The sequence below is a fragment of the Sebastes umbrosus genome, chromosome 18, assembly GCF_015220745.1.
Source record: "Sebastes umbrosus isolate fSebUmb1 chromosome 18, fSebUmb1.pri, whole genome shotgun sequence".
NCBI classification, from domain to species: Eukaryota; Metazoa; Chordata; class Actinopteri; order Perciformes; family Sebastidae; genus Sebastes; species Sebastes umbrosus.
The window spans coordinates 28,445,132-28,588,839 of NC_051286.1; the positions used below are offsets into that span (position 1 = coordinate 28,445,132).

Below are 143,708 nucleotides of genomic sequence, written 5' to 3' on the forward strand. Positions count from 1 at the left end.
GCTAGGTCGACTACGTGGTTTGTCTACATGACGTAACAGAAGTGCATTGTGTAGGAAGGTGATTTTTGGGCTCCTGTCAGCTTCTGGGCCTCGGTGCGCCACACCCGATATTTATGCCACTGAGTCGTGGTGCACCTCCTGGGAAGTGGGAGACCACATTCAGAAGGTGGTTCTGGGAGTCACAGATCAGATGAAGATTTATGATCTGCTGCTGTATATGGGAATTGTATGTACTGTGTGGCCAGTTTAATTTATTCCATCCACGGGACTCACGGGATGCCTGTGATATGTCCACCTGTGATATGTCCACCCTGTCTCAGCTCCCTCTGAAATGTCCCAATGGCTAAAAAGCACAAGGTAGAGAGTACCTGCATGTGGTGGTACAGTGTTAGACCGCCTGGTTATGGCTCCGCAGTGCTGGCTCCAAACTGTTGCAAAGCTCCTTGAGGACAGCTCCTGGAAGCCTAAAGCATCCCAAATGTCCTCGTCACTCTCTGCAAATAGATCTACATGGTCCTGGAAGATGCATTCCCTCCTCAGGGCACGATCTGCGACATTTTACAGCAGTAGTAAATACGCCTCTATGTGAGCCTAGGATGCAGAAACAGGCCTTTGCTCCTATAACTAGCATGACCAACCACTATTGGATGGCATGGTTCTCAATTGATATGAATTGAAGTCTTAGTTAAGTGTTTATTTATTTTAAAAGACCATAATGCTTTGTAAAATAGAGAAAATAAATATTAAAAACATTAAAAGTTGAGTGCTGTTGAGTGTGTGTCGATTCTGTTCTTACCTAAGAACAAATCCCAAATAAGAAAACGTTGGTGAATGTCAGAATCTTTGTGAAAACTGCGTACGTGGGTTTTAAGAAGGAATTTCTTCTTAACGGCAATTGGTGAATGAGGCCCATTGAGCTGTGATTGGTCGGAGTCCAACGACTCAATCTGACCAAAGGTAAGAATATAGTGTAGTCTGATGCTGGCACTAGACAGGCTGTTAATAGGTGCAGCGCTAATGCTATGCTAATTGCTTTAAAGACAAGTGAACTGAATGAATAAAAAGGGTCATGGATTTAATTACTCTAAGAGTTTGGGTTTCCTCCAGCTACTAATCTAACATGATGTGATGTGAGTTGAAATGTGCAGACCTGCAATATTTTATCCTTTACAGTACACAACTAATAAATAGTTAAGAGGATACATTCTGGCAAAGAGCTATTGTGCTACCCAAACTCTTAAACTTCATTACTCAAGCAATTTAGTGTCACATTCAAACTGGGGACAGAATGGTCAGAGTCGAGGACTTTTAGTCCCTAGTATGGGACAAGCTCCAAAACCGACAGCATCATGTCATTAATCTCTCCCTGCCTGTTGCATATCCACATATTTCAATCTCCACACCTCCAGTGTATCACACTGGCTTTCTGATAGAAAGTCTCCAAGATGACATCACTATGACATCATCGGGGTTATTTTCTCAGACTTGACAAAGCTCCTGCAGAGCATATCCAGACATTATACGACTGTTGTCAGAGGTAAAGTAGTACAGGCCATAATGAATAAACCTATATGATCAGTAAATGCATGATTTAAGCAGCATTTAATCACTGCCTTACCTCGAGCAGGTGATCTTTGGTGTGCAACCATTACATTCTTCATGCGATTCATGAAGGCTTTGCAGCGGTAGATGACCAGATTCAATGGTGCAGGCGTCTGAAAGAACACATTACAAACTGGGCTTATTTACATATATGTGTCATAAACCTCAGTAATCATGTGACACTACCTCCTGTGAGTTTGGATTGGCAGTTGATGAACTCTGTCTGTCTGGGGAGGACTGTAGCTCTTCCGTCGGGCCTGCAGGGTTCTGGATGCAGAACCTGGTGAGGAGTCACTGGGACCAGCTCCGACCTGAGCGCACTGACTCACTCTCCTCTGGCGGGACACCTTGCCTAGACTCCCTGCTTTCCCCCCCCAGTAGGTCTGGCAGGCATGGTACAGGATCTGCACAAAGATACACTTCTCCGCTGATGAGCTGGCCACCCACTGGTCCACAGCGTTGTCAAACACCAGGTCAAACTCTGGGCTATCCTGGAAGGGCAGGATACGGGCAGGACAACAAAGACGGCAAACAATTCAACATACAGTATATATACAGTCTAACTTATTATTAGAGATTGACCACTAATGGTACGAGCAGAATGTCAGAATGCTGCCCGACCTTGTTGGGGGTTGATGCCGTTGACCTGTCGGAGCTGCTCCACCGTCCACTGGACCTTCTGGTAAAGGAAGAGGAGCCTCCAAACCGCTTCACCTTTGTAATGAGGAGCTGATGTGGCCTTGTGTTGGTCACTAGATTAACAAATCATACACAAAATATGATATCCCTACTGAAAGCCTTCAATAATACAGTAGTTTAAAATGGTACAACCAGTTTACATAATAGCGGCCCAGAAGATACTGGAAATGCCACACAGAAATCTGGACAGATTTTCTTTGTGTTTTTTTGAAAAACACATTTTGACATCTCCTAAAGCGTGCGTCCGATTGTTACCAAACATCATGGATTATAATACATTATTAGACAAAGACTATCAAAAGTTATCAAAAGCTTGTTGATATCCCATTGCGTTTTGAAGATATTAATCAATGAACTTTAAAAGGGCACGTAACACCAGAAATTGTTTGTCCAATCAATACAAACCTCAAAGGATACGTTTTATAACAATTTTGAATCACGTGTGTAAAACTATTTAGAAATGACTCTATAGGGGACGCCACCAGTTACAAATATGTGCATGGGCCTGACGCAAATTTGACCATAAATCAATGAGTTCGTCCCAGCATCACCAAACTTGATGGATATTTTTAATGAACCTGTTGAAGCGTCCCCAAAATGCCAAGAAATATGACTGTCAGGACTTTGAGTGTACACTTACAGAAAGGCTGCATACATTGTAAGGATGAAACAAGGGGGTGATTGGTCTCACTCCTTCTTTATACAGAATTAAACCAGATGAAATGACTTGGCTCTGCTTTGTGAAGCCCAAAACCCGATCACTGCTGCTCACGGCTTTGATTTTGGCCATTCAGCTGCTTCCCTCTGTTGAGCGAATAAAAAGTTGAACCCGCGAACTGCCACTTGCAGTTGTAATGACCTTTTGCCATTGTGAATTGTTGTTATTTTCTTGTTAAGCACATTTGTAGTGGAATGTAAAATTCTTAATAGAATTGATATACTGAGCACTGAGACCTAGGGAAGCTGCTGGTGGTCCTCTGGGGACCATGCATATATGTACACAATTGCATGTCAATCCATCCAGTAGTTGCTCAGATATTTCAGTCTGGACCAGAGTGGTAGACTAACTGACCGACTGATTGCCATCCCTAGAGTCACACCACTAGCATGCATGCAGACATTTTCCATGGGCTCCAGCCAAGACGGTGTTCTCAGGTGGTTCCCTGTGTGATAACTCAATCTGGAATTGATTATATGATGTGATTACTGGATCTCTCCATCCCTAGAGCATTGGTGAAAAGGCTTACTAGAGTGTGGCCGCCAGCTTTAGGCAAGAGATGATAGGTGACTAGTTAAGTTTAACATGTTTGATTCTTCATCCAGTCATCTACAACATTATCCTAGAAATAAACCTGTAATCCTGAAAAAACTCTTTGATTCTTCCTTTTCTACACAAACACAATATTGTTGTTGGTAAGCAAGGTTAAAGGGAAACAATATGTTATTCCCATGGTATAAGAAAGTTCAATCAATATCTGTGAACATGTGAACAGAAAGCTTCCCATTCGATATGAAAATAGAAAACAAAATGATGCATGTTTAAATTTGTGCATATCTCAATATCAGTTGGAATTAAAAAATCCACTTGTCCTATGTTCACAACTGTACATACCCTTTTCAAGAAAAATAACTAATACTTTACTGTCTGTAAAAGATACAAGACATGAACCAACCATGACTCCAACATTAGGGCACTATTGAAAAAAATGGCTTTCAAAGGGTTTTAATTATTTTATTTTAATGTTTTGGTCTTATTCTGTTTAAAGGGACTGTTTGTAACTTTTTACACGTATAAATCAATCCGGGTCGGTGTTCCATGCGCGCTCGCGTGTGTCTACGCTGTTCAGACAAGACTCCAACACAAACTACAGTGAAGCACCAAAACCTCCTGGTTGTATCTAGTGAAGCCCGTCTGTTAAACAGTGTTGGCCGCGGTCGGAGGACGCGGGGGGAGACCGTAGCTTTGGTCTCCAGGGCCAGAGTCTCTGCTGTACTCTGCTCCTCTGCCTGCTTGCCTTCACTCACACACCGCGCTCGTTCTTGCGCTTTCGCTCCACTCTCACGTGCATGCGCGCTCACTCCACACTGCAGAAGAGTTAGTTTAGCTCTGAGAATATCTAGTGAATGTACAGTGGACGTTTGTACAGACCAAAACTCCGGCGTCTCCCCCGTTCCCTCCGGCCGCGGTCAGGAGGCTGAGGCAGGAAAAGCCAACACTAAGATCAGCATTGATTCATGGAGAGACCTTCGTCTGGTCAGCTAACATTACTTTGCTTTGCTTTTAGCTGACGTGTGTCGCCTCACTGTGTTGAGCGATGTTCGTTCATGTCTATGTAGAGCGAGCACAAGCCTAGCTCAACGCTGACTTTCGTTGATTTAACGGCCACAGGTGAAGCTGTTAACAAGACATTTCTGAATCTTACAAACAGTCCCTTTAAGTGAACTAAAGAAATGACTGGACACATTACTAATAAGAGGGAAGGATTCTGTAATTCTGCTTTACACAGATGAAGCTTACATCCTAACAAGTTTTTACATCTTACTAACTCTGTATTTTATTCTATATGGTAGGCGTTATAACTTTTGATGGATCAGAAGGTTGTCACTGGGATTAATGTGATTATCTTCCATGCCCACTGACAGCTCCACTCCTGCATCTCTGCCAACCCTGTATTCTCCTAAACAATGGCTGCAGTGATGCACCAACGCTCAACAATGCATCTGTTCTGAGCCACAACAACCTCGTTTAACCAGCACAAAAACAGGCTTAGTTTGAAAAAAGTAATGATGAAAAAAATGTCTAGAGTGTGAATGTGACTGCATGACTGGCTGCTTAATGTGCATGTGAAACGAGGAAGGTGAATCAGCCGTTCTCTCTCATCTACAAACTACCCATGAGAGTGATGCTCAGAGGCCAACAGTGGAGGCCCTTTGTGGCATATCATACCTCTTCTTGTTGTTCCCTCGTTCCTCGTCTGTATCACTACTATCACTATCAAAAAGTAATAAGAAAAATGCCAAAAATGTAATCTTTTAATGTTTAAAAGAAATAACCCATATGAGTATCTGTCTGTTTCCATAGTGTAACAGCATCACGCCGCCAGAGGTCCTCGACAGTTACACATAAACATATTTAGGGAGCAACAACTGATGAAAGTCTATTTTAGCTCAATGTTGATGGAACTACTTAGACTTCCATTGTTATTCATTATAATTCATTTTTGTACATTTGATGCTTTTAAAAAAGTATTGTTAAGAAAAGTTCTAAAATGATCAGTATTAGTGAAAATGAATAATTTTATTTCACTATTCTCTCTTTAACATGTAAATGAAGGACTGTAATTTCATTCATTCTACTTTTTACCGTTTCTATTGTGTCCACACTTTAAACTCTCTGATGAATAACGTGCAGCCTGAATCGGGCAGCCATAGAACCTCCAACAGAGACTTCTTACGTGATTAACTGGCCAATTAGAGCTTCTGTTACTGATCCGAGGACCCCCTTTCATCGTAGTGCTACATGGTCATTTACAGACTATGAATGCTTAGCTCATTTTCACTGAATGAAGGGAAGTCTTTTACCTGAAACACAGATGAATGTGGTGTAGTCTCCTTTGGCTCCAGTCGGCAGGAAGGACATTCTCTTTCTTTTCCTTCTCCGCACCTCCACTACCACCAACATTCGCTCATCACGAGGGATGAAGACCTCTCTGTTGATGGCAGACTGAATGTTCATAGTCCTGAGACCTGCACAGGTGATGGATGGATGTTAGGTCACAGTCCAGACTGTGTAGATGGGCAAAAAGACTAAATAAGAAACCAAAAGAGCTGCCCTCATGATCCCAGCCCACAGCATATAGAAACAGTCATTGAATAATCCTCTAAGGGTTACAGTATACATACAGAATGGTGCTGACTATAGGTAAACGGTAAATATATAGCTCCTTTCTAGACTTCTGACCACTCAAAGCGCTTTACACTGCATGTCAGCATTCACCCATTCACACATACATTCACACAAACACATTCACACACTGATATCAGAGGCTGCTTGTTTTTTTTACATTTGCTATAGTGACTTTATTTAGTTTGACTCTCTATTTTGCCGTCAGTATTTACATGTTTAAAAAACATCAGCAGTTACATACATGAGAAATATGAGATAAATAAAAAGACGTTTAGGAAAGCATTAAGTCTAGTGATGAAATGGTGTGTCCATCATCTGATTTGACAACTCACAGAAATGAATCAACAACTTTGATAATTTATTGTTTAAGTAAATTCTCAACTGGCTGCAGTTTTCTCTGTTCTACATCCCAGTAAACTGAATGTCTGAAGGAGTCCCCTTCTCTGAGGGTCATTTTACTTTCTGTTATTTCAAAGACTTAAAATTTAATTGATTAATTGGAAAAATAATCATTGGATTAATCAAAAATAATCGTTAGTTCAGCACTAATAAAATCCATGAAGACTTACAGTGTTTCAGCTGCTGCTGTTATATATAAGATTTCTATAGGATAAGATAATAGTGATGTGCCTACATAAACATGTGTTTCAGTACTGAGAGGCTAAAGTAGATCATGATGTACATTTATAATCCATGACTCTAAAGATGTGCGCGACAGGTGAGCCTACCTGTTCTTGTCCGTGTCTTCTGACTCTTGTAGTGGCCTGTAGGAGATTACAGCCTGACTATCTTCTTAGTTAAATTCATTCAGTATTTCCCACCAGGATCCGGTCATGAATGCAGCTACCGCACACACCAACCGGCGTGCGATGCTGTGAAGACCACAGTAAACCACAGTCAATCCCATTTCAAGAGGTTGACATCCACCACGTGGTTAAGGGCTGGAAGTCAGAGAACAGTCAGCGGCGGTCTCATAGACAGGGCTGGGTGCGGGGGGGGGGCTGCTCTTCTATGGAGGTCCAAAGTGTCCATTGTTAAAGGCTTTATGAAGGCATATGAATGAATAAAAAAAAAATAACTATGAACTGTGAAATTAAAATAGTAACTCAAAAAGCATTAAATTATATAATATATAATACTTTGTCCTCAATCAAGACATTTTCATTGGCTGTTGCTTTGGTCTGAATGAGTGGACAGTCAATAATAGTAATAATAATAACTTGGATTTATATAGCGCCTTTCAAGAAACCCAAGGACGCTTAACATAGACATAAATAAACACAACAATGGAACATAACAGTAGCTAGAGGCCATAGGCCTTGGTGAAGAGGTGGGTTTTGAGAAGTCTTTTGAAGCTGTCCAGAGATTGTGCATTGCGGAGCTCTATGGGGAGAGAGTTCCAGAGGGTGGGGGCTGTCACACTGAAAGCTTTGTCCCCAAAAGTTCGCATTTTTGTGTGAGGGATGGAGAGCTGACCCGTGCCTGAGGATTTCAGGTTCCGGGGCTGTGTGTAAGGGTGGAGGAGGTCAGATAAGTACTGAGGAGCCAGGGCGTTGAGGGGTTTGTAGGTGGGGAGTAGGATTTTGTAGGTGATGCAGGTCTTGACCGGGAGCCAGTGGAGGTGGATGAGGGTGGGGGTGATGTGCTGCCAGGGCTTGGTGCGGGTGAGGACCCTGGCAGCTGAGTTTTGCACATACTGGAGCCTGTCCAGGGCTTTGCTGGGAACCCCAGACAGAACTCCATTGCAGTAGTCCAAACGGGAGGTGATGAAAGCATGGATGAGGGTTTCTGCCATGGAGTCAGAGAGTGATTGCCGGAGACAGGAGATGTTTTTTATGTGGAAGAAAGCGGATTTGGTGATGAACCTGATGTGAGACTGGAATGAGAGTGTTGGGTCCAGGATGATACCCAGGTTGCAGACTTCCGAGGATGGGGAGAAAGAACAGCCGTCAACATCCAGATGTAGATCTCCAACCTTCCGGAGCAGGGCCTTGGGAGCCACAACCATGAGCTCGGTTTTGTTGCTGTTGAGTTTTAGGAAGTTAGATGACATCCAGATTTGTATTGCATGCAGGCAGTTTACAAGTGACTGTGGGGGGAGCTGGGTTGATGGTTTGGTGCTAAGATATAGTTGTGTGTCATCAGCATATGAGTGAAAGTTGAGACTGTGGTGGCGGATGATCTGACCAAGGGGGAGCATGTAGATGGTGAAGAGGAGGGGTCCCAGCACAGAGCCTTGAGGTACACCATGGTGACTGGGGCCGGGGTGGAACTGGAGTCTCTGATGGTGACAAACTGTTTTCTGTTTGTGAGGTAGGACTGAAACCAGGAGAGAGCTGAACCGATGAGGCCAAGGTAGTCAGATAAGCGGGTGAGGAGGATGGTGTGAGAGACTGTGTCGAGTCGGCTGAGAGGTCTAGGAGGATGAGGATGCTGATGTGACCAGAATCTGCAGCGATGAGGAGGTCATTCGTGATTTTGATGAGGGTGGTCTCTGTGCTGTGGTGTGGTCTGAAGCCAGATTGAAAGATTTCATAGAGCTCATGGTTGGCATATGTTGATGGAGTTGGGTGGCCACTGCTCTTTCCAGAATTTTGCTCAGGAAAGGAAGGTTGGAGATCGGTCGGTAGTTGTTGAAGTCATCCCGGTCCAGACCTGGCTTTTTGAGGATGAGAGTGACTGAGGCCATCTTGAGGCTGTCAGGTACCAAACCAGATGCAAGGAGGAGTTGATGATGTTCACCATAATGGGGCACAGGGCAGGTAAGCAAGCTTTGACCAAGGCTGTGGGCATGGGCTCCAGAGAACAGGTGGAGGCTTTGGCCTTAGTGACCAACTTTGCGACCTGAGGAGCACATACACGGGAGAAGGAGGAGAGGGAGCACTGAGGCAGGCGAACATCCAAGGGAGCCACGCTCAGTGGCTGAGGTGTGTGTCGGAGGGGGGCAGGCGCCAAGTGCTGCTGATGGATGGACTCAACTTTGTCCTGGAAAAAGTCCAGGAACTTAGTGCAGAGGTCGGGGGCACCTGAGGGGAGGGGGGGATCGAGGGGGGCGAAGTAGCCGGTTGTTGGTGGTGAACAGCATTCTGGGGTGGTTTTGTTGGATGGCAATGAGGGTGGAGTAGAACTGTGTTTTGGCCTGGGAGAGAGCTGCTTTGTAGGCCCTCACATGCTCTTTATAGGCCTCAAGGTGGACAGTGAGGCCAGATCTTTTGTAGAGCCTCTCCAGTTGACGGCCGGTGGTCTTTTGGGTGTGGAGTTCAGTGGTGAACCAGGGGGCGGGACGGGTGTAGGAGACAGTCCGGGTTTTGAGGGGGGCAAGGGAGTCAAGGCTGCCGGATAAAGTGGCGTTGTAGTGGGCAACCAGCCCATCAGCTGGTCGTGGGGATCTGAGGCCAGATGGGTCTCTATCAGGTCGTTCAGAGCTGGTGTACTCACTATCTTGATGTTCCTGTATGAGATGGTACGTTTTGTGCGCTGCCTGGGCAGGGTGACAGGAACAGTGCAAAGAACAGTGAAGTGGTCTGAAACGGCGAGGTCCAGGCACTGCAGATGGGAGGGAGTTGTGCCAGTGGAGCACACCAGATCCAGCGTGTGGCCTTTAGTGTGGGTGGGACCTTTAGCATGCTGTGTGATGTTGAAACAGTCCAACAGTGACAAGAATTCAGTGGCAAACAAGCAGCTGGTGGAGTACACATGAATATTGAAGTCACCGAGCAGGAGTGTAGATGGAGAAATGGAGCAGACAGAGGTGAGAAACTCAGACAGCTCAGACATGAAGGTGGTAGAGGCTTTAGGGGGGCGGTAGATGAGGATAACCTGGAGCTGTGTAGACCCAACCAGAGATAAAGTGACACACTCAAACGAGGTGACATTGGGTAGTGGGAGTTCTTTAACCAGGATGTCAGCTCTATGTATAACAGCCAGCCCGCCGCCACGACCCATGGAGCGAGGCTTCTGTATGTAGACATAGCCAGGGGGAGTGGCTTCATTAAGTGCCATGAAATCCTGCTGATTTTGCCAAGTCTCAGTTAGGCAGAGAAAGTCGATTTTCCTGTCAGTGATGATATCATGGATGAGTAGTGCTTTATTGTTAAGTGAGCGAGCATTCTGCAGCATAATACCATGATCCGAGTAAACAAACTTGCACCGGGAGGCTCTATGAACATAACGGGGGCGACGTAGGAGTCCGAGGGATTTAATGTCAGCGATGCAGTTTGGAGTGAAGTGACAAAAGAGGTCCAGGAGTTGCATTGTTGAGTATTTGAAGAACACCATGTCTGCAACAGTGGAGCGCCGGCTAATTCCTGGAGCCGCAATCCATGGAGGTGGCTCCCGGCCTCGGACCGCAGCAGCAGCAGGGAATGTAGCCAGAACAGCAGCAGCAAACAGTGTAGCCAGAACACAATGTGGATAGTCCTGGAGTCGTGGCATGGAGATGTCCAAACGTGAGCAGCGGAGTGACGTTGGATAATCCACAGTATGTTGATAGCTCCGATGGATCGCTTGGTCGGCGGAGCTAACAGCCGACCGGCGGCTAACAGCTAACAGCTGATCACTGGAGAAGGTGAGCACACAGAGCCAAATGTGCACAATCTTCAAACAGTTAGCAACACCAGACAGTGAAGTGTAGAGACAACTTATAATGATAACTTCTTCCTACATGCAGTGAATATAGGCACAGATTTACACAAAAGCAAAGTTTTGCTTCGGGACTGTGAAGCGGCGACATACACGCCAGCGTCCTCTCAATCCGAAATCACTATCTCTCTACTCTCTCTACTCTCTCTAATCACATCAGTGACTCTACTCTTTGTGTCTTCATTTACAATCAAAAACTAAATCGGTAAAAATGGTGTTGTGAAATAAATACTCACTTGGGAAAAAGGGCATTTTGTTTAAAAAACGAGACTGAATGTTTGACGGTGACTGATGTACTAGTCACAGTGAAATAGCACAACGGTGACCGATCAGTTCCTTACAGAAGGGTGGCGTAATTCTCCAGTTACTTTTCTCCTGTACTTGGAAGAAGCAGAGTAAAGGCCAGTCGTTTTTTTTCTCCTTCTATTTCCCGCCTCTGCCATCAGCTGACGGTTAACACCCACACTTTGGTTGTTGTGGTGACTTTGAAAATGAGAATGTTGGGGGTTTGTCTGCTACCTGTTTCACTGTTTTTCCCACCTAGGATGGCGATTTACAACACTGATACTGGGAGTAGGGTGAAGAGTGTTTTTATTTTTCATGGGGGAAAATACTGCCGTTTACCGGAAGTGAGCTATACCAATCTCCCGTTCCTTCCTGAAAGTGTTGACCTGGAGGCGGCTTCCTCTCTGTTTGCACCCCCACTTTTTCCAAATGTGTTGAAACTGTGCCAAACCCGCTCAGAGACAGAGGCGGGAGTTCTAATCTATAGACTGCAGTCTGCATCTGGGGGACAGAAGTGGACATTGTTGAGGACTGCAAGTACCTGGGCGTCTACTTAGACAATAAAATGGACTGGTCTAAGAACACAGAGACTCTGTACAAGATGGGTCAGAGCCGCCTGTTTTTTCTCAGGAGACTCAGATCCTTCAACGTCTGCAGAACCACGCTGCGGATGTTTTATGACTCGGTGGTGGCCAGCGTCATCTTCTTCGCCGTAGTGTGCCGGGGCAGCAGGGTGAAGGCAGCCGACGCTAACAGACTCAACAAGCTCATCAGGAAAGCAGATTCTGTCCTGGGAGTTAAACTGAAGTCTTTGGTGGAGGTGTGAGAGAGGAGGATGCTGAGGAAACTACTTAGCATTAGGGACAACGCCTCTCATTCTCTGCACACCACACTGGAGTCAAACCAGAGCACCTTCAGCCGTAGACTGAGACTACCGAGGTGCACCACAGAACGCCACAGGAGGTCTTTCCTACCAGTGGCCATCAGACTATATAACTCCTCCCCCTTCTGCAGGAAGGACAGCTGAAAAAAGCGAACACTGAGAACAAATATAATATCAATATCATGTGCAATACCACTTTTTCCATTCTCATGTGCGATATCACTGTTCATTGTGTGCAATATTAATGTCCAACATGTGCAATATTACTTCTTTTCTCATTACATGCAATATTACTTTTTTTCAGTTTTTTAGCTTACTTTACCTTTTTTATTTTTACTTATCTCATTACTCATTTTACTAAATGTATCTTACTTAATTGTTATTCTTTTAGGCACTGGTGCTAGAAATAGTACTTTTTATTTTATACACTTGTATTTTATACACTTGAACTTGTTGTAATTTTGTTGTATTTTTGAGCAATCTCTGGCACAAGAATTGTCCTTCGGGACTGATAAAGTTATATCTTATCTTATCTTATCTTATCTTAGACATCTACATGGCTGATTCTCACCCCATCATTTCATAAAGCTGAATCCCACACGTCTCTGGTGATACACTGTCACATGTCTGGGTTTCATTGCCATTATCACAGAGTGCTTTCCAGCCAAGCCAGTGGATTCCGTCTTGTGCTCTTCCTGGATTCATGGACTCTCCTGGACAGAGTCGCATCAATCTGCTGCCGTTTTTGGTCAGCCGGTGGCCGACGTGTCTCGCAAGCAGGGAAATTGCCGTGTTCTCCCTGGTTGTCAGAGATGCTCATCCAGTACTGTCCCCCTGCCTACCCCACATCTTTCTGCCTCTCAGGCTGGTCATGTAGTTGCTCTGTGGAATCGAGACACGTCATATGATCGTAGCGAGTGGGATGTTACGCTGAACGCTAGCTCCAGAAAGCCAGCTCCAGAAAGCCTGGTTCAAACATTGCTTAAAGTTTAATTTGCTCAACTGTGGTACACTGACCTTTTTGGATACAGAGAATGACTGATGCCGCACCAACCAGGTCAAATCGCACACACAAAAACAAAACATCAGCGAAATCGAGTACAGGCTGATTTGGATTACAGGGATACTCGTGAAGCATTTCCTCCTAAATATGCATTACAGTTCTCTTCTGACATCAAATTGATCAGAACGGACCTTGACTATCAACTGAATCAGATGAAGGAAGCGTTCCAGTCTCAGAATAAAGAAAGCGTCGAGACTGAGCAACGCAGAAAAGGATGTTGCTGAGTTGGAGGACATGAAAACAGTCCTGTAGAAAGTCCTCCCAAGATAATGAAAGTGTGCTGAGTATATATGTATATAATAATCAGATCTATTCTGGTAATAATGAGATAATAAGTCATAACCAAAGCCTTGACGTCTTCTTCTCTGGTGAATGCAGAGCGCTCACATACAAAGTACAACCACCTCATTCACAGAGTTTCTGAAAGCGTTTTTATTTCTTTGAACATAGCAGATGATGGTGATACATTTATTACAGTGATCTTAATCATTTCATCTCTCCCAGCAAACATGAGTCCTGATCCAACAGCATCAATGGTGACATGAGAACTGAATATTTGGAGCATATCTGAGCACAGATCTGCACAGCTGAGTGTAAAGTTCTCCTTCTGATGACCCTCTGCTTTGGTTTTGGTTGTTAAATGGTTGTGAGCAGACGGGCCACATGGTGTCGTCCAATGAGGATCCACCTGGACCCGACTTCAAAAAGTACTACGATAAAGTAGTACTAGGACTAAATGTTTCTGTGCAATACATGTATGTGTGTTTTGTTTTTTATTCTATCATAAAAATGTTCTCATATTGTCTTTAAATGGTTTTGAGCAGACGTCCTAAAGTAACGTCCTCTCCACGTACAATAAACCACATTTTGATTCAGTTTTTTAAATCTATATCATCTCTGAAGGCTGCATATTTGAATTCAGATTATTGGATTAGTAATGAGGATATTTTGTAACAGAACAAAGAACAAAATTAAGCAAAATTCTCATGAAAAAAGCAAAATCCTTCATCACAAATTAAAGTATATTCTTAATATACAAAATTAAGAAAAATAATTAATGGAATAAGCAAAACTCTTGATCACAAATTGAAGTATATTCCTTAAAGTGTTAGGTTTAAGTTTTGTTTTGGACCCCAGAAGCAGAGACGGACTCAGGTAAGTAAAAAATTAAACAGAGTTTATTTTCCAACCAGGAAAACAGGAGCCAGCCACGCCCCATGCCACTCATATGCCCTGCCAGGAGAAAAAGAGAGAGACAGGAAAGGGAAAACAAACGCCAACAACACAACAACAAAACCAAAACCAACAGGATCGTAACATAAAGTACAAAATTAAGCAAAATTCTCATTGAAAAGCAAAATTCTTCATCCCAAAATGAAGTATATTCCTTAAGTAAAGAATTAAGCAAAATTCTTATGAAATAAAACAAATTTCTTGATCACAAACTTAAGTATATTCCTTAAGTACAAAATTCAATTCAATTCAATTTATTTTTGTATAGCGTCAAATCACAACAGAAGTTATCTCAAGACGCTTTATCTATAGAGCAGGTCTTAGACCGTACACCATAGTTTAGAGACCCAACAAGATCCACCGAGCGCGCTGTGGCCAGGAAAAACTCCCCGTTTAGTGGGAAGAAACCTGGAGCAGAACCGGGCTCTGGGTGGGAGGCCATCTGCCGAGACCGGCTGGGGGGGAGAGAGATAGAGAGAGAGTCCCCTAACACCCTTATCTGATCATAGTCAAACTACACTCTACATTAGAAAGACAGAAACAGACCCTCATGCAGCAAAACCCAGTAAACTGAACTATACAAAACAACCTTATAGATGGACAAACAAAAGCAACGACGACTACCAGAAAGCAATCAGACATCAAACAATTCAATCTCATTTAGACCATTTTCTTTCCACCTCATACCACCAGAGTAATTGCAGCCTGAATCAGGCTGTACAGGATATTAATAACATATTTGACAATGTGGCAAATTTATCCAATCTGAAACAGTCTCATCATCACAGATCAAAACAGCCAGCCAATGAAAAGTGGTTTGACACAGAGTGCAAACATCTGAGAAAAAACACTCAGAAGTTTATCTAATCAAAAACACCGACAACCTGATGATCCTGAGCTCCGCCTCCAATATTGGGAAACACTGAAATTATACAGAAGAACACTCAGAACTAAAAGGGAACAACATGCACAGCACCAATTGGATATAATGGAAGAGTCCATTGACTCAAATACTTTCTGGAAAAAATGGCACTCTTTCAGCAAACCACACAAAGAAGAATTGGCTATTCAAAATGGTGAAATATGGAAAAAACACTTTGAAAACCTGTACAGCACAATCACACTGAATTTGGCCCAAAATGATCTCCTCAACAAACTCCAAACCTTAGAATCAGTCGTTAAAGACAATCAGAACCCTTTAGACTATCACATTACTGAAGAGGAGCTACTGGCTAAGATCCAGGCCCTGCAAACAATGAAGCCCAGTGGTCCTGATGCTATTTGAAATGAAATGCTGAAAATTAGCAACCATAAGTTCAACACAGCCATATTAAAAGTATTCAACCTCGTTCTGAGCATTGGACATTTCCCTGACATCTGGAGCAAAGGAATCATCACACCGATCTTTAAAAATGGAAATAAATTTGACCCAAACAATTACAGAGGCATATGTGTCAGCAGCAACCTGGGGAAGTTATTCTGCAGCATCCTGAACAGCCGACTGCAAGACTTCCTCAGTGAACATAATGTCCTGAGCAAGAGTCAGATTGGATTTACACCACAACATCCAACTACAGACCATATATACACCCTCCACACCCTCATTAATAAACATGTCCATTACAACAAGTACTACAGACCATATCTATACCCTCCACACCCTCATTAACAAACATGTCCATCAAAACAAGAACTACAGACCATATCTACACCCTCCACACCCTCATTAACAAACATGTCCATCAAAACAAGAACTACAGACCATATCTACACCCTCCACACCCTCATTAACAAATATGTCCATCAAAACAAGAACAACATTTTCTCTTGTTTTGTAGATTTCAAAAAAGCATTCGATTCAATTTGGCATAATGGTCTGTTCCTGAAATTAATTGAAAAAGGTGTAGGAGGGAAAACCTATGATATCATTAAAACAATGTATACAAATAATAAATGTGCTGTGAAAATTGACAATATGGAAACAGATTTCTTCCCCCAAAGTAGAGGGGTGAAGCAGGGCTGCAATCTCAGCCCCACCCTGTTCAACATTTATATTGATGAATTGGCAAAATCACTAGAACAATCCCATATCCCTAGTCTCACCCTCTCTGACACAGAAATGAAATGCCTACTTTTTGCAGATGACCTCATATCGCTAGCTCCATCTAGGGAGACATTACAGCAGCAACTGGATCATCTGCAGACCTTCTGTCAGACCTGGGCCCTGACAGTTAACCTGGAAAAGACTAGAGTTATGGTCTTCCAGAAACGACCCAGGTGTCAGGGAAACCCAAACAGGTTCTTACTGGGCTCCACTGATATAGAACAGACACACAGCTACACATATCTGGGACTAAACATAACATCAACAGGGAATTTCAAACTGGCCATTGATGATCTCAGAGACAAGGGAAGAAGGGCCTTCTATGCAATTAAAAAGTCTTCAAACATAGATATACCTGTAAGAATCTGGCTCAAAATATTCAACTCTATAATTGAACCAATTCTACTGTATGGTAGTGAAGTGTGGGGTCCTCTTGCAAATCAAGACTTTGATAAATGGGACAAACACCCAATGGAAACCCTACACGCTGAGATATGCAAGAGCATTCTCAGAGTCCACAGGAACACCCCCAAGAATGGATGCCGAGCTGAATTAGGCCAATTTCCCCTTTTAATTAGGATACAAAAAAGAGCCATCAAATTCTACAACCACCTAAAAACAAGTGACCCCAACTCCTACCATTACAAAGCTCTCCATTGCCAAGAGGAGAACATAGAGAGGAGTCCCCTCAGACAGCTGGTCCTGAGGCTCACCTCCTCTAACAGCACCAGGCCTGAGGACAGCCCTCACACTATTGTGACCAACCAAATTAGAGCTAAAGAAAAAGAAAATTACATCATCTATTGGACATCCACCACAAAAAGTCAACACAAACTTCAATGCTATTTGGCTCTAAACAGACAGTACACAGTGGCAGACTATCTGACCACCGTGACTGACCAGAAACAGAGAAAGACATTGACTATGTACAGACTCAGTGATCACAGCCTGGCCATAGAGACTGGCCGGCACAGGCAGACCTGGCTGCCTAAAGAAGATAGGTTGTGTCAGCTCTGTCCACAGAGACAGGTGGAGACAGAGCAACATTTACTGCTACAATGTAGCACATACGATGAAATTAGGGAAAAATTCTTTACTAAAATTAAATGTAAACGCCAAGATTTCGATTCCCTCTCTGACCAAAATAAAATACAACATCTACTTGGAGAAAATAGTGTCATCAGCATAGAAGCTGCAGGATACGTCAGTGCATGTCACAGCTTGAGAGACAACCACAACAACACATAATAGATGGAACTCACACTCTGCCTTTTATTTACTCCTCTACTTCATGATTTGTTTGTTTTTATTTGGGGTTTTTTTATATATACATTTGATATTGCAATATATTGTTATTAATTGTTTTTATCTGTTTGTTTTACTGACACAACAAACTTGAATTATTTCTGTATTGTTTTCTACCATTTCCATGTTCTTTTTAAATATCTATATATTGTAATTTGCTTAATGAATTGTATATATGTGTATATATATGTTTTTGTTTTTATTTGTTATTTTTTATTATTATTATTATTGAATTGACGCTTTGGCAATATTATTCACCTGACAGTCATGCCAATAAAGCAAATTGAATTGAATTGAATTGAGAGAGAGAGAAAGAGAGAGAGAGAGAGAGAGAGAGAGAGGCAACCACAATAATAGCAGAACAGCTGTAATAACTAATACAAGTAGGACTGATAACACAAAACCAATAGTAGTGGATGTAAAAGAATGATAATACAATTATCAGAATTGATGTCATTGGTCCTCAGACGGGCTTTCAAGCGGAGCTTCCAGCTGTCTCAGTCCACCATACATCTGGCTAGCTCGCCAGCACTGTCCAGCATCTCTTCTCAGTACGTCCATGTATGTTGGTGTGGGACGTCCCTGTGATCGATGCCCGTGCGTTGGTTCCCACAGCACCAGCATGCTTGCTGGGAGTTCTTGATATCTTTGGCAGTGACCGAGAAGTCTCATTCACCAGGTTGCCACTTTGTCACTAAGCCTTGGTAGTCCCTCATTAGCCTTGGTAGTCCCTCGTACAGACGTAGTTAATTAATGATGGTGGCAGTTGGTGTCAAGCAGGCACCGGACGCAGTAGCAGATGCAGCCACAATCCAGGTGACATCCAGATCCAGGTGAAACCCCGCTCCAAGTGTACCCCTGCTCCAGGTATGACCTCGCTCCAGGTGTGACCCCGCTCCACGGTTACCTGCGAGACAAGGAGGCACAAGGACTCCCGGGAAGGAATGAAGTTAGTAACAATGAATGGGACATGAGTATATCCAGAAGGAGAGAGGAGCTCAGTGTGTCATTGGAAGTCCCCCGGCAGTCTAGGCCTTTAGCAGCTTAGGTATAAGCGTTATCGAAGAGGAAAGTCTTTAGCCTACTCTTAAAAGTAGAGACGGTGTCTGCCTCCTGGACTGAAACTGGGAGCTGGTTCCAGAGAAGAGGAACTTGATAGCTGTAGGCTCTGGCTCCCATTCTACTTTTGGAGACTCTAGGAACCTCAAGTAACCCTGCATTCTGGGAGTGCAGTGCTCTAATGGGGTAGTAGGGTACTATGAGCTCTTTAAGATATGATGGGGCCTTACCGTTCAGCGTTTTGTAGGTGAGGAGGACGATTTTAAATTCTATTCTGGATTTTACAGGCAGCCAGTGTAGAGAAGCTAATACAGGAGTAATATGATCTCTTTTTCTAGTTTTTGTCAGTACACGTGCTGCAGCATTCTGGATCAACTGGAGAGTCTTAAGAGACTTATTGGAGCTGCCTGATAATAAGGAGTTGCAGTAATGTAGTCTAGAGGTAACAAATGCATGGACTCAATTTTCTGCATCATTTTGACACAGGATGTGTCTGATCTTCGCAATGTTACGTAGACGAAAGAAGGCAGTCCTTGAGGTTTGTTTTATGTGGGAGTTAAAGGACATATCCTGATCGAAGCTAACTCCCAGATTCCTTACGGTGGTGCTGGAGGCCAGGGCAATGCCATCTAGAGTAACTTATCATTAGATAATTTGTTTTGGAGGCGTTCAGGGCCAAGTACAATAACTTCAATTTTGTCTGAGTTTAACATCAGGAAATTGCAGGTCATCCAGGGTTTTATGTCCTTAAGGCATGCTTGAAGTTTAGTTAACTGGTTTGTTTCGTCTGGCTTGATCGATAGATATAATTGGGTATCATCTGCATAACAATGAAAGTTTATGGAGTGTTTTCTAATAACATTGCCTAAGGGAAGCATATATAAGGTGAATAGAATTGGTCCAAGTACAGAAACCTGTGGAACTCCGTGACTAACTTTGGTGTTCATGGAGGACTCATCGTTAACATGTACAAACTGAGATCGATCTGATAAATAGGACTTAAATCAACTTAGTGCAGTTCCTTTAATGCCAATTAAATGTTCCAGTCTCTGTAATAGGATGTGATGGTCAATGGTGTCGAAAGCAGCACTAAAATCTAACAAGACAAGTACAGAGACAAGTCCTTTGTCCGATGCCATAAGAAGGTCATTTGTAATTTTCACTAGTGCTGTCTGTGCTATGGTGCACTCTAAATCCTGACTGACAATCCTTGAATAAATTATTGTTCTGTAGAAAGTCACACAGCTGACTGGCGACTGCTTTCTCGAGTATTTTGGAGGTAAAGGGAAGGTTAGATATAGGTCTATAGTTGGCTAGGACCTCTGGATCAAGAGTGGGCTTTGTAGTGGTTATACGTGTCTTTGTGGTGGTTTTAACTATCTTTGTAATGGTTTTACATGTCTTTGTGGTGGTTTTAAATGTCTTTGTAATGGTTTTACGTGTCTTTGTGGCGGTTTTATGTCTTTGTAATGGTTTTACGTGTCTTTGTGGTGGTTTTATGTGTCTTTGTAATGGTTTTACGTGTCTTTGTGGTGGTTTTACGTGTCTTTGTAATGGCTTTACGTGTCTTTGTGGTGGTTTGTAGTGCCTTTGTGGTAGTTTTATGTGCCTTTTTGGTGGTTTTGCGTGCCCTTATGGTGGTTTTATGTGCCTTTGTGGTGGTTTGTGGTCATCACCAGCATGATAAGGACATCTTCCCATGTGTACATCACCCGGTGAGATCGATTTACATTGTTTTCTATAACGATAATGTTACTGTGCACAGTTAGCAGAGCGTTTAGCTCATGCTAAACTAGTGAGGTACTAACAAGAGTGTGTCCGCTCAGTGTTTACCGTTTGTCAACGTGCTGTCAGTGAGGAAGCGTCCAGCTCTCCTCTCTGCTCTGTGTAGCACTATAACGAACATTGCTTACTAAAGCTTCTGTGTTTACGGTTAGCAGCGCGTCCTCGCTCAGGCTAACTCGGCGCGACACCAGCAACAGCTAAGTATATTGGTAACATTACTGTATGCATTGTTTACTATAAACTTTACTGCCTTCTTAATTAGCAGAGTGCTCTCGCTCAGGCTAATTTCGGCATTGTTTTCACAACGTTACCGCCTTCACAGTTAGCGGAGTGCTCTCGCTCAGGCTAACTTTGGCATTGATTACCATAACGTTACTACCTTCACAGTTAGCAGAGTGCTCTCGCTCAGGCTAACCTTGGCATTGCTTACCATAACGTTACTGTCCTCGCATTAGCAGAGTGCTCTCGCTCAGGCTAATCGGGTAGACTCAGACATTGACAGTTACTGTGCTAGTGAAGACAGTGTGCTCGCTCTCCTCTCACTACACAGACTGTTTCCTGCACGTTCTCTTCAGTCAGCAGAGTGCTCTAGCTGACTTCAGCAGCAACTGACAGGGCAGAGTTTCTCCGTTGTTGTCACTATGCTCAACTCTCCAGGCTGCAACACCTGTATGGCTCCTCTTCAACCTGAGGATGGCCATGACCTTTGCCCCTCTTGTCTTGGCCTTGAACATCTGAGGGAGGGCCTCTCGGAGGACCTGTGCATGAACTGCAGCATCATGCCTCGTGCGGTGAGGGCTGCTAGGCTGGCTGAGGTAGAACTCCTGATGGGTTACGCTGGCCTCCCCTCAGGGCAGCTGGCCCCAGCCCAAACTACCCGTTCCAAGCGGCGGGCCACAGAGGCTGCGGGTGCGCCATCCAAGAAGCAGGCTAAGTCTGTCAAGCTGTCTTCTAAGGTGGATCTGCTTACGGCTGAGCTGGCCCAGATGAAGTCGCTCCTCCTCGCCCTTCATTCTAGTGCGGGTACAAAGGACGCAGGTACACCAACTCCGCCCACGGCTGAGTCATATTCGGAGGAAGATGCTGTCTCGATGGCGGCTTCAGCCACCCTCTTTAACGAATACAACGTGGAGGAGCCCTCCCATTCCTCTGGGCGCGGCTCCCGTTCCTCGGCCCATAGCTCTTCGAATGGGATGGGAGACAGTTCCATGGGAGCCATCATTCGCATGGCCTTGTCTCGCTTGCAGCTGGATATACGGCAGCCAGAATCGGCGCCTGCTTGCGCTTTCTTTAGGCGCGCGCCGGCCTCCACCACCTTTACTGTCCCTCCCTCCGAAGAATATCTTAGGGAGTTACAGGAACCCTTGCAACCATGCAGGATGCGGCGAAATTTGGCCTTGACCACATGCCAGCTATTGAGCCTGCCATTACTTCCCTCATAGTCTCCCCTGACGAGGCTCTGAGACCAGAGGCCAGGTGCCCTCGACCCCAATGTCGGGTCACAGATGACCTCCTCTCTAAAGCCTATGATACAGCGGCTCGAATGGGCCGCATCGGCAACTCCCTCTCTCACCTCATGCTTGCCCTCTCAGCCTCTCTGCAGGAGGCTGCTCCCGACGTTTCCTCCACCAGCCTCAGTGACACCCTGATGTCAAGGGAACTTGGATGTCTGATGTCCACGCTGGTTCAGACTCGTCGCCAGGTTTGGCTGGCGCAGTCGCCCTTGTCTGAGACATGTCGGAGGACCCTCCGTACTGTCCCAGTGGAACACAGTGCTGTTCGGGACAGCTGCCCTACAGGTACTTGAGCGGACTGTCCAAGCTGACCAGACCAGGCAGCAGTTCTCTGGTCTTCGTAGGGACATGCCCCCCCCCGCCAGGCCTAGGGGCTCCATGTCTGCCCCCCGAGGCCGCTCCCGGCCACCGGCTCAGCCTAGTGGCCACCATGGACCTCAGCGCTCCACCGAGAGGCAGGTCCGCTACCATAGCAACCCCGCCCACTTGCCCTCCAGGCAACCCCGGGCCGTGGACCCTAACCACCGACCCCCCAGAGCCTTCAGAGGCCGGGGGGCCCGCTACTGAGCCCCCGGGGCCGGCTGTCGGTTATTTCTCCCAGCAGCAGCTCAACCGCTGGGCAGCTCACACTTCAGACCCCTGGGTGGTGTCCACCCTAACCCAGGGGTACCAACTTCAATTCCGTCGCCGGCCCCCATCCTCCAGCCGGGTCATAATGACCATCATCAACGACCCGAAAAAAGTCCTAGCCCTGAACCAGGAGCTATCCGCACTTCTGGCCAAGGGGGCAATCGAGCCTGTGGACCCCCTGTCACAACCCGGGGGTTTTATTCAACTTATTTTCTTGTCAAGAAGGGCGGTGGACTTCGCCCAGTCCTAGACTTGAGGGGACTCAACAAGTTCCTGAAAGTCTTGCCATTCCATATGCTGAGCACAGCGGACGTTCTTCGTGCTGTCACCAGGTGGGAATGGTTCACATCTGTCGACTTGAAGGATGCTTATTTCCATGTTCCCATTGTGCCTCACCACAGGAGGTTTCTTCGTTTTGCTTTCCAAAACCGTCATTTTCAGTTCAGGGTGCTTCCATTTGGACTCTCCCTGTCCCCACGAGTATTCACCAGGTGTGTTGCGGCAGCCCTCTCGCCCCTGCAGTCACGCGGCATGAAGATCCTGCCGTATCTAGACGATTGGCTGATCTGTGCGCCATCCCCGCTTCAGGCGGCCCGGGACACAGCCCTCCTTCTCTCTCACATGGCCCAGCTGGGTCTCAGGGTGAACTTGGAGAAGAGCTATCTGAACCCCTCCCAGAGCATAACCTTTATTGGTATGGCTCTGGACACGGTCACTATGAGGGCTTGTCCGTCACTCCAGCGTGTGGACGACACCCTCCACCACCTTCACATCTTCCAAGGGGGCAGGTCGTTGACCCACATTCTGTTTCTTCGCCTGCTGGGCAAACTGGCAGCTGCCTCAGCTGTCGTTCCCTTGGGCTTGCTGTCACTGCACCCTCTGCAGAGATGGTTGAACGGCCTCCACTTGGACGCCAAGCGGCACAGGCACAAGAAGATAAAGGTGTCTCAACAGTGTCTTCTCGCTCTATCCCCATGGAGGGAGAGAGCGTACTTGGAAAGGGGCGTGCCCATGGGCTCTGTTCCATCCCGCAGAGAGACCGTCACAACAGATGCCTGCCTCTCTGGGTGGGGTGCAGTGTGGCAGAACAAGACTGCTCGGGGACAGTGGTCTGCTCAGGACCGCACAGAGCATGTCAATGTGCTGGAGCTACGCGCAGTGCACCTAGCACTCAAGCACTTCCTGCCATACCTGAGAGGGAAACATGTGCTCGTCCGGTCGGACAACACCTCGACCGTCTTTTATATAAACCACCAAGGGGGCACCAAATCTGCGAGGTTGCTGCAGACATCCCAGGCTCTCCTGACATGGGCAGCCTCTCGCCTGACCAGCCTACGGGCAATGTATTTGCTAGGGGAACGGAACCTTGTTGCAGATTTCCTCTCCCGTCACAAACCCCCACCGGGGGAGTGGCGCCTTCACCCACAGGTGGTGCACAAAATATGGAGTCTCTTTGGCAGAGCAGAGGTGGATCTCTTTGCCTCAAAGATGTCAACCCACTGCCCCCTCTGGTTTTCCTTGAGGGAGAAGACCAGCCCTCTAGGTCAAGATGCTCTGGCTCACACGTGGCCAGAGGGTCTCCTCTATGCCTTCCCACCGTTCCCTCTGATCCTACCAACGCTTCTCAGAGTGTTTCAGCAGGGCCACAGACTTCTCCCGGTGGCCCCCTTCTGGCCAGCAAGGATATGGTTCTCACTGATGCACAGACTCTGCTGCGGGACGCCCTGGCGCCTCCCCAGCAGGACAGACCTCTTATCTCAGCTGGGGGGTCAGATCTGGCATCCCGACCCCAGCCGCCTTCAGCTGTGGGTTTGGCCGCTGGAGGGCCCGACCCAATGCTGACTGATTGCATAGAGCCCGTCAGAAAGACTATTCTGAATGCCAGAGCACCATCTACCCGCCTGCAGTACGAGAACAGGTGGAAGTTGTTCTCTGACTGGTGTACAGTTCAGAAAGAGGACCCAGTACATTGCTCTGTGCCTACAATTCTTAAGTTTCTGCAGTCCCTCCTGCAAGGTGGCCGGTCTCCATCTACACTAAGGGTGTATATGGCTGCTATTTCATCGCAGCACGATAGGGTCGATAATAACACTGTGGGGAGCAACAGGCTTGTGTCTCTCTTCTTAAAAGGGGCTCTGCGGCTGCGTCCCCCGAGCACCCCGAGGGCTCCCGCATGGGACCTGCCCCTGGTGTTGGACGCTCTATGCTTGCCTCCCTTTGAACCCTTAGTACAGGCAGAGCTGAGGTGGCTGTCGGCCAAAACTTAATTTCTCCTTGCCATCACTTCTGCAAAGCGTGTAGGCGAGCTACATGCCTTGTCAGTAAACAATTCAGGTCTGAGGTAGAACTCAGATGGCTCAGGTGTCACTTTGTGGCCAAATACAGCGTTCCTTCCTAAGGTGCTGTCACGCTCACATCACAATCAGCCTATTCGGCTTGCTCAGTTTCAACCCCCAAAAGGAGATGGGGAGGATAGGGCAAGGCTGTTATGCCCAGTGCAGGCCCTTAGAGCCTATGTAGAAGCCACCGCATGCATACGGCGGTCAGAGCAACTCTTTATCTGTTACGGCGGTCCCAAGAAGGGCTGTGCGCTCTCAAAGCAGCGCCTGTCCCACTGGATCGTGGAAGTGATTGCCCACGCATACAGGGTGAATGACCGTTCTCCTCCATCCGCAGTAAGGTGCCACTCTACCAGGAGTGTTTCCACATCATGGGCAACCCTGAGAGGGGTCCCCTTAGAGGACATATGTGCCGCGGCCTCATGGACGTCACCGAGCACATTCTCCAGATATTATAGAGTCAATGTGGCCACCCCCCATCCATTGGGCGTGGTCCTTCAGCCGAGTTCCTCTGCTTCATCTTTATGAGGTATGTACTCAAGGATTCCTCGTGACTCTGTTGTTGTAAGTCATCCAGTGTTGAAGCACTGCCTCTGGCGGTCAGTAAGGATGAAATAGAACGAAAGTTACGAATGTAACTACGGTTCTATGAATCCTGGATGACCGCCAGAGTTCTTAGTCACTCAGAATCTCGTGATCCCGCGAGAAGATTCTGTAGAACTGATCTCGTGGATGACACCGGAACTTATACCTAACCAGGGTCATCCGAGGTCACACGTGACTTTGTTGATATTAATACTCGACCTGCGCATGCGCGAGACGAAGATATTCAGTGTTGAAGCACTGCCTCTGGCGGTCATCCAGGATTCATAGAACCGTAGTTACATTCGTAACTTTCGTTTTATGTGCCTTTGTGGTGGTTTAACGTCTTTGTTGTGGTTTTACGTGTCTTTGTAGTGGTTTTACCTGTTTTTGTGGTGGTTTTTTCATGTCTTTGTGGTGGTTTTACGTGTCTTTGTGCTGGTGTTGACTGTCTTTGTTGTTGTTTTACATGCCTTTGTGGTGGTTTTATGTGCCTTTTTGGTGGTTTTATGTGCTTTCGTGGTGGTTTACAGTGTCTTTCTGGTGATTTTATGTGTCTTTGTAAAGATTTACATGTGTTTGTGGTGGTTTTATGTCTCCGTAATGGTTATACATGTCTTTGTGGTGTTTTTACATGTCTTTGTGGTGGTTTTACGTGTCTTTGTGGTGGTTTTACGTGCCTTTGTGGTGGTTTATGTGCCCTTGTGGTGGTTTTACGTCTTTGTTGTGGTTTTACATGTCTTTGTGGTGGTTTTAACTGTCTTTGTGGTGGTTTATAGTTTCTTTGTAGTGGTTATACGTGCCATTGTGGTGGTTTTATGTGCCTTTTGTGGTGGTTTTTACTGTCTTTGTGGTGGTTTTACTTTTCTTTGTAATGGTTTTACCTGTTTTTGTGGTGTTTTTTTATGTCTTTGTTGTGGTTTTACGTGTCTTTATGGTGGTTTTTACTGTCTTTGTGGTGGTTTTACTTTTCTTTGTAATGGTTTTACCTGTTTTTGTGGTGGTTTTACGTGTCATTGTGGTGGTTTTTACTGTCTTTGTTGTTGTTTTATGTGCCTTTTGTGGTGGTTTATAGTTTCTTTGTAGTGGTTATACGTGCCATTGTGGTGGTTTTATGCGCCTTTGTGGTGGTTTTACATCTTTGTTGTGGTTTTATGTGTCTTTGTAGTGGTTTTACCTGTTTTTGTGGTGTTTTTTTCATGTATTTGTGGTGGTTTTAACTGTCTTTGTGGTGTTTTTTTCATGTCTTTGTGGTGGTTTTACGTGTCTTTGTGGTGGTTTTATGTGCCTTTTTGGTGGTTTTACGTGCTTTCGTGGTGGTTTATAGTGTCTTTCTGGTGATTTTATGTGTCTTTGTAAAGGTTTTACGTGTGTTTGTGGTGGTTTTATGTCTCCGTAATGGTTATATGTGTCTTTGTGGTGGTTTTATGTCTCCGTAATGGTTTTACGTGTCTTTGTGGTGGTTTATGTGTCTTTGTGGTGTTTTTACGTCTTTGTGGTGGTTTTACGTCTTTGTTGTGGTTTTACGTGTCTTTGTGGTGGTTTTAACTGTCTTTGTGGTGGTTTTACGTCTTTGTTGTGGTTTTACGTGTCTTTGTTGTGGTTTTACGTGTTTTTGTGGTGGTTTTAACTGTCTTTGTGGTGGTTTTACGTGCCTTTGTGGTGGTTTATGTGCATTTGTGGTGGTTTTACGTCTTTGTTGTGGTTTTACATGTCTTTGTGGTGGTTTTAACTGTCTTTGTGGTGGTTTTACATGTCTTTATGGTGGTTTTACATGTCTTTGTGGTGGTTTTAACTGTCTTTGTGATGGTTTTACGTGCCTTTGTTGTGGTTTTATGTTCCTTTTTGGTGGTTTTATGTGCCTTTGTGGTGGTTTTATGTGCCTTTGTGGTGGTTTTACATCTTTGTTGAGGATTTCTGTGTCTTTGTAATGGTTTTACCTCTTTGTTGTGGTTTTATGTGTCTTTGTAATGGTTTTACCTGTTTGTTGTGGTTTTACATGTCTTTGTGGTGGTTTTACATGTCTTTGTGGTGGTTTTAACTGTCTTTGTGGTGGTTTTACATGTCTTTGTGGTGGTCTTAACTGTCTTTGTGGTGGTTTTATGTGCCTTTGTGGTGGTTTTACGTGCCTTTGTGGTGGTTTTATGTGCCTTTGTGGTGGTTTTACGTATTTGTTGTGATTTTACGTGTCTTTTTTGTGGTTTTACATGTCTTTGTGGTGGTTTTACATGCCTTTGTGGTGGTTTTATGTGCCTTTGTGGTGGTTTTACGTATTTTTTGTGGTTTTACGTGTCTTTGTAATGGTTTTACCTGTCTTTGTTGTGGTTTTACATGTCTTTGTGGTGGTTTTATGTGCCTTTGTGGTGGTTTCATGTGCCTTTATGGTGGTTTTACATCTTTGTTGTGGTTTTACGTGTCTTTGTAATGGTTTTACCTGTCTTTGTTGTGGTTTTACATGTCTTTGTGGTGGTATTAACTGTCTTTGTGGTGGTTTTACGTGCCTTTTATGGTGGTTTTATGTGCCTTTGTGGTGGTTTTACATCTTTGTTGTGGTTTTACGTGTCTTTGTAATGGTTTTACCCTTTCTTTGTTGTGGTTTTACAAGTCTTTGTGGTGGTTTTAAGTGTCTTTGTGGAGGTTTTTCTGTCTTTGTGGTGGTTTTATGTGCCTTTGTGGTGATTATACGTGTCTTTGTAATGGTTTTACGTGTCTTTTGTGGTGGTTTTATGTGTCTTTGTAATGGTTTTACTTGTCTTTGTGGTGGTTTTTACATTTATTTGTAATGGTTTTACATGTCTTTGTGGTGGTTTTAACTGTCTTTGTGGTGGTTTTACATGTCTTTGTGGTGGTTTTTAGTGCCTTTGTGGTGGTTTTGCGTGCCTTTGTGGTGGTTTTATGTGCCTTTGTGGTGGTTTTACGTCTTTGTTGTGGTTTTACTTTTCTCTGTAATGGTTTTAACTGTCTTTGTGGTGGTTTTACTTTTCTTTGTAATGGTGTTACCTGTTTTTGTGGTGGTTTTACATGTCATTGTGGTGGTTTTTACTATCTTTGTTGTTGTTTTACGTGCCTTTGTGGTGGTTTATAGTTTCTTTTTAGTGGTTATACGTGCCTTTGTGGGTGTTTTATGTGCCTTTGTGGTGATGTTTTGAGCCTTTCTGGTGGTTTCTAGTGTCTTTGTGGTGGTTTTCGTGCCATTGTGGTGGTATTAGGTGTCTTTGTGGTGGTTTTTACTGTCTTTGTGGTAGTTTTCACTGTCTTTGTGGTGGTTTTATGTGCCTTTCCGGTGGTTTTACGTGCCTTCTTGGTGGTTTATAGTGTTTTACTGGTGATTTTATGTGTCTTTGTAAAAGTTTCACGTGTGTTTGTGGTGGTTTTACATTTGTTTGTGGTGGTTTTATGTCTTCGTAATGTTTTTACGTTTCTTTGTGGTGGTGTTTAGCGTCTTTGTGGTGGTTTCTATTGCCTTTGTGGCGGTTTAGCGTGCCATTGTGGTGATTTTACATGTCTTTATGGTGGTTTTGTGTGTCTTTGTGGTGTTTTTACATGTCTTTGTGGTGGTTTTACGTCTTTGTTGTGGTTTTACGTGTCTTTGTAGTGGTTTTACCTGTTTTTGTGGTGTTTTTTTCATGTCTTTGTGGTGGTTTTACGTGTCTTTGTGGTGGTGTTGACTGTCTTTGTTGTTGTTTTACGTGCCTTTGTGGTGGTTTCTAGTGTCTTTGTGGTGGTTTTTAATCTGTTTGTGGCGGTTTTTAGTGTGTTTTTGGTGGTTTTACATGTCTTTGTGGTGGTTTTTAGTCTCTTTGTGGTGGTTTCACATGTCTTTGTAATGGTTATACTTGTCTTTCCTGGTTTTATGTGTTTTTGTGGTGGTTTTACATGCGTTTGTGGTGGATTTACGTGTCTTTTTGGTGGTTTTACGTGTCTTTGTGGTGGTTTTTGAGCCATTGAGGTGGTTTTAGGTGTCTTTGTGGTAGTTTTTACTGTCTTTGTGGTGGTTTTATGTGCCTTTCCGGTGGTTTTACGTGCCTTCTTGATGGTTTATAGTGTCTTACTGGTGATTTTATGTGTCTTTGTAAAAGTTTTACGTGTGTTTGTGGTGGTTTTACATGTGTTTGTGGTGGTTTTATGTCTTCGTAATGGTTTTACCTTTCTTTGTGGTGGTGTTTAGCGTCTTTGTGGTGGTTTCTATTGCCTTTGTGGCAGTTTAGCGTGCCATTGTGGTGGATTTACGTGTCTTTTTGGTGGTTTTACGTGTCTTTGTTGTGGTTGTACATGCCTTTGTGGTGGTTTCTATTGTTTTTGTGGTGGTTTTTATTGTCTTTGTTTTGGTTATACGTGCCTTTGTGTGAGTCTGTGTTTTTTTTAGTCTCTTTGTGTTTTTCTTTCGAATTTTGTTGTAGTTAGGGTTAAGATTAGTTTTATATATTTTTTTTTTCTTGCTCTCAAGTCTGTTTCACACCGCCGGAGACGGGACGCAGCTGAAAGAAGACTGAAATATCAAATCTTCCTTAGTAGAATGTGCCGCTCTGCCTGTCTGTCTGCAGTCTGTGGACTTGTCCATGTCTGTGATTGGTCATAAACTGCAGACACCGTCTCGTTCATGTGAACGCGCTCATATCCAGATTGAGAAACCCTGGGTTGATTTGCTGAGTTCAGCGTCGTAGGACCTCTTAGCGGGATCTCAATTGTTAGGGTTAGGAGAAGATACCCTGGGTATGTTGAACTGGCTTCGTAGTGCAGGCCTCAGGTCCCATTGGTCAATGTTAACTTTCTCAACTACTATTCAACTACCAATTTATTTCCTCAGTGGACTACATTTACCATCAGCACTGATTGGACATCCACATAAAAGATGGCGAAAGTTTCCTTTAACTTCTCTCTGTGAAACTGTTCATTTTGATAAGGAACTGCTGACGGATTACAGATTATAAAACTGTTGTTTCTGTTACCATGACAACCAGGGCAGACTGAGATGTTCCTATCAGATTAATGCTGTCAGTTTCCTGTAGAAGTATTAACGTCAGCAGAGCCACTGAGAGGAGACTGAATTACAGCTGCAACTATATTAATAGTTGATGAATCTATGGATTATATTTTACAAGTAATCAATCATTGAGTCTATAAAACATCAGGAAACAGTGAAAAATGTGCAGCACAGTTTTTCAGAGTCCAAGGTGACGTCTTTAAATGTCTTGTTTTTACCGTCCAACAGTCCAAAACTAGGACTGTCAATAGATTACAATATTTAATCGTAATTAATCACGATTGTCCATAGTTAATCGTGATTAATCGCAAATTAATCACACATTTTTTATCTGTTCTAAATGTATCTCAATGGGAGATTTGTCAAGTATTTAATACTCTCATCAACATGGCAGCGGACAAATATGCTGCTTTATGCAAATGTATAGCGCCTGTCATGGGCAGCCCCCTCGCTCTGATATCTCTCCATGAATGCATGTATAAAGGTCCTGTTTGTGCATGTGTGTGTACTAATAAAATATAACAGTGAAAAAATTTAATTTCCCCTCTGGGATTAATAAAGTGCCTTTCTTCTTCTTCTATGACATACAGTCAGATGTCATATCTCAGGTAAAGCACCATATCATCTGAGAAGCAACATACAGCGAGGGTAGAAAGGGTGGAAAGGGTAGACAGGGTGAGCATGACAGAAGAATGACCCACTTCATTTACTTTCACTCAGTTAAGAAGTGGACCTTCCTCCAAAGATGTTCCAATAATTCCTTGATTACTTGATTACTTCACCAATCAGCTGCAATCAATAGTTCCATTCAACTCATTAAGTAATCATTTCAACATGTAAACAGTACACTGTCACTAAAGAAGAGGTGGGTGAATAAACATTCTGAATGGGATATGAAAACATGTTCTATTTATTTAGAGGAAGTTGTCATTTAATGAACAAGGTAGTGAAGGGGAACGAGCTCTCTGCAGAATTCATTATTCAGGTTGCTTAGATATGGCACAGGTAATGATGTCCACAGGAAGGACATTCGTGTCCTCCTGTGATGTTTAGCAGACAGACATGTAAACAAGGACAGATCTAAGAGCAGTCTCGTTGCTCAGTGTTTGGCATTCGGATGACATTGGAGCAGACTGCCAGCTGGTGCTGCTCCACATATTAACCCTATGATGTAACTCAGTCCTTCTGGTTCACAGTCAGCAACACTTAGCTTCAGAGAGAATCCTTATGCTACTTATTTTCTATATTTGTAACGGCATCTTATAAAGTAATGTGACTTTGTGCAGCAGAAGATGGGGTAGGTAGACTAGTAGCCATCATTGATTTAGATCATTTTACTATTTAACTATATCCAGCATAGTCCTCTATCCTTTACATAGTGCTGTTACTTCAATTCAATCTCATTGTTGTCATTTTTTAGTTTTTTAAAGTGTTGAGTTTTAAGTGAAGAGCTGATTAGTTTAAGCGTCTTTTTACCTGCATTTTAAAATGTCTTCTGCAAAAAGACTGTTGACTGCAGTTGATGGTAAACGGGTATTATCTCCGTCTGAGAGACTATTGATGGATAAAATAACTCTGAGGGTTAAAGGTTCTCTACACGGAATTCAGAGCATATTTATGATTGAGGGATTGCTTCCACACGGTTCTCAACGTGGCGACAGCTGAGCTGGCGCTAACGGTGAAAAAAACAACGGCAACAGTACTGACAGAGCTAACAGTGTTAACCTGGGGGGGGACCGGTGGGTGGGCGCTACGCTTGCAAATGGCGACATTTAAGACATAGAAAGCAAATGCAAAAAAAGGTGCTGATTAAGCACTAAAATAATTTTAAAAATCATATATCCACCCCGATTTTTGAAATAGGGAATATTAACTACCCTGATATTTTACTCTGACTTGACATAATTATTGTTATTATAAAGTAAACAATGATGACTTTTTATAGCAATACGAAATAATGAACCATTTAAATGAAGGTATTGTAGAAACAACTACATAGTAAATACATTATGGCATGTTTCCCCCCAAAACACAACTGATAATGTAAAACTGTTGCATACGAACATAATTCAGAGGAAACATGGTTTGGAGTTAAATAACCAATCAAACTTTTTGTTCACACAGCTGACCAACATTAGAACAAACTTTCAACAGTTGGTGGCCAGAGAGGAAGAAGCTGAGTTAAAGTATCACAGAGCGTTGTTGGAGGCAGAGCTGCACGGGGAGTCTGTCTGAGTTTAAGCTCTCTGTGATGAGCGTCCAGAGGCTCCGCCTCCAACACATGCCAGTATAGATGTAAAACTCTTTTTCCAGAATACATATACAGTACATACATGAAATATGAGAAAATTCAAAAGAAAAACAGCACAGTAAACATGTATTACAACAAAGCAACGAACATAAAGAGAGAAATAGAACATTGTGAGCTTCATTCATGGCAGGTTGGAGTGTTTTTCAGCTTTTCATTAAAGTCGTTTAATTCAAACAATCAGCAGCTTCTAAATGTTGGTCTGCATGCCCATAATCCATGTACATGGCACATATCCATATCATGCTTTGTTTGGGCCGACGTGGGACTTTAGTTCAAAAGGCTTAAAGATCAATAAATACAAGTGGAAAAACACCATATTCTCCAGCCTGGGTCAGTATTCATAAACACTTCTTAGTGTTAAAGGTCCCATATTGTGCTCATTTTCAGGTTCATACTTGTATTTTGTGTTCCTTCTAGAACATGTTTACATGCTGTAATGTTCAAAAAAATCTTAATTTTCCTAATACCATCTGCCTGAATATGCCTGTATTTACCCTCTGTCTGAAACACCTAGTTTAAGCGCATTTCGACGGATTGCGACGAAACTGCAACAGAATTGTGTTGCTAGGCAACAGCTTGGGTTCATGTGTACTTCCTGTCAGCTGATGAAATTCACATACACTGCAACCAGGAATAAAATGGGACACATTTAGAATGTTTACGTTTAAATCTGTGTGAAGGGTCTAAATATTGTATATTTGTGACATCACAAATGGACAGAAATCCTGACAGCATGTTTCAAATGCAGAGTTTCTGAATACAGGCTGTGTGTATTTCCCTGTGGATTGAGCATTTCGATACTTTATAGTATTTATATAGGACTTTATAATAAAAAACATGAAAATCTCACTTTTTTATAATATGGGACCTTTAACAAATACCACAAAATACTTTGAAACTAGTTGTTGATCATTTAGTACAAAGTACAGCAAAATGTCAAATCATGTGCAGTATGATATTTTAGTGTAGTAGTAGTAGTACATTGGACTGAGACTACAGTCAGCATCACGCCATCATTTGGCAAAGAGTACAAGCTGTAACAGCTACAAGAAGCAGTCTGTTGGCAACTCACAAATATTTGGCCACCATTATTATCACCTAAATGTTAAAGTGTTATAAGTATTGTGTCCTTTATTCCTGACAGGAACAATATAAACATGATGAGATGACACATGGGTTGATATGAGAGTACATAAATAAAGTATTAAAGGATAGGTTGTGATTTTTAGCTGTAGTCATTCCTCCATACTGACCATGAAGTGATCCTTTCCTTAAAGGTTTACTCAGGTATTTTCCCATGTTTTTTGTGTTTAACTGACTCCCGGGGACAATCATTTGTGAAACTGGTCCAGTATTGAGGGAGAGCGCTGTAGATGACAGCTGCTCACAGGCTGCAATATGGTGCTATTGGGGCAAGCTGGCACCGTCATTTAGATCCACTAACAGTGCTTGTTTTTACCATGACAGGCTCTGGTTGTTATTATAAGTGTCTGACAACACTATGGAAAGAATCCCGCTCAAGGGGAAGTCTCGTTGGGAAATCTGGTGAAGTGACGTGTTGCTGGAAGACAGCGGTGGAACAGCGGAATACATCCATGGTGGAAACGTGAGTGTTTGTTGTGTTGGAGTACAGAAAGCGTAGCTTAGTGTTATCTAAAAGATTTTCAATGTCATGGCTGAATGTTTAGATGATTTCTACAATGAGCTCTTTGAATTCGATGGCCGTCTGTGTTTATTTGAGCCAGAGTATACGGACACAACTAGACTTCTCCTTGAGCAGGATTTCGACACAATAACAAACCGGACCGGATCAAGAGAAAGGTTTTATTTCTCTGTAGGCTCTCTGTAGACTTCCACAATGTTGTCAGACACTGATAATAACAATCTGAGCCTGTCATGGTAAAAACAAGAACTTTTAGTGGACGTAAACTGGTGGTGCCAGGTTGCCCCAAAGGATTACATTACAGCTTGTTTAGTGGCTGCCATCTGCAGCGTACTCCCTTAATACTGCAACAGTTTCAGAAACTGTTGTCCCCGTCAGTCACTTAGACATAAAAACATTAAAAAATAGGGTCCAGGTATAAAAATACTGACGTCACCCTTTAGGCAACTTCTCATGCAGTAATGGTCTTTTTGTCATTTATGAAGCTAATTGTGTGTTGCTCTTCCATGTAGTCCTGCTCTGCTCATACAGCCACAACCTGGAGTGTTACTCAGTATGTTTACATGCACTCAAGAAACTGGGTTACTCAAAGAAACCAGGGTACGGTATGTGGGTATCCAGCTGCTCTGCTGTCACACTGACACTCTCTTGTCTGAAGTCTTACCCATGCACGTGTACTGTACATGTAAAAAGCTGATTAGAAACCCGGTTATGCCCATATATATAATGTAAATAATACTATACATGGCAGACAAACTGCCGTTTTCCAGGAGAAATCCAGCTGCAGAAATCAGGTTTCTCTAATCCCCCTCTCTGATCACAGACACTAGGTTTCTGCTTTATGACATGTAAGAAATCCAAAATGTAAAAATATCAAAAACAAAACTGGTTAACACATGATGGGTCCTGTCTCACAAAGCGGCACGCAGCGGCACACAGCGCAGCTGTCATTGCTGGTTTCAGACCGACACAGTTGTCATTTTCACGCCCAGCGCCCACGTTGTGTAAGTAGCAGATGTACTGGCTCTAAATTCAGGCAGATGGTGACAATTCAGAATATAGTAGAATATAATGAAGTAAGGCTCTCAGGCATTCTGTATGCTCAACCTGCAGTGCTCTGTCAGTGCTCCTCTTCGTGACCAGAGAGATAACGATGGCGTCTCCTCTCATCATCCCTCTGTGTGTGTGTGAGTGTAGACGGAGGCTACTTCAAATTTTGCGTCCCTCTCCCTTTAAACGGCGGCGTTTTGAGGCTGATGGATCCACGCATCACACACCGCCTCTCCGGCAGCATCCGGCTGCACAACATAGTCTCACAGCAGTTCATGAAATAGTCACGAAATTTAATCTATTTGATTTGTGTACATAGACACCAATTTCACATTTTTTTCGTGACGCTCAGCCCGACTTTCAACAACACCTGACGCACGTGTTACTTTCTGCTCCAGTCTTCAGTCAAATGAAAACTACTTAGTTAGGTTTAGGAAGAGATGGTGGTTTGGGTTCAAATAACAGTAAGTTACGTGGCAAATAAATCCACTTTGACTTGTGGTTTCACACAGGACGGGACATGAACACCGGTCTCTTGGTCAAAGTCCTGTGTTTATTCCACTCTTCCACCCCGACCTCATCCCGAGGCGGCGTTCGTCGCTCTTTATACTTCCTGGTTCACCTGCTTCCTGGTACGTGGATTACATACGAACTGATTTCGTGCTGACCATCACGATGTACACGAATCAATACATTTAATTTTCGGGACTATTTCACGAACTGCTGTGCGACTGGGCTGGACTGCAGGTCCATGCGTGAAGCAGCTGTGGAGGATTCTGCTCAGCTGGTCTGAGCCCCCCCCCCCCCATGGGTTGCATCAGAAAGTATTACAGTTTTCATTATTTATTAAATAGGTCATCAGTCATTTGCTCGTATGCAGTCAGATGGAGATGTTGACGGGACAGAGGATCAGGAGACGGTGGAGGCAGAGGGTCCACCAGCCAAACACCACATACATCTGCTCACACACTCTCACTTTGTGCACGACCAGCTCTGTTTCCTCAGCAGAAAACCGCTCGCTTCTCCAATTTACCAAATCATCCGTTTAAATAGCGACGCGCCCGGTGCAGGAGCACCTGGCTTTTAAAGGGACACTCTGATTAGTTTAGTTCCTGTTACGCCCAAAACACACCTCAGATTGATTAAGAGACTAAATACAACCTCTTTGTCTCTTGTGCCTTACTCTGCACACAGGTTATGCACCGCCTAACTAGCAATATTAGAGTTAGACACGCCCTAAATGCACTTGCATCATGCACTTTAGACCATGCATTGTAGATGGTTTAAATAGGGCTCCTGGTTACTTCAGTGCATGTAAATACAGACACCCTAAAGGTAGCAACTTTTTCGAGCAGCATTGAAATGATAAAAAACCTATTTGTCTTCCTTCTGTGTGTTGGACTCTGACCTACAGGTGACCTGCATTCAATACTGTAGCTTGAATGAATCCTGTGTAGACACAGAGGAAGCACTGAAGCTGCTGCTCTGTTAATGTTAGTTAGCTAACGTTGTGTCGACACACTGTTAGTGTTGGGTAACTGTTAGCTGCTAACAGCCACATGATAAGTGGATGGTATACGGAGGCTCTGTTACAGGAGTCTTTCTGCCCTCCAGTGGTCAAAATCACTAAATGTTGTATTCACATTTTAAGATTCAATGTCTGAGTGGTGCACTGTGCTGGAAAAGAATTCCCTATAGCCTTCTCTATAATATGACCTACCATGATCACTCCTCTGAGGCATGGACACTGGGGCTTCCTCTACGGCTACAGTCTCAGCAGCACATCCACAGTCAGGACCAGCAGAGCTTTGTGATCAGACAGGTAATGTTCAGTGGGACGTCATCGATACGGCCGGACACAACAGGAAACAGAGGACAGGCACAGCATACTGTCTGTCTGCTCAGTCTAGAGCAAAGGTCACATCGAGGTCAGAGTGTGTAAACTGGGAGGAATTAAGAGGTTGTGTGTCTGTGTTGGGTCAATTCATTTCAATTCACTTGGTTCTAACAGTGGATCAGTTTGCTCTGCTAGCAGCACGTCAAGGACTGACAAGTTTAACATGAAATCTTTCATTCAAATTGAAACTGTTTTTGCCATTGTGGGTGTATGATGGATGACAAATTCAAGTGAAAAATAGAAATTTCTTAAGTTTGAAAACTTATTACAGCCAACATTAAAATGAAAACTACCCTCTGGTGTTTACTTTAGGCTGCTAGCAGGGAACGTCTTCCTATCAAATAGTAACAAATAATGAAGTTAAATTAAATTAAGCATTAATCACTGTTTGATCAAACAAAATGTAAACATAATTTTAAATAATAATTAGTCTTCCAAAATTTCCCAAACCTATATCTAATAATTTTATAATATATTATTTATATTTAATATTTCACATTTCAAAAATTGGGTCAAGCAGAGAATTGTTTTTATGTGAATTAAGAAATTAGAAAATGAAGTGACTTCATTCTTCATTTTGTGTTCCATAAGTTGGGCTCTCAGTTTATATGTGAAAAGGTGTGATTAGAAAGTGAAGTGACCCCCCCGCCGTGATGGTTCCGTGTGTCAGTTGGCCCGTTATGAGGTCTCTGGGTTTTCTTCTGCAGGTTCAACAGGCTCTTGTGGTCTGTACATGAAGGTGAGGAGGAACAGAGCCACGTCGTAAGAGCACCAATAGGCCGTGTGTGAGGTCACTGCTGACCAATAGCGGCTCTCCACCATGCCCTCCCGCAGCTCAAAGTCGATGCGTCGCTCCAGTTCCACTAGAACAGAGAAAAAAAAAGATTAATGTCCAGCTGTATACAGTTTTCTCTGACCTCTGGTGGACTCCTGTCATAGAGTCTGGAGCTCTCACTGTCTACATGTTAAAGACTGATTAGTATTCAGCTGCACACAGTGTCTCTGAACTCTGGTGGACTCCTGTCATAGAGTCTGGAGAACATGGTAAAGCTAGGGTTGGTAATCTTCTTCAACTTACTCATACAGACAAGAAAAGGAAAACTATCTGGTATCTGTGGCTGTCAGAGGACAAATGAAATGGTTGGACAAGCTACTTACCTGCCTGCCTGTCTACCTACCTGCCTGTCTACCTACCTACCTGTCTACCTGCCTGCCTGTCTACCTACCTACCTGCCTACCTGTCTACCTGTCTACCTGTCTACCTTCCTACCTGTCTACCTGCCTGCCTGTCTACCTACCTACCTGTCTACCTGCCTGTCTACCTACCTACCTGTCTACCTACCTGTCTACCTACCTGTCTACCTATCTATCTACCTACCTACCTGTCTACCTACCTACCTGTCTACCTGCCTGTCTACCTACCTGCCTGCCTGTCTAACTACCTACCTGTCTACCTACCTACCTGTCTACCTACCTGTCTACCTACCTGTCTACCTACCTATCTACCTACCTACCTGTCTACCTACCTACCTGTCTACCTACCTATCTACCTACCTAACTGTCTGTCTACCAACCTGTCTACCTACCTACCTACCTGTCTACCTACCTACCTGTCTACCTACCAGTCTACCTACCTGTCTACCTACATACCTGTCTACCTACCTGTCTGCCTACCTGTCTACCTACCTGTCTACCTGTCTACCTTCTGTATTTGTACGGTTAGATCTCAGTGCTACTTCTGATACTGTGGACCACCACATCTCGGTTGAGAGGCTCAATCTTCTTTACTTTCATTTATGCCTCATCAACTGAGTCTCTGTTTTGTGGTGTTCCCTAAGGTTCTGTCCTTAGCAAGACTTCCCTGAACAGCTTAAAAGTGGTCCAAAGTGCTGCTGCCAAGCTTCTTACCAAGTCCTCCAAAAGGTCATATGTAACTTAACAGTTTAGATTTCTTTACACTGGCTTCCCATCAAATTCAGAATCTAGTTCAAGATTCTTTTGATCCCGTTTAAAGTCTTGCATGGTCAAGCACCTACCTCCCTTAAAGACCTCCTGCAGCCCTCTATCACCACTAGGAATCTGGTTTTGTAGGTTGTTCATCGCTCCAGGCTCAAGACAAAAGGAGGCTGTGCTTTTGAGGCTGTAGCTCCTAAACTGTGGAACTCTCTCCCATTGCAGATCTGTGGACACTGCCACCTTTAAAACGCAGCTCAACACCCCAAGACATTATTTGTCCTAGTCCTGTTCCTTCTCTTTGGAAGGAACATGTCTTTGGAGAATCATTCATCATTATTCGTCGGTATAATTGATTTTGACCCTCTGATATCCAGCTGCAGGTAAAAAGCACAGTACTTACACGAGGTGCTGTCCATGACAGCGGAGATGGACTGGGACATGATGGGCTCCACCTCCGTTCTCTCTTCCTCTATTTCTTTGTCCTTCTCTTCGCTCTCTGCCGCCGGTGCTCCTTCCTCTCCTGATGCCAAATTTTCACCCTCAGAATCTAACGGCTCCTCCTCCACTCCGCCCACCTGGCCACTAGAACGGGAGAAACGGGAAAACAGGATTCCTCCGATTCCCTTTCCAAGACTGGCAGCACCTGAGGAGCAGTAAGATTCATGCTTCATAGAATTCATTCATTTCAGTTATCAATGCAGAGTCAAATATCAGGACATCAGTCTCGGCAGATGGCCGCCCACCCAGAGCCCGGTTCTGCTCTAGGTTTCTACCCGCTAAACGGGGAGTTTTTCCTGGCCACAGCGCGTTGCAATGCTCTTGGTGGATCTTGTTGGGTCTCTAAACTATGGTGTACGGTCTAAGACCTGCTCTATATAGAAAGCATCTCGAGAGAATTTCTGTTATGATTTGACGTTATATAAAAATAAATTGAATTGAATTGAAAATATTATTGTGGATTTATTCATTCTGCTTTTGTGAAACAGGCCCCTGTTTGCCTGCAACCTGCCTGCAACCTGCCTGCTAAACCTTCTATTTGGACCGCTGCCACCTGGAAGTTGAATCTACAATAAATCACTGCAGTGATCCTGCAGCCTCCGCAACTCTGCATCTGGGTCCAGTCCCTGTTTAAGTGTTCCCTGCAACATGACCGTACCTATCTTATCTACCACATTATGTTAGACCAACAGCATGCTAACAAAATGTTAGGCTAACAGCATGCTAACAATATGTTGGGCTAACTAGCATGTCTATTAAGCCATCAAATGAACCAAAAAAACGTGATGAATGTCTGCCGCCGGGTCTGCAGATAGGTACCACTTTCATGTCAATACGGTGAATATGAAGCTATAGCCAACAGCCGGTTAGCTTAGCTTAGCATAAAGACTGGAAATGGGGAAACTAATAAACACAGTGAATTGTGTTTGTTTAATCCCTACAAATGTATAAAATGACAGGGTGTTATGTTTTGTTTTTTTTAGCGTTCTTTTTTTTTTATTTCAAAATGACAGTATACATAGTAACAGCAGAAAAACATCAAAAACATTTATATACAAAAGAAGCATTGCGAAAACATAAACAAAGAGCTGTGACAAACATAAAAGGACAACAGAAATGAAACAAAACAAACATAAAATAAAAAAAAAAAACACAATAAAAATAAATAAATAAGTAGATGATAATAAAAAAGACCACGTGAGAGTATGACAATAATTTCACTTAAAAACATTAAAGAAATTGCATACATTCATGTGAGGAAGAGATTGTTGACAGATATAATTTCATTTCTTTCATAAATACAAAGTAATTGTGCTTTTTTTTGGTAAATTTACACTTGTGTTTAATTAATAAAAAAAATGCATTGCTGTCTTTGTTACTGTAATCATAGCAGCCAAATATAATATTTCTATAGTACAGTGCAAAATCTGAGAAAATGTTAACAAGTATAAAATTATTGACATCTTTCCACAATTCGAATGTATATTTACAGGACCAGAATAAATGAGAGCAAGTTTCAGGATGTGATTCGCAGAAGGAACAGTTTACATCTATGTCACTCTTTAACTTTAGTAAGAAATGTTTCACTGGATAGAATCTGTGGATCAACTTAAATGACACCTCTTTTACCTTATATGTTAGAAGGAACTTTTGCGGTAAGGACCAAACTTTCTTCCAGTCAATATCACAAACAAAATTACTCCAATAAAATGTTGCTGCTGGAGTAGAAACCATGCTGTCCTGAAACAAGGCCCTTATCCTGGAGTTCATACCTCTATTAACAGAAAAACAGACTTTAGCTAACGGAGATTGAATTGGGTCAGGAGGCGACACTGACATGGGCAGAGATTGGTCAGCATTCTTCAATAACATGTACAAACCAGATGGGATGGCATCAAAAACAATAGAAAATTATTTTGGGGTTATTGGTATTTTGTACCAGGCGAGAAATTCGGAGTAATTATAAAGTAGTCCTTCTCTATTAAACAACTGACTCACGAGTATAATACCATTGTTAAACCATTTATCATAAAATAAAGACATGTTCTTATATAAAATAGTACAGTTGTTCCAAATATAACATCTCTGCGGAGAGAAATTGTGCTTGTAAATCAGCGCCCAAGCCAAAAGAACCTGATGAAAATTGGAAAGCTTAATTGGGATTTTCTGAATATTATAGGTACAAAGCAGAATGAATTTAAGTTAACCTAAATGTGAGAGGATGTGATGAGAGATGAAGTTCCAAATAGAGGTAGGATTTTTTAGATATTGTTTGATCCAGTTTATTTTGAATGTGTTGTTTAGAGAGCTGAAGTCTATCAAATGTAGCCCACCATTGTTGTATGTATTCAGAACCACAGATTTTCGCATATAGTGGGTTTTGTTTTTCCATAAGAAATTGCTTGGTGTCCTATCAATAGATTTGCATATTGAACTATTAGCATATAATGACTGAGCAGCATAGGTTAGACGAGATATACCTTCTGCCTTAGTGAGCAGAACTCTGCCCTCCAGAGACAAGTCTCTTTGTAACCACTGGTTCAGAACCTTTTGGGTCTTTTCTATAATTGGGTTAAAGTTTAAAGCACCTCTGGATTTCCTATCTTTAGTAATTTGGATCCCAAGATATGTGACAGTGTTTCTCACAGGAATATTAGAGATTGAGGTCACCGTGCTTTCTTTCACTGGTAATAGTTCACATTTATTAAGATTAAGGGAGAGCCCAGAAGCCTTGGAAAAGGTCTGGATAATGCTGACTGACACAGAAATTTGGGATGTGTCCCTAAGAAACAAGGCGGTATCATCCTCCAGCTGACTAATAATTATCTCCCTGTTGGGAGGCAAATTAAAACAGCTCTTTAAAAGGCATTGCTATTGCAATGCCTTTTAAAGAGCTGTTTTAATTTGTAGATTGAGAAGTTGTGCAGCTAAAAGGATCAAGTATACAGAAAAGGGACATCCTTGCCGGACCCCGCGTTTTAAGGGGAACGTTGGTGAAGTGCCACTGTTTAATTTAATAGAACTGTTCCTGTTAGTATTTCATGTTTGGACTGATTTGCAAAAGAAGTTACCAAACCCAAATTTGTTCACAGCAATCATTATAAAATCATGTTCCAAAGTATCGAAAGCTTTATAAAAGTCTAAAACAGAATAAAACTATCGTCTTGAACAAAATCGAAGTAATCTAATATATCTAAAATTAATCTTACATTGTTAGAGATATGCCTATTTTGCATAAAACCAGATTGACTTTCATCTATGATGGTGTCTAGTACAGATTTTAATCTATTAGCCGGTACAAGAGCAAAGATTTTGTATTCATTATTTAATAAAGAGATTGGGCGCCAATTGTCTAACAATAGGGGATCTTTTTTAGGTTTAGGGATCAGGCTGATCAGACCTTGACATAGTGTAGGAGGGAGAGAACCTCTGTCAGTACTTTCAGCAAATACTTCTTTAAGAAACGGGGCTAAGTTTACAGAAAATTGTTTATAAAATGTGTCCGTAAAGCCATCTGTTCCAGGCCATTTATTGAGTTTTAAGTGGTTTATAGCATCAGTGATTTCATTCAATAAAATGGGCCTGTCACAAAAGTCACTATCTGCCTCGTTCAACTGATTGATATTAGGAATAGCATCAAAAAAGGGAGAGGCAGATTGATGACAGTAATTGGAGGCGTAGAGATTACTGTAAAACTCAGCACAATAGTTTGCTATTTTCTTTGGATCATCCGTGACGGACCCATCGATTCTTAATCTTTGTATGGAGTTGTTTTTAGATTGTTGTCGCTCTAGTCTAAAAAAATATGCAGAGTTCTCATACTGGAAACTAAGTATGTAGTACTAACATACTGGAAACTAACAGTAGTTCTGTTCTCCCTCTTCGAGCCATCTTCTATGTGATCTAACTAATGCACCCTCAGCTTTACGTTTATAGATCTCATCCAACCTATGCTGTTGATCAATAAGCTCAGTCTTTTCTGACTCAGTGAGGACATCTACTGGCTTGGAGGTTAAGGATGTAATTTTAAGTATTGTATCATTTTCCTCTGCTCTTCTTCTTTTCGCTAAATCGCTACTGTATTTCCTAAGGTTTTTAGCAATTTCATACTTTAACAATTCCACATTATTACTATACACATTTTCAGTTAGAGCCTTGTTCCAATAATGCCTAATCATCCTTTCAACTTCAGCAATTACAACCTTATGTTTAAGAATAGTACTATTTAGTTTCCAGTATGAGGATTTAGGAGTAACAGAGAAAGATGATGGAGGAATACAAATATGAATAGTCTTATGATCAGATAATGGGGTAGGCAGAATGTCTGTGAAAACATTTTTTAAATCTTTGGAGATAAGCCAATAATCAATACGTGACGGGCTTGACAGTGACTTGTTGCACCATGTATATGATTTCTTTAGTAGATGGGTATCCCTCCATGTATCAGTTAAATTAAATCTATGTATGAACATCTTCAGTTGAGAACTGGAAGAATCTGAAGCCCTTGCAGGCCACCTGTCAATATGGTTATCCAGTACAGTATTAAAATCTCCTCTGAAAAGTATAGAAGAATTTGGAAATTTAGATAACCAGTGAAGTAAACGCCTTTCTAATCTGTCAAAATAAGCATTATTCTCTGTTTGTGAGTTCTAGCCATAAACATTAACTAAGATGTAGTTAGAGTTTGCAACTTCAAGTACAAGGAATATATAATGTCCATCCTTGTCACAGTCAGACAATAAAACTTTTCCATTAAAGTGTTTTTTCAGAATACAAACACCAGCTGAACGTTCTGACCCATGAGACAGCCATAAATCACATCCCCACTGTGATCTCCAAAAACGTACATCTTGTTCAGTTGAATGAGATTCTAGTATAAAGCAAAAGTCAGTATTAAATTGTTTGCAATATAGAAATGTAGGTTTACGTTTGACGTGATTTCTTAGTCCTCTCGCGTTTAGTGAAATAATAGACAAAGACATAATGAATAAAATGTAATAAGAAAATTAAATAAAGTATTAGACCAGATAAATGGTAATACACCAAAATAGGAAACTTGCAGTCCCTAAGAATGTAGTAACAAGGGGAAGGGAACAGCAAACCTTTTTAAGAAATATGTGAACATAAGGTGAGGAAACAAGTAACACTATGTGAACATGAGGATACAGTGCAACGTGCTCAAAGTGGCATACTGTATATCCTCTGGACATTTTTAAGATTGTTATTTCTTCTCTTCATCTGTTTATATAACAAAAAGAGAATAGATGAACAACTAAAAATAGCTGCTTTTAACCTTACTGTACCATCCATCTCCTTTTACACAGCATATGCACCTGCTTGAAAATAAATGAAACACTGTTTAGCAGCTTTTAACATAGGGCAACTTGCTCCTAATTAATTATTAATTAACTTGCTAGTGCAGTTATGTATTTGTAAAAAAACTAACATAAAATAATGACCTCCGGCATTAATAGAAGAGAGAGAAGAGAGAAAAATTAGGTAACATTATAAACTTTACCCTAATTGTACCTCGTGTTAATATGGCACACTAACCATGTGTCTAAGTAGGGAATATTTCGGCTCCATTCCCAAAAGCACGGCCACCAACAAAGAAAGCCAGCTTGTTTTCTTTCCGTGCCTTTTCCACGGCAGGCCACAGTCTGTTCCTCCTGTCTCTGTCTTCTGCAGACAAGTCCTCTGCAAGCTTCAAGTTCTTGTTCTTCAGAAAGGTCGAGTTCTTCGCCGAACGCCAGACAGCATTGCGGTAGATCCGAGAGGTGAACTGAAGGATGATGCCTCTAGGTTGGGTGTTGTTCGGCTTTCTTGGACCAAGACGATGCACCGTATCAATGACGTCTGCTAGTTTATCTCTGTCCTCCGGAAGAAGAGCTTGGCACACTCGGATGACTTCTTTTCACACATCCTGCTTTTCTTTCTCATCTAAGCCGTAGAGTTTTAGACTCCAGCAGCGCGAGCAGCTTTCCAAGTGAGAGATCCGTTTCTCATGTGCGTCGGAGCTTGCCTGGTATTTTAGGATCCGTGATTCAACGTGGTCGACTCTATCCTTAATGCTTTTTATCTCGGCACAAACAGAATCAAACATCTCTTTAACGTCTGGCATCTGCCTTGCGTTTTCCTTGACTGCTTCTTTCACTTCTGTTATCACATTGGAGTTGTCACTGACCGTCTTTTCCAGGGCGTCTGATCTGTTGTTGATCAGTTGAGAGAGAGATGACAACTGGGAGACTATGGTCGTCTCCGTGTCTACAACTTTCCTCTGTTGAACTGTCGGAGACTGAGACGGTGTGATGGGAAGAGCTGGAAAATCTTCTTCCATCATCGTTACCTTCACAGCGTTGGAATCTGAGCCGAGATAGTCGTGCATGTTGTCAATGAGTGTGTTCTTAGCTTCAGTTTGCCCATCAACAGTTGGTGTAGCAGATATGCTAGCAGAGTTAGCAGAAGTTAGCGCCCTCCTAGCATCGACCTTTCTTTTCTCTCAGCTTTTCATTTTGGTTTAATGGTGTTAACCAAAAGTAGTCGGGTAGAATTACAGTCGAAATACAAGTTAAAATAGTTGTTTTGCCCGCACTATATGTAACAAAAAACAGCTCATCCAGATAGGACTACTCAGAGGGCCATTTTGCGCGCCCCCCGACAGGGTGTTATGTCCCAGACGGTTTCTGAGCCTGGTGCAGTCACTTCCTGCTTTTCAGTAAGATACAACATGTTAATGAGGAAGCTTTAGAGCTAGGTGGATCCACAGCCTATGCTAAGCTAGGCTTAGCTTCATATTCAGCGTATAGACATGAGATCTAACTCTCAGCAAGGAAGTCCATATGCATATTTCCCAAAATGTCCCACTATTCCTTTTAAGAGAATACTCAGCTGCCTTCCTTGGTCACGAGCATTAAAATGAATAAGAATAACAATGTTGTTATATAAATATTGATGAGTGAAGCTGGACCTTTCAGTTCACACAGAGTAAAAGCTCCGAAAAGTACAGGTTCATGTCCTAAAAAGGTTTGTCTCAAAAGCACGATGGTTACAACAGAGTGTGTGTGTGTGTGTGTGCGTGCGTGTGCGTGTGTGTTTGTGTGCGTGTGTGTTAATCCTGTAATATTCAGGATTACAGGATTGTAGTAGACTGGCGTCCGGTCCAGAAGTCGCCCTGCTTCTCGCTCCAGACATGTGACCCTCAACAGGATTTGAAGTGGGTTGGAGAATGAATGACACAGACTAGTCCTCATGAATGAAGTGCCTTATTTAAATCCTTTGACATGCATGTGAAGCAGGAGCTCAATAAAGAGGACATATTTAGTAGTGATAATAAGAATAACTCCAAACACATCTACTTAATAATGGAAGTGTGCCTTTAGTCTGCGTTAGGGATGTCCATAATTAACCATTTAACCGTTAACCGACATTAAGCATTTTAACCGATTAACGCTATCGGTTAAAACGGTTAATAGAATTGTTAATAATGAACTCAAAAGCTGAACGTCTCAGAGGAGCGGCTCGTCTCTTTAAGGAGAAAAGCTGGTCCACCTTAACAGTCCACCTTAAGAGGCAGAGCCGGAGTTGCAGGATACAGGAAGTTGGCTCTGGTCTCTGGCTCTCTTGAGCGGAGCGGAGGAGTTGTAGTTTCATAGCATTTATTCACCGACAAATAAACTGTCCACACACTGCTACACCTACGATCACAACTAGAACACCACCAACAACCTCACACTCACCACCAACACACACACATGGTCTGTTGGAAACTCACTAAAGTTACTCAGCCTACATGTGGCGGCGGCGAGAACGAAGCCTCCGGCAATGCTAGAGCTGCTAACGTAGCACAAATACACACTGTTTGTTGGACACTCGCTAAAGTTCCGCCGGGCAGACACACAGCTGACAACCTGCTAAACTAAACTAAATGTGCGGTGGAGACTTTTACTGGGAAAGTGGCTGCATGTGCGCGACACTACACGCAGCATCGTAGCTGCTAAGTTAACGCTCCCGGACGGTGAACTGGAGACTCCCGTCAACCAATATCTGTTGTGCTCCTGCAGCTGGTACGAGGCACTAATCTTGTCGGTTAACGGTTAATAATCGGTTAACGAGGGTCGGTTATCGGTTAAGAACATTTTTCAAAATGAGCATCCCTAGTCAGAGTGTCGTGTACCAACAGGTGGCCAGCCCACATGGGCTCACAAGACACAACAGACATAACAAATAGGAGTGATTACATGATGAGAGCCAAACAGAACACACCTCGAAGCATGTCAAACAGTCAGAGACACAACCCATCGTCCACTGTAAAGGGAAAGTAGCATCATGCTGTCAGTCCAGGAGACAGGAGCTAATTGCTTCTATTGATCTGTTTAGACCGAGCTTAGTCAGCTGCGGGCCTTGCTACAATATCAGCAGTTTCTCTCAGCTCAGCTCAGATCAGGTACACAGCCCGCATGTGAGGGCTGATTTTCAGCTGGGTTTCACATCATCAGGTATTTTTATTACTTTACTTCTATTATGTTCTACTCCGTCTGCCATCCATGCAGCCATAACCCTCCCTGTGTGCTCACCCATGATGCTGGCCTTGCCAAGGCTGGTGATGGACTCTCCATAGTGCCGTCGGGCCTGGGGGGGGGATGTGCAGGGGCTGGGGATGCTCTCTGAGTCCGAGACCGATGCCGTCTCCTTCTCCTTCACTGGGTTGAGCAGCGTGGGCCGGATCTGATCGTACGGTGTCGGGCTGGTGGTGTTGTACCTGCACATCACATCGTCCTCATTCTGTCATTGAACTGGGCACACTGTAGCTTCAATCACAGTTTGGTTATATAATAACAGACAGACTGTATATATATATATATATATACAGACGTAGGCAAAATTGTTGGTACTCTTCCATTAAAGAAAGAAAAACCCACAAAGGTCACTGAAATAACTTGAAACTGACAAAAGTAATAATAAATAAAAATGTATTGAAAATTAACTAATGAAAATGACACATTGCTTTTGAATTTTGGTTCAACAGAATCATTTTAAAAAACAAACTAATGAAACTGGCCTGGACAAAAATGATGGTACTCTTAACTTAATATTTTGTTGCACAACCTTTTGAGGCAATCACTGCAAACAAGCGATTTCTGTAACTCTCAATGAGACTTCTGCACCTGTTGACAGGTATGTTGGCCCACTCCTCTTGAGCAAACTGCTCTAGCTGTCTCAGGTTTGAAGGGTGCCTTCTCCAGATTGCATGTTTCAGCTCCTTCCACAGATGTTCAATAGGATTTAGATCAGGGCTCATAGAAGGCCACTTCAGAACAGTCCAATGTTTTGTTCTTAGCCATTCTTGGGTGTTTTTAGATGTGTTTTGGGTCATTATCCTGTTGGAGGACCCATGACCTGCGACGGAGACCAAGCTTTCTGACACTGGGCAGCACATTTCGCTCCAGAATGCCTTGATAGTCTTGAGATTTCATTGTACCCGGCACAGATTCAAGACACCCTGTGCCAGATGCAGCAAAGCAGCCCCAGAACATAACCGAGCCTCCTCCATGTTTCACTGTAGGTACAGTGTTCTTTTCTTTGTATGCTTCATTTTTGCGTCTGTAAACATAGAGCTGATTTGACTTGCCAAAAAGCTCCAGTTTTGTCTCATCTGTCCAAAGGACATTCTCCCAGAAGCTTTGTGGCTTGTCAATATGCATTTTGGCATATTCCAGTCTCGCTTTTTTATGATTTGCTTTCAACAGTGGTGTCCTCCTCGGTCGTCTTCCATTAAGTCCACTTTGGCTCAAACAGCGACGGATGGTGCGATCTAACACTGATGTACCTTGACCTTGGAGTTCACCTCTAATCTCTTTGGAAGTTGTTCTGGGCTCTTTGGTTACCATTCGTATTATCCGTCTCTTCAATTTGTCATCAATTTTCCTCTTGCGGCCACGTCCAGGGAGGTTGGCTACAGTCCCGTGGACCTTAAACTTCTGAATAATATGTGCAACTGTAGTCACAGGAACATCAAGCTGCTTGGAGATGGTCCTATAGCCTTTACCTTTAACATGCTTGTCAATAATTTTCTTTCTCATCTCCTGAGACAACTCTCTCCTTAGCTTTCTGTGGTCCATGTTCAGTGTGGTACACACCATGATACCAAACAGCACAGTGACTACTTTTCACCCTTTAAATAGGCAGACTACTAAGAAAGAAAACCCCACAATGGTCACTGAAATAACTTGAAACTGACAAAAGTAATAATAAATAAAAATTTACTGAAAATTAACTAATGAAAAATCAGACATTGTTTTTGAATTGTGGTTCAACAGAATCATTTTAAAAAACAAACTAATGAAACTGGCCTGGACAAAAATGATGGTACCCCTAGAAAAGATGTAAAATAATTTGACCATAGGGACATATTAAACTAAGGTGTGTCCTGTAAATAGCATCACAGGTATCTTCAAACTTGTAATCAGTCAGTCTGCCTATTTAAAGGGTCAAAAGAAGTCACTGTGCTGTTTAGTATCATGGTGTGTACCACACTGAACATGGACCACAGAAAGCTAAGGAGAGAGTTGTCTCAGGAGATCAGAAAGAAAATTATAGACCTTCATGTTAAAGGTAAAGGCTATAAGACCATCTCCAAGCAGCTTGATGTTCCTGTGACTACAGTTGCACATATTATTCAGAAGTTTAAGGTCCACGGGACTGTAGCCAACCTCCCTGGACGTGGCTGCAAGAGGAAAATTGATGACAAATCAAAGAGACGGATAATACGAATGGTAACCAAAGAGCCCAGAACAACTTCCAAAGAGATTAGAGGTGAACTCCAAGGTCAAGGTACATCAGTGTCAGATCGCACCATCCGTCGCTGTTTGAGCCAAAGTGGACTTAATGGAAGACAACCGAGGAGGACACCAAATCATAAAAAAGCGAGACTGGAATTTGCCAAAATGCATATTGATAAGCCACAAAGCTTCTGGGAGAATGTCCTTTGGACAGATGAGACAAAACTGGAGCTTTTTGGCAAGTCACATCAGCTCTATGTTCACAGACGCAAAAATGAAGCATACAAAGAAAAGAACACTGTACCTAATGTGAAACATGGAGGAGGCTCGGTTATGTTCTGGGGCTGCTTTGTTGCATCTGGCACAGGGTGTCTTGAATCTGTGCAGGGTACAATGAAATCTGAACACAATCAAGGCATTCTGGAGCGAAATGTGCTGCCCAGTGTCAGAAAGCTTGGTCTCAGTTGCAGGTCACGGGTCCTCCAACAGGATAATGACCCAAAACACAGCTAAAAACACCCAAGAATGGCTAAGAACTAAACATTGGACTGTTCTGAAGTGGCCCTCTATGAGCCCTGATCTAAATCCTATTGAACATCTGTGGAAGGAGCTGAAACATGCAGTCTGGAGAAGGCACCCTTCAAACCTGAGACAGCTGGAGCAGTTTGCTCACGAGGAGTGGGCCAAAATACCTGTCGACAGGTGCAGAAGTCTCATTGAGAGTTACAGAAATCGCTTGATTGCAGTGATTGCCTCAAAAGGTTGTGCAACAAAATATTAAGTTACGGGTACCATAATTTTTGTCCAGGCCAGTTTCATTAGTTTGTTTTTTAAAATGATTCTGTTGAACCACAATTCAAAAACAATGTCTCATTTTCATTAGTTCATTTTCAGTGAATTTTTATTTATTATTACTTTTGTCAGTTTCAAGTTATTTCAGTGACCATTGTGGGTTTTTCTTTCTTTAACGGAAGGGTACCAACAATTTTGTCCACGTCTGTATATACCATTGCTCTTGTTGTAAATTGTTTAGAGCAACAAACTTATTTCACAAATAACTTATTAACCAAAAGAACTGTGGATAATGTGAAACAATTCATTAGATCACAGCATCCACTGCTTTGATAAATGCATTAATAAGCAGCATATATTATCTGTCATATACAACCACTCTTACCAGTGGATTTGAACAGGTGAGATGTTACTGTAGTGCTTTAAGATAAGAGGCTCCAGTCTGTATGCCTGAAACAAACAAACACAGATTAAGGTTTCTCACAAATGTTAATTTTACACATTTTATCTGAATGTAAACGCCAGTTTGTCATCTAGTTTTCATTGTTTGGTTGTGCAATCTAACGGTAACACCACAAATCTATAAGGCAACCATTGAAAGGTTCTGTTTCTGTTATTACTTATCCTAAACATCTGGCGACAGGCCGATCATTAAAGTGGGATAGGGATAGTGTACTGTAGCTCACCACGGGGTCTGTGGGATGGAATATGTTGCAGAGGCGTTTGCAGATAGATGTGGGGAGGATGTGGTCCTGCACAACGCTGTTTCCAGGCCGGATCCCTCGCAACGCTAAGAAAACAGCCAGAGGAGAGCCCATGCAGAAGAAGTTCTCTACCTGCAACACAGAGAACTGGCTAAATCCAACATATAATTCACCCCAGAAAGCCTCTCAGGCTGTCAGTCCCTACGGAGGTACATCCAGTACGTCGGACTGTGGCTGGACTGGGCCACTGAAGATCAGGGCCCCAGGAAGAGCACCAGGCTTCACATCGTGGCCAAACGATGGAATTACAACTTATGGGTCCGTCACGTGATGCCATTTGGCCCCTAAAATACTTTTTCTCATTCTGACGGGTTTGTAGTTTGAACCAGAGGGTTTGTAGTTTGAATCAGAGGGTTTGTAGTTTGAATCAGAGGTGGTTTGTAGTTTGAATCAGAGGTTTGTAGTTTGAATCAGAGGGTTTGTAGTTTGAATCAGATGTTTTGTAGTTTGAACCAGAGGGTTTGTAGTTTGAACCAGAGGATTGTAGTTTGAATCAGAGAGTTTGTAGTTTGAATCAGAGGTTTGTAGTTTGGATCAGAGGGTTTGTAGTTTGAATCAGAGAGTTTGTAGTTTGAATCAGAGGTTTGTAGTTTGAATCAGAGAGTTTGTAGTTTGAATCAGATGTTTTGTAGTTTGAATCAGATAGTTTGTAGTTTGAATCAGAGGTTTGTAGTTTTAATCAGATAGTTTGTAGTTTGAATCAGAGGTTTGTAGTTTGAATCAGAGGGTTTGTAGTTTGAATCAGATGTTTTGTAGTTTGAACCAGAGGGTTTGTAGTTTGAACCAGAGGATTGTAGTTTGAATCAGAGAGTTTGTAGTTTGAATCAGAGGTTTGTAGTTTGAATCAGAGGGTTTGTAGTTTGAATCAGAGAGTTTGTAGTTTGAACCAGAGGATTGTAGTTTGAATCAGAGAGTTTGTAGTTTGAATCAGAGGTTTGTAGTTTGAATCAGAGGGTTTGTAGTTTGAATCAGAGAGTTTGTAGTTTGAATCAGAGGTTTGTAGTTTGAATCAGATAGTTTGTAGTTTGAATCAGAGGTTTGTAGTTTTAATCAGATAGTTTGTAGTTTGAATCAGAGGGTTTGTAGTTTGAATCAGAGGTTTGTAGTTTTAATCAGATAGTTTGTAGTTTGAATCAGAGGTGGTTTGTAGTTTGAATCAGAGGTTTGCAGTTTGAATCAGAGGGTTTGTAGTTTGAATCAGAAGTTTGTAGTTTGAATCAGAGAGTTTGTATTTTAAATCAGAGAGTTTGTATTTTGAATCAGAGAGTTTGTATTTTGAATCAGAGAGTTTGTATTTTAAATCAGAGTTTGTATTTTGAATCAGAGAGTTTGTATTTTGAATCAGAGAGTTTGTAGTTTAAATCAGAGTTTGTATTTTGAATCAGAGAGTTTGCATTTTGAATCAGAGGTTTGTAGTTTGAATCAGAGGGTTTGTTGTTTGAATCAGAGGGTTTGTAGTTTGAATCAGAGTTTGTATTTTAAACCAAAGAGTTTGTATTTTGAATCAGAGAGTTTGTAGTTTGAATTAGAGGTTTGTAGTTTGAATCAGAGGGTTTGTAGTTTGAATCAGAGGGTTTGTAGTTTGAATCAGAGAGTTTGTAGTTTGAATCAGAGAGTTTGTATTTTGAATCAGAGGGTTTGTAGTTTGAATCAGAGGGTTTGTAGTTTGAATCAGATAGTTTGTATTTTGAATCAGAGGATTTTTAGTTTGAATCAGAGGGTTTGTAGTTTGAATCAGAGGGTTTGTAGTTTGAATCAGAGAGTTTGTATTTTTAATCAGAGGGTTTGTTGTTTGAATCAGAGGGTTTGAAGTTTGAATCAGAGGGTTTGTATTTTGAATCAGAGGGTTTGTATTTTGAATCAGAGGGTTTGTATTTTGAATCAGAGGGTTTGTAGTTTGAATCAGAGGTTTGTAGTTTGAATCAGAGGGTTTGTAGTTGTAACCATACAGTATGTAGGACAAATGTTGGCAGTGGCCGATGATAACAGATACATAGTCAAACACTTGTCAACTTTACCTTGAATTTCAAGGCTGGCATTGCACAAGATGAGGTCTGCAGACCCTGGAACTGATCCTCCAAGTCCCTCAACCTGGGATGATGATAGTATACAGACATTAAAATGACTCCAATGCACGTTGCATGCTTGTTGGGCAGTCTTACAATAAAAGGGACCTGTTTTCCCTAAAATCTTGTGCAAGACCACACACAAGTGTAAACTCAAATCAAACTTCACAAATTAAATGTTACATTATTAACCATTCGGTCAGAGGTGCTACTGCCTGCAACCAACTACTGCAGTGTTGGTGACTATACGTATTGAAACTCTGACGTATGTAGGTGCAAAGTAGAAGGGAGGCTGAATACCTTAATAGTAGGAGGAATACATAATATAATACATAATAATTACAATAACAATAAGCATCAGTAATAACCCATGCAGTACCTGAGGAATAACCCATGCAGTACCTGAGGCGTGTGAGTCTCAGCTGCTCCTGAAGGTGGCGCTCCTCATCACTCGGCCAGCGGACCTTCGTCTCCTCCGGGTCCGGCGCTTCTTGATGATGAAAGAGCACGGGGTCCCAGCCTGTCATGATGTCGTAGGTGATGACGCAGCCTAGCGAGTGCGATACTATGGACACCTTCCCATTTGTCTCAAAGTCTGGATTTCGCGAGCAGAAGAGTGAGTACAGACGATTCAGCTCCAGAGTCAAACCCCTGGTAATCTACACACACACACAGACACACCACAACAACACACATTTACACGTTTGTGACGTATTTGCCTCTCGTGTCAATAAGATTCAAACAGATCTGGTTATGTTTGATGCTTCTTGATTAATCATCTAGGAAGGAGATCATCATTTAGTGCTATATAGCCATGTGGGATGTTGGATTTAGTTGATTGGGACTAATGCTCCCGAGTTGCCAGCAGGGTGACAGAGTGCAGCAACACAGCTGTGAGGAGACAGAACGAGGCTAAGCTTCAGGCTGGATGTGTTCCTTAAAGGGAACTGGAAAGCTGTAGCATAGTGTAGTCTCAGTCTCACCTCGTCTCTGTACAGAGGGCTGGTGTAGTACATGATGTCCATGGCACTGCTGTTCAGCATGTCTCTGAGGCCTCGCACTTTGTCCGGGGTGATGGAGTCCACCGTGTCTGCAGGGACAACACACAAATTCATCCAGCTCACCAGTCATTCATATTCTAGTGAAAACAGAGAGAAATAAATGACATCTGTCCAACACTTTGCTCTATATCTGGATAACTGCATTGTGACAGAGGATGAGTCATTGTGATTTTGGCAACCCTGAGCATTCACGTCAAGCATCTCTGTTCAGTCAGAATTCAGTCACCTTATCAAGTATCACAAACAACTACTGACCAGATTTCAGTGAAATCAGATCAGATTCATGGTCCCCAGAGGATGAATCAGTATTTTTGGTGATGCTATAACCCTTTCCAGTTTGGCAAGTCAAAATGTTACCCACATATTTTATGATCTAACCATGTGATGAACTCATGCCCCCAGGGCACGCCAGCCATTAGGAATGATGGTCCCCTCCTCCACACCCATTCCAGTTGGTCTAGTTTCATATGACACCAGTACCACTGGCTTTTCTTTGCTAGTCTGCCTCACTCTTCAGCTTTGCCATGATCACACCAGCTGCTTCTCTCTGCTCTGTTCATCATTTTCCTCTTCTCTCTGCTCTGTTCATCATTTTCTTCTTCTTTCTGGCTTTCCTTTTCTCAGCCCTGGTTTTTGGTGAGGCTACGAGCTCTTCAAGCTGCAGTTTGGTTTACATCTTTACATTATGGACACGTGTGTTCTGTACATCTGACCCCACTGCTGCAAGTTGACCACACCAAATTGAATGTCCTAATGATAACAATACATATATTTATCATGTAAATAATGAAACATGTACTGTCAGTGAAACAATAAGTAGATTGTTGTACTTGATCCCATTTAAAAGGGACTGTTTGTAACTTCTTACACGTATAAATCATTGCTGGTCGGTGTCCCATGCACGCTCGCGTGTGGCTACGCTGTTCAGACTCAGACTTCAACACAAACTACTGTGAAGCACCAAAACCTCTTGGTTGTATCTAGTGAAGCCCGTCTGTTAAACAGTGTTGGCTGCGGTCGGAGGACACGGGGGAGACCGTAGCTTTGGTCTCCAAGGCCGGAGTCTCTGCTGTACTCTGCTCCTTTGCCTGCCTTCACTCACACACCACACTTGTTCTCACTCTTTCGCTCCACCTCTCACGTGCATGCGCGCACACTCCACACTGCAGAAGAGTTAGTTTAGCTCTGAGAATATCTAGTGAATGTTCAGTGGACGTTTGTGCAGAAATAACTGCTGCAGCTCCTCCAGACCAACAGAGGTTTCCCGTGTCTTGTGAAGTGACGGGGCTCCGCAGAGAGAAACGTTATCGTCTCCGACCAAAACTCCGGCGTCTCCCCTGTTCCCTCCGGCCGCGGTCGGGAAGCTGAGGCAGGAAAAGCCAACACTAAGATCAGCATTGATTCATGGAGAGACCTTCGTCTGGTCAGCTAACATTACTGCCAAGCAGCTGAAATATAGAGTGATATTGTGCTTTTAGCTGACGTGTGTCGCCTCACTGTGTTGAGCGATGCTCCTTCATGTCTATGTAGAGCGAGCACAAGCGCCAGCAACAGGATGCTGACTTTAGTTGACTTAACGGCCACAGGTGTCGCTGTTAACAAGACATTTCTGAATCTTACAAACATTCCCTTTAAGGGTCTACCATATACTGAAGGGTTTTTCCATACACATATGCTGGCTTGGCTCGACTCGGATTGGCTCGGCACAGCAGGGGTCTGCATCTCCATTAACACCTTTCATTTCCTAGATTCTTCACAATAAAAGTCCTTCATTATTGTTGCTGCTTGTTCTCTTGCACTGCTCTCTGCAGTAAACTTGTTTTATAGCCGTTAACAAAGCTCCGTTAATTCAGAGATAAACATTTCATTTCCTATAAATTCTTCACAATAGAAGTCCCTCGTTATTTTGTTATTTTAAAAGCTTTTATTATGATGCAGCAAAATCAGTAAATGTTGGCACGGTTTGACTCAGCGCCACCAAAAGAGGCCAAAAGTGCTAATGGACAAGGTGCTATAGACCTTTGCATGGACCCCCTCCTGGGCCGTGGGCCAGGGTCAGTACCACTTAGGAAGGGTCTGAAATGAACTTTTTTCACTGCCTGTCATAGTGGCAGACAAGTTTTTTTTTTGTCTGCCACTCAGACATTTGATCTGCCACTTTTGAAATCTCTGCACTAAATGAAGGAATAACATTTTAGATCTGATGTCATTCAATGTTCGATATATTTTACATAAAAAAACATTGTATACATGGTAAATTAGTTTTTGAATTACACCGTGGAGGGAGGGTAGTGTACACAGTACTGTACTGTACTTTGTTATTGTCATCTATAGTGGTTATTTGCATAAAAACACACAATCCAAATGATTATGATTATTTAAATATTTGCTTTGATTAAAAAAAAGTTTCTCACCAAAAACTTAATTTTACGAGATTACATTTGAACACATCTTGGTAATGTTGTAATTTACCTTCGCCCAATAGTCATTTTTCCTGAGCAGACTTTGAACGCCTGACGATGATAACTGAATGGCACCTCCATTAATGTTAGTAGCTCCGCTATTTATCCAATCAGGACTGTGATGCCCACCGGCTGCTAACAGCTAACGTTACTACCTCTCCTCCTGCTGATTTAAACACAGGTTTGTTGTTCACAGTGTCGCTTTATCAGGGAAAAATAGGGTGCGTCCCCTCAGGTTTAGTAGCGCCACGTTTTTGAGTGCTTTTTTTTCTCTCCGCCGTGTCTCCGGTCCCAAACAAACTGAAACATTGTGCAGCGTAACTGTTGGAGCATCAATGAGAGGAATCGATAGTCACAGAGACATGAGATACCAAGAAAGCTGAAAACTATGGTCCTCTATTCCCATCACTAGCATTTTCCCTGCCTGCCAAAGCGGCATGTGTCCTGATGATTTCACCAACAAATTACCCGCATTTGACGGGTGGCGGGTGCTAATTTCAAACCCTGCACTTAGGTCAAAATGACATTTTTAGCCACACTGTTGGGAAGACTAATAATAACTTAAGTGTCAAATTCTTGAGCGTTCCCTTCATCACGTTTGAATTGAACATTGCATCATCAAATATTTAATAATAATAATTCCCTTGTTTCCACTTGAGTCAAATGGTCTCCTCTCAGCTGTCATTGCTGGTTCATGCCTAGCCATCAGCAGTAACCATTCTTTGTGTGTTTCCTGCCATCGGTTGCTTGTTTTGGGTATTCAGTAATGTCGGAGCAGTTTCCACAGGATGTTTCTGTCTAGGCTGTCAAAGGCTTTTTCACTCCTCCCCAACACTGCAGGTATTCTAACCCATTTAAAGCATTATGCCACTAGAGCTTCCCTGTAGTGTAAACTCAGCATACCTCCATCCAGAGCCAGCTTGGACCTCCACTCCACAGGAAGGAACTCTACATGCTCTGTGGTGCGATCAGAGAAGTGCTTCTCCTCCATCTTCCTGGCAGCGTCTCTCATCCTACACAAGACAAGACAAGACAAGACGATTACTTCAAGAATGATTCTGATTCCTGTTTCATGTCTCTGTGCTCCCACTAACAAGCCTCCGTGTCTCACATGCTGGTGTTCCTGATGATGCGGCCCTGGTCCATCTTCTGGCCGATGCCGTGCACCACAAAGACGATGTGTGTGGTTTCAGGTGGGGTGTCCTCGGGTGCTGCCTCTTCCACGTATCCTCGATGGAGACGTGTCCCGCTGCTGGAGGCTGAGGGCGTGAGAGGGAACAACAGTCCGTTATCTGACACTGCCTACTGACAACAACTACACCAGCAGCAAGGCAAACTTTACTCTGAGAAATAAGGGTTCCAAAAGGGTTCTTCCTGAAGGGCTGAGGTTCTACCAAGAACCATTTTCTTCCGAAGAACCCTTTTTTGAAGAAAAGGCTTTTCAAGGGTTCTTTGTAAGACTAAGGGTTCCATTAAAGAACCCCTTTTGGGAGAAACAGTTCTTCAAGGATTGTTGAAAGCATGGGTGTTAAAAGGGACGATCCACAACCCAACCCAGACCACTTCCCTCCAAAGACTGGGACTGTGAGCCATGATGGTTGTGGGTTGTGCTGCACCACATCAGCCCTTTAAGGCCTGTTCAGTCTTGTTAGCACCCTGAGAAGGTGGAAAGGTTCTGGGTGAAACCATTACTACACCAAAGAAGGGTTCTCCCTCTGAAAGGGTTCCAGGTGGAACCTTTATAAAATGATCTACCAGGAACCAAAAAATAGTTCTCCTATTAGGACAAGACGAAGAATCCTATATGTTTTAGTTAGCACTTTTATTTCTAAGAGTGTAAAAATAAAACAGACCACAGTAGACTACGAGATGTCAAATACATTCTGGTATATTCCTGTAGAGTAGAGAGGAAAGTACGTACTATACGAGGCTACCCCAACCTTCATTCCCCCATACCTCCCCCCAGCTTCATGCATCCCTGAACACACACATTTAACATCTGTATGGTGTAGAAATAAATTAGAAACACTTCACATTGTGTATAGCAAATTATTGGTGTAAGTGCCACAGAATCATTTGTTTTGTTGAACTAAATACATGACCAGTTGAGAAATTTACGAGCACTGTGTGTGTTCAGGAAGTAAAGATGGCATCAGAGTTACAGAAGTCCTATCGCTGGTTTGACCTGCTGTCGAGTTGTTGGAACAAAACAACATCACCACTTATTTTATCATTTTACTTCGAAGATTTTTGCAAGAAACAACAAGTTGGCATTTGCCGACAGAATGAGTTTTGGAAAGATATGGAGGTTTAAAACCTGCAGGTCTGTGCTGGGCACAAACACACTGACACCGGAACCAGTTAGAAGCAATTCATAAGAAAACTAGAAGAGGGCAGACGATGGTGCATTCACATGCTCCTTGGATGGTCGGGAAGTTGTTCCTCCTACTTGGCTGTGTTCAATTCAATTCAATTAAATGTATTATTATTGAGCGTCAAATCACAACAGAAGTTCTCTCGAGACGCTTTATATAGAGAGCAGGTCTTAGACCATACACCATAGTTTAGAGACCCAACAAGATCCACCAAGAGCATTGCACCACGCTGTGGCCAGGAAAAACTCCCCGTTTAGCGGGTAGAAACCTGGAGCAGAACCGGGCTCTGGGTGGGAGGCCATCTGCCGAGACCGGTTGGGTTTAGAGAGATAGAGAGAGAGAGAGAGAGAGAGAGAGAGAGAGAGAGAGAGAGAGAGAGAGAAGCAACCGTAATAACTAATACAAGTAAGACTAATAACAAAAATCAATAGCAGTGGATGTAAAAGAGTGATAATACCACTATCAGAATTGATATCATTGGGTCGGCCTCAGATAGACTTTCAAGCGGAGCTTCTAGCTGTCTCAGTCCTCCATACATCTGGCTAGCTCGCCAGCACTGTTCATGAGCTCTAAGTCGTAATGTGGAAACAACATGGACGCTACAAAGATGATGTGTTGTATTTTAGCTGTCAATCACTCACGAACTCTGACCAAACGGTCAAACTAGACAGCGCGATGATATATAAATCAATATTCTGTTACGTTAATGTCTATTTCTCTCCCCACATGTTCTCAGAAACATCTTGTAGTGCACGATTTACTTGTAAAATGAGAAAGTTTGCTCCGGCTGGTGGGCGGTGCTTGGTATTTCCCCAACTGATCTCAACATGGCGGCCAGGTCACAAACTTTCTCATTTTACAGCTGAACCGTACACTACAAGATGATTCTGAAAACATCTGAGGAGAGAAATAGACATTAACGTAACAGAATATTGATTCATATTTGATCAGCGCTGCCTAGTTCAACCGTTTGGTTTGGAATTTGTGAGTGATTGACAGCTGCTCAGAGACGACAGACTCCAGATCAGATTGGTTGTTTTCCTCCGGTCTGTGAAATCTTGGAAATGCCATCAGGAGCACAGGAGGACACCAGAGGACACCGGAGGACACAGAGGAGTATGATTTTTCTGCTTAAGGAGGAGGGGCAGTGGCCAAACCCACGTGACACAGACACAGGAAACTGACTCTCAGTGCCCCGTCTCTGGGGGTACAGGTGTACGGGGGTACGATGGTACGGGGGTACGGAGGGGATGGGGGGGATGGGGCGGATGGGGGGGTACGGCGGTACGGGGGTACCGTACCTAACGGCCTACTTGAACCCCCACTGTAAAGTGACACATTGGATAAACTCTAATATTTTACGGGTTGATAGATAATTGATCAAACTATTTGGGATTATTCTCCTGATGATACCATACTTCCTTGTCTGCACTATAGTTAAGTTCCTTGGTGACCCTTGACCTCTGTATGTGTATGTCAGTAATGAGACATGTCAACCTGTTCACCAGGTAGAGTTGCTCATACAGTAGAAGTGAATGACTAAACAAGATATTCCATCACATCTCTAGTCTCGTGTACATCAGGTACCTTTAGAGAAGCCCAGTCTCTGAGTGACGGTGCGTGCAATCTTGGAGGTGGTGGCGTCGCTGTACAGGTACACCTCGTCAACACTGTGCCAGTCCACGTGGCTCCTGCTCAGCTTCCGACTGTGGGTGGCTGGGAGACAGTCACACGGTGATTAACAGCATCCAGCATGATTAATGAACCGTTCCCCGTGAGGGTGTGGAGGATGTGTGTGTATGTGTGTGAAACTCCACTGCTCTGAATCCAGACTGTATCACACTCTCAGGTGAGCTTCCTGGTGGCTCAGCTGGACTCAGCTAAAATAACATCACCTGACTGGTTTTGTGGCCTTGTTCTGAATGGCAGAGTTACCTCTACCACACACACACACACACACATACACACACACACACACGGTTAGTCCTTTCACAACACCTGCAGCAGCCTCTATGCTCTCTCACTCAACACACTCATCTCTGTACACTCATCTCCACAGCTCTACTTCTTCCTTACCATCCTTGATGTCCACTGTGGTGGTCACTACCTCCATCTCGTAGGTGTCCCTCATCTGTTGCCCCCGGAAACGGGCGAGGTGCTCCATCTCGATGAAATCACTCTCGTCCTCCTCCAGGGGAAGCCACGTTCCATCGACGAACCACTGGCCCCTCATCACAGGAATACGATCTTGCTCTGAGTGACAGCACATGTTTAGCACACAGATTAAAGGGCATGCTTTATTTACTGCTACCAGGAAACACTTTCAACCAAAGAGGGAGCATACAGGGAATGAAAGTGGTGGCACACTCATTCAACATAAAGTCAGTGAAAAAATGATATCAAAGACAGGAAATGAAGGAGAAGGGAAGGAAGACAGTAAAACATTGGGAGGTTGTGTGTGCGTGTGCGTGTGTGTGTGTGTGTGTGTGTGTGTGTGTGTGTGTGTGTGTGTGTGTGTGTGTGTGTGTGTGTGTGTGTGTGTGCGTGTGTGCGTGTGTGTGCGCGTGTGTGCGTGTGTGCGCGCCATGAACAAAATATTTCCATATATAAATATAAATAAAAGTGCCCATGAGCAGCAGTTCTACTTGTATGTTTAGTTCAGGACCGAAACCTTAGTTCACTCACTTTGAGTAAATATTGATCAATTGTTTAAGTCATATATTAAGCAAAAATGCAAAACATTCTCTGGCTGCAGATTCTCTGTTTTATATCATTTTAAACTGAATATCTTTGGACATGAGCTTTAGATACATATTTTTTCAAAATTTTTCTGGTATTTTATGACTATTTATTAAAAAAAATAGATTATTCGATAATGAGAATAGATTTTAGTTGACTACAACAACTGCATATAATGACAAATAATCGACCAGTCAGTGAGCGGAGCCCAGAGATGGTGTTTTTACCACTTCAAAAGGACTAACTGTCTCATTTGATCACTTGAGAGTAGAGGCTGGTTGACCCAGTGGAGCTTCAGTAGGCTGGGCTGCTGCTAGTAGCCTGGCTGGATGTCCAGTCCAGTATAACACTGTGGTGGTGGTGTAAGGGTGGTAGGTTAGGGGACAGACAGCCCGTTAGCAGGACAACTTTAGATCCTAACAATGAATGGCAGCAGTAGGCTACCGTTCCATTCCATTCTATTCTATTCTTATGAAATCATTGGGATGCTCACGGTTCCAGTAAACAGGGTAGCATTCCTTCTCCCTGATGTCCACTTCATAGAGTCCCCCTCTGACACACACTGCCTCCACGTCCGGGACCGGGACCGGGTCCCTGATCTCCTCCTGCCCCCCGTCCGCCGCTCCGCTGTCCGGCTGCATGTCTCCTGACCGGGCTGCCTCGGAGGGATCCACGGGTCGTTTGACCTTGTCCGGGTTCTGCTCACTGAACCTCCGGTAGACCGTCTCGATCTTTAAAGAGTCGTGTCCAACGAACGGCTTCCACGTCCTCTTGTCCTCTTTGTAGAACCAGCGGACCTCCTCCGGTCCCAGCTCCGTGACGATCTCCCCGCGGTGCCGGGAGCTGTTGGACCGGATCCGCTTCTTGGTCGTGACGTTGCCGTCACTTTCTGTGTAGTTTGGATCAATGTCCAGATACGATGAGCCCGAATATTCGTCCCCAGCCAGGCCCAGCATCATGCCATCCGGGGACAAGAGCGGCAGGTGTCTGTCCAAGCCGGGCTGCTGTGGGTCCTTGTCCCCAGCATGGTCCCCAGCAAGGTCCCCAACAAGGTCCCCAGCAAGGTCCCCAGCATGGTCCCCAACAAGGTCCTCAGCAAGGTCCCCAACAAGGTCCCCAGCAGCAACCCCATCTCCCATCGGAGTGTCGTCGTATCCGGACACAAAAACATCATTAGCCATGTCCCACTCACTGCTGCTGACGGAGTTATTGTCGGAGCTCTGCTGGCGGATAGTCGCTGCATCCTTCATATTGTTCATGGTCATCACTGATTATTACTGTCAATACATGGAAACAACGTCATCAACATCCACAATGACGTCCTCCCGTCAGACTAGCGTCAGACTAGCGGATGGACCAGATGGTAACATCTGGATGCTCCAGTGTTCCCATCCCGACATCATGTCTTACCGTGAGAGCCTTTAGATGTATACAGATTTACCCTAGCTGTATACAGCACGGTACCGTTTACCGGACACACTGGCTCCCTGGCTGTACGGGGCTGTACACAGCACGGTAACGGTAACGGTACCCACTCCCAGTTAACTGCTGGAATAATCAATGAACGGCAGCTGGGATGGTGACGTCAAGTTAATAACGACACACTAAACTTCCGGTTCAAACATTCAAAATAAACACCATATCCACAGGCTGCTTTTAAAATTATAATAATAAAATACAATACATTTAAGCGGAGTATATGAAAATGTAACTGTATACAAGTGCAATTACATAAGTCATTTTTTTATTTTACTATTTTTCACTGTGTTACTTCCAAACATTACTTTTGCAGATGCGCTTTTACTTTGAAGAGCAGTTCACCTGTTAGGTAGATTAGTTCAAGCTTCCTCTGGCATCACTCCTTCAGATTACCAGTTTAAATAATACACCGAAGATTACATCTGAATTTAAGCAGTGAAATATTTAAAAATATACATATACTTTATTAGTGACTTTCAACTTGATTTGCGGTTAAAAAATGTAAAATATTTAGAATAAATCCGATTTTTGTTGTATACTTCATATCCCTTCTAGGCCACCGTAGTTGTGTCAGAGGACTTCCGGTCATGGCCGCCATGGGAAGTGTTTACCATCGGAGGATTGTCTAGTAGCTCTGTTTCTCCATGATCTGACATGGCAGCGGTGTTCCTGGTCACCCTGTATGAGTACTCCCCTCTGTTCTACATCAGCGTGGTGTCTCTGTGTTTCCTTGTTACCGCCGCCATGGTGCTGGGCTGGTAAGTCAACGTTAGCTTAGCATGTTAGCCCCACACTCTCCCTCGGATCTGTTCACTTTAGGCAACTTCTCTTTCTTGTTTTACCTCAACCATTCAGTAAATGACTGATGGTGAATGACATGAGAACAGTGAGCATCTAAATGTCGTTAAGCCCCCTGACGGTACCCTGTAGGGGGCGCTAGATTATGGGATGTCATCTGGACCGGAAGGAGGAGACCTGATGGAGTAGGGGCTTTAATACATCCATGAGTAGGGGAGAGTGGGAAGAGTTGAGCCACTTTTTACTGGAGCTGTCTTTAAAGTGGAGGAATGAACATGCACATAGATTTCAGGATGTGGTGCATCCTCTGGAATAATGACTTTAGATGTCAAATCAACAGTTTTCAAAATATGACATCCAAAACAAAGTGGTCTTTTATAGATAGATAGATAGATACATACATACATAGATAGATAGATACATAGATAGATAGATAGATAGATGGATAGATAGATACATAGATAGATAGATAGATAGATACATAGATAGATACATAGATAGATGGATAGATAGATACATATATAGATATATAGATAGATACATAGATAGATACATAGATAGATAGATAGATAGATAGATAGATGGATAGATAGATACATAGATAGATGGATAGATACATAGATACAGACGTAGGCAAAATCGTTGGTACCCTTCCGTTAAAGAAAGAAAAACCCACAATGGTCACTGAAATAACTTGAAACTGACAAAAGTAATAATAAATAAAAATTCACTGAAAATTAACTAATGAAAATCAGATATTGTTTTTGAATTATGGTTCAGCAGAATCATTTAAAAAAACAAACTAATGAAACTGGCCTATACAAAAATGATGGTACTCTTAACTTAATATTTTGTTGCACAACCTTTTGAGGCAATCACTGCAATCAAGTGATTTCTGTAACTCTCAATGAGACTTCCGCACCTGTCGACAGGTATGTTGGCCCACTCCTCGTGAGAAAACTGCTCCAGCTGTCTCAGGTTTGAAGGGTGCCTTCTCCGAATGCATGTTTCAGCTCCTTCCACAGATGTTCAATAGGATTTAGATCAGGGCTCATAGAAGGCCACTTCAGAATAGTCCAATGTTTTGTTCTTAGCCATTCTTGGGTGTTTTTAGCTGTGTTTTGGGTCATTATCCTGTTTGAGGACCCATGACCTGCAACTGAGACCAAGCTTTCTGACACTGGGCAGCACATTTCGCTCCAGAATGCCTTGATAGTCTTGAGATTTCATTGCACCCTGCACAGATTCAAGACACCCTGTGCCAGATGCAACAAAGCAGCCCCATAACATAACCGAGCCTCCTCCATGTTTCACATTAGGTACAGTGTTCTTTTCTTTGGATGCTTCATTTTTGCGTCTGTGAACATAGAGCTGATGTGACTTGCCAAAAAGCTCCAGTTTTGTCTCATCTGTCCAAAGGACATTCTCCCAGAAGCTTTGTGGCTTGTCAATATGCATTTTGGAAAATTCCAGTCTCGCTTTTTTATGATTTGGTGTCCTCCTGGGTCGTCTTCCATTAAGTCCACTTTGGCTCAAACAGTGACGGATGGTGCGATCTGACACTGATGTACCTTGACCTTGGAGTTCACCTCTAATCTCTTTGGAAGTTGTTCTGGGCTCTTTGGTTACCATTCGTATTATCCGTCTCTTCAATATGTCATCAATTTTCCTCTTGCGGCCACGTCCAGGGAGGTAGGCTACAGTCCCATGGACCTTAAACTTCTGAATAATATGTGCAGCTGTAGTCACAGGAACATCAAGCTGCTTGGAGATGGTCTTATAGCCTTTACCTTTAACATGAAGGTCTATAATGTTCTTTCTGATCTCCTGAGACAACTCTCTCCTTAGCTTTCTGTGGTCCATGTTCAGTGTGGTACACACCATGATACCAAACAGCACAGTGACTACTTTTCACCCTTTAAATAGGCAGACTGACTGATTACAAGTTTGAAGATACCTGTGATGCTATTTACAGGACACACCTTAGTTTAACATGTCCCTATGGTCACATTATTTTACATCTTTTCTAGGGGTACCATCATTTTTTGTCCAGGTCAGTTTCATTAGTTTGTTTTTTTAAATGATTCTGTTGAACCACAATTCAAAAACAATGTCTGATTTTCATTAGTTAATTTTCAGTAAATTTGTATTTATTATTACTTTTGTCAGTTTCAAGTTATTTCAGTGACCATTGTGGGTTTTTCTCTCTTTAACGGAAGGGTACCAACAACTTTGCCTACGTCTGTAGATGGATAGATAGATGGATAGATAGATAGATAGATAGATAGATAGATAGATAGATAGATAGATAGATACATAGATAGATGGATAGATACATAGATAGATAGATGGATAGATACATAGATAGATGGATAGATACATAGATAGATGGATAGATAGATAGATAGATAGATATGTTAAGCCTAAATTAAGCCAGTACAGTAGGCCTAGTCTATCAGTCATACCTGTTAGCCTCGCTCTCAGCTCCTCTAAAAGCCTCGTCTCTCCTCTCTCCTCTCTCCTCTCTCTCTCTCCTCTCTCCTCGTCTCCTCGATGTGCATTTACGGGATTGATCCTCCACGATGGCGGAGGGGGAACGATTTATGGGTCAAGCGAGAAGATAGGACACGAGGAAGCTTAAGTTAGCATAATGAAAAGGACCCTATATCACAGAAAAATGTGTGGTCACATGACCAATTTTGTCTATTGTTGCCTAGAAACAAGGGGTTGCTCAGCTTCTCACCCCACTCTCCCTATGGACAACGGAACCTGCAAAATAATAAATATCAAATAACTCCAGGAATAAATAAATGTCATTAAATTAACTAAAAATAATATAAAAAAATAAATGTAGGCTTTAAGTAATTGATAAAATGTGACATAAATTGATATTTCTCTTTTAATTTGCTTCTTTTTAAAATATTTTTATTAATCTTCTTTTCTATTAAGTTTCCCTTTTTATTTATTTATTTATTTATTTTTATTAACTTTTAGATTTATGTATTTGTTTTTGCCTTTGTTTTTTTTTGTTTTTCATTATTAAAGGACCCATATCATGCTCATTTTCAGGTTCATACTTGTATTTTGTGTTTCTACTAGAACATGTTTACATGCTGTAATGTTCAAATAACACATTATTTTCCTCGTACTGTCTGCCTGAATATACCTGTATTTATCCTCTGTCTGAAACACTCTGTTTTAGTGCATTTCAACAATGCAATGGAATTGCGTTGCTAGGCAACACTTTGGGTCCATGTTTACTTCCTGTCAGCTGATGTTATTTACATACACTACAACAGGAAATAAACTGGGACACATTTAGAATGTTTACATTTAAAACTTTGAAATGGTCTAAATATTGTAGATTTGTGACATCACAAATGAACAGAAATCCTAACAGCTTGTTTCAAACACACAATTTCTGAATTGTGTATTTCTCCATATATTGAGTGTTTTGATAGTTGAACATTATTTATAAAGCACTTAAACCTGCTTTATAATATAAAAGACTTGAAAATCTCACTTTTTACAATATGGGACCTTTAAATTGTATTTATTTATATATGCATGCTTTTCCCTATGCATCTCCCCCCTATTTATTTCCTCAAACATATTTATACTTTACTTCTTTATACATTTCTTTACGTATTTATATCTCATTATGCAAATGAGGGGGCTGTCATTGGGGTCAGAGTGCATAGGTGGACTATATGCTAGCTAGCTGCTTCTCAACTGCAGTCTTCATACAGTCCAGCGGGTCGTCGGCCTGTCGCTGCCTCGTACCGGTACATGTGTCGCGGTATGTTGAGCTCATTCAGAGGGGAAACCTCCAGGCAGGAGACTCTCGGCAACAACAGCACCCTGACACCTCTCAGCTTTTTATTTCTCTGTTAAACGTTCAGAGAGCCATGCAGAACGTAATTGGGCTACTTTGTGTTCTTGTACTCTTTGTTCACTCTGCCTCCTGTCCTGCAGGTTTGGCTTCGATGTCCCAGTGATCCTTCGCAGCTCTGATGAGACAGAGTCTCTCCTACCAACCCCTGAGAAGCACATGGTTCAGATGACCAACCCTTTCACCCTGGAGATGAGATCTGGGCCGGCATATGTCACTGGTGAGTATATAACACAGTGGGTGCGCTCCCTTTCCTACAGCTGGGACACAATCCGGCGAGAAGTGATGATGAGTGGCGAGGGAGGAGAGGAGACATCACCTTAAACAAGCATGGATCTGTCAGAGCGATCAAGGTTTATTGTGTCGTTTATCTTTGACGAGATAACGATGCCACAGAGAAAAACCTGCTGACTACTCTGCTGTATGCTATGATAGCAGAATGTATTATACTCCGCTTTTTAGGGATAAGACCCAAATACCCTGTTGTGCTTGTATCAGCCATGTGGTCGAGGTAGACCTGCACGCCGCTTTTGCCGTTTGAATTGAGCGAGACATCCGGTGTATGCACCGGCTGAGACGCATTTTAACTGGTGAGCAGACTCCGACTACTCTGTGTACCACAGGCACCAGTGTGGTAATGGTGCGGACCCAGTAACTGGGACGGGTGGAGAAAACCCAACTTTGATTTAAAGTGTCTGGGAATGTTAAATGCTTCCTCCGTCCATCAAATACAATAAAGGTTTGAAGAGAATGACAACCCCTCCTGTTCCAGTGGTTTTACTGTACTGCTCCATGTGTGGAGGTGTCTACCTGAATCTGTATCATGTAAAGCTACAGTAAGTACTGCGTAGTAAATTGTTTCTGGAGTTGGAAGCATTCACCACACGTACAACTATAAATATTCAGGGTTATGAATCCAGCCTCTATATGTGGTGGCCCAGGCCATGGTACTTACAGACGGTGCGCAGGCTGTAGTAACATTAGTGAACACTCCCTTACAGACGGTGTGCAGGCCATGGTAACATTAGTGAACACTCCCTTACAGACGGTGTGCAGGCCATGGTAACATTAGTGAACACTCCCTTACAGACTGTGTGCAGGCCATGGTAACATCAGTGAACACTCCCTTACAGACGGTGTGCAGGCCATGGTAACATCAGTGAACACTCCCTCACAGACAGTGTGCAGGCCATGGTAACATCAGTGAACACTCCCTTACAGACTGTGTGCAGGCCTTGTAACATTAGTGAACACTCCCTTACAGACGGTGTGCAGGCCTTGTAACATTAGTGAACACTCCCTTACAGACGGTGTGCAGGCCTTGTAACATTAGTGGACACTCCCTTACAGACTGTGTGCAGGCCATGGTAACATTAGTGAACACTCCCTTACAGACGGTGTGTCAGTGAGGCCTTGCTGTCTGGAGCCCTGTGTCCTGAGCTGTTTCTGGGGCTGTGAGGTCCGTGGCCTGCAGGGAGCGCTGCAGGCCCATCAGCACGGCCCGAGGCTCAGCACACCCCGATGTTTCCAGGAGGCCCTACACTTCCGCTACCACCACTGCCAAAGCTTCCAGTATCCTTTACAGCCCTAACAGAGACTCAGAGGGAACGAGGTTCAAATCCCCTGCTCTGCCTATTAATATATTTAATCTTAGATTTATTTTTTATCTTTTATACTTGTTTTCTTTTTATCTTGTAAAGCATCTTTGAGTATAGAGAAAAGCACTTTGTAAATGTGATTCATTATTATTTATATATATTTATAAATAAAGAGATATTTATATTTATTTATTTTATTATTATTAATAAAGTGTAGCTCCCCTACACTCAATATAATGCCCAAGTTGCTGTCACTAACTTCAGACTGAAATGATTGGTTTCATAAGGTAGCTACCACAAAGGTTTACCGGATGTGGGTGCAGCTTATAATATTATTTTTATATATATATGTATGTATATATACATATATATATACATATATATACATACATATATATACATACATATATATATATATATATATATATATATAGCAGCTCATGGTCCGAGCGATGAACACGAAGTCCTCGTCCAAAAAGCAGAGCGTCCTTCTTGGTCAGCAATGGCGTCCTCTGATCTAGCGACATACCGATGTTAGCTTAGCAGTTAGCACGGACACAGTCCCACAAAACCTTCGCCGTAATCAAGTGAGATTTAACAAGAAATGTGTTCTAGTGTACAGTTACAGATTACTAACATTCACCAGGTTCCTCAGCATGTCTACCGCTCCGTCTTTTCTTCTCTTTTCCGTCACGGTTCTTCTACGTTACTTTTTCTTTGTTCTCTCCTGACTTTATTAGGAACTAACTTGTTTTTGTCCCCGGGGCTACAAAAGCTACGTAGGAGGAGAGAGCTTGATGCCTAATGTCATATAACCTGATACCTAAACAGAACCTTTCCTAACCTCCAACCTTTAAAGGTCACTCACTTCCTCCTGGTGCTATCTGTTTCTGCTCTCTGTCTTCACTGAATGTCTGTTAGAAGGTTATTAGTGTTGTTGACACAGTCCTACTGTACAGCCATCAATCAAAGCAGTCAATGCTATCATTGTTGTCATGGTGACATCGTTCATCCAGCTGCTCCTGATGTTAGCCTCTTTGACCCCCCCCCTCCCAGTATTCCCAGTGAAGACAGAGTGGAATGCCACACACAGATTCCTGCTGACCGGGGGATCACACATTTTGGGCCATTGCCAAGGGAACACTACCCTCTAGTGGCTGTGCTGACGCTGGCAGAGCCAGAAGCCAGAGACACGTACGACATCGTGAGTCCATCTCACATTCAGACATTTTGGGAAGTGTAAACATGAGCAGACTGGTTCCATCAGTACAGAGATGTTCCAGGACGTTGAGCCCAGCTTAGTACAAACACTGAGATCTGAGGGAAGCTGCAGGCCACAGCCAGTCAGGAGTTCTTTCTAGTCCCATCACATACACTGTCTAGTGTGTAGTCACAGTCTATCATCAACTAGCCGGACCCTAGAAGGGACAGACAAGACAAGTGATTGAATAATAGAAACAGAGAAAGTCCTTATGATGTCCTTCCTCCTTCAGGTGGCCAGTGTGACAGTGATTCATGTTCCTGATGAGAAATACCACCTTCCTGCACGGCTTCTCTTCCAGTACCTCCTCACCTCACAGGGGAACATGTACGAGTTAAAGGTAGGTCACACACTCAGGTGCTCCATATTAGTCTAAAGTTGGTGCTTAGCTAGCTAGTTATTTAGCAAGGTAACCACAATATGACTTCTAACAACAGAGATGTGATGATGGTAGCTGTGTGAGTCCAGTAACAAACTACTATTAAATCCATCTGTTGACTGAGCTGTTCAGGAAGCTTTCTAAATGTTAGTTCTTCATAAACGCTAGTACATTATTAATGAGGACAGCCCTGTTCCAGAAGGTAAGTGGTTAAACAGTCCATCAGAGGAATCTCACTGCTAAATTCAAAAGTTAAAACAACAAGTGTGATGCTCAAGGAGAACTCTCCACAACATGGCAACCCAAAAGTTATTATTAACGGCATATCAATTATTCAGAAGCAGAATCAGCGTTATTGGCCAACTGTGTGCTGCACATACAAGGAATCTGACTGACCGTACTTACACAGAATAGAAATAACAGCTCTGATAACAAGAACAATAGACAGGTCTGTTATTCACACAAGTATGTGAACAAATAGCTTTATAGATAATGAGTAAATATTTATAAAAAGAACCAATGACCAACAATAAAATACAAATAAAATGTCTCCAACTTTATGCATTATAGTAGCACAACTGTCCGGACTGAGTATTTTAATAAAATACAGTAGTACAGACAGGATACAGTAGAGCAAAGAGGCCGTGTCCTCGCTGCGAGACAGACCAGCGCTCACATGTTCACATGAGGAGCTCAGACACCTGCTGATACCAGCAGGACGGCAGTGGAGTAGGAGGTCCTTCAACCTGCAGTAGGCACATGTTAAAGCTGTAAAATTAAATAGCATGCCAGAAAACATATAATTCTACATCACAATCATTCAAGTTGACCAAGTACATGCATTTCTTTAAGAAAAACATTCTCCGCGAGTAAATTTGACGGCCATCTTCAAAATGGCCGCCATATTGCAGTTCAAAATTATTAAAACTATCAAAATTAGATCCAGCATGCTAGAAAACACATAATTTGACACCAAGATCACTCAAATTGACCAAGTAGATGGATTTCTATGAGAGAAACCATTAACGGCAGGTCAATTTGGTGGCCATCTTGAAAAATGGCAGCCTTCTTGGATTTTCAAGTGGCCGATCGTTTATATTTGCTAAGTGACCCCTTGGGAATCATCATGCCAAATTTGGTGCATGTATCACTATTTGCACGATTTGACTGAAAAAGTGGATGTTAGCCGCTCCACTATAATTAGAGCTGTGATCCGATCACTCAGGACACATGTTAACGCCAGGTCCGAGCAGGGCCACTCATGCACTCTGGCAGGAGATACAGAAGTGTGAGATGCAGGACGGGAACTTTCACAGCCCCACCTTCACACACACGCACACGCACACGCACACGCACACGCACATGTACATGTACATAGCATTGTGCTCCATGTTTCTTAGTGTATTTGTTATTGGTGTGTATAATTCTGTACTTATTTCTTCTACTCTGTTTTTCCTTGTAACCATCACTCAGAGCAGAAGGCAGAGGAAGAGTTCTTTTTCTAACTGCGTTCGGTGTTTCACCATAGGAATCGTCTCGGCGTGACCAACTAAGGAAGCTCCAATGACACAACGTCTGTCATTGACAGACAGGTTGAACTGTGTCAGGGCTATGCCCCCTCATATTAACACAGTCAACCGCCCCTCACAAATCATTCTCGCTTTCTTCCCATGAAGAAACTATAAGCTCCCTCAGCTCATCTAAGCTAGCTTGGTTTTCTGTTTAACAGTTCCCAGACGACCCGTCAAGGAACACGTCGCCGAACGCAGTTCCCGGCTTTAGTTTGGTTTTGCTGAGTAAGTACTTCGCAGGAAGTGTACTTTGTGGTGTTACATAGGATAATTAACCCAGCAGTGTCCGCGTTAAGGCGAGCTGTTTCTCCGGCTAACCTGTATTTGTTTATCGGCGTAGCCGGTGACTGTGTAACATTATACCTTACGGCTAGCGCGTTACAGCGAGCCTACTAGGTTCAGTTAGCATTAGTTTGTTAGCCGAGCCGAGTACCCGGGGTTCAGCTAACGTGTCACGGCAAGCAGACTCTTAACGGTACGCTGTTAGCTTGGGCTAAACCCCGTTTGCTAGCGCTACTAACCAACAGGCTAACACGTTGGGGCGCGCCTGATACAGATAAATATTTATACTTTTCACTTCTTTTCCACCCGCCTCCCCCCACCAAAGGGTCGGAACTGAAGGTTAAAGAGGCTGCATCCCGCCTGTGCCCCGCGTCATGCGGGGCGTCCATCTCGGGCAGGGACCCTCATCCCATGTACTGTGATGAGTACCACAGTGTCTTGCATGGGCGCTAAACACGCTCTAGCATCACTGGCTGACCCCCAGTCATGTTCCCACTGTGCGTCAATGCCAAAAAAGATCCTGGAAAGGAGGCTGAGAGTGGCAGTGGCCAATAGTCAGGACCCTTGCTTGTCAGGAGCCATCTCAAAAGCCACAACCAGCACCCATCAGCCGCGAGCCTCAACCGGCTGGGCGGACACAATGGACGCTGCTTGCTCGGACATACCTCCACTTTTCGAGGAGCTCCTCGAGGTGGAGCCGGGCTGTGAGGACGCAGAGGGCGATGCCAACTCTGACCTCCTCGACATGGAGGATGAGGAGGATGACTCCACATTTCCTCTTGAACAGTCCAGACCCCCCAGCACATCTGATGCTGTTCCCACAGTGGACGTATGCAAACAGGCCGCGTCCAAATTGGGGATTCAATGGTCTGTAGCCCAGGACGCCACAGGGGCGGAGAGAGATCTATATGATGGTAAGAGGCTCCCACCAGCCCAACCACCATCTAAACAACTCCTGCCAGCAGTGCCTGCCTGCATGAAAGAAATGAGCAGGTACTGGTCCAGCCCATTTAAGAGTAAGCTTCCCACCAAAGGCTACTCAAAGCTGTAGATCCACAGAATGGGGGAACTGGGGCTGGCCGAACCCCCAGCAGTGGAGCCTTCAGTGGCTTATCACCTCCACCCAAACCGTCGCTCTCTCTCAGCTTCCTCCAACATCTCTTTACCTAGTAAAATGGAGCGCCTCACGGTGTCTGTTTTCCAGAGGATGTACAGACGTAGGCAAAGTTGTTGGTAACGTTCCGTTAAAGAGAGAAAAACCCACAATGGTCACTGAAATAACTTGAAACTGACAAAAGTAATAATAAATAAAAATTCACTGAAAATTAACTAATGAAAATCAGATATTGTTTTTGAATTATGGTTCAGCAGAATCATTTAAAAAAACAAACTAATGAAACTGGCCTATACAAAAATGATGGTACTCTTAACTTAATATTTTGTTGCACAACCTTTTGAGGCAATCACTGCAATCAAGTGATTTCTGTAACTCTCAATGAGACTTCCGCACCTGTCGACAGGTATGTTGGCCCACTCCTCGTGAGAAAACTGCTCCAGCTGTCTCAGGTTTGAAGGGTGCCTTCTCCGAATGCATGTTTCAGCTCCTTCCACAGATGTTCAATAGGATTTAGATCAGGGCTCATAGAAGGCCACTTCAGAATAGTCCAATGTTTTGTTCTTAGCCATTCTTGGGTGTTTTTAGCTGTGTTTTGGGTCATTATCCTGTTTGAGGACCCATGACCTGCAACTGAGACCAAGCTTTCTGACACTGGGCAGCACATTTCGCTCCAGAATGCCTTGATAGTCTTGAGATTTTATTGCACCCTGCACAGATTCAAGACACCCTGTGCCAGATGCAACAAAGCAGCCCCATAACATAACCGAGCCTCCTCCATGTTTCACATTAGGTACAGTGTTCTTTTCTTTGGATGCTTCATTTTTGCGTCTGTGAACATAGAGCTGATGTGACTTGCCAAAAAGCTCCAGTTTTGTCTCATCTGTCCAAAGGACATTCTCCCAGAAGCTTTGTGGCTTGTCAATATGCATTTTGGAAAATTCCAGTCTCAATTTTTTATGATTTGGTGTCCTCCTGGGTCGTCTTCCATTAAGTCCACTTTGGCTCAAACAGTGACGGATGGTGCGATCTGACACTGATGTACCTTGACCTTGGAGTTCACCTCTAATCTCTTTGGAAGTTGTTCTGGGCTCTTTGGTTACCATTCGTATTATCCGTCTCTTCAATATGTCATCAATTTTCCCCTTGCGGCCACGTCCAGGGAGGTAGGCTACAGTCCCATGGACCTTAAACTTCTGAATAATATGTGCAGCTGTAGTCACAGGAACATCAAGCTGCTTGGAGATGGTCTTATAGCCTTTACCTTTAACATGAAGGTCTATAATGTTCTTTCTGATCTCCTGAGACAACTCTCTCCTTAGCTTTCTGTGGTCCATGTTCAGTGTGGTACACACCATGATGCCAAACAGCACAGTGACTACTTTTCACCCTTTAAATAGGCAGACTGACTGATTACAAGTTTGAAGATACCTGTGATGCTAATTACAGGACACACCTTAGTTTAATATGTCCCTATGGTCACATTATTTTACATCTTTTCTAGGGGTACCATCATTTTTGTCCTGGTCAGTTTCATTAGTTTGTTTTTTAAAATGATTCTGTTGAACCACAATTCAAAAACAATATCTGATTTTCATTAGTTCATTTTCAGTAAATTTTTATTTATTATTACTTTTGTCAGTTTCAAGTTATTTCAATGACCATTGTGGGTTTTTCTCTCTTTAACGGAACGTTACCAACAACTTTGCCTACGTCTGTATAAGTACGCAGCACAATCAGTGTGCTCTCTTAATGCAATGACACTGCTATCTACGTACCAGGCGGAAATCCTAGAGGAGATGGGTGGACAGCTGGACTCAGGGGCACCTAACCCTGCTCTCTGGGATGAGATCTGTGTGGTGAACGACCTCATCCTGCGCTCCTCACGTGGCGCAGTGCAGGGCTGCGGTCATGTTATGGGACTTGCAGTCTCAGGTGAGAGGGCCCTGTGGCTGAATCTCTCAGGCCTGAGTGACGCTCAGAAGGCAGAGGTTATGGATGCGGCATACGACCCCACCAAAGGTCTTTTCGGTCCAGCCCTGGAGAAAATGAGGGAGACCAGCACCCTCAGAAAACAAGACGGTGAAGCCTTTGACCTCTGCCTACCCCGGCGACCCATATCTTGCCCCCTTCAGGGGCCAATGGCTGGCTTTGCTGCTGCAGCCTCAGCAGTGAGGGAGAGACAGGGGCCGGACTGCAGACCGCAGGAACAGGCAGCTGGTCAACAGACTAGCCAGCAGCCTCGGTCAGAAAAAGCTATGCCATGGGGCAAACACTCTTTCGCTGCAGTTGCAGCAAGAAACCGCCCATCCCACTCCGGGGAAGGGAAGAAGAGGCGTGCGACCTAACACCCCTTGCTTCTCCCTCTCCCCCTCCCACAAAGAAAAGAAAGGGAATGGAGGTGGAACAGAGCCCCCAAGCTCAGGCTTCAGAGGCCCTGGTGTGTTCCAGTTTTCCAGAGGTCCTCTCTCAGTTTCTCTCCCCTCATGTTCAAGGGGAGGAGAATCGGGGGCAGGTAACACAGTGTCACCAAACACCAGTGGATTGGTTTGTAACAATCGATCTCTCGGACGCGTATTTTCACATCGCCATTTATCCCGCACACAGGAAGTTCCTCAGGTTTGCTTATCAAGGCTGAGCCGACAAATACCAAGCCATCCCGTTCGGTCTGTCATTAGCACCGAGGGTGTTCACCAAGTGTGTGGAGGCAGCTCTGTCTCCGTTACGGAACAGCGGCATCAGAATATTCTCATACATAGAAGACTACCTGATTCCCACTCACGGAAGCAGGCAGTCAGGGATTCCGCTACGGTGATAAATCATCTCAGGAATCTTGGGTTCAATATAAACTGGGCAAAGAGTCGAGTAGAACCCGCACAATGTACAGAATACTTGGGTCTCAACATAAACTCCCTCTCCTATCGCGTCACGCTGTCGGAGGGGAGAGTAGTGTCCCTCACTCAGTGTCTCTCCCTTTTCCGGGTGGGGAAAGTCGTGACGTTCAGACTATGCCTGCGCCTACTCGGCTTCATGGCGTCAGTGATTTCTGTCGTACATTTGGGGCTTCTATGGATGAGGGATTTTCAGCGCTGGGTCGTGGGTGCTCACGCCGTCACCTCAGCCGCAGAGTGAAAATAACACCAGCTTAGACACCTCTGGGAGTTACCCCACACCTGACGGTTCTCGCGTCAGGTGTCCCGCTAGGGGCGGTGTCATCCAGGGTAACCATGATAACGGATGCGTCCCTGTCAGGTTGGGGAGCGACCATGTTGGGCAGAGAAGTGAATGGCACCTGGGACCCGAGACTGGCTCAGGCCCACATAAATCTCTTGGAGCTTTGGGCAGTGTTTCTTGCACTAAAGCATTTTCTGCAATTTCTCCAAGGTCGCCACGTCTTGGTGAAAACAGACAACACCACGGTGGTAGCATACATCAACCGCCAGGGCGGGACTCGCTCACTGCAGTTACACAGGTTAGCTCGGAAGATAATCGTGGAGCAGCACGAGGCTAATGTCCCTCCGAGCGACACATGTGCCGGGCGTTTTGAACAGGGGTGCAGATCTTCTGTCCCGGGGAAACCCCCTGTACGGAAGGTGGACTCTCCATCCGCAGGTGGTGGAACAGGTTTGGCAGAAATACGGCCGGGCAGCCTCGCAGGAAAACGCTCACTGTCCACTGTTTTTCTCCCTGTCAGATGTAAATGCGCCTCTGGGGGGGGATGCTCTGGCCCACTCATGGCCAAACGTGCTGCTCTATGCAATCCCCCCTCTCAGCCTGATATCCCCCACTCTAGCCAGGGTGAGAGAGCAGGGCTTGTCGCTAATCCTGATAGCACCGCGGTGGTCGTCCAAGCACTGGGTAGCGGAAATAATTCAGCTTCTAGTGGGCGAGCCGTGGCCTCTCCCCATACGCAGGGATCTTCTGTCCCAGGCGCGCGGGGAGATCTACCACCCACACCCAGACCGCATAGCACTCTGGGCTTGGCCCGTGAAAGTTGGAACCTGAACGCGGCAGGCCTGCCGGCACAGGTCATTGACACCAATCAGAGTGCAAGGGCCTCCTCCACTCGCTCTCTTTACAGTGGTAAGTGGCGGGGTTTTGAGGAGTGGTGCGACTCGAGGCACACCATTCCTTTTCAGTGTTCGGTGGTTGACCTGCTATGTTTCCTGCAAGAATTGGTAAATAAGGGTAAGGCCGTTTCTACCATTAAAGTGTACTTAGCAGCCATCTCAGCCTGTCATGTAGGCTTTGGGGAGAAGCCTGTGAGGCAACATCCTTTAGTTTGTCGCTTCATGAAAGGTGCACGCCGCAAGCTTCCTGTTCCTAGGCCCCTAGTTCCTCTGTGGGATCTGTCGGTAGTGTTGGACGCCCTCTCTCATCACCCATTTGAGCCTATAGAGGTGGTGGGGATGAAGTTTATTTCACTTAAAACAGTGTTGCTTTTAGCCTTAACCACAGCAAAGCGTGTGAGTGATTTGTCTGCCTGCGGCCCAATCCAGCTTTTGTGCCTAAGGTGGTGGAGTCAGCCTACAGATGTCCCACGGTGGAGCTTTTGGCTTTTCACCCACCTCCATTCTCCTCAGTGGAGGAGCAGAGGCTTAACACATTATGCCCAGTGCGGGCTCTGCATGTCTATGTGAGTAGATCAGCAGGTTTCAGGAAAGGGGATCAGCTGTTTGTGCCCTGGGCCACTCCCCACAAGGGCAAGCCATTGTCCCGCCAGAGGCTATCCCACTGGATTGTGGAGGCCATATCCCTGGCTTATGGCTGTAGAGGTCTGCAACCTCCACAGGGGTTGAAGGCTCATTCCACAAGGAGTATGGCCACTTCATGGGCCCTGTTCAAGGGAGTTTCGGTGCAGGACATTTGTGCTGCAGCGAGCTGGGCTACGCCTCACACTTTTTAAGGTTCTACAGGCTGTATGTCTCGGGGCCATCCTTGGCACAGGCTGTGCTAGAGCCAAACAGACCAGGGTCGGTGTGATGTTCACTGTCTGGCTTATTGTTTATGGCTTCGGGAAACGTATGCAATACGGGAGTGGTCTTTATCTCCAATAGTGAAACACCGAACGAAGTTAGAAAAAGAACTTAAGGTTACTTAACGTAACCCCGGTTCTTTGATAACAGAGTGAGGTGTTTCACCATCACTTCCCTCCTTGCATAGACACGGAAAGAAACCGGTCTAGAATGATTTGTGAGGGGAGGTCGACTGTGTTAATATGAGGGTGCGTAGCCCTAACACAGTTCAAACTGTCTGTCAATGACAGACATTGTGTCATTGGAGCTTCATTAGTTTGTCACACCGAGGCGATTCCTATGGTGAAACACCTCACTCTGTTATCAAAGAACCGGGGTTACGTTAAGTAACCTTAAGTTTCTTTGTTCAGGGGAACTTGTTTTAACTGTGCACGTCTCCTAGCCTGCCCTGGGATCAGTTTGAAGACATCACTATGAGTCAGTGTGGTTCTGTTAGAGTAGTAGTACCTGTGAACAGTTAACATGATCTTGATGTCCTTTCTCCTTTCTCCTTTCTCCTGCCTCCTTTCTCCTGCCTCCTTTCTCCTGTCCTGTCTCCTGTCTCCTGTCTCCTGTCTCATGCCTCCTGCCTCCTGTCTCCTGTCTCCTGCCTCCTGCCCCCATCTCCTGCCTCCTGCCTCCTGTCTCCTGCCTCCTGCCTCCTGCCTCCTGTCTCCTGCCTCCTGCCCCCTATATCCTGTCTCCTGCCTCCTGTCTCCTGTCTCCTGCCTCATGTCTCCCGCCTCCTTTCTCCTGTCTCCTCTCTCCTCTCTCCTGTCTCCTGCCTCCTGTCTCCTGTCTCCTGTCTCCTGCCTCCTGTCTTCTGCCTCCTGCCTCCTGCCTCCTGCCCCCCTGTCTCCTGCCTCCTGCCTCATGTCTCCTGCCTCCTGTCTCCTGTCTCCTTTCTCCTGCCTCCTGCCTCCTATCTCCTGCCTCCTGCCCCCTGCCTCCTGCCTCCTGCCTCCTGTCTCCTGTCTCCTGCCTCCTGCCCTCTGCCCCCTGTCTCCTGCCTCCTGCCTCCTGCCTCCTGCCTCCTGCCTCCTGCCTCCTGCCTCCTGCCTCATGTCTCCTGCCTCCTTTCTCCCGTCTCCCGCCCCCTGCCCCCTGTCCCCTGTCCCCTGTCTCCTGTCTCCTGTCTCCTGTCTCCTGTCTCCTGTCTCCTGTCTCCTGTCTCCTGTCTCCTGCAGCCTCTCTTCATGTCAGCTGACAGCGGGGGGGCGTCTGAGCCTCCTGACTCCGAGCAGAGTAGCCGACCCGGTGGAGCCGAGGAGGAGGAGGAGGAGCAGGAAGAGGAGGCGGGCCCGGTGGAGCCGGAGGAGGACTGGTCCGAGGGGGGGGGCAGAGACTGTGTGGTGTGTCAGAACGCAGCAGTGAACCAGGTGTTGTTGCCCTGCAGACACGCCTGTGTGTGTGACGGCTGCGTGTCACACTTCCAACACTGTCCCATCTGCAGGGCCTTCGTCCAGGAGTCCTTCACCCTGACACAGGGACCAGGACCAGGACCAGGACCAGGACCGGCTGCACAACACTGACTCCATGCTGAACCAGATAATATGCATCATTGTCCATGATGCCCCTGGGTCTGATCAACCATTAGTCAGAGAGAAATCAATGCATCCAACCTATAAAAATACGAAGTTCCAGGGTAGCTGCCAGTCATTTGATGCTTATGTATATAATAATAATATAATTTATATTATATATATATATAATATAATAATATATATTTATATATAATAGAAGTTGGGAGATGTAACATGAAAATAAACAGTGAACTACAAACAACTACAAAATGTCCTAGACATAAGAGAAGTAACAGTCATTCCTGTCCTGTGACTCTGTGACATGAAATGAACAGAGAAATATCACCAAGCAACCAACCACCAACCAAGCAAGCAACCATCCAACCAACCAACCAACCAGCCAACCAACCAACCACCCAACCACCCAACCACCCAACCAACCAACCAACCAACCACCCACCCAACCAACCAACCAACCAACCAACCAACCAACCAACCAACCAACCACCCAACCAACCAACCACCTAACCACCCACCCAACCACCCAACCAACCAATCACCCAACCACCGACCAACAAACCAACCCACCAACCAACCAACCACCCAACCACCCAACCATTCAACCACCCAACCACCCAACCAACCAACCAACCAACCAACCACCATTATCATCATCAGAGCACAATGAAGGGAAATCAAAGGTCGACACTGTATACAGTGTGTACTTTATACTGTATACAGTGTGTACTTTATACTGTATATAGCGTGTACTTTATACTGTATACAGTATGTACTATAAAGTAGTATAAAGTACACAATATATACAGTATAAAGTACACAATGTATACAGTATAAAGTACATACTGTATACAGTATAAAGTACATACTGTATACAGTATACATTGTGTACTTTATACTGTATATATTGTGTACTTTATACTAAGAGGAAGTGACGTCCAACAGCAGGTAAACAGTGACTTCATAAGGCCACAAAGAGAAATATGTCTTTATATGAAATATTTGGAATTTGGGATACAGGAGCGGTGTTGCCGTGGCGATGACAGATGTTCAGTCTGTTATTTTATGTGTTAGTTTGCTGTTGACCTTTCATTATAAGTGTAATTTAAACAGTACTATCAGCATGTATCATTAGTGTTCAGCATGAATGTAGCTGCTCTCATGTACACTGCAGATAGTGTACATGATGATATATGCTTGTTTCTATTGTTTTTTATTTCATTATTTATGTTTCATTGTATTCTGCTGTCTATGATGTGAATTTCCTTGGAAAGCACTTTGTGCTTTGGGCTTGAAAAGTGCTCTACAAATAAAATGATGATGATTATTATTATGATATACTGTATGAGCTTCAGCACTGACTCATAATGGACCAACTGCAGAGAAACACACGATAGAACCGGTCCTCCAGAATCAGTCCACAGATACTGTAACCTGTGTTTCTATGGTTACAGTTAAACACTTCCATGGTTACACTCTCAGACACACATGTACTATTTAATGTGCTATGGTTCATAGAAGTGATTGATGGTATATTATGGGCTAGATAATGCGTTGTTGTGACCAGAGACTCATTTAAAGTTGACCTGACAGCAGATCAGTTTGAGATCACAGAGCAAGAAAAGAAGGATGTAGATAACTAGAGTGTTCACATTAGTTATGTTTATTCCATTCTGTGAATGTATTTATGGTTTGACCTCTGACAGGACCAGAGCAGTATTTATTGACCACAGACAATCAACTGGATTCTGTTAATGAAGGTGACTTCACGATGAACTGGAAGGAATATGTATATTAAAAGACTTGTTTGATTTGACATTATGTGTTACTGTTTCTATGAGTGAGAAGATCAGGGCTCCGTGATCTGGGTGGCTGTTTGAAGGATTACAGATACTCTATATTTTAGTGTAGTATTTGAATTTAATTAGACCCGAGCACCGACGATGTTGGTCCACGAGATGATGCGAGACGGCAAAGCTTTGAGATTTTGTTGAACGCGCTTGCCGTGGCGGTGATGATCGAGCATTACATTTACATTACACACATCTGGGATACTATTTTTATTTATCTTTTATTGGCAATATGTCAGTACAGTAGCCTATTTGAGTGCCTTAACTGTTACAGTAAGAATTATTATTATAGCCGATGAGCCACTTTACAATGTCAACATTTTTAAAATATTAATTTGGCTAGTTTTTTTTCCCTCTTGTACCGAAAACATACCGAACTGTGACCCCAAAACTGAGGTACATACTGACCTGTGAATTTACTGTACCATTCCACCTCTAATCCCTTGACCTCCAGATATGTGAATGTAATTGGGTTCTATGGGTACCCACGAGTCTCCCCTTTACAGACATGCCCACTTTATGATAATCCCATGCAGTATAAATGTGTTATTGTCTCCTATTCTAAAATGGTGTATCTGAATATTTCTGCATCCTGGGGTCCCTAAACAGTCTTGAATTTCATAAATTGGGTATCACGGTAAAGCTGAGACTCTTGTGGATCCAATGAGCCCAACTGTATTCATGTGTGATGATGTTAGTCCCCATAGGAGACATTTCACATAGTGACTATATTTTTTACTCATATTTTATACATATGGTGTGTTTATATACCAGTTTTCCTAAAATTAGATTCATAAAAAAATCGCAATACATCACCTTGCTTACAGTAGCGCAATATATTGAATGGTTACCCCTGTATCGGGATATGTATGGTATTGCCAGATTGTTGTCAATGCACAGCCCTCCTGTCTGCAGTGTACCCATGGATGTACAGACCACTAGCACTGGATTACTGTCATACTGAAGAAATCTACTCTCCAAGGTCAGCAGCAAACTTCCACCCTGCAGTCACTGAGATGCTGAATGTCTTAAAGGTCATGAGAGGAAAGAAAGACGCAGACGTTTCCATGTAATGGTATATATATTCAGTACACAGTTATTTTATTGAGTGTTTAGTGGGATGTCAGAATGATCAGCCTTTTAGATCCACAGTTTAAAAAAGGCAGGTCAGACTAACAAGTGAAGACCATGTACTTTTTCTAATGTCGCTTCCCACACACATAAACAAACTGTTGACCTTGAAGTATGGAACACAGCAAATCCATGAAAATGTAATGAAAAATAGGAGAAAAGGACTAGGACTATGACACAGAGGGTTTATACAGGCTTGTAGTCCAGCTTGGACTCCAGCTTCTTTGAATCGGCCACCTTCCTCACAGCTTTCATGAAGTCTTCCTGAGTGACGTACTCACGGTCGGCACGGATGGCAAACAGACCTGCAAACAAACACACACACACACAAACACACACACATGAGCAACACGAACCGAGGACATGAAGCTAATGATGATACCGATGATGACAAGTAACCGACCTGCTTCTGTGCACACGTTTCTCAGATCAGCTCCGTTGAAACCGTCTGACAGCTTCACAATGGCTTCATAATCTGAAAAGAACCAAAGAGAATCACAGGAGCTGTACTGCTGCAGCGTCCGTCTGTCTGTCTGTCTGTCTGTAGGAATAATGTCTAACCTTCACCATCTCACGGTTAGTCCTGATAATGTCTATTATTATTATAATATAATAATAATATCTATTACTTAGCTACCAAGTTACGCTAAATGTTAGCGAGGAAAAACTGTCATGGCCATTTCCAAAGGGGTCCCTTGACCTCTGACCTCCAGATATGTGAATGTAAATGGGTTCTATGGGTACCCACGAGTCTCCCCTTTACAGACATGCCCACTTTATGATAATCACATGCAGTCTTTGTTGTGCATACAGGAGCCCATCAGAACGATGTGATGTGAAGAGGAGGCTCACTAACCTATCTCTCCGTGCTTGGTGATGGGACTGGAGTGGATTTTGAGGATGTCCAGACGAGCCTGTTCATTGGGCAGTTCGATGTCTGATGGACAGAAGAGGACATGAGTGTTTCCGAGTGTGATCACAGAGAGCGGACAAACAGATGATAGACAGAAGAGGACATGAGTGTCTCTGAGTGTGATCACAGAGGACAAGACACACAGGTGATGGACAGAAGAGGACATGAGTGTCTCTGAGTGTGATCACAGAGAGCTGACACACAGGTGACGGACAGAAGAGGACATGAGTGTTTCTGAGTGTGATCACAGAGGACATGACACACAGGTGATGGACAGGAATAGAGATCTTACGGATCTTTCGGTCCAGTCTGCCGGGCCGCAGCAGGGCTGGGTCCAGAGTGTCCGGTCTGTTGGTGGCCATGATCATCTTGACTCTGTGCAGTGTGTCAAAGCCGTCCATCTGGTTCAGCAGCTGGTAGGGGACACACACACACACACACACACACACACACACACACACACACACACACACACACACACACACACACACACACACACACACACACACACACACACACACACACACACACACACACACACACACACACACACAGCATTTAATCATCTAGTCTATGTAATAGTCTATCTAATCATCTAGTCTATCTAATAGTCTATGTAATAGTCTATCTAATCATCCAGGGGTCTGAGAGCTAATGGGACTAGATGAAGGTGTCAAAGGTGAGCAGTTTGTGCTGATGTTACTGCCTAGAAATATTACACCTGGTACATGAGTCACATGGCTGTGAGGAAAACCCTTAGCAAAACAAGTAGACACTTCTATTGGCTGAGAATTAGAAAAATGACTCAGTTACCTCCATCAAAGTCCTCTGGATCTCTCTGTCAGCAGAAGTTCCCTCAGAGAAACGGCGGCCGCCTGCAGGGGACAACAGCAGAACAGGACAGAGGACATGAGGACAGAGGACATAGAGTGAGGAGGGAGGCAGTGCTAACGAGTGGACAATCTCAACCCCTGTACCGACGTGATGAAAAACAGTGTATATTCAGAGCGTTAATACAATACCCTTTTCAGTATCTATTCAGTTTTTATTTCCCTCTATTTATATTATTCTATGGTATATTTTAGTAATGGGTTCTAAGTGGATCCTGGGGCTTTGAGGGGATTCAAAGTGTACATATCTTTACATACAATAGCTCCATTTGTACGAGGTATTGGCAGTAGCAAAGGCTACACTTAAGCTTCAGCTGCTTCACAATAAAAGCCTTACAACAGTTCATGCTGAGTAAATGAGATGAATAAAAACAATAAAGCGCAGCGAACATGCTAAAGCCCCAGGAGAGAAATCCTCAGCATCACTCACCGATGGCATCGATCTCATCCATAAAGATGATGCAGGGCTGGTGGTCTCTGGCATAGTTGAACATCTCTCTGATCAGCCTGGCGCTCTCACCTATGTACTTGTCCACGATGGAGCTGGACACCACCTGTCCACACACACACACACACACAGAGACACATCAGCTGACTGACTGACTGCAGGGTGACAGTGCGTCCTCATCGGTGCTGACACTCACCTTGAGGAAGTTACAGTCCAGCTGACTGGCCACTGCTCTGGCAAGAAGAGTCTTCCCAGTGCCTGTCACAGAAGGAATCTCTCATCACAACCAGATACAGGTCAAGAACCACTGACCCAACTACACAACACTTCTAAGATGATATCTGGATCATAAAATTAAAACACATAATATGAACTTTACACAAATAAAACAAGATTAACGTGTGTTAGTGTGTCAGAAACAAATACTGGTTCAAATATGGTTCTGTACTCCTTATAAAGGCTGGTGTATTCCCGCTGAACTACTTGTGCCATGCTATTGTTAGTCCCAAACCCCAATAGTCTGAAAAATGTCCCGACAGCCGGTTATCCCCAACAGAAGCACGTGGCTAATTATTATGTAAAATGATGTCATTGGACCTCCCCAGTGGACTGATTATTTTCCTACCATGGCGAAGGTGTGACCCGCCCTACTCTGCTACCCTAAACCTAACTAATGTCATTCCTGATGCCTAAACTTAACCAACCCAACCAACGAAGGCATTCAAGGCAACGAGACGGGAAGGTCCCATGATATCATTCTGCATAAGACACTGAGAGGGTGTATTTTTGGAACAATGGATAGACCCTGAAGTACTGACCTGGGGGCCCGTAGAGCAGGCAGCCTTTAGGGGGGATGATGCCCACTCTCTGGAAGAGCTCAGGGTTGGTCAGAGGCAGCTCAATCACCTGCCACCAAAAAAAAGCAGAATTGTTTGAGACTCAACGGACAGAAAATCAAATCAAAATGCATCATCTGGTCTTAATGCCTTTCCCGCCTAATACAGACCCAATCATAAGAATGGGATCTGATGAAACACATACGGGAGCCTCTGTGTGCCTACAACACATTTATCACCAATTAAAAATAAAAAGCCTAAACTGAGGTGTCTTGTGTGATTTAATTGCTGATTTGTTGTACCTCTCTCAGCTCCCGGATCTGCTCAGACAAGCCTCCGATCTCAGAGTAGGAGACGCTGCCAGGGTCCTCATGGGACATGTTGTAGACCAGAGGGTCCACCTCTCTGGGCAGGTACCTTAGAAACAACAGGAAACGCATGCTGAGCTCACACCCATCACCAGCTGTCTACATGATTTACTCTTTATCAAACCCATCTTTCTCATAGCCTGAGGGGCGTAGCAGTTAGCTCCTTATTAGCCTGTGATGTTGTTGAACCACTTCTAAGTGATGATTCTCTCCAGCCTACCTCATTATAGTGAGTGTAGTCATGTCCAAAGCCACTCTGGTGCCTGGCTTCAGCTGGGACTTGTCCAACTGGGAGGAAAAATATCAGAGATTAGCATTCACGATCTAAACACTGGGTATCAAAGATTAGTGACACTGCACTGTGTTGGCAGATTTGGAACATCATGTCTCATGATAAATACATTTAGAATCATTGTTTTGAAGTATTCCATTCATGTGCATACAGCTCACCTTTATAACAGGTCAAATGAATTACCTTCACCTTATCTGTCTATGTCAGGTGGTCCTAATGTTCTGAACAGCTTATGACAGTTTCAGAACCTTTGGACCCCGACGTAAACATATGCAGGCAAGTGTGCAATAAATTATTTTTTGTTTAACATAAATGTCTATCAGTCTCCTGAAGATGGAACAAAATATGCCCCAATCAAATCCCCATAACATTTAGCGAGACAGCAATAAGAGATGATAGATATGATTACGATTTGTTGAGCACATACCTGTCTGCGGCATCCAACCACATATCTGGGCCCGTTGGTGGCCTTGACAATGACTGGAATTAAACAAAAAAACTAATTGGCATCATGTCTGAGCTAATCACTGTTTGACACGTGTCACAGGTTGTCAGTCATTTTTCATTGGTTGCCGAGCTTCAAGAGGGCGGGTCTTGTGTAATATGGGCATGCCACAATAAAGATACGGAAACATGAGTGGTGTGTTGCAGATGAATGCACAGAGCAATAGTTCATCGAGACCGTGATGGATGAAACTAGATAAGCTCATTGTATGGCTGTTACTACAAGAAGAGGCCCGTGTGCTGGCCCAACCATAGTACCAAGTGGAGCGATGGTAAAATGAGCCTGGGTCACCAGGATTGGTGAGCAAGTCCTGCATCCTTTTTTTTTTACTGATGACAACAAAGGCACTTAGTGTATGTACAGTATGTCCTGTTAGTAGCTGGTACAGCCATAAGGCTCGGAGGTGATGAAATCCCCCCCCCCCCCCAACTGGTAAATGTGAGATATCTGCTAATGAACTTACATTTCTCCTCAGTCAGCTGTTTGAGCACTTCTCCAACAATCTGCAGGGAACGAGGTACAGATGTGGTTAGTAAAGACAGAATTTAATCAGCCACTGATCCTCTCCCTCCTCTTTGTCTAATCATGTCCGAACCCTCTCCTTTCTTTTCACCCACAGACACTCGGACACAAATCTTGTAGATTTCATAGACCCACAACTCTATACCAGGCTGGATAACAGAGAAAATGTGTGATGAACATGTTGAAAAATAGGATCTTAAAAGCAACAATTTACCATGTTTCTATATGCATATGTTGAAAGTATAGCACCATTTCACTGTCATCTACAGTAGTTTGGTCAGTAATGCTGGACACACATCTCCCCACCATAGTGACCAACAGCTGATGGGAGCTAATGTTTGGCAGATTATCTCTTCATTGTCATATCTTCATTGTTGGGGATTAAATAATTGTAGCTTTAACAAAGCCTTGCAGTTTAAAATCTATACCTGCTATGACAAAGCCAAAGAATGTCTGCCCCGCTTCTTCCTCTGAATGTCTTTAAAGATACCGGGGTTATTTCATACAACAGTGACCATAGATAATCCTTCATTTCATGGTGACTGCCTGTGATTGTGTTGATTTACTAAAGGAACTTTCAGTGTGCTGCTGCATCCTCTCCACAGGTCAGTTACATGAGATCCAGACACCATTCTTACCTGGCCAACACTCTGCAGAGCCTTCAGGTCATTCTCGGACTTCTCGTACTGTTTGGTTTGTTCTCTCAGCTGTTCTCTCACTGCAGATCAGACAGGAAGGAGGATTATTAATAATCAGAATAATATGGTTTCTAGTGTTCGTTATCAAACACAGAAACACTGACAAAGATCAATCCGTTTGTTCCAGCTACTGTCTAAGGAACATGCTGATAGAAGATAACGTTAGCTGGACAAGGTGAGCTTCACGGAAACTCTCGGGAAGGTTAACAGATATAGTACATGTCTAGAAGAGTAACGGCTACACAGGCTCACTGGTTTATACAAGTTAAGAACCTAACATAGCCCTAACGTTACAACTCTCTCCTCCTCCTCCTCCTCCGCTAAGCTAAGCTAAGCTAAGCTATCCCTGCTAGCGTTACTCCACTGTTTTTCTATGTAGATGCTAACTGCGTGACAAAGCAGTAGCTAGCTGACTAGCTAACTGGTGCTGGCTACCAATTCCTATGTATCCAATCCAAACAAACTCCATGTATTTCTGCTACAGCACAGACGTCTCCATTAAAGAGTCTCTTACATTCTTTTAACCGTCCGTCTATCTCTTTGTGTTCCAATAGTTTCTTCCTGTAGTCTTGTAGCGCTTTCTCCCTGCCGTCCGCCATCATGCCGCACTGAATGCTGGGAAACTGCAGCGTCACTACACTGTGTACACTGCTGGCTGCTGTGTCCAGATGTGCACACACACCATGGATGTGCTCTCTACATCCATGGTGTACACATCTGCAGCTGTCACGAGGTCAAGTCCAATGAGTGGTATAAAATAATGACTCACTTTTAACAGCAATAACTGCTGATATCATATTACAACCAGAGCTTCTCTCTCTCTCTCTCTCTCTCTCGCTCTTCTTCGTTCAAATATACAGCTCTTTAAAGGGACTATTTGTAACTTTGTACGCGCATAAATGTAGCGGGTCGTCACATATGCGCGTTCGCGTGTGGCCGCTGCCTCTCCAACTCTGCCTGCCTGCCTTCGCTCAGAGAGCGCGCGCGTTCTCAGCTCGCTCCACCTCTAGACGTGAACGCGCGCTCACTCCTCACTGCAGAAGAGTTAGTTTAGCTATGAGAATATCTAGTGAATGCACAGTGGACTTTTGTGCAGAAAAAAAATGCTGCAGCTCCTCCAGACCAACAGAGGTTTCCCGTGTCTTGTGAAGTGACGGAGCTCCTTAGCTAGTAACGTTACCCTCTCGTTACCGACGGGTGCCGGTGTCTCCTCTGCTCTCCGGCTGCGGGAGGAGAGAGCAGGGAGACACGCTGCAGAGCCCCGCTGCTTCAGCCTGCACTTAGGCAGGAAAAGCCAACACTAGGATCAGATCTAAATCATGTTCATGGAGAGACCTTCGTCTGGTCAGCTAACATTACTGCCAAGCAGCTGAAATATAGAGTGATATTGTGGTTTTAGCTGACGTGTGTCACCTCACTGTTTTGAGTGATGCTCGTTCAGGTATATTGAGAGCGAGCAAGCGCGAGCCCGACGCTGACTTTCGTTGATTTCACGGCCACAGGTGTCGCTGTTAAGAAGCATTTCTGAAAGTTACAAATAGTCCCTTTAAGGACATTAGTTCTTACATTCAAATTTTTTCTACCATTTATACTTTTTAAAATATTAAGCTTTTTTTCAGTTATTTTTTACAATGTAACTCAATGGAGAAAATCTTCAAATCCTCTTAAACATTGAAATGCTACTGCTCCCGCATACTTTCAGCTACAGACACCATTTAGACTTTAAACGGGTTACAAGAATTTCAACTATTAAACTTAAATTCCGATTTTTTATAATTTTTACAGTTTTTGAATGATCCCAGTTTAAGTTTTATGCTGTTTTAAGGCTTTTCTGAGTTTATAATGGGTGTGTATTGGAAGGCATGTTCAGAGCTACGGTGTGCGTGCGTGACATCACAGCTAGTCAATTTGTAGATGAAAATGTTGTGCTGATCACAGTCATGTAACTATGGAATCAAACAGACTTACACATCTGGTTCTAGGATCCCCAAAGTGAGAGGAAGTCCAAGCATGGTTTCTATCCAACAAACCTTCTGGATACGGTATCATGGCTACATGTTTAGCAATGTTTAGGAAGTTAGCCCCAAAACCTCCGTCTGTCTCATCCAATATTTAGAAGAGTTGCAGAGGTGACCTTTCCTGTGGGAGAACAGTAGTCCTGGGAACACTCTTCAACAATGAGCTTAATAGAGAAACAGATGTGTTGTGACTGACGTGATATTCTGCTGCTCCTCTCCACACCACTCAGCATGACGTCATGGAGAAACAATGCTACACAGCTCTATTATGGACTGTAATTCCATCTGACTGGAATCATTTATACATTCATTTTAAAACCACACATTGTTTGCCAATATTTATTTACAGCCAAGCAGGGACGAGGTATGCAGCGCCCCGGGCTTCTCATGGTTAGTGTTTTCAAAGGCTGATGTTCATGTGCTCCCTGATAAATACAGGATAACAGAGTTGGATTTGTCTTGGTCTACAGTACCCCACTCAGCAGCTAATAAATGTCCAATGTTCCAGATATTCCTGCCGTGTATTTTCTCCTCAGTCAGCAGCATTAGACACCTCTCTGAGCCACTGAGCCTCCACTCATCTACTTCTCTCTTTCATTAAAGATCCCCTCCGACATGTTGAGACACATACTGCTTTGAATAATCAGTTGTGTCTGATGTGGTTTTACCACAGAAAAGTTCAAACAACTAGTTGAACACTGATATCTGCTCAACGGTTAGGGTTAGATGGCCATTCTCAGTGTGCTCTGTGTGTATGTTGCATATCGGACTAAAACTGGCCTCCCAACTTGTGATGTCACAAAACCTGCTGGTACGTGCATGTCTTGGGGGGGTATTTCAACATGGCTAACTACTACTACTGAAGCTGTGGGCTGATGATAGGACACTATCTGCTTTCCCTCCACCACCTTTATTTAGCTTTTAATTTCAAAACATGAAACCAGCAGAACTTTGGATCTAAAGTTCTTTACTCTAATGACTCTGATGAGGGCAAACACTGCAGCGTCACCCAATTCATTCATAGAAAGTTACTCACCCATTCAATAGAAATACATGTTTTATTGGTTTTAACTGCAATCTGTAATTACAAAGTAAACCATGAACAAAGTAATTACTGTAGTAATACATTCAGCAGGTGCTTCTCATGTGTCAATAACCCAGAGGAACACATTCAGGCTTGTATCTGCTCCGTTATAGAAAAATATGAAGGCACAACATGTGGGAGACCTGGAATGTATTTAAAGGCACTTTCATGGAAAACAGTGGTCAAACATCACTGTGATGACTCAAAGTGCTAGAAGTCTGTGCGTGGTACTGAGGAACAGGCATGCTTCCACCAGCTTTTCATAAGAAGACCCAATAATGCTTTAGTCACACAGTTAAACTGATTCAGTGACTGATGATGAAATGAGAATGAATGCCAGTAAAAGACACTGACATGAGGAGACTGAAAGCAGGAGCTGGAGCAGGGATGACAGGAAGCTATGGTTAGTGCTTGGCATTTCCATCTGGAGATGCAGGTAGGAGAGTAAACAGGTTAGAACTTCACTAGATCTATATTATAGAATAGTCACGGTCATTATTATTTATGCAGATGCTCTGTAGTGACATTGGTATACTTGAAGGATGGAGGTCTAAAACCACTGAATGTTTCTGTATCTGAAGAATACTAAAATATTTTCTCCAAACAGTTTAGTGCAATTTCCAAACATGGTTGAAAGGCCTTCAAAGTAATTTCAATTGCTAATAAATATGGGCAGTCATATACATTCACCGTGAATGTGACAAGCTGCTCTGGCAAAAATAGAGCGGGGAAAGATGGAGAGGTGAGCCGCTGCAGACAGACACAGCGGATCATCTCCATAAAGACCACCTGCACACACCCTGAACACCTGGATGCTACTAGCTTAGTTACCTGATTAGTTTGCAATAACTGAATTTAGCTTTTTTCATCATTTGAACTTGATTATGGCAGCTGCAGCCCCACCTCCCCCCCTCCTCTAGCATGCACTGAAACCCTGACTTTGACCCTGAGGCTGCAGCAGAGAGGCTCAACCTGCAGTCCAAACAATAAATACTAATGAGGAACATTTGTGATTCACTTTCAAAAGAAATCAAGTGTTACAACACGTGGCATTGCAGTATAATATATTAACTGTGAAAAAAAATAACAAACAGCTCTTCACAATCTGGCAATTAATACGAAAGATCATAATTTCACATAAAAGAAAATATATATTCTATTGTTTCATTAACCAGATAAATATGAAATAAAAATGCTTAAGATCAGCAATAAATACATTTTGATAAATAAGCAGTGACAGCCAAAGCCCTTACTCAGAAGGCTTTAGGAAATAAACTAGACAATAATAATAATAATAATAATAATAATAATAATAATAATAATAATAATCATGGTGGAATCAACAGGAGTGCATTGATTTCAGTGAGCTGACAGAGAACTGATCTCTGGGGGACAATGATCGGATGCTCAAACGTTGCAGCACAGTTTGAAATCTAAAGATCAACGAGGCGAAATAATGAATGAATGAATGAATGAATTAATTAATTAACAGCAGGAACAAGAGTCAGTTCACCCAATAACAAATTAAAAAGCATTTCTCTCTTTCCTTCTTCCTTGGGAAATAGTTGGCAGAAACCTGATTTTAAATCCAGAGTTCCTGTTGCGCTGTTACTCCACCGACCTCAGTGTGAACAGCTGTCATCTCCTTTTAAGAACTAGTGTGTGTGGATGATGCAGAGTGACACAGTGCTGCTGTTGAATGGATTTAAATGGAACTCTTTAATGCTGATTTCACCCACCTCCACTGTACTAAGATAGAGACAGATATGTCTCCAAACCTGGACAAATTGAAATGCCACTAGAGTAAGTGAGAGAACAGGTTTGCTGCTAATCTGGGGGAAATGACCCATTTTGAATCCCATTCAGAGACGTGTGGATTCAAAACTCTTATGTTGGCTGTTTTAAAATAACAAGTCTGTGGTGAGCAAACCGACAATGCTAAGTGACCAACCAGCTGAATATTACAAGGCACATAGCAGCGGCATCCAGCCTCTCACCATGGGTTGGGGTTAGGGGTGAGAGGACAGGAGGCTGGGCCTGGTTAGAAGGGAAAAGGAAGGTCTAGGCTTACTGTTGGCTTCACATGAATACACTCCAAGGCACTTTTACAATCTTACTGTCTACACTTTCTCTTACTGATGATCCTTTACTGAACAAGAGATGACACAAGCCTCTAGGAGGTGTCGAGGTTGAGGCACAGAGACACCCTGTACTGACCACACACAGCTACTCCTACTGCCCATAACAAGACATATTAAACTACTTTACACAAGGATTCCCCTTCATCCCACCATGGCAAAAGTGCAGGGCCTGTACGTGGATCAGATTCTGGTTTACCAACTGTTCAGAATATTGGAAGATACTTGATCTGGATTTGTGATGGGACTCGCTGGCTACAACAATGCTTCTCCTGTAATCAGGGCTCAGACGACGAGGAGGGAGTTAGGGAAGTGAACGGTCTCCATCTCCCTCTCTCTCTTCACACCTCAATCATCAGAGACAGAGAGCCTGCTGAAGATGGGAAGGCGACGGGACGCATCCAGGAGGGGGGACTCAGAGCCGCTCTGACTGCCCAGGCTGCTCTGGTAGCCCTCCTGGTCAGACAGCGAGTCTGGGGGGCTGGGGGATCTCTCTGATGTAGGCTGGAAAAAGCAGGGAGTGGTCGGGGAGGGTGGGGTCGGACCCTGAGGCTCAGACACGGGTGGGGGCCCTAAGCTGGGGCCAAACAGGCTGGCGAGCTCCTGGCTGGAGTAAGTGAAGGGGCTGGCCTGCCACTTCGTCAAGTCTTCGGTGGAGAACACGGGTGGAGGTGTGACGGAGGTGGGGCTGTCCTGCTGGCCATCGGAGCTGGAGAAGCCGGCGAAGCTGAAGCTGTGCTGCAGCCGAGGGCGCTCCATCTTGTTGAAGGCGGAGAGCGGAGGGGGCCCACGGCGCTCCTCTGCGTTGTGGATAAAGTGGCATCGAGGGCCATACGGGCAGAAACCGATGGTGTGGAAGGTGCGGCACAGCTCGGTCTTGTACTTTGGGTGACGGCTCAGGCTGCGCAGCTCATGCATGCCGTGGGCGAACTGGCACTTATCGCCGTATTTACAGGTGCCGTTTTCCTCAAAGGGCCTGCACAGCTCCGTCTTATAGCGACTCGAGTTGACTTGGCTGCTTCCACCCACACACAGCCCGTCCCCCAGCTCGGAGTAGGAGCGCTCTCGGAAATGGTTCTCCTTGTTGTTGCTGCAGCTGCTACCCAACAACACCGAGGGATCCATCTTAAGGCTGTTGACAAATTGGTTCTGGCTGAACGTTGCATCGGGGAGGCTGACTGAGTGACGGCGTCGGAACAGGTCTTCTGCAGAGGGGACCCCCACCACCTTCCTGTCCAGCAGGGACCCAGTGGGGGTGAAGGAGCAGAGGTTGGCACTGGAGCATGGGACAGACGTCAGCTGAGGTCCACCAAGGCTGCTGTCGTTGCTGTAGTGGAACATCTTACTGTTCTGTAGAGAGAAACATGGGTCAGTCAGTACAGTAAGCACACCGTTCCATCCATGGAGCCACTGATGTGTGCTGTTGCTGTATCTAGCAACCTTTTCTGAGCCATGCGCACATTTTATACCCCAAAGGACTCGTGGGCATAGCAAATAGACAGTACTCCAAGTTATCACAAGCAGAAACTGAAAACCAGCTGTGACCTTGAGCTGGTTCCAGATTAATAAAAACAAACGTGATCTTTAATCCTACTTCCTGAAAGCTAATGTGTTTATTTACATCAGCAGTTACACATTACTCACATGTCTATCATGACAGAGCATTTCCTGCAACATGGAATAAAACTGTGTTTTTATAGATCCACACTGAGTCCTACTGCTACAGAATCAGCTAGAGAATATGTTATTTCTTTCTTTAGCTCACCTTTGAGCCCAAGTCATGGGACAAATGACTGTTAAAGGCTGTATGTAAATCTGCTTTCAACACATTCTGATTTCTTTCCTTACACTGGAACCATGATTCTATAAGAAACAGAATCTGAAATAAAGTCTTAATGACAACGCCTGGTTCCACCGATGTGAATGGATTTAGTTGAGAGCACAGGAGGAGGTCCGGGTGGATTGTGTAAACATCAGTCTTGCAGATCACTTTGTATATTAAAATGTATCATACAAGTGTGTCTGAAAACAGAGCAGTCCTCATGAGCCCACAGAGGAGAAACACTACAACGCACATTTCATTCTGCATTATGTGTTGCATTAAGTAAAACAGACTGGTTCATTCTTCTACAATTACTACAACTACTATTACTACCACTACTACTACTCTGTACAGCTCTTTCATAGCTCAATACCTGACTGAGCCGTAGCTAAGCGTCCCTGTGTTGTTGTGATGCTACTAACAGTTCAACAGACAGCAGCAATGACTGATAGTATGATGGCCTCAACAGGAAAGAAGCAGTTTAGTAAATGCATGATGTGGCTTTAAACCGAAGATACTGGTTGAACAGGTGGACAGTGGAAGTGAACAGTAAAGGCTCAGACGTTAAGGTTAGCTAATAGCTAACGTTAGTTAACGTTAGTTAACGTTAGTTACGTAGACGGCAGATAAGATGAAGTCAATGAAGCTGACAGGAAAGTATAAAAAAAATATAGAAACAACGCTAGCCTGAACAGAGTTCATAAATGACGTTACACACACACACACACACACACACACACACACACACACACACACACAGTTGTGGGGCTTTCACATGTAACGTTAGTTACTTAAAGTGAATATTAAACACCGACCAGAGTGACTCTGTCTGAGTGCGTCACTGACTATCACACTGATTAACTAACGTTAACGTTAACGTCACTTTGCGACAACATTAACAAGCTGGCCGGCATTTCTAAATACCGTTAATGCTAAGCTAACCCTTAATGCTAAGCTAACTCATTTCCAGAGGCTGAATGACATTAACTAGTCTGATATACCAGTAGTGCAACTCGTCAATATTCCTTCACTGAGTTCACTTCCTGCCCTCAAACGGAACATCAGACTAGCAGCAACAACACTGGTTAAGCTAATGTTAGCATGGTTGAATCTCAGAGCTAATGTTAGCATATTAGCATGGTTGAGCTAAGCTAATATTAGCATGTTTAGCTAAGCTAATGTTAGCATGGTGGAACTAAGCTAATGTTAGCATGGTGTAACCTCAGAGCTAATGTTAGCATGGTGTAGCCCCAGAGCTAATGTTAGCATGGTGTAGCCTCAGAGCTAATGTTAGCATGGTGTAGCCTCAGAGCTAATGTTAGCATGGTGTAACCTCAGAGCTAATGTTAGCATGGTGTAACCTCAGAGCTAATGTTAGCATGGTGTAGCCTCAGAGCTAATGTTAGCATGGTGTAACCTCAGAGCTAATGTTAGCATGGTGTAGCCCCAGAGCTAATGTTAGCATGGTGCAACCTCAGAGCTAATGTTAGCATGGTGTAACCTCAGAGCTAATGTTAGCATGGTGTAGCCTCAGAGCTAATGTTAGCATGGTGTAACCTCAGAGCTAATGTTAGCATGGTGTAACCTCAGAGCTAATGTTAGCATGGTGTAGCCTCAGAGCTAATGTTAGCATGGTGTAACCTCAGAGCTAATGTTAGCATGGTGTAGCCCCAGAGCTAATGTTAGCATGGTGTAGCCTCAGAGCTAATGTTAGCATGGTGTAACCTCAGAGCTAATGTTAGCATGGTGTAACCTCAGAGCTAATGTTAGCATGGTGTAGCCTCAGAGCTAATGTTAGCATGGTGTAGCCCCAGAGCTAATGTTAGCATGGTGTAGCCTCAGAGCTAATGTTAGCATGGTGTAGCCTCAGAGCTAATGTTAGCATGGTGTAACCTCAGAGCTAATGTTAGCATGGTGTAGCCTCAGAGCTAATGTTAGCATGGTGTAGCCTCAGAGCTAATGTTAGCATGGTGTAGCCTCAGAGCTAATGTTAGCATGGTTGAACCTCAGAGCTAATGTTAGCATGGTGTAGCCTCAGAGCTAATGTTAGCATGGTGGAACCTCAGCCGGCCTCCTACCTGCTTCGACCCGGAGAACGGGTTGATGCTAGTCTCCGTCATGCTTGTTGGTAAAGAAGGTCAGTAATATGTGGTAGTCCAGGTTGTGCGGTGTCCAGCCCCGTGGAGAGCCCCCTCGGCCGTGCCGTGCCGTGCCGTGCCGTGCCGTGCTGTTACTGCGCACTTGTTTCTCATCCAGCAGCGGCCATGGCTGCATGGTGGGCGGGCTTCCGGCTGACACGCCGCCGCACGGTGGTGTCTAGAAGGTAACCCCCAACATGCAAAAGCACTCGCAAGAGTCGCAGCTTAGGAGTTCCCTTCTAGACACGACCCCGCCGCAGACATGCAGCCACAGACAGCAGACAGCAGACAGCGCCTCTGCAGGAGCAACGTGAGGCCGCCTGCCTGTCTGCTGTCTGCTGTCTCAGGTAGAAGCCATCCATCCATGATCCATGGGTAGAAGACGGTCAGATAACTACTAGGCCTATTAGCCCTGGTGTCTGCGTTCATGAACATGTTCAGTATAAAGATAGGGCCTGCTACTACTAATCTATGGGTTTGCTCCAGTGTTGCCAGCCAAGCACATCAGAAGTCTCATTGAGTGGCATCACTCTGCTCATTCAGCCACAGAAACCTCTTCAACTCAGAGCTCCTGAAGAGAAGGAGAGCCTGACTCATGGCTGCTTACTCTACATGTGGGACTCTTTTGATTGATTGATTGATTTATTTCGGTAGGGGAACTAATTCAACAGTGAGCAGTCACATGGTGGTCACCACACTGTTTAGCTGGGCATGATAACAACAGATGTAATTTCATATAATGCTGGATCCAGGATCACTTTAAGGTCCATAACAAGCTGACAGACCCCCCGGACATATTATCACCTTCTAAAGTTGATGCCCATCGGCCTACTCACAGGTCAGTATTAGCATCCCCTCAGAGTCTCACCACTCAGATGGAAGTCAAACGGGTTTTTAGCTCCATTGGAACCGTGAAGTAAATGTGCTGTACAACCAGACAGCCACATAGAAGGGGCTGCTGCGCACTTCCCTGTTAGTCACTCGTTGCAAAAACACGGATACATTGAACTTTTAAAAACTTGGTCACACAAGACACCAGGTGTGAGTCACTAGAGAATATCCACCATGGTGGATATTAGTGAATAATGTCCAATTTATTTCAAGTGTGTTTTTACTAAAATAAGACTCCACAGGATCACCACATCATTCAAAATATCAATATAAAAATAAATTCAATACTATAATGTCAAATAAAACAAGATTGTGCACTATAACCCCTGTAGATATCCCCAGGAGTCACTATTCTACCTCAGTACTACACTCATGACTTATATAATTATTATACAATATATATTTGCACAATGTGCAAATCCTGTGTATGACCTGTTCTGTAATGTATAGAATTGTTTATTATTTCTTTATTTTAGGCCTACAATGACCTTGGATTTGGCTACGACCATTTACAACAGGGGTGCCCAATACATCGATCGCGATCTACCGGTCGATCGCAAAGGTAGTGTGGGTAGATCGCATGGCATTAAAAAAAAAAAAAAAAATAGACGTCAGCCTATCAGAGCAGATTGAGAACTGTCTGTCAAAGTTTGACAGACGCTTTCAAGACTTTGTTTTACTGGAGCCAGTCGCTACATTCATGTGCTACCCTTTTCGGGAAGATGCTGAGGCTGATTCACTCGCATCAAAAATTACAACACTGTTTCACCTGAATTCATCTGGAGTGGAGGATGAGATTTTGACACTACAAGCTGACATTCAGCTTAAGTCCAGAGCTCATGGACAGTTCTGGAACTTACTCACAGAGGAAAAGTACCTCAACATGAGGAAATGTGCTACCTCCTTGACTGCATTATTCGGCTCTACTTATTTATGCGAGTCAGCCTTTTCCCACATGAAGATTATTAAGTCCAAATACCGTTCCACCTTGACTGATGATCATTTGGAAGTGTGCTTGAGGCTGGCTATCAGCAGCTACTGTCCGGACTATGCATCCCTGGCTGATTCCATTCAGTGCAAGTCATCAGAGTAAGGTAATGACAAAAAATGTACAGTTATATTGTACAATATGGGTTCATGCAGTTATGCAAGGTACACCAACATATATTGTACATCTAAAGAATACTCAATATATTTATAAATAAATATATGTTTTGCATTTTTATAGTAGGTAGATCATTTTGACTTGGTCATTTTATAAGTAGCTCGCATGCTGAAAAAGTGTGTGCACCTCTGATTTACAACATCAGAGCAGCTGCTTTAAAAATGACTTCCAACAGTTTAATGGCACACTCAATTATTTACTAATAATTCAAACATATATTTAAGTGATTAGTTCAGAAGTAAGCTAATGGTTTATGATCAGTTGCTATTATAAAATGTAGACATTCATTGCAGCACAATGGGACTCATATTGTCAATACAAATAGGACATATTACAGCTCTGGTACGCATGATAACAGACTGACCTCTATGACCTTTGCTGAAGAATGACCAGTGGAACAGTAGATGTGTGACACAGTGACCATCACAGTGTTTTATTCACACATTCAGTTGAGACTTTAACACAGTAAATTATAAACGTTATCATCCTGAGGCACAGTACATTTAATAATTCAATCAAGAACCAGCTGTTGATCGTATATATCACCTGTACAGAGTGTCATTCATGTATCAGGTGTCCTTCTCTTTACTGACAGACTCCATGTGTTGGTCATCGCTGCGGAGGCCTGTCAGAGCCGCCGTCGGCAGAGGCAGCATTGGGACGCCTCCATACTGCTTGCTCATGCCCCCCCAGCCTGGGTGGGACGGGCCTTGCTGTGAGCTGAGCATATACTGCTGAGCCTGACGCTGTTTCCTGGTGTCTCTGCTCTTTTTACAGATCAGGTAGATGATCTCCAGGATGTTGAGGAGCACTGAAACGCCTGAAACTACGAGCATGAAGAAGACAAAAATGGTTTTCTCTGTGGGACGAGAAATGTAACACAAGGCGCCACTGTGACGGGCACAAGGTGGAGACATAGTACAGTGGAAGTGGGCCACCATGATCACAGGGCCAAAGATGTAAAACTGAGCCACAGTGAATCCCACCTCCAGGAGGATCTTGAAGACCAGCTGGGTCATGTAAGTGCAGAAGAGGACCCCTGTTATCTTCACCTTCCCTCTGTCATCAGTATACTTGGGCTTCTTCAAGACAGTTCCACTGGTGCTGTCACACAGCTTCTCCGTCCTCCTCTTGTCCTTGTGGATTGTGTGGACAGCGTGGCCCAGGTAGACTAGGGTGGGTGTTGACACAAAGATGATCTGCAGGACCCAGTAATGAATGTAGGACATTGGGAACATCCAGTTGTAGCAGGCGTGTTCACATCCTGGTTCCAGGCTGTCACAGTAGAACTCTGACACCTCATCCCCCCAGACTTTGTCCGCAGCAGCACCCAGGACAAAGATCCTGAACAGGAAGAGGACGCTCATCCAGATCTTCCCTATCACGGTGGAGTGAGACTGGACCTTGTCCAGCAGTGAGGACATGTAAGACCAGTCCCCCATGGCTGGAAGCTAATGTCTGAAGCAGAGGAGAAACACACACACATCAAACCTACAGTTGAATGAGACGAGTACAAAGATGATCGTTTATTCATCAAGATGTCTGCGATTCCTCCCAAGATAAGAGCTTACTAAAGATAAGACCTTACTAAAGATAAGAGCTTACTAAAGATAAGACCTTACTAAAGATAAGACCTTATTAAAGATGAAACCTTATTAAAGATAAGACCTTACTAAAGATAAGACCTTACTAAAGATAAAACCTTATTAAAGATGAAACCTTATTAAAGATAAGAGCTTACTAAAGACAAAACCTTATTAAAAATGAAACCTTATTAAAGATAAGACCTTACTAAAGAAATGACCTTACTAAAGATAAGACCTTATTGAAGATGAAACCTTATTAAAGATAAAACCTTATTAAAGATGAAACCTTATTAAAGATAAGACCTTACTAAAGATAAGACCTTACTAAAGATAAGACCTTACTAAAGATAAAACCTTATTAAAGATGAAACCTTATTAAAGATAAGACCTTACTAAAGAAATGACCTTACTAAAGATAAGACCTTACAAAAGATAAAACCTTATTAAAGATGAAACCTTATTAAAGATGAGACCTTATTAAAGATAAGACCTTACTAAAGATAAAACCTTATTAAAGATAAGACCTTACTAAAGATAAAACCTTATTAAAGATAAAACCTTACTAAAGATAAGACCTTACTAAAGATAAAACCTTATTAAAGATAAGACCTTACTAAAGATAAGACCTTACTAAAGATAAGACCTTATTAAAGATAAGACCTTACTAAAGATAAGACCTTATTAAAGATAAGACCTTACTAAAGATAAGACCTTATTAAAGATGAGACCTTATGAAAGATGAAACCTTATTAAAGATAAGACCTTATTAAATACAGAGATAATGAAATAAGAAGTGTTTGCATTAAACAAACATAACTGAAAATAAAAACAACTATAATCTGTCAGAATCTAGGTGTGTGTGAAAGGGAAAGTCAGAAAACAGCTTAGAATTCCTGTCATATAAAGCTGTATTTAAACGTCCTTATCTACCTGTACGGAGCCATCCATCCATCTGAGAGCACCAACACTTCTCTAAAGAGCTTCTCAACCGGTACAGTTCTTTAGAGACTGGTGTCAGTGGGTCTACCACTGCAGCCTTTATTGATAGGTCAGCAGTAAGCTTTAAGAGCTCCTCACATGATACGGTATATAATAGCAAATCAGGCACAAGGATCTGCCATAACATTACCTTTTGTCAGTGTGGTGTCATCTATAAAAGCCTGTGTCATTTTGTTTTTCAAGTCACAAGACACAAAAAGGAAAATGAGTGAAACATGGAGGAAATGTGCAGCTGGTAGACGAGGGAGGGAGAAACATCTCTGGAACACCATGTTATGAATTAGACATTTTGCTACAGATTATAACACAGATTATAACATGGCCACTGACATACTGTACAGTCATTGTTCCTGTTCTGCATTACATGAGTTTACTGCGGAAGACAAACTGATTTTGATTTCCTGGGTGGGCTCAGCGTTGATGAGTGGTGGAAACAGAAGGACAGGATGGAGGAGGAAGATAGAAAGAAAGGAGAGGAAAACTGAAGAGCTGTTAAAGTGCAGAAACGAGGCTGGCTCGTTAAACAGACTGTGGTCCGTTGGCTGGTTTCAGACCTAGTGTACTGAGAAAGAAACCAATCAGCAACATGGAGCTAAGCAGGCTCCTGGTACCTGAGGTCTGAGCAGGTACAGTACCTGTGGTCTGAGCAGGTACGGTACCTGAGGTCTGAGCAGGTGCGGTACCTGAGGTCTGAGCAGGTGCGGTACCTGAGGTCTGAGCAGGTACGGTACCTGAGGTCTGAGCAGGTGCGGTACCTGAGGTCTGAGCAGGTACGGTACCTGAGGTCTGAGAAGGTGCGGTACCTGAGGTCTGAGCAGGTGCGTTACCTGAGGTCTGAGCAGGTGCAGTACCTGAGGTCTGAGCAGGTGCGGTACCTGAGGTCTGAGAAGGTACGGTACCTGAGGTCTGAGCAGGTACGGTACCTGAGGTCTGAGCAGGTACGGTACCTGAGGTCTGAGAAGGTCTGGTACCTGAGGTCTGAGCAGGTACGGTACCTGAGGTCTGAGAAGGTACGGTACCTGAGGTCTGAGCAGGTACGGTACCTGAGGTCTGAGAAGGTACGGTACCTGAGGTCTGAGCAGGTACGGTACCTGAGGTCTGAGCAGGTGCGGTACCTGAGTTCTGAGAAGGTACGGTACCTGAGGTCTGAGCAGGTACGGTACCTGAGGTCTGAGAAGGTACGGTACCTGAGGTCTGAGAAGGTACGGTACCTGAGGTCTGAGCATGGTAGCGGGGCAGTTTACCATAACAATTGTGCATTTTCAATAAAGCAACACATTTGGCAGGTTTATATGTTATGAAAAGGTATAGAGATAGATATCAGAGCACTGCAAATTTGGCCCCTGAGGGCCGTTGCAGCCATTTTTTATTTTTCAAGGGTGCCTTTAAAAAGGAGCATGGTGACTTCGGGCTCAAACTTCAGCCCTTACCTTCATGATAGAATGACAACCTATACACCTCTAGAGCAGCAGGATCTCCAGCTTTATATTTCTCTTTTCATCAGCAGTAAAACTGACAGATATCTCTGGATACAGCTCTGGGTCTCCAGTAACTTCTAATCACAGTTAAAGAGATACTGAACTTTGGTAGAACTTTGGGTTGTATGGCTACCTAGCCGTGATATATGACCAACTAAAGGAGATAATCATCATCGACTGCTCCTGTGAGCAGATTACAGTTTGTTATGCTTATTTTCTCTCTCCATTCACTCCCGTTGCTAGGGAAACAGGTTGCTATGGTTGCTTTCACACATTAAACCATTTGATTTGGTTAAAAGGAAACTCAGGTCCGTTTGCCCGGTTAGTAGCCTACGGTTTGTTTGGGCTGGTGTGAAAGCTCATTGATGTGGGCCTCCGTGCAGGGCTCATCACACCTAACAGCATCACCTGTCCAGAGTCAAACAGCCCTGTACCATGGTACAGTTTGATACGGGCCCCGATGTCTTTAACCTACAGACATAACACACGCTCGTCATAAAGTCAACTTCCTCAAAACGTAACTAAAATATGCTTCGTCGGTAACTTGTAATTGTGACTGATTTGTGTTAAAGAAATGCGCAGCGAAGTGAAATACCTCCTGAGACAAAATCAAATGGAAATGAAGACATGTTGTACTCACCTGTCAGGCTTCAGATATCAGAACTGGTTTTCCATGAGTCCATCCCAGAGGAGCCAGAGTGTATGAGACACTGACCAGTATGAGACTGGGTTATATGCTGCTGGGTTGGGTCAGACTGACTCAGGCTACAGACTGCCTGCTGCTCACAGCTTCTCCTTTCACTCCCTCCAGCTGCTGACCAGAGTGATGAGTCTGGTGAAAAGGTTTCATCATGTTCAGTTCCTGTAAAGGAAGCCTCAATGACCCTTAACATCACATTCTTGACCAATCCCGATCAATGTCACTCAGCGCCGACGCTCCCACCACGCCGGAGGGGGCATCATTAGGACATTATAGGCAATACAAAGATATACATATTTGCTTGAAATAATAAAATGAATTATAGTGCCACCCTCCTCCATCATCCTGTGGGTGGTTCCATTGCGCCTGACGGTAACTCAAAAGGGAACAGGAGTCGGGAGCAGGGAAGCGAAACACCGGGATGACGCTGAGTTTCCTCTGCTCAGCGAAGTTTTTCAGAACTTCATTAAAATATCCCTGCATTCATCAATGTGACAGCATCAATGCAGAACTCACTCAGAAGCTGTCATATGATGAATTAATTAACCATTTTGCAACAAGGAAATGCAGACGTGTGCGTCTGTAGAGCTTCCTGAAACTGCCTGTTCTCTAGTGCTGTATATACAGTCTATACTGTATAGACTGTATGTAGAGTATAGACAGTATAGACAGTCTAGACAGTATAGACAGTCTAGACAGTCTATACTGTCTAGACTGTATGTAGAGTATACAGTCTATACAGTCTATACTGTATAGACTGTATAGAGAGTATAGACAGTATAGTAAGTCTATACTGTCTATACTCTCTATACTGTCTATACAGTCTACTGTCTTTAACAGTGTTTGTAAAGTTTTGTAACTTTTCTTCTGTTTGGTGTGATTAATTGTATAGTTGTTTTTCTTATTTATATTTATATTTATTTAATTTGAACAACAGTAGCATCGTTGATAATTCAAATATATTTCTTTGGTTTCTTTTATTGAATAAGATTTCACTTTCAAATACTTGGACAGTGTATGTGTGTTGTTGTTTTGTGTGTTCTATAGTGCAATGTGTACTGTCTGATGGACTAACTGAACAGTTCTTTTTTCTTACAAATACAAATATTTAAATATTTAAACAGATATTTGTTGTTTTTATTTATTTCATTTTTCTTTTTTTTGGGAGGGGGGGCACCACAAAGCAATTACACCTAGGGCACACAAATGGCTAGCAGCGGCCCTGACGTCACTAAACATACCGAACATTAATATCAGCTCCTGAGAAGAGCCCACATTTAGTTCCTGAACTGGACCAAAGGTGGAACCAGAACCAGAACCTGTGACAATCTCAAGTTAACAAACACAGTGAAGTAAATGTATGTGTGCAGATGGTGTAATAGTATATACAGTCTATGTGGCTGATGCTATCAGCATATAGTGGCATCAGTATATTGTATATTGAGATCATTTAGAGACACCTGTTTATGTTAACTAGTATCATCTGATATCATTTATGAATCATAAATCCATAATTGGTTGAGCTCTCTTCACTAAGTACTGACGTAACTAGATAAAAACTAGCCTCTGATGTTTTCTTATCATAAAACAATGTGCATGTTTGTGATGTGACCACACCTTTGTCAGGTCAGTCTCATCTCTCTGTGCACGGTACAGGTGTTCTGTGCTGGATCGCTACCTGGCCCGTGCACGTTTACTTTGTGCTTATTTGCTTTAACATGAATGTAGTCTTAGAATTATACTGCACTTCTCGTGGAGACAAGGACCCTCTTGAAGACTGTGCCTCAGGATCAGGATCAGGATCAGGATCAGGTGATAAATCCCACCTGACCCACCTGAAGGCCCCGATAATGTCATGTATGTGTCATGTATAATGTCAGCCAGCATTGTGCTTCAGTGATCTTCATAAACACAATGTCAACTATCGCGGGTACAAGTAGCCGAAATGTGATTCCTCAGGAGGGTGGCTGGCGTCTCCCTTAGAGATAGGGTGAGAAGCTCAGTCATCCGTGAGGGACTCGGAGTAGAGCCGCTGCTCCTTTGTGTTGAAAGGAGCCAGCTGAGGTGGTTCGGGCATCTAGTTAGGATGCCACCTGGGCGCCTCCCTAGGGAGGTGTTCCAGGCACGACCAGCTGGGAGGAGGCCACGGGGAAGACCCAGGACTAGGTGGAGAGATTATATCTCCACACTGGCCTGGGAACGCCTCGGGATCCCCCAGTCAGAGCTGGTTAATGTGGCCCGGGAAAGGGAAGTTTGGGGTCCCCTGCTGGAGCTGTTGCCCCCGCGACCCGACCCCGGATAAGAGGTTGAAGATGAGTGATGATGAGTGAGTGTGACAATGTCAACTAAAGCAGCCCAGACCAGTTGATGAGGTGGATTTGTGCTGATGAATTGATGAACTTTAACACGTTGCTCAAGGTGACTTGACATTTTAGAGGAGGGAGGGTAATTCATGGAACAGCTGATTTGGTAACAGTTATGGGTGTCATTTTCTCAGCACTCTGACACAGTTAGGGTGTGAGGGCGGTTAGCGAGGTCTGGGAGGATTCGGATGATTTTGCAATGTCAGCCTGATTTATAAGAGGGAAGTGAGAGGATCCCAGAGACAGTACAGGGACTGAACACGGCTTCACTGAGGTAGGAACACTTATTACTGGGTGCACAGTTAATATTGTACGAATGAAATATCAATTATTAATCAGTTAAAATGTGAAATCCATGATAGAGAATTTACTTATTTGATTCTATTTCAGCCTTCAGGAATGGAAGTTTGATTAGGAACAGTCGTAAGGTAGAAAATGTTTTAATACCTTGTTATAAAATGTTATTAAATATGTTTAGAACTGGAGGTAAATGTCCGACATGGTCCTCATGTGATTTCACATCTAATATATCTGGACGCTACACTCAGCTTATATCGGCATTGGTGTCAGCCAATCAAAATCCTTATAGAATAAAACATATTTTCTGGCAACACATTTGTAAACATATAGACATGATGAATGGCATATACAACGGTAATCCGTCTATCGCTAGAAGTAGATCTTGTGTTGTCTTACAGTGTGTATTCTCTGTATACAGTATACAATCATTGTGTATTAGGGTTAGGTGTTACTCTTCAATCAGAGGTTCTGCTGCTTTCATTTATATTCTGAATAACTGATGCATGTTCCAAAAGGCTCTAAAACTCTAAAATTCTTTAAAGGTCCCATATTGTGCTCATTTTCAGATTCATACTTGTATTTTGTGTTTCTACTAGAACATGTTTACATGCTGTAATGTTCAAAAACCCTTTATTTTCCTCATACTGTCGGCCTGAATATGCCTGTATTTACCCTCTGTCTGAAACACTCCGTTTTAGCGCATTTTGACAGAATTGCAACAGAATTGCGTTGCTAGGCAACAGCTTGGGTCCATGTTTACTTCCTGTCAGCTGATGACATTCACATACACTGCAACCAGGAATAAACTGGGACACATTTAGAACGTTTATGTTTAAATCTGTGTAAAGGGTCTAAATATTGTATATTCGTGACATCACAAATGGACAGAAATCCTGACAGCTTGTTTCAAATGCAGAGTTTCTGAATACGGGCTGTGTGTATTTCCCTGTGGATTGAGCGTTTCGATACTTTCACAGTATTAATAGGACTTAAGCCTGCTTTATAATAAAAAAACATGAAAATCTCACTTTTTTATAATATGGGACCTTTAAAATCACCGTTTAGCAATCAGTGATACTTGTTGCTACCACATGAGCCTTGGCAGGATCTGTACATGTTTTCTTATTTACATTTTCAATTTCTTCTGGTTATTATTTATTTATTTATTTTCCTAAATGAAAAGATCTTTTCTGATGGAAACGCAGCGCTTCTTCTACAGAAGAGAGAGTTGGTAGATGTGGACTGTAGTTCTGCCATGTCCTGTCTCAATGTTGTTCACAGTAAGGCTGGCTCACGCTGACTGGACGGACATGTCTTTGGTTTGTCTTGTCTCTCGTAGGTTGTCATCATGGGGGAGTGGTCCTTCCTGTCTCAATTGTTGGACAAGGTGCAGTCCCACTCCACTGTAGGGGGGAAGGTCTGGATGAGTGTTCTGTTCCTCTTCAGGATCTTCATCCTGGCTGCCGGCGTAGACGACATCTGGGGAGATGAGCAAAGAAACATGAACTGTAACACCAGGAGTCCCGGCTGCAAAAACGCCTGCTATGACAAGTCCTTCCCCATGTCTCACACACGCTTCTGGGTCCTCCAGATCCTTAGCGTCTCCACTCCAACACTCATGTATCTGGGACACGTCCTGCTGGTGATTCGCAGAGAAAACAAGCTGAGGAGACGCCTGCAGCTGAAACTCGGTAACAACTGGATGATGAAAGCTCCAAAGTATTCAGATGAACATGGCAGAGTCCAGCTGAAGGGCGTCCTGCTGGTCAGCTACATGATGCAGCTACTGTTTAAGGTCCTGCTGGAGGTGGCCTTCATTGTAGGCCAGTACTTCCTCTACGGCTTCATACTGATGCCCAGTAAGATCTCATTCAGCGACTTCCCCTGTACTGGACAGGTGGACTGCTTCATCAGTCGTCCCACAGAGAAAACCATCTTCATCGTCTTCATGTTGGCGATGGCCGTCCTCTCTGTGATACTCAACATCATAGAGATGTTCCACCTGATGATCTCCAAGATTAAGGAGATGAGGAGAGACTCACAGATGCACCGTCTCAACAAACCAAACCATCAAGATCACAAATGTTCATCTGAGGGACTGTGATTACAGATGTTCATCTGAGGGACTGTGATCACAGATGTTCAGCTGTAGTGTAAGAGGTGGACTGTGAAATAAATGAGGGAATAGTGTATCAGCATGAAGACATCATCTCACTCTTTATTAACACAGATTTATTATTATTATTATTAGTTATTATTTGTATAAAACTGTCACTATATCCCGACGGTAGTATATGAGACAGGTAATCTGTGAAATAATCATGTTCCTCTGTGTCCTCCTGTACTCCTCATGACATTTACAAGATTCTACCGCGCCCCAACAAAATCAACCAATCAGAGCAGAGGAGTCTCTACAGCAGCTGTCAATCACTGCTAGTCAAACTCGTGATCTCCGACCAAACGGTCAAACTAGGCAGCGCTGATCAGATATGAGTCCAGATTCTGTTACTGTAATGCCTGTTTCTCTCCGTTCTGCACATGTGAAGTATGGTGGCAATGCCTGTTAACATTTAAATAGCAGTCAGCTCTGTTGGTAGTGTAGGTCCTACAGTGTAGGTCACTGTAGGACCTACACAGTGTAGGACCTACAGTTTAACACAAGCACACGTTGTTTGCCACTACCTCAAGCCAATTTTCATAGGAAGTAAAATCTACAGAATAACCAGTTTATTATTCGTAATTTTCCAGAAATATTGCTCAAGAATTTGTATTCAAAGATGCCATTTAGATAATAACTATCAACCGCTTATCAACTCTGTGGCTCTGGGGAGAGAGCGGGTCATCCTTTAATCACAAGGTCAGCGGTTCGATCCCCGGCTCCTACAGAAGCCCCGGTTGCTGCTCCTGATGATGGGTTAATGCAGAGTCACAGTTCATGTATGTCTGTCTCATATCAGTCTCTTCACAGTGTAGTCCTACTGGACACTACTGGCAGTAGCTCAGTCCATAGGGACTTGACTTGGGAACCGGAGGGTCGCTGGTTCAAGTACTTATGGACCAAGTACTGAGATTGCCTCTTGAGCTAGGCACCAAACCCCCAACTGCTCGGGGCACTGTCAGCTCTGCTCGCTCTGACATCGCTCCATTAATGCATGTAGGTCCTGTTTGTGCATATGTGTGTATTCAGGCCTGTGTGTATTGTGTAATATGTAAAATAAAACAGAGGGAACACAATTTTTTATTTCCCCTCGGTGATTAATAAAGTGCCTTTCTTCTTCTTCTCAAGAAACTATTACAACATAATAATTGTGGCTTTTATTTCCATGATCTTTCCATGGTAACAGCCGGTGTCCAGGCAACCCTTCCTGTTAGTGTGGAACAGACAACCACACACTTCCTCACACATCCACCCATCAGGATGAGAACATGTGACATGCCACAGATTGAGGAACTGAGTTTAGTGTTTAGTCTGCCAGTACCTACAGTCAAATATATACTGTACACACTAAAGTCACGGTTCGGTGTGTACCTCCGTTTTTGGGTTACAGTTCGGCATGTTTTTGGTACAATAGGAAAACAAAGGAAATGCAGGAAATAACTTCTTTTCATGTATTTAGATTTTTTTTTACATTCTACAGCGTCTCATTGGCCATAATTCTTACTTTGCCAGAGGTCTGTACTACGAAGCAGGATTTGGCGTTAGTGAGGTAACTTCAGGGTTAACCCTTCAGGGTTTTCAGTCCTACGAAGGTGGATCACTTCTTACCGGGGTAGATCACCATGGTAACTGATGCTGAACAGCTAACCTGCTCCGGAGCAGGTTATGTTCCAGATAAGAGATCAACTCTATAAAAGCACATCCTACTGACCAATCAGAGGTCAGTGCGGGGATCATATGGTAATATTACACAAATATGAAGAAGTTACCGTCATAATCAGACTGAAACACAGTTTAAACTGACAAATACAGGAAGGACAGCTGGATTTATGCTGTGGGTGTTAACCGCTTTGAATATATTTTTATATTTATTTTTTTACTTGGTCTTGAGTCTGTTTCACACCGCCGGAGATGGGACACAGCTGAAAGAAGGAGGAAATAGTCATACACACCTCATATTTATTAATGGACATAATGAGGTGTAACCCATCCATCCTTTACATGTCGTTAAGATATTTATATCTAGAAGACTATATCTGACTTTTGAGTGTTCCGTTAAATTAATAAGTCTGTTCATTTACGCATTCACACATGCATCTGGCAGCTTCAGCTGTGTTACTTTTAGTCTGATTATGTGTTTAACTTCTTCGTATTTGTCTAATATAGTTTGCTCTTCCTTTTGTAAAATGTGCCGCTCTGTTTGTCTGCAGTCTGTGGACTTGTCCATGTCTGTGATTGGTCATGAACTGCAGACACCTCCCCGTTCATGTGAACGCGCTCATATCCAGACTGGGAAACCCTGGGTTGATTTACTGAGTTGATAACCAGCGTCGTAGGACCGCTTAGCGTGATCTCTGTTGTTAGGGTTAGTGAAGCCAGATAAGGAGAAGATACCCTGAGTATGTTGAACTGGCTTCGTAGTGCAGGCCTCCGGACACTAATCCAAAGATCCACAATATGTTTCCATCCTGCCTGGATCTTCATCAGGTCAAAGTGTATGAAAAAGTGGAAACCGCACCCACATGTACCCACACGTACCCATATTCATATATCCGTCATCAGTCTATCAAAAACACCAGCGGGATAAAAAACATGTCATTTATAAACATTATGTCATATTCATCATCACATATATCAGAAAATCCATCACCTACATTCAAAAATATGAAATGACATTAAGGTTATATCTAATACATGTACAATAACTGGATTTAAATAAGTTCTCTATATGCGATCACAGTATGAAAAAAGACACCTGTTGTATAACGTATTTTCATTTTTACAAATATGTGTCAGAATATATCAATGTAAGTGTATGTACAGGAAGATAGGAAGATGAGTAGTTAGAAGAACATGTCATCCTCTTGATTCAGACCTCCAGGTGTGTGACGATATAGCAGCTTCCTGTTTGGAGTAAGAGGGGATTTAAATCGTCTCCTCTTCTTGGAGATCTAATGATGAATCTGAGAGACGCCAGCAGGTGCCACCGGGCTACACTGATGCTGATCCTGATCCTGATCCCGATCCTGATCCTAATCCTGGGTCCAGATGCAGCTCCTGAGGCCTGTACCACGAAACAGGATTTGCGGTTATCGAGGTAACTTCAGGGTTAACTCAGGGTTTTCCGTACTACGAAGCTGGTTCACTTCTTATCAAGGTAGATCACCATGGTAACTTATGCTGAACAGCTAACCTGCTCCGGAGCAGGTTATGTTCCAGATAAGAGACCAACTCTATAAAGCACCTCCTACTGACCAATCAGAGCTCAGTGCGGTGATTATATGGTAATATTACACACATATGAAGAAGTTTAAGTCATAATTCAGGCTAAAAACAACACAGTTTAAACTGACAAATACAGGAAGGACGGCAGACTTTATGCTGGGGGTGTTTACCTCTTTGAATTATGTTTTTATATATTTTTGTTTTTTACTTGCTCTTGAGTCTGTTTCACACCGCCACAGAGGAGGGAAGCTGGTGAAAGGAGGTTTAAATAGTCATAGACGTAACTTCATCCTCACAGTGTAAAATGATGAGTAATCTATTCATCTATTACACTCTGAAAAGTTATTTATATTTAGACGAGTATATATGACTTTTGAGTGTTCCGTAAAATTAATAAATCTGTTAATTTACACATTCACACATCAGGAGTTTTTTCTTTTACCAGCTGTATTTCCTGCATTTAGCAGCTTCAACTGTGTTACTTTTAGTCTGGATTAAGTGTTTAACATCTTCGTATTTGTCTAATATAGTTTCTTCCTTTTGTAAAATGTCTCTCTCTGCCTGCCTGTCTGCTGTCAGTAGTCTTGTTCATGTCTGTGATTGGTCAGATGCTGCAAACACCTCCCAGTTCATGTGAACGCGCTCATAACCAGACAGAGAAACCCTGGGTTGATTTACCAAGTTGATAACCAGCTTCGTAGAACCGTTTAGTGAGATCTCTGTTGTTAGGGTTAGTGAAGCCAGATAACAAGAAGATACCCTGGGTATGTTGAACTCGCTTCGTAGTACAAGCCTCTGGTCTTTAGTGCTCTTTATGTTTCTCCTACAGATGCTAAACCACATGGGCAGTGCCTCTTACGTTCATTGTTTTCCCTGTTATTGGGTAGTTATTTGGTACACATGAACCATGCCGATGATTCCCCGGCGGAGGATGAATGAAAGTGGTGTTTCTAACCGAGATGAGGTCAGACTTTACCAGCATTTGTCTTAAGCTGGGGGGACGTTGGTACACTACTTTGAGGAGGGTTAGGTTTCTGCTGCTTGTCATGTTGCCAGCGTGCAGCTACTGAATGAGCCGGAGCTCTAGCTGCTGGAGCAGAGTACCAACACCTGAACTTCTCCAACCATTTCACAGTTTTACTTTCATACTACAGGAGGCAAGAAGTCTCCACAGCAAATCAAGAATGCATCATTGTCCACATACACATGGTGACAGCAGCCTAGGACTTCACATTTTGGCTTTCTTTGAAACCTCTTGGTCCCAGTCAGTGTCCAGAACATCATTACTGAACGCGACAGAGTCAAACAGAGAGAAGGGACCCCTGGAACCAGCAACACTACTCAGTGGAGGGCCCAGCTCAAAACACTTCCTCTTCTTCAGATTGTTCACCATCTCTACACTGTTCCTCTGGTCTGCAGCAGAAGTCCCCTCTGTGTGCTTTGCTTTGCTCTTGGACATGGTTTTAGTCGGTGACTCTGTCCAGTGTTGGTGTTCCCGTCTTCGTGGGAGCTCCGGGTCCTGTACAGTTTGGATTTTCCTTACTAAAGGACTGTGTTCAGGGGGATTTAAAGCACTATCTCTTTCTTCCACTCCAGTAGGAGGACTGTTTCCCACTGTGGTTTGAGGTGTGGTCGTGGGTTCAGTTGAGCAGGTGAATGAGAATCTGGAGAGTTTATCCAGCGTTGAAGAGGCCACAGTGGACCTGGAAGGTGCTGGATCTATAATGGAGGTGGCTGAGTCGACTCGGGCCAAACCATCCTGATCCATACTGACTCCAGACCCACTCTGTCCCCCCCCACTGTCACAGCTCACCTGTTTTCTTTGGTACTGGTTCTGTCTTTTATTCTTCTCTGTGTCTGTAAGTGGGTCAGCAGACTCCTCATGTCTAACTGGTCTAACTGGTCTAAGTGTGTGGGTGTGAAGATCTCTGCTGCCGGGGTTACTACTAGTCTGGATCTCTGAGCTGAGCTGCTGGTTGTGGACTGAAGCTCTCATCTTCCTTGGTTTGAATATAAAACCTGACAACTTTGCATGCAACTCTTCACCTGTTTCAGCTTCAGTGTCCATCTGTTCCTTTAGCTCAGTACTGGTGTTCTTAGTCCCAGTCTGGTCCCTCTTGTCTTCCTTCCCACATCTACTGTCTCTGCCAGAGGACAGGTTATCCTGAGCTAGCTTCTCACCTGATGAGGTTGTATCTAAACTATCAGCAGACACCACCCTCTCTCCATGCTGCTGATTCAGCTCCAGCTGTCTTCGTCTGTCTCTCAGATTCTTGGAGACTTTCTGAAACACACAGCCCAGTGTCTTTGGCTGGGTTTCATCTCTCCATCTCTCCTTTGGGCTTTTTCTGGTGTCTTCTTCTGAAGCAAAGGGAATAGTTCCACGGTTCAATGAGGAGCCAGTGTTACTCAGACGGTCCTTCTCACTTTGACAGTGTGACTGTTTGCTTACTGGAGACATGTCTGACCAGCTGGGGTTTGGTTTTCTGTTCCGGGTATGTTGAGCTGCTGTAGTCATGGACGAGGCCATACCATCTGGCGACAGTGATGGAGTGATGGAGTGGAACCAGTCCAAGCCACTGTCCACCGTGGTGACGTCATGGCGGTGTGTTGTGTTGGTGGAGTTTGGGTCTCTGAGTTGACACTGGTAATGATCAGTTGGTGGGTGGAGCTGGGAGGCCTCTGAGGCTCTGCTCTTCAGCCTAGTGAACAAAGACAATGCACATGAACTCCTTCAGTGTGAGGGTTAAAGCTATAGGAACCCTGATATATGTACAATACTTTAAACACATTAAACAAAATGATGTTAAAGACAGGCACATAAAGAAACTGTATTCCCAGATTGCTGTGGAAGTATTAGTAGTATAAGAAGAGAAAATACAACCACGAGACGAGACAAATACAGGACATGTTTGGTGGGATGGATCTAACCCTAACCCTAACCCTATGGATCACATGGACATGGACAACACGTGCTAGTTAAGGAAGTTGTCACAAAGGAAGTTCATTGACCTCTTTGTGATTTCTTGACAATAAGAAACAGATAACATGAGCCACATCCTGAGGCTGCATCCACACTAGTTTGTTTTCATATTAAAACGCAGAATTTTTGTTTCGTTTGTGCGTAGTGTCCACGCTACTCTGGAGTGGTAGAACCCCTAAAACGGAGACGTTTGAAAACACTGCTGATCACATTTTAGTTTGAAAGCTCCGGACGGGCAGTAACAGAGATGTTTGAAAACACTGACGCAGACGTCCACGTTGGCTTCCTGATTTGGTTTGATCAGTCCCAACGTGTCCTTTTCTGATTGGTCTTCCCTGATACTCATGTGTTGCTGTCAGTAACAGCTCCACCTTGTCATCAGTCCAAGCTCAGAAATCTGCTCTTGCTTTTCACCATTGCTGTTCTTCTTTTTTTTTTTGCAACTAAGCAACCGAACGCAGAGTAGACAATGTGGTTCCTGTTTACGCTGGCACGTGCATGACCAGTGTACAAACTGCCGATTGGTCAAAAGCCCTCGACATCGGAAACCGATGCACGAAGGCACCTTTAGCGACAGTACGTGATGAACCGGGCTTTCAACTAACTCCAGTGTGATCCCTCCCGCGGCGTTATGCGACGGTCGGAGCAGTGAACTAGTATTAATAGAGCGAGAGTTCGCTGAGGGTGGGCGGGTCAAACAAACACAAGAATTTCAACCAGGAGACCGATGTTCGTGTCCCATGTGAAACTAAAAGCAATGTTGACTTATTTTGTCATGTGACTCGTCGGTATCGTCGGTCCTGTGAGTCATTAGTCAGTGAAAGTAACATCAACCACGACCGTTTCCTGACCCTACCTAAGTGGTTGCGTTGCTTAAACCTAACTTCCTGTGAAAACAGAAGTTTATTTTGAAAGGACACTATGCATGTAACGAGTGTATGTTGACACGCCGTCCCCGGTCCGTCCAAAGTAACGTAAGGGGGGTACCCCGTGCGTCGGAGTGAGCATGTGTTGGATGGTCATGTGATATGCGTTTTCAGGCGTGTTAGTATGGACGGTGGTGATATGCTGGTGTGCATGGAGACATGCAGATGCTAACAGTGTGGGAGGTAGTGACTCACCTGGCCTGTCTGTCCATGTCCTTCTGAAGGAGCAGTGGCAGGTTCAGCCCCTCCAGCAGGGTCTGACACTGGAGCTGATACTGCTGACCGGGGTCGGAGGGGAACGAGGTGAGTAACGCGTTTACATTCCCCAGCAGAGCACCGCCCTGAAAGAGGAGAGCACCCTACAGTTACAGACTGCTGCAGGGTGGAGGAGGAGAGCACCCTACAGTTACAGACTGCTGCAGGGTGGAGGAGGAGAGCACCCTACAGTTACAGACTGCTGCAGAGTGGAGGAGGAGAGCACCCTACAGTTACAGACTGCTGCAGGGTGGAGGAGGAGAGCACCCTACAGTTACAGACTGCTGCAGGGTGGAGGAGGAGAGCACCCTACAGTTACAGACTGCTGCAGGGTGGGAGAGGAGAGCACCCTACAGTTACAGACTGCTGCAGGGTGGGAAAGGAGAGCACCCTACAGTTACAGACTGCTGCAAGGTGGAGGAGGAGAGCACCCTACAGTTACAGACTGCTGCAGGGTGGGAGAGGAGAGCACCCTACAGTTACAGACTGCTGCAGGGTGGAGGAGGAGAGCACCCTACAGTTACAGACTGCTGCAGGGTGGGAGAGGAGAGCACCCTACAGTTACAGACTGCTGCAGGGTGGGAAAGGAGAGCACCCTACAGTTACAGACTGCTGCAAGGTGGAGGAGGAGAGCACCCTACAGTTACAGACTGCTGCAGGGTGGGAGAGGAGAGCACCCTACAGTTACAGACTGCTACAGGGTGGAGGAGGAGAGCACCCTACAGTTACAGACTGCTGCAGGGTGGAGGAGGAGAGCACCCTACAGTTACAGACTGCTGCAGAGTGGGAAAGGAGAGCACCCTACAGTTACAGACTGCTGCAAGGTGGAGGAGGAGAGCACCCTACAGTTACAGACTGCTGCAGGGTGGGAGAGGAGAGCACCCTACAGTTACAGACTGCTACAGGGTGGAGGAGGAGAGCACCCTACAGTTACAGACTGCTGCAGGGTGGGAGAGGAGAGCACCCTACAGTTACAGACTGCTGCAGGGTGGGAAAGGAGAGCACCCTACAGTTACAGACTGCTGCAAGGTGGAGGAGGAGAGCACCCTACAGTTACAGACTGCTGCAGGGTGGGAGAGGAGAGCACCCTACAGTTACAGACTGCTACAGGGTGGAGGAGGAGAGCACCCTACAGTTACAGACTGCTGCAGGGTGGAGGAGGAGAGCACCCTACAGTTACAGACTGCTGCAGGGTGGAGGAGGAGAGCACCCTACAGTTACAGACTGCTGCAGGGTGGAGGAGGAGAACACCCTACAGTTACAGACTGCTGCAGAGTGGAGGAGGAGAGCACCCTACAGTTACAGACTGCTGCAGGGTGGAGGAGGAGAGCACCCTACAGTTACAGACTGCTGCAGGGCGGGAAAGGAGAGCACCCTACAGTTACAGACTGCTGCAAGGTGGAGGAGGAGAGCACCCTACAGTTACAGACTGCTGCAGGGTGGGAGAGGAGAGCACCCTACAGTTACAGACTGCTGCAGGGTGGGAGAGGAGAGCACCCTACAGTTATAGACTGCTGCAGGGTGGGAGAGGAGAGCACCCTACAGTTACAGACTGCTGCAGGGTGGAGGAGGAGAGCAACCTACAGTTACAGACTGCTGCAGGGTGGGAAAGGAGAGCACCCTACAGTTACAGACTGCTGCAAGGTGGAGGAGGAAAGCACCCTACAGTTACAGACTGCTGCAAGGTGGAGGAGGAGAGCACCCTACAGTTACAGACTGCTGCAGGGTGGAGGAGGAGAGCACCCTACAGTTACAGACTGCTGCAGGGTGGGAGAGGAGAGCACCCTACAGTTACAGACTGCTGCAGGGTGGGAGAGGAGAGCACCCTACAGTTACAGACTGCTGCAGGGTGGAGGAGGAGAGCAACCTACAGTTACAGACTGCTGCAGGGTGGGAAAGGAGAGCACCCTACAGTTACAGACTGCTGCAAAGTGGAGGAGGAGAGCACCCTACAGTTACAGACTACTGCAGGGTGGGAAAGGAGAGCACCCTACAGTTACAGACTGCTGCAAGGTGGAGGAGGAGAGCACCCTACAGTTACAGACTGCTGCAGGGTGGGAGAGGAGAGCACCCTACAGTTACAGACTGCTACAGGGTGGGAGAGGAGAGCACCCTACAGTTACAGACTGCTGCAGGGTGGAGGAGAGCACCCTACAGTTACAGACTACTGCAGGGTGGAGGAGGACAGCACCCTACAGTTACAGACTGCTGCAGGGTGGAGGAGGAGAGCACCCTACAGTTACAGACTGCTGCAGGATGGAGGAGGAGAGCAACCTACAGTTACAGACTGCTGCAGGGTGGAGGAGGAGAGCACCCTACAGTTACAGACTGCTGCAGGGTGGAGGAGGAGAGCACCCTACAGTTACAGACTGCTGCAGGGTGGAGGAGGAGAGCACCCTACAGTTACAGACTGCTGCAGGGTCAGGGTGGAACACAGAGACATGGGCAAAGAGCAAGATGAATTGGTCTATGGCAGAAATGGCAATTTATCCATTTAACCAACAGTTCCATATATTAAGGAACAAACGCAAAGCAAGGGTCAGATGGGATTAGTGTAACATGGGTCATCTTGTGTTGTCCTTACCTGCATGGAGCACTCCATGACAGAGACAGCAATGACGGCGTCCTCTATGGTCACAGTCTCTCTGAACATCAGCCTGGCGTGGGCTGGATGGGACGAAAACAAGGTTCAGTTCTGCTGCTTTCAGCTATTTACACACAATTCTACTTATCAGCATTTTGTTTGTCCTAATACAATGTTTGCTATTACATTTATAGAAATAAACTCAGCTGATTTATTGAAAAGTATTTTTTTTAATAGTACACCAACAGAAATGCAGTAATGTATGACGCAAATGTTTCATCCACATCCCATTACATTAGAACACCATGTTGGCAGGGTGCCAAGGCTTGTGAGAGACTCTGAAGTCTACTGGTAGAAGGTACTATGGCCTGATAAGAGCAAAACTGATCTTTCTGGCAAGACTGAACACCAGATTACAGTGCACACCACCATGAACACACCATCCCCAGTGGGAAGCATGGCGGCAGCGGGCTGAGGAGATACTCCTCTGCAGCGGGCTGTGGAGATGCTCCTCTGCAGGAGGATGCGGAGATGCTCCTCTGGAGCGGGCCGAGGAGATACTCCTCTGCAGGAGGATGCGGAGATGCTCCTCTGCAGGAGGATGCGGAGATGCTCCTCTGCAGCGGGCCGAGGAGATGCTCCTCTGCAGCGGGCCGAGGAGATGCTCCTCTGCAGCGGGCCGAGGAGATGCTCCTCTGCAGTGGGCCGAGGAGATGCTCCTCTGCAGGAGGATGCGGAGATGCTCCTCTGCAGCGGGCCGAGGAGATACTCCTCTGCAGCGGGCCGAGGAGATACTCCTCTGCAGCGGGCCGAGGAGATACTCCTCTGCAGCGGGCCGAGGAGATACTCCTCTGCAGCGGGCCGAGGAGATACTCCTCTGCAGCGGGCCGAGGAGATACTCCTCTGCAGGAGGATGCGGAGATGCTCCTCTGCAGCGGGCCGAGGAGATGCTCCTCTGCAGCGGGCCGCGGAGATGCTCCTCTGCAGCGGGCCGAGGAGATGCTCCTCTGCAGCAGGCCGAGGAGATGCTCCTCTGCAGCGGGCCGAGGAGATGCTCCTCTGCAGCGGGCCGCGGAGATGCTCCTCTGCAGGAGGATGCGGAGATGCTCCTCTGGAGCGGGCCTGACAGGCTTGATGCAGTCTGGAAGAAACCTACCACTTGGGAGAAGATTGTTTTCCCCACACAGCCAGATCACAATCTAATCCAGTTTATTCACCAGCCACATCAACCTGACAGTGCTGGAGCAGAGACCTCTCCACACAGACTGGAGACTGTGAGCTGAAAGGTCCCTGCTGTAGGCTACAGCCCCCTTTACAATAGGAGCCTCAAGCCTCAGTGACGTTGGAGCATCATGGGTCTATAGGTGGCTTTTCAACACTGTAACACTGTGTGTAATATGACTTTACAGTAGACTGAGAAATAAAGTTAAACTTAAACTTTATTTGAATCGTCACAGACATTAAATGTGACCTCTGCAGATAACCCATCTTTATCATTTAGGAGAGTGGGGGCTGCTAGGGGGCCTCAGCCAATAGGAGGGAAGATGAGGGAAAATGATAAAAAAAGAAAGAAATCGGTATTATTATTATTATTATTATATGTATTATAATAACTATAATTTATAATAATATATAACATGTGGGGATATGTTTGGCTATGTCTATCTTTCTATTTGCCTGCCAGTCAGAACAACATTCATCACGTCATAAAGCTGTCAGTGTTGACCTGTATCGCTCTGCTCTGGAGATGTAGCTAGCTAGCTTAGTTGCTAGCATCTAGCTAGCGCTAACTCAAAAATTTTTGAAATTATGCGCACGCACACGCACAGAATGTTGTTAAACAATGCTTATAATGGAAAACAGAAATATTGAATCTAATAGAATGATTCAACATATGAAGTATAAAAATGTAATTATGATTTGAACATGTGCTGTTGTACTGTCAATGGGTTTTTAAAGAACCACCACTCGGTCACTGAACAAGAGTGGGGGAGGACGTTTCAGTGCATGCTCGGGGTCTTTATGAGCATGTTGAGAGAGAGCTTTCTGTAACGGTAGATGGAATAGGTAAGATGTGTAATCTGTCGGATCTCCCTCCTGCTTCAAGAGAACTTTAAACACCATGTCATGGATGAAGAAGCTGCCAATGAACATTTCCAGAACACATGTCTGGTCTAGGCCAGTAGTAGACAGGTTGTGTAATTTTACACTTGTGTTGTTAAGCTGTACAAAAAAATTCATCCTCATTTGAGTTTGACAAAGATTTTGTAGTAAAAACAGTGATAAAAGAAGTGACCACAACTCAAGGTTGACTCCCTTCACATTGAAACTGAGAAGATGAAATCAAAGTTCCCTCCTCACCTTCAGCCAGTCTGCTCAGACTCTCCAGCATGCGGATGGTGGTGCGGGCGGCGTTGCGGCCGTCACTCTGCCTCTGCAGCTGGTAGTAACGTGTCAGGATGCTGTTGGCCTCGTCAGACAGCTGCGGCTGCAGGCGTTTAATCACACTGAAGTAAGCCTTCATCTTCTCCATGGACCACAGGCTGGCTGACTCAGCAGGCAACCCTGAGAGAAAAACCTTCATCAGGCAACCAGGAAAACTATTTACATCACATCTTAACAAAAACAGTATTAAGAATCATTATCCTGCTGAAACAACATTCTGCAATTTTCAATAAAGCTTTGTTCAGAAATATTCAACAGCTTTTGTCGTTCTTTTTTAACATTCAAAGTTTGAACCATTTCTGTAAAATGAATGTTATACTAACTGTGTGGTTTTGGGTGAGCTAGCTTAACGGAGCGTTGCTAAACAGGTGGCTGTCTAATCAGTAACTAGCTCTAGAAAGGGGCAGCTGAAGTTTATTTTATGTATTTGCCTAATATATTATATTATATTATATAATGTATTGAGTCAATAAGTGCCTTGGAAAGTTCTGTTTTTTTATTCTGTTTGCTGTTCCCTGCCTGCCGTGGTACACCTCACCTAACCCAACAAAGACACCTCGCTGCCGGAGAGAACGGTGCACTAATACTGGCATTAAACAAAATAACAGACAAAAAGAAGTTACTCAACATTCAAATGTTGATTTAGAATTTAAATGAAGCTTCAAATCGTCCAACTATTCTATTGTAGAAATATGATCTATTTACTGATATACAAAGAGATTTCTACCTGGGATGATGTTGTATCACATCATTAAAATACTAATATTATCATGCTTTTAGCTTTTCATTTCCATATGGTAAAGCCCATCCTCTACCTCTGTCCTCCAGGATGAAGGAGGAGATGGTGTGGTCCCACTCTGCATTCCTGGTGTCCAGCAGAACAAGAACCAGGTCAAAGCGGCTCAGCAGAGGGCTGGCCAGAGCTACGTTCACAGACAGCGGCTCGTTGGGATCGTACTGGCCTTTAGGGTTGGCAGCTGCCAGGATGCTGGTTCTGGTGTTCAGCTTACACACCATCCTGTAGAGAGGAGGAGATCGAATAAACAGAACAGTCCATCTCAAAGGGGAATCACGCACACGCTCTAAATTCATCCCTGTTATTCCTATGGTATATAAAGAAGAAATAGACCTATCTGTGATCTTCTGACATCTGATCTAATCAGCTTGAACACACCTTGGATATCATCAAGAGTCATAAAATCTGTTTTCTGCAACATTTAGGAATATTTAGCGTCTATTTGCTTCGTCTATTTATCACAGCCCTCAGGGGCCAAATTGGCAGTGCCCCGATATCTATATCTTTTCATAACATATAAACCTACATCTGTGCCAAATTTGTTGCTTTTATAGCACAATGCAGAATTGTTATGCTGAACTGCCCCGCTAATAAGACAGTCCAAAACTACTAGTAAACATGAGCAACTCTCTTCCAAATCCAAAAACTAGAGCGCTAAAACTCCAACTGGTGATGTCATAGGGTATAAAGTGATGTCATAGGGTAAAAGAGTGGAGCTGCTCCATAGACAATGAAAGGGAGAGCTGTTGTAGATGACTCAGAGAGCATCCAGAGGAATGTTCTGAGGATATGGGAACATTTCCTGTTTCACAACTGAGAACTCTACAATAGAATAAAGAGAAAGAAACCAACATCCTGTGGGTCCATTCACTGACTCTGGAGCAGCTCCACGCTTTATACCTGATGACCTATTTACCTTTTCATGTAAAATACAAAGTGATGTTCCACATGCAGTGGACCTGATGATCGGCATCAGTACAAGTTACAAGTTCTGCCTTTGTGTAGTGGACTATAAATTCTGCTGTTCAGATCTACTTGATGACATGCTCATCTTTGGGGCTGTTGTTAGAGAAATCTTTGTTGTTAGAAATTCACTAATTGTCTAAAAGCAGTTGCTTTCTTTGTATTAGTGATCACCATGTTTCCCTCTCTAATCTGGAGACTTTGCATACCTTACCGCTAAACCCCATTAAAACTCCATGCATGTTGGTGTGGAGGTGTATGCGTGACTGTCCTACCCAGCTTTGGCCACACTAATAGACTGTTGTTCCATAGCTTCATGGATGCTGATGCGGTCGTGTTCCTTGATGCTGTTGAACTCATCAATGCAGCACAGACCGCCGTCTGACAGGACTAGGGCTCCTGCCTCCAGATGCCAATCACCTCCATCTTTCACCGCTGCTACTGTCAGCCCTGTCAACACATTCAGTTAGTCCAGGAACACAGGAACTGATTGGATATGTTTATATGGAAGCATGTCAGATTCTTTATGGAAGAACATGAAGCTCTCTGATAAATGGTTCATCTGAGGCCTACCTGCACTTGTTGACCCAATTCCAGCTGTGAGTACAGAGCGGGGCATGATCTTAGCTGCATACTTGAGGAACTGAGACTTCCCCGTGCCGGGGTCACCGACCAGCAATATGTGACACTCACCTAGAGAGGACGAGATCAAGTCCACAGTGACACAGCATTCCACCAGCATACAGCAAACTAGGGGTGGAACGGTTTGTGAATTTGACCCGAACCGTTCAGTTCAGGACGTTCGGTTCGGTCAACGACATCATTTCGGTTCGCCGTTACCCAAACAGCTGTTTATGTCGACTACTCGCTCGCGCGGAACAGAAACTCCGGAGCGTGAGTTTTACCGGAAAGTTTTGGCAGCGCACCAGGAGTGGTAGCGGCGCTGTAGTGCCCAGTAGCTCATGATAGTCGAGCTAAACTGACAACGATTTGTGTCAAACTGCACGCCGACACTGTTCAACTGAAGTCAGGTTTATATGTGGACACTTGAAACATTTAATTACAACGGCATCACCCGAATGTGTCGATCAGCAGAGCGAAACAAAAGCAGACTGGATGGAGAATCCGTTCCCTCGCAGCGTTCAGACAGCCTCCCTCTGCAGATTCACACCGTGACAAAGTCATATCTGATGCTGTAAGAGTGTTTATCGCTGCATATATGACCACACTCCATCCTAAACAATACAGAATTAATAATATCTAATGCTATAAGAGTGTTTATCGCTGCATATACGACCACACTCCATCATAAACTATACAGAATTAATAATATCTAATGCTATAAGAGTGTTTATCACTGCATATATGACCACACTCCATCATAAACTATACAGAATTAATAATATCTAATGCTATAAGAGAGTTTATCGCTGCATATACGACCTGACTCCATCATAAACAATACAGAATTAAAGCAGATGGTCAAAGAGCGTGAGCCTTCACGTGTGAATGTCAGTCTGTTGTGCCTGCCCTGTAGAAACTAGCATAAGCAGCAGTTGAGGATTGACCAACAGCCTTTAGATGGAACATTACATTTACATTACAGACATTTGTGATTTAATTTTTGGAATTAAGTTTTTCTTATTGACAATATGTCAGTATTTGAGTGCCTTAACTGTCATAGTAAGAATTCTGACCAATGAGCCGCTGTTGAATGAGTGGGAGATAAAAAGCTCTACGTTTTTTAGTATAGTTCTGGTTGAGCTTGTGCTTCAATTTATGTTGATGGCCTTAGTCCATAATTTCATCATATTTATATGAAAATAACAAAGCTGCATTTTTTTGTTTGCACTAATGACTGTAGAAGACCTGTTCTTTCAGTTAAGATTTGACAATGAAGAACTGTATGTTTATGTTTATATAGAATTAATTTAGGCTACCAGGTAGAATGCACTCAGTGCACTGTGACCATTTAGTCCATCTAGAGATAACCTGCATATTCTTTTTCCTCATCAATCAATCGATCGATTGGTTGAAGAGTGGTAACAATTCCGTCTTTGGTTACTACGGCTCTAGCTGAGAGGATGGCACTGTGAGGACTCAGTGGAGCGGTGGCGGACAGCTAGCTGAGCTCACGACCATTTCAGGTAAGACCTGCATCCGCTCTTGTTGAGTGGCAGCACAGCCATAAGCGCCCGAACACACCAGGAACGTGGCGGCTGTGTGGCGTGGCAGCTGTGTGGCGTGGTGGCTGCGTGATTCATGCGTCGGGCTTTTACACTAGCTGCATTTTAGCTGCATTTCAGCTGCGTTTCTGCTGCTGCTGTCAGCCCTTTCATGCTAAATAGAGTTTGCTTTTTAATGGCCATTTCATTTCATTATAAATATCATTTGTATTTACTTTAGACCGAGAAAGGTTAAGAAACGTGTGGTAATTTATAAATAATAGTAATAATCAACAATTAAAACTCTGTACTATATTCATTCATGGAGCTCTCCAAGTCACTGCATGTTCTACAACACTGTCCGGCATACATTTCAGAATAAAACTCCCACATTAACAAATGAAGGAATTCTGTCCAAAGAAAAAACTCTTGAGGGCTAGTATTTTGAAATGAAAGCAGGAAGTGTTGATTTAAAAATAAGTCTTTACTTTTTTTTCATGTCCGTAACATATTCTACAGATAGACATCGAAACTGTAGTAATTTTGCTGGTATGATGTTAATATACAGTCAATAGATCACTTTCACTGTCTGTTGTTGCTGTTGTTGCAGCATGCGTCAAAAATAGGCGAGACCTCTATTCTCTAGAAGAGCCCAAAATAAAAAACAACAGGTAACGCAGCCGCCAAGCGCTCCTGACGTTCCTGGTGTGTTCGGGCTGTAAGGCTCAGTGGTGATTAAATCCCCCAGACCTAAAACACATCATTTAACGGCTACTACCTGTGCTGTGACAATATACTGCATAATAAAGATATAAACTCTCATAGACATTGAGATATATAGAGAGAGATACCTCTGATCTTGGTCCCAGAAGAATCTATTCTCTGCACCCCTCCAGCCAACACCATGGCCACCGCCAGTTTAATCACATACATGCCAAACACCTGTGGGCACAGGCTCAACAAGATCTGGTTCCTACCTACACAGAGAGGGGAGAGAATAACATGAATTATTATTTTACAAATAAACAAGGAATAAAAAGTTAGAATGTTTAGTGTTATGAGGTAAACTGTGACCCACCAGCTATGGGATCATGTTTGTAGTTGGTCCAGAAGTCTTCAAACTCTTTCTGAGCGTCCTTCAGGAGAAGAGCAGCAGCAGCCTGCTGGTTGTTCACTTCCATGTTGTTAGCTTTGAGGGCTAGCTCCACATCACAGCGAGCGCCATCATAAAAGGGCTTCCAACGCTGGCACATCACCCCGTAAACCGTCACATCATCTCCTAGGAGCAGAAGCTGCAGCATGAGCAGAGCATTGATTCTCATTTCAACCCTTTGTCCCTCCGCATCAGCATCCAGGACCTAGAAGGTCAACAGCTTTTAATTATCTTAACTTAACTTAACTGGTGTGAATGCTGGGAGCCTTTTCAATTGCTCTGTACGGACACTCTGGCCACGGCCGTCAGCAGCGCGGAGGCATAACAACTCTCACTAGATGTTAACTAGGGATCTAGTGATGGACCTAGTTTTTCAAAATAAAAGCCCCAGAAGTTAACTGTATTGTAACAGAAATAAAATTCCCCAACTCTCACTGTATGTTAGCAGGAAACTGAGGATGGACCTAGTTTTCAAAATAAAAGTGCTCTTGCCAGTGCTTGGACCTCAGCAGATGTTGTTTATCCTTATTCCAACAAAGATGATTAAAGGAAACCTCATTTAAGTCCTTGCTCTAAAACTCTTTCACTCTTTTCCAACTATTCCAACTGCTTCAAATGCTTCTTCCTGCACACTGCATGAAAAGTGGGGATTTTTCGGCAGTAAGCAGCACTGTAAATTGCTGTGGAAGTTCAGGAAAAGGTAAATGAAAATGCTGTGAGCGATACAAATGCATTTCAGGCTAGTAGGGGATTCTGGCTCTGTTCAGACCTGGTATTAACCTACATCCTGGGTGATCCGATCATAAGTGGACAGCTGTAAGTGCAGGTGTGAACGTACTCAAGACACATTGAGGACGCATTGAGATCCGATCACTCAGACCACATTCAGAGGTGGGCTGGGCCACATATGAACACATTCACAGGCACGGGAAGTGCATTATTATCATACTGTCGGTATGTTGGTGTAAATTATGTTATCGGAATGTTCTGGTTGTAGTGTAAATGATGTTATCAGAATGTTCTGGTTGTAGTGGAGATGATGTTATCAGAATGTTCTGGTTGTAGTGGAGATGATGTCATCAGAATGTTCTGGTTGTAGTGTAAATTATGTTATCAGAATGTTCTGGTTGTAGTGTAAATTATGTTATCAGAATGTTCTGGTTGTAGTGTAAATGATGTTATCAGAATGTTCTGGTTGTAGTGTAAATGATGTTATCAGAATGTTCTGGTTGTAGTGTAAATTATGTTATCAGAATGTTCTGGTTGTAGTGTAAATTATGTTATCAGAATGTTCTGGTTGTAGTGGAGATGATCTTATCAGAATGTTCTGGTTGTAGTGGAGATGATGTTATCAGAATGTTCTGGTTGTAGTGAAGATGATGTTATGAGAATGTTCTGGTTATAGTGAAGATGATGATATCAGAATGTTCTGGTTGTAGTGGAGATGATGATATCAGAATGTTCTGGTTGTAGTGGAGATGATGTTATCAGAATGTTCTGGTTGTAGTGGAGATGATGTTATCAGAATGTTCTGGTTGTAGTGGAGATGATGTTATCAGAATGTTCTGGTTGTAGTGGAGATGATGATATCAGAATGTTCTGGTTGTAGTGTAAATGATGTTATGAGAATGTTCTGGTTGTAGTGGAGATGATGTTATCAGAATGTTCTGGTTGTAGTGGAGATGATGTTATCAGAATGTTCTGGTTGTAGTGTAAAGGATGTTATGAGAATGTTCTGGTTGTAGTGGAGATGATGTTATCAGAATGTTCTGGTTGTAGTGGAGATGATGTTATCAGAATGTTCTGGTTGTAGTGGAGATGATGATATCAGAATGTTCTGGTTGTAGTGGAGATGATGTTATCAGAATGTTCTGGTTGTAGTGGAGATGATGATATCAGAATGTTCTGGTTGTAGTGTAAATGATGTTATGAGAATGTTCTGGTTGTAGTGGAGATGATGTTATCAGAATGTTCTGGTTGTAGTGGAGATGATGTTATCAGAATGTTCTGGTTGTAGTGTAAAGGATGTTATGAGAATGTTCTGGTTGTAGTGGAGATGATGTTATCAGAATGTTCTGGTTGTAGTGGAGATGATGTTATCAGAATGTTCTGGTTGTAGTATAAATGATGTTATGAGAATGTTCTGGTTGTAGTGGAGATGATGTTATCAGAATGTTCTGGTTGTAGTGTAAATGATGTTATTAGAATGTTCTGTTTGTAGTGGAGATGATGTTATCAGAATGTTCTGGTTGTAGTGTAAATGATGTTATCAGAATGTTCTGGTTGTAGTGGAGATGATGTCATGAGAATGTTCTGGTCGTAGTGGAGATGATGTTATCAGAATGTTCTGGTTATAGTGGAGATGATGTCATCAGAATGTTCTGGTTGTAGTGGAGATGATGTTATCAGAATGTTCTGGTTGTAGTGGAGATGATGTCATCAGAATGGTCTGGTTGTAGTGGAGATGATGTCATGAGAATGTTCTGGTTGTAGTGGAGATGATGTTATCAGAATGTTCTGGTTATAGTGGAGATGATGTCATCAGAATGTTCTGGTTGTAGTGGAGATGATGTTATGAGAATGTTCTGGTTGTAGTGGAGATGATGTCATCAGAATGTTCTGGTTGTAGTGGAGATGATGTTATCGGAATGTTCTGGTTGTAGTGGAGATGATGTCATCAGAATGTTCTGGTTGTAGTGTAAATGATGTTATCAGAATGTTCTGGTTATAGTGGAGATAATGTTATCAGAATGTTCTGGTTGTAGTGGAGATGATGTTATCAGAATGTTCTGGTTGTAGTGTAAATGATGTTATCGGAATGTTCTGGTTATAGTGGAGATGATGTTATCAGAATGTTCCGGTTGTAGTGGAGATGATGTTATCGGAATGTTCTGGTTATAGTGGAGATGATGTTATCAGAATGTTCTGGTTGTAGTGTAAATGATGTTATCGGAATGTTCTGGTTAGAGTGGAGATGATGTTATCAGAATGTTCCGGTTTTAGTGTAAATTATGTTATCGGAATGTTCTGGTTATAGTGGAGATGATGTTATCAGAATGTTCCGGTTGTAGTGGAGATGATGTCATCAGAATGTTCTGGTTATAATGGAGATGATGTTATCAGAATGTTCTGATTGTAGTGGAGAAGATGTTATCAGAATGTTCCGGTTGTAGTGGAGATGATGTTATCAGAATGTTCTGGTTGTAGTGGAGATGATGTCATCAGAATGTTCTGGTTGTAGTGGAGATGATGTTATCGGAATGTTCTGGTTGTAGTGGAGATGATGTCATCAGAATGTCCTGGTTGTAGTGTAAATGATCTTATCAGAATGTTCTGGTTATAGTGGAGATAATGTTATCAGAATGTTCTGGTTGTAGTGGAGATGATGTTATCAGAATATTCTGGTTGTAGTGTAAATGATGTTATCGGAATGTTCTGGTTATAGTGGAGATGATGTTATCAGAATGTTCCGGTTGTAGTGGAGATGATGTTATCGGAATGTTCTGGTTATAGTGGAGATGATGTTATCAGAATATTCTGGTTGTAGTGTAAATGATGTTATCGGAATGTTCTGGTTATAGTGGAGATGATGTTATCAGAATGTTCTGGTTGTAGTGTAAAGGATGTTATCAGAATGTTCTGGTTATAGTGGAGATAATGTTATCAGAATGTTCTGGTTGTAGTGGAGATGATGTTATCAGAATATTCTGGTTGTAGTGTAAATGATGTTATCGGAATGTTCTGGTTATAGTGGAGATGATGTTATCAGAATGTTCCGGTTGTAGTGGAGATGATGTTATCGGAATGTTCTGGTTATAGTGGAGATGATGTTATCAGAATATTCTGGTTGTAGTGTAAATGATGTTATCGGAATGTTCTGGTTATAGTGGAGATGATGTTATCAGAATGTTCTGGTTGTAGTGTAAAGGATGTTATCAGAATGTTCTGGTTGTAGTGTAAATGATGTTATCAGAATGTTCTGGTCGTAGTGTAAATGATGTTATCAGAATGTTCTGGTTGTAGTGGAGATGATGTTATCAGAACGTTCTGGTTGTAGTGGAGATGATGTTATCAGAATGTTCTGGTTCTCATCACTGTGAGGTCGTCCATATAATGTACACAAGTGTTCTTACCAGATTTACAACTGTCCACCAGATCATCCTCCAGAACCACCACCATAGAACGAGGAATACTGCCCACTGACAGCCTCTGCACCTGTAGTGGGGGGGGCAAGATTTACACTGACCAAGAGAGCAATACATAGGCACTCTGCAATACAATAAGACATAACAGAACTGTCCTACCTGCTCCTGTATCTTGATCTCCTGGTAGTCCCTGCAGGCAGCAGGCTCAGATCCTCCAGACAGACAGCTGAATTTATATGAAGTACAGCCCTCAGGATTAGGACAGGCTGCCGGCGGGACAAAGGTGTAGAACTGGTCAAAATCAGCCTGCACGCTGAAGACGTGACGACACTTTGTGCACATGTAATCACGCTCGTATTCCAGAACCTACGAGAGGTGGAGAAGAATTATAAGTATAAACATCTAAAGAAAAACATGAAGATGTTGTGCAGGAACTGATTTCGGTTCATGATGTATATATGTATATATGTATATATATATATAAACTGGAAAAAAAAAGTTCGTAAACTTGTGTTTGATGGATTATTTCTCTGTTGTTACAATGCTAATTGGCATTGTATTTTACATCGTTGGAAAGCCTGTTTATTTACCTTCGCAATGATGTCCAACTTGTAAGGATCATGCATTTGTGGGATGAGCAGCACAGCTGATTATGTGGGTAGCGCCCAAGAAAAATTTGCCAAAATAAACAGGCTTTCCAACGATATAAAATACAATACCAATTAGCATTGTAACAACAGAGAAATAATCCACCAAACAAGTTTCCAAACTTTGTTTTTCCAGTATATATGTACCCACGAGTCTCCCCTTTACAGACATGCCCACTTTATGATAATCACATGCAGTTTGGGGCAAGTCATAGTCAAGTCAGCACACTGGCACACTGACAGCTGTTGTTGCCTGTTGGGCTGCAGTTTGCCATCTTTTGATTTGAGCATATTGTTTTATGCTAAATGCAGTACCTGTGAGGGTTTCTAGACAATATCTGTCATTGTTTTGTGTTGTTAATTGATTTACAATAATAAATATATACATACATTTGCATAAAGCAGCATATTTGTACGCTCCCATGTTGATAAGAGTATTAAATATAGTTAATATAATTAAATATAGACAAATCTCCCTTAAAGTACATTTTGAAAGGATAAAAAATCTGTGATAAATTTACGATTAATCACGATGAACTATATCAATCGATTGATAGCACTAATTTAAATAGATTATACTGTACATGATGATGATGATAATTAAATGATAAAAATCAAATGATGAAACTAGGAAATATCCCTAAACTGACATTTTTCCTTTCACAACATGTACTTCTGCAGATGGAAAAAACAAAGTCTGGAAACTTGTGTTTGATGGATTATTTCTCTGTTGTTACAATGCTAATGGTCATTGTATTTTACATCGTTGGAAAGCCTGTTTATTTACCTTCGCAATGATGTCCAACTTGTAAGGATCATGCATTTGTGGGATGAGCAGCACAGCTGATTATGTGGGTAGCGCCCAAGAAAAATTTGCCAAAATGCTCTGCCAATGGTAAACAGTGTATTCTCATAAGGCTACCAGGAAGCCTGCAATGACTGCCCTTCACCGTCAGGCCCGTTTGCGCTGGTGTCGACATGTGGGGGAATGTCATGTTCAGTGATGAGTCCAGGTTCTGTCTGCGAAAGTTGGATGGCAGGGTCAAAGTATGGAGACGACGCGGAGAATGCTATGCTGATTGTTGCGCCGATGGAGTAACAGCTTTTGGTGGGGGAAGTGTCATGGTGTGGGGCTGCATCTCCCTCACTGGCAAAACAAGGCTTGTCATCATTGAAGGCCATCTCAATGAAGTGAGATATCGGGATGAGATTCTGCAGCCGGTGGCGATCCCATATCTCCACAATCTGGGACCTTACTTCATCCTCCAAGAAACAACGCTCACCCCCATAGAGCCAGGGTTATCACAGACTACCACCACAATGTGGGAGTACAGAGAATGGAACGGCCTGCCAAGAGTCCAGACCTCAACCCAATTCAACACTTGTGGGATCAGCTTGGGCGTGCTGTACGTGTTAGAGTGACCAACACCACCTCGTTGGCTGACCTGCAACGAATCCTGGTTGAGGAATGGAACGCCATCCCACAGCAATGTGTGACCAGGTTGGTGACCAGCATGAGGAGGAGGTGCCAGGCTGTTGTGGCTGCGTATGGATCTTCCACCCACTACTGAGGCTCCTGACATATTGTATTAAATGAATAAAGTGTAAAATTTCCAATATGTCTTGTTTGTTCCTTGTTACTGATAGAGGGTTCAATCATACAATCCACCAAACATCTCAAAACAAGAGTCAATTCCAACAGGAGAATACACTGTTTACCATTGGCTGAGCATTTTGGCAAATTTTTCTTGGGCGCTACCCACATAATCAGCTGTGCTGCTCATCCCACAAATGCATGATCCTTAAAAGTTGGACATCATTGCGAAGGTAAATAAACAGGCTTTCCAACGATGTAAAATACAATGACCATTAGCATTGTAACAACAGAGAAATAATCCATCAAACACAAGTTTCCAAACTTTGTTTTTCCAGTTTATATATATATATATATATACACACACACAGTAAATATAATTCATCTGCAGAAGTACATGTTGTGAAAGGAAAAATGTCAATTTAGGGGTATTTCCTAGTTTCATTATTTGATTTTTATCATTTAATTCTCATCATCATCATGTACAGTATAATCTATTTAAATTAGTGCTGTCAATCGATTGATATAGTTCATCGTGATTAATCGTAAATTTATCATAGATTTTTTATCCTTTCAAAATGTACTTTAAGGGAGATTTGTCTATATTTAATTATATTAACTATATTTAATACTCTTATCAAAATGGGAGTGTACAAATATGCTGCTTTATGCAAATGTATGTAAATATTTATTGTTGTAAATCAATTAACAACACAAAACAATGACAGATATTGTCCAGAAACCCTCACAGGTAAAGCATTTAGCATAAAACAATATGCTCAAATCAAAAGATGGCAAACTGCAGCCCAACAGGCAACAACAGCTGTCAGTGTGTCAGTGTGCTGACTTGACTATGACTTGCCCCAAACTGCATGTGATTATCATAAAGTGGGCATGTCTGTAAAGGGGAGACTCGTGGTACCCATAGAACCCATTTACAATCACACATCTGGAGGTCAGAGGTCAAGGGACCCCTTTGAAAATGGACATGATTCAGCAAAATTCAGTGTAAGTTTGGAGCATTATTTAGCCTCTTTCACAACAAGCTAGCATAACATGGTTGGTAGCAATGGATTCATTAGGTTGTAGTTTCATATGATACCTGTATCTTCACTCTAGCTTTAAAACTGAATTATTAGATAATAATTCTTATTATTGGGTTCACTTTGACAGCCCTAATTTAAATATTAGTTTGTGGTCTATGTTTTATGTTCTATGTGCTGCTGCTGCCGTGGCCAGGACTAATCTGAGTGAGGCACTACTCCTGGTTAAATAAAGTAATAGATTACTTCAGTCAGGGGTGGGACAGGTGGACAGGTGGACTGGTGGGAGGGGGGGCCCTGTTCTCCAGTCACTGAATAATACAATCTCTCATGCTGTTTTTAACCACAGTCTGCCAACTGAAAAAGAACAAAACTACTGTAGGTTGAAACCTAGTATATGGCTTGACCGTGTGTATGGTCAATGTGATTCATTATTAGACATCAATGTAAAGAAGTAGCATATCACATGACATGGCTAAGCTATGTGTGAGGACTGTCCACGCCTATTCATTCAACACTGGACTGACCAATGGTGTCAGGGACAGACTATGGTGTTATGGTGTAGGGCCGGCTCACTTTGCTCCGGTCCATACAAAAACCTGGACATTAGTTCACATAATTTCTATGTCTGTCAAATATTCCAATAATATCTCTGTCAGGGCTTGGACCAGATGAGGTACAGGTTAGTATCTTTCCAGCTCTTTACATGTAACCAACTAGTCATCAGCAGTCTGACATCAACAACTCAACAACCAGGATCACATCAACGCTGCTGATTCATACATGAGTTATTTATCATTTACACTGAGTTATCATGAATCACTGATGGATTAGAAAGGAATAAATGTTGGAGGTGAAATGGTTTGACGATCAGCATTCAATACGACTGTGTGTGCTATGCGGTTACCTTGGCAACACTGGTGCGTATGACAGTACCAGTGACAGACAGAAAGTGTCCCACATCTCTGGACCTGGGGATGGTGTCTCTGGTCAGCTCTGGACACACTGGCAGACCTGGACACACAGTTTACTTCATTAACACTCTAACTGATATTTACAATGTCTACATGACACCCAACTGTTATCTAGTGTGTACGTACACTGTGTAGTATAAGTACAACGCCCCAGGTTGAACCTTTGTTGTACGTCATTTCCTGTCACCTCAACTCAAAAGTCACGTCATAACTACTCAGACAATTTTTGATGATTTTCTTAATAATTCCCATGTTGTCATTTAAAATGAGCTTTTCTTCTGTTCGGCTCTTTGGGGACTTATTGTATGAGCTCATGTTTGGGTTCACCTTGAATCCAGCTAACAGTGAATAACCTGCATTTTTGCAGGTTTGGGCTTAATGGCACTTTCTATGATACCGTCACAACTGGGCCTTCAGAATCCTGCACACTTACATCCTACTGTACATGCAGTATATAGTCATCTTTATATGTACATACGGCACATAATCATCCAGTCCATGTATATATAGGTATATCCATCCAGTATTTATTTGCACTATTTGCATTGTTTACAACTTCCAGACAACTTGACTTGTATAAAGACGTCTTTATTTTAAGATTTTATTGTTGGTCATTGGCGCTTTTATATATATTTATATAATATTTATACATATATAAACCTAGTTTTTCAATGTGAATAACAGACCTGTCTTTATTTGTCCAGCTTTATTGTCCTTGTCCCAAGCTATCATTTCTATTCTGTGTAAGTACATTGAGAGTCAGAGTCCTTGAATGGTTGCACTTGAAAAATAAAGCTGATTGTAATTGTGACATCTGGTACCATCTGACCATCATTCATTAGTTGGGTGTCTGACCTGTGATGTGGGATCTGGTACCATCTGACCATCATTCATTAGTTGGGTGTCTGACCTGTAATGTGACATCTGGTACCATCTGACCATCATTCATTAGTTGGGTGTCTGACCTGTGATGTGGGATCTGGTACCATCTGACCATCATTCATTAGTTGCGGTCTGACCTTTGATGTGGGATCTGGTACCATCTGACCATCATTCATTAGTTGGGTGTCTGACCTGTGATGTGGGATCTGGTACCATCTGACCATCATTCAGTTGGGTGTCTGACCTGTAATGTGGGATCTGGTACCATCTGACCATCATTCATTAATTGCGGTCTGACCTGTGATGTGGGATCTGGTACCATCTGACCATCATTCATTAGTTGCAGTCTGACCTGTGATGTGGGATCTGGTACCATCTGACCATCATTCATTAGTTGGGTGTCTGACCTGTGATGTGGGATCTGGTACCATCTGACCATCATTCATTAGTTGGGTGTCTGACCTGTGATGTGGGATCTGGTACCATCTGACCATCATTCATTAGTTGGGTGTCTGACCTGTAATGTGGGATCTGGTACCATCTGACCATCATTCATTAATTGCGGTCTGACCTGTGATGTGGGATCTGGTACCATCTGACCATCATTCATTAGTTGCGGTCTGACCTGTGATGTGGGATCTGGTACCATCTGACCATCATTCATTAGTTGGGTGTCTGACCTGTGATTTGGGATCTGGTACCATCTGACCATCATTCATTAGTTGGGTGTCTGACCTGCAATGTGACATCTGGTACCATCTGACCATCATTCATCAGTTGGGTGTCTGACCTGTGATGTGACATCTGGTACCATCTGACCATCATTCATTAGTTGGGTGTCTGACCTGTGACGTAGGATCTGGTACCATCTGACCATCATTCATTAGTTGGGTGTCTGACCTGTGATGTGGGATCTGGTACCATCTGACCATCATTCATTAGTTGGGTGTCTGACCTGTAATGTGACATCTGGTACCATCTGAACATCATTCATCAGTTGGGTGTCTGACCTGTAATGTGACATCTGGTACCATCTGACCATCATTCATCAGTTGGGTGTCTGACCTGTGATGTGGGATCTGGTACCATCTGACCATCATTCATTAGTTGGGTGTCTGACCTGTGATGTGGGATCTGGTACCATCTGACCATCATTCATTAGTTGGGTGTCTGACCTGTGATGTGGGATCTGGTACCATCTGACCATCATTCATCCGTTGGGTCTGACCTGTAATGCGTGCATGAAGAGTGTGTCTCATTCTCTCGGTTGTTCTTCGTCCTCCGTGGTCCTTGGGAGAGGCACTCTCTGATAACTCCAGGGCTGTTCTTTGTAACACTTTATCAAATATAGCCAGGACATCATTGGGATAGGCGTTGAAATAATCCCCAACCTGTGGCATAGCAGAGATACCAGAGAATTAGTGCAAAAATAGTTTAAAATGGTAACCAGTAACGTTACACATCTTAGTTCACAGAAGAGCTTTTAAAGTGATCTTTCTTTAGGAGCCATACAAAGTCATACGTTATAATTTAGGAATAACATCTGTGTAACGGGAAACAAACATCTGTTAAATTGAACAATATGTTAACAGAGTCTGGCAGTCACTACAGGGGTGAAAATAGTTTTTCTAAAAATAGATATATGAAAATAGCACATTTTACACTGCTAATGGTATACCAGTGTCCTGCAGATTCTACCTGTTAGATAATCTGTGTGTGGTGTGTGGGGGGGCTGCGTATCCACTGATGTCACTGTTACGGAAACACAGCGGCACAGCCTGTTGTCACAATACACTAAATAGATGGAGACTGATGAGGAGTTAATGGAATCAGCATGAACAAAAGGATACAGACACTCTTTGGAGAAAATAGTACCCCTAAAGAGCCTGGCGGTCCTAGTGTTAGAGTACACTGTGTGCTGATAAAACCTCTCTTATCATTTTTAAAACATATAACTTTTAAAATATTTAATCGCATGATTGACCATAGTTAATCGTGATTAATCACAAATTAATCACACATTTTGTATCTGTTCTAAAGGTACCTTAAAGGGAGATCTGTCAAGCATTTAATCCTCTTATCAACATGGGAGTGGACAAATATGCTGCTTTATGTAAATGTATGTATATATTTATTATTGTAAATCAATTAACAACACAAAACAATGACAGATATTGATCCAGAAACCCTCACAGGTACTGCATTTAGCATAAAAAATATGCTCAAATCATAACATGGCAAACTGCAGCCCAACAGGCAACAACAGCTGTCAGTGTGTCAGTGTGCCCCATAGCAAGTCTTATTCTCAAAATGACCAAACTACATCACGAGATTTATACATGTGATAAGATCAGATCATACTGTGTATTTTAGAACATGTGGTTGTCTAAATGAATGAGTCTATAAGTCAAATAGAAAGTAAATTCAGTTATTGGAAGTTTTGTGTCTTGTTCATGATAGTGGAACACAGTTCATTAAACTGAACATCAATCTGATTATTTTACATGTGATTACACCATATTGTGATATAGCTCCCTTTTAATACTATACAGATGTGAACCATATCGCCTGACTTACTTCTATTTACCCCCACAGTTGTGGAACTCCCCTCCGGAGGAACTCAGGCTAGTAGAATCTGTTTGTTCTTTTAAATCACGCCTCAAAATCTACTTTTACAGGAAGGCCTTTTTATAGCAATCCCTTGTTTTAATTTCATTATTGCTGACTTTGTGTACACACTGTTTTATTAAGTCTTATGTTCAACATTTGATTTTGGGCTATGTTTTTATCCTGTATTGTTTTTATCTTGATGTTTGCACTGTTCTAACTTATGTAAAGCACTTTGTAACTATGTTTGGAAAAGTGCTATACAAATAAAATGTATTATTAATATTTATTGTGAATCCAGTAGATTGTGTTGACATTACCTCCATGTTGGCTTCAAACAGAGTCATGGCATTAACGAGGACAGGCCGGTGGGTGTCTTCATTAGTGTCTGCACTCAGCTGGAGGATATCCCCACGATGATGCTCCATCAGGTAGGATCCAAACACCCGGCCGATCAGGGCCTCCTGATCTGGGCTCATCAACATAGTCATGTGATCTGATCCGATCCGATCCGAACCGAACTGAACCGAACCCCTGGAAGAATAGACATTATCAAGGTTTGACATTTCATATAAATGTTCAAAATAAACGAGTTAAATGAGCAGATTTCTTCTTGTTATAAATGTGTCCATTCCAGAATAAGAGATGTCTCCTTCTGCATCCACTTAAACATCATCTGGAAGCAGCTCACAGTGCATGGGTTAGTCCAGGGGTCAGCAACCTTTACTATCAAGAGCCATTTTAGACAAAAAAATTAATTAAATGTGTCTGGAGCCGCAAAACATTTGATCATTGTGAAGAAGGTAACACAGTTTATAGTCTAAGTATATAGTATATAAGTCTAATGCAGTGAGGGCCAAAGAGACAATGTACTACGGAGTATTAGGGCTACATTGAGGGAAAAAACATCTGAGATTTACGTCGTAAAAGTCGTAATTTAACGAGAAAAAAAGTAGTAATATTATGAGAATAGTCATAACTTAACGAGAAAAAAAAGAAAATAACACGTAAAATTACTACTTTATAATATTATGACTTTATTCTCTAAAGTCAGATTTATTTATTTCCTCAATGTGGCCATAATACTCGGTCGTACCATAGACCTACAACAATGATACATACAAATTAAAATGTAAACAAAAAACAGTTCTTCATTTCCATGTTTAATAATCCACAGGGAGCCACTGGAGAGGAGCTGAAGAGCTGCAGGTTGCAGCCCGCTGGGTTAGTGTCTGTGATAATAACCGTGGTGATAACAGGTGAACTGTAGATAATAATACTCCAGGTATCCAGGTGTCCAGGTGCAGAGCAGCCTTTAATGAGGACAGCCGGTGATCAGTACGTTAGCTGCGTTAGCTGCGGAAAGAGTGGAGTTAACCGACGTTAACCGTCAAAGTTACCTTTACCTGAATAGCTGCAACACTCTTCTAACGTTAATACAAACAGAAGGATTCACATACCCTATCTTACGTAGGGCACCTCCGTCTCCCTCCCGGTGAGACCCGTTGAGACCCGGTAGGACGGTAGGACCCGGTGTAAGGTGGAAAGAGGCGGACTGGATTCGTGCAGCGCGGGCAGCAGTGGAGGAGCAGCACTTCTTCTTCTGGTGAATATTTGCGGCAGATTCCACGCAGCCCAGGCGTTCTGTTGCCCTCCTCAGCTCATTTAGAGGCTAACAGTAACACTACATTCTAGAAACAGATTTTCAAGTCCAAGACTTTGTTGTATTAGTTATGAAGTTTGTAATATCTTTCCATAAATACTGTGCATGGGGACAATGTCAGAATAAGTGTGAGAGAGTTTCTGGTGCACTCACATGCTACACATGTCATCCCAAGGAGAAACTTCCTGTTCACTATTGGCCACAAAACAGGGATTCATTTTACGTTCAAATCAGTCTAAACAGTTTTATTAAACCCCCTCACAGCCTCACAGCCTCATTAAACCCCCTAACAGCCTTATTAAACCCCCTAACAGCCTCACAGCCTCATTAAACCGCCTCACAGCCTCATTAAACCGCCCCACAGCCTCATTAAACCCCCTAACAGCCTCATTAAACCCCCTAACAGCCTCACAGCCTCATTAAACCGCATCACAGCCTCATTAAACCGCCCCACAGCCTCATTAAACCCCCTAACAGCCTCATTAAACCCCCTAACAGCCTCACAGCCTCATTAAACCGCATCACAGCCTCATTAAACCGCCCCACAGCCTCATTAAACCCCCTAACAGCCTCATTAAACCCCCTAACAGCCTCACAGCCTCATTAAACCGCCTCACAGCCTCATTAAACCCCCTTACAGCCTCACAGCCTCATTAAACCCCCTCACAGCCTCACAGCCTCATTACACAGCCTCACAGCCTCATTAAACCCCTCACAGCCTCATTAAACAGCCTCACAAAAACCCCTTACAGCCTCACCGCCTCATTAAACAGCCTCACAGCCTCATTTAACCCCCTCACAGCCTCATTAAACCGCCTCACAGCCTCATTAAACCCCCTCACAGCGTCATTAAAACCCCTCACAGACTCATTAAACAGCCTCACAGCCTCATTAAACCCCCTCACAGACTCATTAAACAGCCTCACAGCCTCATTAAACCCCCTCACAGCCTCACAAAACAGCCTCACAAAACCCCCTTACAGCCTCACAGCCTCATTAAACCCACTCACAGCCTCATTAAACAGCCTCACAGCCTCATTAAACCCCCTCACAGCCTCACAGCCTCATTACACAGCCTCACAGCCTCATTAAACCCCTCACAGCCTCATTAAACAGCCTCACAAAAACCCCTTACAGCCTCACCGCCTCATTAAACAGCCTCACAGCCTCATTAAACAGCCTCACAGCCTCATTAAACCCCTCACAGCCTCATTAAACAGCCTCATTAAACCCCCTCACAACCTCACAGCCTCATTAAACCGCCTCACAGCCTCATTAAACCGCCTCATTAAACCCCCTCACAGCCTCATTAAACCCCTCACAGCCTCATTAAACCCCCTCACAGCCTCACAGCCTCATTAAACCGCCTCACAGCCTCATTAAACCCCCTTACAGCCTCACAGCCTCA

The 143,708-nt window shown here is 43.6% G+C and overlaps 8 protein-coding genes, 1 long non-coding RNA gene and 1 pseudogene across 13 annotated transcripts in view; 3 read left to right on the top strand and 7 right to left on the bottom strand.

The window, feature by feature from the left end:
* Window positions 1–7,113, bottom strand: part of stxbp6l (syntaxin binding protein 6 (amisyn), like) — a 13,569-nt gene extending 6,456 nt beyond the window's left edge. Inside the window, 8 exon segments of the mRNA XM_037750323.1 lie at window positions 1,619–1,703; window positions 1,705–1,715; window positions 1,789–1,834; window positions 1,836–2,093; window positions 2,219–2,277; window positions 2,280–2,354; window positions 5,884–6,048; window positions 6,937–7,113. Of these exon segments, the coding sequence (XP_037606251.1) occupies window positions 1,619–1,703; window positions 1,705–1,715; window positions 1,789–1,834; window positions 1,836–2,093; window positions 2,219–2,277; window positions 2,280–2,354; window positions 5,884–6,037 (688 nt within the window). The 5' untranslated portion in view covers window positions 6,038–6,048; window positions 6,937–7,113.
* An 11,653-nt stretch (window positions 7,114–18,766) lies between these two features.
* LOC119476774 lies at window positions 18,767–20,328 on the bottom strand (annotated as a pseudogene).
* A 15,764-nt stretch (window positions 20,329–36,092) lies between these two features.
* Window positions 36,093–64,848, bottom strand: ddhd1b (DDHD domain containing 1b). Its single transcript, XM_037750287.1, has 13 exons — window positions 63,521–64,848; window positions 62,365–62,541; window positions 61,876–62,004; window positions 59,025–59,172; window positions 58,817–58,926; window positions 55,374–55,480; window positions 54,793–55,049; window positions 54,343–54,415; window positions 52,247–52,396; window positions 51,946–52,010; window positions 48,564–48,748; window positions 39,893–40,135; window positions 36,093–38,399 (listed from the first exon to the last, which is right to left on the bottom strand). Exons 1-13 carry the CDS (start codon window positions 64,290–64,292, stop codon window positions 38,215–38,217), a joined length of 2,601 nt encoding a protein of 866 aa, XP_037606215.1. The 5' UTR covers window positions 64,293–64,848; the 3' UTR covers window positions 36,093–38,214.
* Window positions 64,331–82,422, top strand: cgrrf1 (cell growth regulator with ring finger domain 1). Its single transcript, XM_037750306.1, is given in 8 exon segments — window positions 64,331–64,438; window positions 65,062–65,264; window positions 69,280–69,416; window positions 70,591–70,768; window positions 71,851–71,998; window positions 72,288–72,395; window positions 81,604–81,896; window positions 81,898–82,422. Coding segments are annotated over 7 exon segments (1,224 nt in total). The 5' UTR covers window positions 64,331–64,438; window positions 65,062–65,160; the 3' UTR covers window positions 82,154–82,422.
* A 2,453-nt stretch (window positions 82,423–84,875) lies between these two features.
* psmc6 (proteasome 26S subunit, ATPase 6) lies at window positions 84,876–91,196 on the bottom strand. Its single transcript, XM_037750309.1, has 14 exons — window positions 90,925–91,196; window positions 90,351–90,430; window positions 89,654–89,693; window positions 89,113–89,165; window positions 88,614–88,681; window positions 88,328–88,442; window positions 88,008–88,095; window positions 87,386–87,447; window positions 87,172–87,295; window positions 86,665–86,726; window positions 86,144–86,264; window positions 85,795–85,875; window positions 85,342–85,413; window positions 84,876–85,243 (listed from the first exon to the last, which is right to left on the bottom strand). Exons 1-14 carry the CDS (start codon window positions 91,010–91,012, stop codon window positions 85,125–85,127), a joined length of 1,173 nt encoding a protein of 390 aa, XP_037606237.1. The 5' UTR covers window positions 91,013–91,196; the 3' UTR covers window positions 84,876–85,124.
* Window positions 91,197–93,467: 2,271 nt separating this feature from the next.
* zfp36l1b (zinc finger protein 36, C3H type-like 1b) lies at window positions 93,468–99,922 on the bottom strand. The gene is made up of 2 exons (XM_037750311.1): window positions 99,551–99,922; window positions 93,468–97,000 (listed from the first exon to the last, which is right to left on the bottom strand). The coding sequence occupies exons 1-2, from the start codon at window positions 99,590–99,592 to the stop codon at window positions 95,999–96,001; spliced, it is 1,044 nt and encodes a 347-aa protein (XP_037606239.1). The 5' UTR covers window positions 99,593–99,922; the 3' UTR covers window positions 93,468–95,998.
* Window positions 99,923–101,828: 1,906 nt separating this feature from the next.
* Window positions 101,829–106,570, bottom strand: LOC119476775 (gap junction Cx32.2 protein-like). Its single transcript, XM_037750316.1, has 2 exons — window positions 106,370–106,570; window positions 101,829–103,124 (listed from the first exon to the last, which is right to left on the bottom strand). Exon 2 carries the CDS (start codon window positions 103,106–103,108, stop codon window positions 102,236–102,238), a length of 873 nt encoding a protein of 290 aa, XP_037606244.1. The 5' UTR covers window positions 103,109–103,124; window positions 106,370–106,570; the 3' UTR covers window positions 101,829–102,235.
* A 2,374-nt stretch (window positions 106,571–108,944) lies between these two features.
* Window positions 108,945–112,326, top strand: LOC119476776 (gap junction Cx32.2 protein-like). The gene is made up of 2 exons (XM_037750317.1): window positions 108,945–109,066; window positions 110,432–112,326. Exon 2 carries the CDS (start codon window positions 110,441–110,443, stop codon window positions 111,194–111,196), a length of 756 nt encoding a protein of 251 aa, XP_037606245.1. The 5' UTR covers window positions 108,945–109,066; window positions 110,432–110,440; the 3' UTR covers window positions 111,197–112,326.
* A 471-nt stretch (window positions 112,327–112,797) lies between these two features.
* On the top strand, window positions 112,798–125,693 carry LOC119476785. The gene is made up of 3 exons (XR_005204104.1): window positions 112,798–112,810; window positions 113,738–113,743; window positions 124,929–125,693. It is a non-coding gene; the product is annotated as an uncharacterized LOC119476785 (long non-coding RNA).
* Window positions 115,599–142,587, bottom strand: mcm9 (minichromosome maintenance 9 homologous recombination repair factor). Of its 5 annotated transcripts, XM_037750279.1 has the most exons (16): window positions 142,454–142,564; window positions 142,097–142,328; window positions 140,958–141,155; window positions 139,259–139,421; window positions 137,082–137,188; window positions 133,050–133,256; window positions 132,879–132,960; window positions 128,671–128,871; window positions 128,444–128,569; window positions 126,001–126,120; window positions 125,703–125,877; window positions 124,484–124,686; window positions 123,585–123,788; window positions 121,224–121,306; window positions 118,580–118,725; window positions 115,599–117,177 (listed from the first exon to the last, which is right to left on the bottom strand). In XM_037750279.1, exons 3-16 carry the CDS (start codon window positions 141,126–141,128, stop codon window positions 115,704–115,706), a joined length of 3,462 nt encoding a protein of 1,153 aa, XP_037606207.1. In that variant the 5' UTR covers window positions 141,129–141,155; window positions 142,097–142,328; window positions 142,454–142,564; the 3' UTR covers window positions 115,599–115,703. The 5 variants fall into 5 exon arrangements, with proteins under 5 accessions (XP_037606207.1, XP_037606209.1, XP_037606210.1 ...); XM_037750281.1 differs by having other exon boundaries at window positions 140,958–141,171; window positions 142,098–142,584; XM_037750282.1 differs by having other exon boundaries at window positions 128,671–128,884; window positions 133,050–133,156; window positions 142,097–142,584.
* Between the last annotated feature and the right edge of the window lie 1,121 nt (window positions 142,588–143,708).

What these genes read in the sequence shown, in the direction of transcription:
- ddhd1b (XM_037750287.1), bottom strand. Translation starts at nt 64,292, where the DNA reads ATGACCATGAACAATATGAAGGATGCAGCGACTATCCGCCAGCAGAGC. An exon ending in GCCCTCTGTACAGAGACGAG is followed by an intron (nt 55,050 to 55,373) that starts GTGAGACTGAGA and finishes GTGTGTGTGTAG; the next exon opens with ATTACCAGGGGTTTGACTCT. An exon ending in TGGCAAGGCCAGCATCATGG is followed by an intron (nt 40,136 to 48,563) that starts GTGAGCACACAG and finishes ACTGCTCCTCAG; the next exon opens with GTGCTGCCAGTCTTGGAAAG.
- psmc6 (XM_037750309.1), bottom strand. Translation starts at nt 91,012, where the DNA reads ATGATGGCGGACGGCAGGGAGAAAGCGCTACAAGACTACAGGAAGAAA. An exon ending in AGACGGACGGTTAAAAGAAT is followed by an intron (nt 90,431 to 90,924) that starts GTAAGAGACTCT and finishes TCTGATCTGCAG; the next exon opens with TGAGAGAACAGCTGAGAGAA. An exon ending in CAGACTGGACCGAAAGATCC is followed by an intron (nt 85,876 to 86,143) that starts GTAAGATCTCTA and finishes TCTGTCCATCAG; the next exon opens with ACATCGAACTGCCCAATGAA.
- LOC119476776 (XM_037750317.1), top strand. Translation starts at nt 110,441, where the DNA reads ATGGGGGAGTGGTCCTTCCTGTCTCAATTGTTGGACAAGGTGCAGTCC.
- LOC119476775 (XM_037750316.1), bottom strand. Translation starts at nt 103,108, where the DNA reads ATGGGGGACTGGTCTTACATGTCCTCACTGCTGGACAAGGTCCAGTCT.
- zfp36l1b (XM_037750311.1), bottom strand. Translation starts at nt 99,592, where the DNA reads ATGACGGAGACTAGCATCAACCCGTTCTCCGGGTCGAAGCAG. An exon ending in CGTTCTCCGGGTCGAAGCAG is followed by an intron (nt 97,001 to 99,550) that starts GTAGGAGGCCGG and finishes TTCTCTCTACAG; the next exon opens with AACAGTAAGATGTTCCACTA.
- mcm9 (XM_037750281.1), bottom strand. Translation starts at nt 141,128, where the DNA reads ATGACTATGTTGATGAGCCCAGATCAGGAGGCCCTGATCGGCCGGGTG. An exon ending in TCATGGAGTGCTCCATGCAG is followed by an intron (nt 118,726 to 121,223) that starts GTAAGGACAACA and finishes CTCCTCTTTCAG; the next exon opens with GGCGGTGCTCTGCTGGGGAA. An exon ending in GACATGGACAGACAGGCCAG is followed by an intron (nt 117,178 to 118,579) that starts GTGAGTCACTAC and finishes TTTGTTCACTAG; the next exon opens with GCTGAAGAGCAGAGCCTCAG.